The sequence below is a fragment of the Micropterus salmoides genome, unplaced genomic scaffold, assembly GCF_014851395.1.
Source record: "Micropterus salmoides isolate LMB-PRFRI ecotype aquatic unplaced genomic scaffold, ASM1485139v1 Ms_hic_scaffold_3, whole genome shotgun sequence".
In the NCBI taxonomy this organism is placed as follows: domain Eukaryota; kingdom Metazoa; phylum Chordata; class Actinopteri; order Centrarchiformes; family Centrarchidae; genus Micropterus; species Micropterus salmoides.
The window spans coordinates 10828783-10972961 of record NW_024042261.1 but is presented as its reverse complement, the minus strand read 5'-3'; the positions used below and the strand labels follow the sequence as shown (position 1 = coordinate 10972961).

General features: G+C 41.5%; 7 protein-coding genes across 9 annotated transcripts; 2 read left to right on the top strand and 5 right to left on the bottom strand.

Annotated features, from left to right (window-relative positions):
• Window positions 1-4133: 4133 nt before the first annotated feature.
• Window positions 4134-12907, bottom strand: itm2ca (integral membrane protein 2Ca). Its single transcript, XM_038692285.1, has 6 exons — window positions 12666-12907; window positions 10960-11103; window positions 10583-10771; window positions 9806-9916; window positions 5475-5625; window positions 4134-5286 (listed from the first exon to the last, which is right to left on the bottom strand). Exons 1-6 carry the CDS (start codon window positions 12756-12758, stop codon window positions 5195-5197), a joined length of 780 nt encoding a protein of 259 aa, XP_038548213.1. The 5' UTR covers window positions 12759-12907; the 3' UTR covers window positions 4134-5194.
• Window positions 12908-14341: 1434 nt separating this feature from the next.
• On the bottom strand, window positions 14342-28261 carry cab39 (calcium binding protein 39). 3 transcript variants are annotated; one of them, XM_038692281.1, is made up of 9 exons: window positions 28070-28261; window positions 23012-23167; window positions 22718-22882; window positions 21429-21547; window positions 20136-20304; window positions 17568-17627; window positions 17101-17166; window positions 16615-16758; window positions 14342-16510 (listed from the first exon to the last, which is right to left on the bottom strand). In XM_038692281.1, exons 2-9 carry the CDS (start codon window positions 23123-23125, stop codon window positions 16322-16324), a joined length of 1026 nt encoding a protein of 341 aa, XP_038548209.1. In that variant the 5' UTR covers window positions 23126-23167; window positions 28070-28261; the 3' UTR covers window positions 14342-16321. The 3 variants fall into 3 exon arrangements, with proteins under 3 accessions (XP_038548209.1, XP_038548211.1, XP_038548212.1); XM_038692283.1 differs by lacking the exon at window positions 28070-28261 and adding an exon at window positions 26740-27249; XM_038692284.1 differs by lacking the exon at window positions 28070-28261 and adding an exon at window positions 26472-26715.
• Window positions 28262-35418: 7157 nt separating this feature from the next.
• On the top strand, window positions 35419-37272 carry her8.2 (hairy-related 8.2). The gene is given in 5 exon segments (XM_038693952.1): window positions 35419-35715; window positions 35718-35743; window positions 35869-35964; window positions 36056-36134; window positions 36569-37272. Coding segments are annotated over 5 exon segments (591 nt in total). The 5' UTR covers window positions 35419-35681; the 3' UTR covers window positions 36925-37272.
• A 2926-nt stretch (window positions 37273-40198) lies between these two features.
• Window positions 40199-43045, top strand: her13 (hairy-related 13). Its single transcript, XM_038694263.1, has 4 exons — window positions 40199-40585; window positions 40786-40872; window positions 40966-41047; window positions 41607-43045. The coding sequence occupies exons 1-4, from the start codon at window positions 40499-40501 to the stop codon at window positions 42071-42073; spliced, it is 723 nt and encodes a 240-aa protein (XP_038550191.1). The 5' UTR covers window positions 40199-40498; the 3' UTR covers window positions 42074-43045.
• A 3557-nt stretch (window positions 43046-46602) lies between these two features.
• Window positions 46603-64065, bottom strand: LOC119883089 (period circadian protein homolog 2-like). The gene is given in 23 exon segments (XM_038693596.1): window positions 46603-49442; window positions 49795-49945; window positions 50100-50331; window positions 50518-50728; window positions 50886-52024; window positions 52356-52601; window positions 52718-52924; window positions 53161-53277; window positions 53280-53296; window positions 53392-53548; window positions 54037-54310; window positions 54403-54511; window positions 55018-55171; window positions 55465-55571; window positions 55704-55782; window positions 56102-56244; window positions 56737-56788; window positions 57449-57650; window positions 58006-58127; window positions 58315-58469; window positions 58824-58916; window positions 59986-60553; window positions 63906-64065. Coding segments are annotated over 22 exon segments (4575 nt in total). The 5' UTR covers window positions 60438-60553; window positions 63906-64065; the 3' UTR covers window positions 46603-49286.
• Window positions 64066-73646: 9581 nt separating this feature from the next.
• Window positions 73647-129321, bottom strand: pik3cb (phosphatidylinositol-4,5-bisphosphate 3-kinase, catalytic subunit beta). The gene is made up of 24 exons (XM_038693595.1): window positions 129085-129321; window positions 116536-116615; window positions 100159-100354; window positions 94703-94931; window positions 92856-93073; window positions 89837-90016; window positions 88131-88298; window positions 85967-86056; window positions 84951-85205; window positions 84726-84822; window positions 84463-84593; window positions 84172-84222; window positions 83197-83385; window positions 82267-82388; window positions 81785-81928; window positions 81544-81643; window positions 80859-81055; window positions 80639-80748; window positions 80447-80525; window positions 79092-79259; window positions 78801-78924; window positions 78565-78710; window positions 76237-76369; window positions 73647-75416 (listed from the first exon to the last, which is right to left on the bottom strand). Exons 3-24 carry the CDS (start codon window positions 100315-100317, stop codon window positions 75279-75281), a joined length of 3228 nt encoding a protein of 1075 aa, XP_038549523.1. The 5' UTR covers window positions 100318-100354; window positions 116536-116615; window positions 129085-129321; the 3' UTR covers window positions 73647-75278.
• An 11704-nt stretch (window positions 129322-141025) lies between these two features.
• On the bottom strand, window positions 141026-143018 carry foxl2a (forkhead box L2a). The gene has a single exon (XM_038694173.1). It carries the CDS (start codon window positions 142778-142780, stop codon window positions 141860-141862), a length of 921 nt encoding a protein of 306 aa, XP_038550101.1. The 5' UTR covers window positions 142781-143018; the 3' UTR covers window positions 141026-141859.
• Window positions 143019-144179: the final 1161 nt, after the last annotated feature.

Here is a 144179-nt window from a genome sequence, read left to right as displayed (position 1 = left end):
TTCCCATGGGAAAGATGCTCGTTAGAGAGTTTTCTTATCTGACTGATAGGCCTTCATCTCAGGACAGTTGGTCCCTACTCCCTTCCTCCCTAACACAGCTGAGTAATACCCTTACAGTATAAAGTCACCCGTTTCTTCACCGGCTCTTTGTCTTACACTCTGCAGACTGTTTGCACTCTGTATGTCTGTCTGACCCTTTACAAAGAATAAAACCCTTAAAAGACATCTGGATTGGACTCTTTATTTCAGAAGACTCACTACAGGACATATTTCCATTACACTACTTTAGCACTAATGTGTAGCCAACCAAACCACTTGCTTTGCAGCAGCACAGGCAGCCAAAACAATCTGATTATTCCTAAAGCATCTAAGTAATCTTTACAATGCAAAGAATTATTGTGGCAGTAACACGGAGCAGCTCCTTGTTGAAGCAGCTAAACCTACATACAGAGGAAGCTGTGCATCATGCGTAAAACCCAACAGGACTGTTTCATCCACCTGTATTTTCTCTCTGTGCATCTCCAATAAGATTGTTTCCTGAATAAATAACAGCTGGTAGGGTTAGGCTGCTTTCCAACAGGCCACCAGTGCCATGGTGTGCGCTCACTGCATTTCAGTTGTGTCAGTAGAACAAAACAGCCTTAAACTGAAAAGGTATTTGCCTGATTTTCTAAATGTTTGCATCTGCCCTGCTCATTCATATCTGTGATAAGTGCCCATCTATTTACCACAGAGGAGACGCTTTTCTGCGTTTTCAGACTGGAAATGGGGACGCAGGTAGTCTGGCTCTGTTCAAAGTAAAAAAAACAAACAAATGACAGGAATATCCTGTAAAACCTTACAAACCTTGTAATTCCCCCTCCCTTCGGATATTATACCAATAATACAAAAGATATAACATCTTAATTTTTATTGTTGGGCAGATTTTTTTTAACCTACGAACAGTGCCAGGCTAGCTGCAGACACGAGGATGATATTGATCTTCTATTGATCTATCTCAACAGAAAAAGCGAATAAGTGTATTTCCCAAATTGTCCAACTATTTTTTGGTATCTGACTGAATGGATCTTGGGTTCGCCTGCAGTCATCAGAACTAAACTCTGAGGCCTGCAGATGGAAAGATTTGTGTGTTTGCATGTTTAACACCCAAGATGGTTTTCTAGCAGTTGAGAAAGCTAGCATGCCAAAGGTTTTGGGTGAAGAAAAGGACATAACTCTCATTTTAGCATAATCCTTTCCTGATTGTATCTTTTGATTCTTTTATATCATAACACTGTTTGACTTTCCTTTGTACTCTGTATGTTAAAAATCCTTTGATGTGACTCAAGCTTTTGTCTTTTTTAAGAGCATCTTAGTCGCAGAGCCAGCAGCTCTAGAGTCCTAAGCCTCGCCAGATGGAAGGCCATCGGTATAATCCAACAGCAGACTGTGAGGATCTAGATGACCTCATCTGCAGATTTGAAATGATCCAAAAGTAATCGCTGCAAATGCAATTAGCCGTTGAGGATTGGCAAAGTAGTCTATACTGGATATCATCCGAATGACTGGCTTTATATTAACCTAAAATGACACACTATGATGTCAAGTGAGGCCACTGATGAAATTTGATGTGCATTCTTGTTATCTGTTTCAATATGCAACCAGATAGACAGAGAGAAATTATCTGAACATCCTCACTCGTCATGTTGTAACAGAATGCAATGGAAATATAAGGATGATGTCATAATAGGTACTTGATGCAATACTTAGCAGAAAACCATTTCACAGCACAACAAAAATAATGATACTCTACATCAGAACAAGCAAATACATTAAGAGAGGAATCAGAGGGAGACATGCTGTGTTGTCTGAATATGAGTTGAGCTACATTTGTCATTAAATCATTAGTTATAGTGACCCAAAAAATGAACACACTAGAAAAGCTTCTTTCTGCTGATGACGCATATTTTTCACGTAATGACACCTGAACCAGCTCCGTTCATTGATGACGATAACCGCGAGATGCAGTTGAAAGCTCTGAAAAAAGCTAGTGGACGTTATAGTTGAGATTGTTTTGTCATTTTATTTTTATCTGACAACCATCAGACTTGGATTGAAATGTTTCTTTGAATTAATCTGGTGGCTTGGAGTCAGTGTGCAGGTGTCACTTTTGTCATGTTTGTTTTTCACACATTTACAAGTGGCGCTCACGGGAATGAAAAGTTTAAACAGGAACATCTTGAATGGGTGTCTCTATTACTCTGGATGGCAAATGAAGCTCCATTCACCTCTTTTGTATTGGGGTAGAGGCAGGATATCTCAAAATCTGGACAAATTAAAACAGATCTATCTATCTGCATGGTTTGATACCTTTGGAAGTACATTAGAAAATACTGTATGTGTTTTGTTGTAATTTGGAAAAAATACATAATAAAATGTGTTATATAGCATAGACGACTTTTTAATCACAGAAAAAAAGTTGTTTGAGTGAAACAATGGCTTTAAAAACAGACAGAAACATTTAAAGTTGAGTGTTATACAATAATCATCTTAATTCAAGGTCTACTTACAAACCTATTCTGAAACTTTCAATTGCATCTCAAGGTCTTCATCATCTCAGTTGTCATGTCAACCGTGAAGGGGTCAAAATCAAGATCGTGGAGGCTGTTCACATCCAACACAGCCCATTAACCACCTGTTATCACATTTATGAAGTTTTAAAATATCCATCATATCAAACTCACATAATATTAGAAGGGCACTTAGACTGCGCCAATCTCTGCCGCCAACAGTCCGGTCTTCTATATGCAAATCTGCAAGCGCAACCATTATATATTTCTGGATATATTTTTTCCAAACTAACCTATGTCAAAATATGGTTGTGCCTATCCGAAATTTATATGTACTTTGTGCAGGCATAAATATATAATCACATCCTTGATTGCTTATTTCTTACAATCTGCTGATGTTTGAGGTAGCTATTATGTTTTGTTGTATGTTTAGTTCAATTTCATTACAGCTAGAAGTCCTGCAGTGGCAGCTAGAGGCACTGTGTTGCCTGCAGCCAGTGGCCCTGCAGTGGCAGCTAGAGGTCCTGCAGTGGCAGCTAGAGGCACGGTGTTGCCTGCAGCCAGTGGCGCTGCAGTGGCAGCTAGAGGTCCTGCAGTGGCAGCTAGAGGCTCTCTGTTGCCTGCAGATAGTGGCCCTCCAGTGGCAGCTAGAGGCAATGTGTTGCCTGCAGATAGTGGCTCTGCAGTGGCAGCTAGTGGCTCTCTGTTGCCTGCAGCTAGTGGCCCTGCAGTGGCAGCTAGTGGCGCAGCTAAAGGGACTGTGTTGCAGCTAGTGGCCCTGCAGTGGCAGCTAAAGGGACTGTGTTGCAGCTAGTGGCCCTGCAGTGGCAGCTAAAGGGACTGTGTTGCAGCTAGTGGCCCTGCAGTGGCAGCTAGAGGCGCAGCTAAAGGGACTGTGTTGCCTGCAGCTGGTGGCACTCTGTGGCAGGCTATGGCAGGTTAGCAGCACTTGTTAGGCAGTTGAGAGACACCTCCCTCGACTCACTGTTAATTATGGCAGGGACAAATTTCCAGGGAAATTTGGAGATATGCGTGCATTGTTTGTTGACAGTTCTGCTTCCTTGAATCTGTTTTGGATGGTTGTTGAGCATGGCAAGCACGTTCTACTTTTTTGTTTTTCATTCATTTTATGTAAATACATACATTACATTACATACATAATCAATATTTACCACAGAGTTACGTTAGCTGCCACTGCCAATGGGAAGATCTTGGTGATGTTGGGTGTATTTGACCTATACCGCTATTTTAAGCAAAGTGAAAAATAACTTGTGGATCCACCCCGTGATTCAGATCCGCACCAAAATGTAATGAGTTTTTGGTCAATGCCACACCTTCCACCAAGTTTCATGAAAATTGGGCCATTAATTTTTCTGTAATCCTGCTAACAAATACCCATGAAAATATAACCTCTTGGTGGAGGTAAAAAAACTGCTACAAAAAAGTAAATAAATTAAAATGAAAAACAAAAGACTTTGAAATGATATTTATGTTTTGTGAAGATTATTTAACATCATGGCTGCACCATAAAGTTGTAGCTGGGTCAGCCAATGGGTGTCAAAATAAATCAAGCATCAACAGATACCTAGTTATTTTTACTAATTTATTCAGACAGATTTCATCAGCAGACAAAATATACAGGTCAAAGTTGGTTTTGTTTAACTAACATACCATATAATATACTCCCTTTGTGTTGCATTAACTTTAGTCCAGTCTCTGACTCTGGACTAAGGCTTTAAACGTTGTTTTATAAAACATTCTAACAGTGCAGTTTTTCTCTTATAGATAACACATGCAAGGGAAAACAAAGACACTATTTTAAGATGATTCACGAAGGCTTTGATGAAGACAGCGCAAAAAAAACTTGATGATTATGACAATAAAAGAGAAAAGCTGATGACAAATGAGAACATCAAAAATAACTATCCGTCTTCACCAGTTTCAATTATGATGCAATATTATACGAAAAAGTGAATGCAGTTTAAATGCCTAATGCGACCTTTTCTAACTTCTATTGTGTAATAATGTTAAGTAGGAAATGAAAAGCAGAAAGCGGGGCAAGGAAGCAACAGGCAGGCAAGAGGATAAAAATGCAAGCAACTAGTCGTCAGCAGTTATTACGTGTTTACATTACAGAGAACATGAGAAAAAAACCCTGAAATCTATGGATAATGTTTGCTCATGAAAGCACGGCTTCATGCTTTGCACAGATGACTGTTAGTAGAACTAGGAGACACAAAGTAACCTCCAGGGCAGGTGGAAAAACAGTGACACAGTCACCTTGACAACACATAGAAACAGTCATCTTCCCCAATGACAGTAAACAACAGACAAATTCTCAGAGGAAGAGGAGAGGTCTTGAAAGTATAATTCATTACTGGCTAAAGAACTTTGCTACAAGGAAAATCCTGTGATAGAACCAACAACTTAGTATTGCATCATACATCAGAAACCGAATAGAACGAAAAAAGAAAAACAGGCAGATAGAGAAAAAACAACTTCTGTTACAAAAGGACATCAAACCTAAATCACAAGTAAAGTGCAACTGAGACATGAGCAGATCCACAGGAGGATGCTACAGTGGCTGGGGTAGTGACTGGAGATGTGCCTTTGGGTGGGTGGGATGACACGGGTGACAGTCGTTTTTACGCTTCATCGCAGATAATCGTCTCCACCACGAATTTATTCTCAAAGTGACGGATGTGGTGGCAGTCCTTCGCCTCGCGCTTGTTGATGCCTGAGAGGGAAACAGGGTGAGACACAGAGAGGGGAATCAGTGACGTGACTTTGTTCGGTGCGTGCTGAACTTAACAATAAAGCTACTTCGGCCCCTTAAACAAAAACACTGTACTGCCATCCAATCAGGTGACATTTTGTTTTTTTAAATTTATGTTTCCACTGATCCCTCCATTAACCCCAACTTACGTCTGTGGGTGACACGGCGGTTCAGGCGGTAAGTGTCCTTCCCATTGCACAGGCGGTAGATGAAGGGTCCCAGCTGACGCATATTGTGCACTTTGCCAGTCACCACCATCTCTTCATGGATGATGTAGGTCTGAGGCAAGTATGTTCCCTTCTGCAAGAGACAGAGGTACAACCACAACAACCTCACTGGTATATGTTTCTCAACAGAAACACTCAAGTGCCATATAGTGGGCCGAACTGTCCAAACATAGATTACATTCGGTGTCTGCATTTTCATTTAAAGTGTTGACAGGAGTCAATGTTACAACCAAGTCTTTTTAATCAAATGTGTTAATGTTTAACAAGCTAGCTTGCTGTCAGTTTGCAAGCTTGCTAGCTCTGTAGCAGTGGCGGTCTGGCCATCTGGAGTACTGGGACAATTCCCGGTGGGCCGGCCAACCTCCGCGCCTTCCTTAGCCTATACTTTTTTACTAATAATAAAAACGTTGGCAGAAGGTTGAGCAACATGGGCCAACCTCCCTTTCTCCTCAGCAGAGGCGGAGCCAGATGCTGTAAACATTCGGGGCTTAGCCCAAACCTAGGTGGGTCCGGGGACATACACCTCCGGGGCTAATTTTTTTCCCCTTAAGCCAGCTAAATGCTGTTTGAGACGATAGAATGCCTAAAAATCTATACACTATCTGGGAAAAAGATGAATGTTTCTTCGGAAAATAATTGTCCTGTAGAGCTACAATCTATTTTTTTTTTATTTAATTGTTCTCCAGCTGTAGTTAATCCAAAACACAACAAATGTTGAGGATCTCTCATTTTCTCTTCTGGCAACTAAAAAGAGACATAACTTATGTGATGTTACTATTTTTAAAGAGGTGGTATTATGGTTTTTGGCTTTTTCCCCTCTCCTTTATTGAGTTATATCTCAAGAAAACTCTGCTCTGAACTGCCTGAAAACATCTAATTTGTAGTCCAACCTTTACTTCTCTTTCTTGTGACGTCACAATGAAAATACGTGTCATAATGCTCGCTGAGCGACTACTCGGACACGCCCTCAAAAACACAGGTGGAAAAACACTGAGCTTCAGCGCACACCTCTCCTCTCCCGTCCAAACACTAGCTACCCTCAAAGCAGTCAATGGACATAAAGTTGTTACTGTCATGTAGATTCCGAGCTCAGTTAAAACTTTATGGATGAAAGATACTTTTGTTACAGATTAATAACTCACCACTCTGAAACTGTTGCTCCAGTCTAAATTGCCAACCTGGTCGGCAACATGTAGCCTACAGCTGAATCGAAGCCGTTTACCGTCTTTTCGCTGAACCCGCCCTTCTCTGCTTCTGATTGGCTAGTAGTCCTTAACTAGGAACTGCGCATGTGCAACTCCCAACAAAGATCATTTAGAGACAAGATGTATCACTCCATAGCTAAAACGAAGCCTTCGCACACAGGGTGAAAAGAGGAGCTGCAGCAATGTGCAGTATGGCAAAAAATATGGTGCTTTTTGAAAATTAAACCATGTAAACCTGTTCTGGTACAACCTCTAAATAATAATAATTTTGAACCTGAAAATGAGCATAATACCACCTCTTTAAGTTACATAACCAAGGCACGGTAGAAATATGGCCCAACAGTTTCTGGTCATCATTGGAGGTGGGAATCTCTAAGCACCTTACGATTCCATTTGATTTACGATTCAGAGGGCTGCGATGCGATTATAAAATGATTATTAAATCTCCACATCATCTTTTTTTTTGATTTATGGATAATTACTAAGCATTTCATTTGCAGATTAAAATCCGAAACAAAACGTCTCCTCATTAGATTAAAAGGACTAGTTTGCATCCCTAATTTACTTTACGGATTTCAGCTCCTTCATGGTCACCACCGTCCTTCTCTCACCCCTACTGATCATAAACTTATATCATCATAAAGAAGCAAACATTTTAAATGCATATCTTATTCTCTTACTTTTACTTCTGGCATCCGTGCTTCCTTAACTTATCTTCTATTCTCTCCTTTCTCCTAAACGTTCCATTTCACCTGCTTTCACATTAATTTCTTCTGGTGTCCCTGGATCACTAACTGCAATTAATCCACCTGCTGTCCCTTGCTGTGACGCCTGTCCTTCCTCTTCCCTAGTTGACTCATCTGATCAGTCTGATCAGCTAACATTAGCTTTGGGGCTTTAAGCTAAGCAAACACAGTTGCATCTAATGACGTGTAAAACCTTTAGACTGAGGCCAAAACGCCACCATAACTCGCTGATACTAATAAGTTTCATCTCATGTGTGCAATAAAAGTCAAAAAGGGTTAGGGTTAAGCCTAACCTGACGGTTGATACTTTTAAGATTCAGACATGTGATGTGATTGGACAGTGATATTCATTAAACTAGCCTATTATTACTCTTGTTAGATTAGTACAGGTATAAGATCAAATCTAAATATTTTTTTTGAATATGCTGGAAAAGTTAATTGTGAGCACCAGAACTAGACAGAGATTAAAGACTTAAAAAGCTTTTGAGTAAATTAGCTGATAAACTCAGGTCGACATTTTTGTATGATAAATAATTTATTCTGAAATTTGAATACATTTTTGGATACTAGAGTTTTGATTCTATGAGCTGTAAGCCCTACTCATCAAAATGAAAAAAGGCTTGAAATATTTATAAGATAATATTTTTTTATTAAATTATGAAAGAAAATGAACTTTTCCGCAATATTAAATTATTCTCTAGCACCCACTTTTCACACTCTCTCATATCTTTCTCGCCATATTTCTCAATTATTCTCTCCTCTTATCCCACTAATGTGCTGAGATCAGCTCTAAGACGCCCTGAGATGATCATTTCATACAATGTATTGAAACTGTGCGCCTCACAGGAGGGAAACAAGCCTCGGAATCGGCCGAACATCTCTAATAGTGAGATAATGTCACCTAATAACTCCTAACTAGGCAGCAATGCAGTCACTTAACTCAAGTGTTACAGCTGTGCACTCACAAACCTGAAACAGTTGTCCGCGGTTACCTCTCCACGTAAAAAACCTTTGTCTATAACATCAGCTGGTTAGTCAGCTAGCACACACACACACTGAGGGGGCGCCAGTGAAACAACACAGACAACAGCCCCCTATCACAACGACAAAGAAGAAGAGTTCTATTTTTCTTCTCCTTTAATAATTTTAATTAGCGGCTGGCAAACCGGCTGAAAGATGCATTACCGCCACCACGGTAAAAGAGCTTTTGCTCCGTTGTTTTGCCACTCCAGGCAGAAAGACTGAGGGGAAATGAAACAAAGTTGAACTTATTTTAAAAACCTAAAAGAACCGGGGCTTTTGATAAAACATTCGGGGCTTAAGCCCAATTAGCCACCCCCCTGCTCCGCCTATGCTCCCCAGGCGTGTTGTCTATTCCATATGAACGTCTATGCAGCCCTTAGCCCCGCCCCTTCTGTCTCACTCACACATACCACAGCGCAACTGACAGCTGGAAAACGAGCTACAACAGAAAATGGAAAAGCAGAGTTTGAAAACGTTAAAGGGTGAGGCTGAAAAGTTCAGAGACAAAAGAGTCAAAGGTCTTAGAAAGGAAATGTAAAAAAGTAACAGACTCCTTCCGTAGTAGTAGTACTAATACCAGGGCCACAGACGCTAAGACCGGGAAGAGTAAGATGCCACAGCCCTGTTCACGGGTGAAAGATTAGACAGAGAGGACAGCAAAGCCAGACATGGTGAAGCTGAATGGTAGATGTGTCTACATGTGTTAATACAACATTTTTATCTCAAGGCTTCGTGTCATTGTGAGGTAGTTCAATCATGACAATTTCAGTGTGTGTTCTGCAGCCTTTTTAAAGTAGTACTGTCATAGGCATTAATGGCTGTGACGCTGCTAGGTGGTTTATTAGAGGCTGGTCGAGTTTGTACGTGCATGCATTAGCAGGGCGGCTGTGGTCGAGTATACGGTGAACCGTTCTGGTGGGCTGGGCTGGATCAAAGACCAGGGCCATTTTTTACTCCCAGTCTGTCCCTGCTCTGTAGCTTATGAGCCATTAATGAAATATATTAATAACCCTAATCTATTTAATAACACTATTTAATGAAATTATCTACAAGCCTGAAAACAAAAGGCAAAGAAAATAGAAATAAGTTTAAAGAGCTCTTGTGGCTGACTAGCATCTTACAAGCTTGCTATCGTTGTAGCTGTTAGCTCACTAGCTACTAAGCTCTTTGGCAGAGCCTATTTTGCATTTTGCCTATTGGAGAACAGCGAGGGTAAGAATTCAAGACAAAAACGGTGCTCATGAAGAAATTAAATTGCCAAAGATTGCAGTTGTGTTACCTTGACGTTGATAAGTAGCTCCCAAAGGTTGCGTGGAGGCATCACGATGGTGGTGTTGAGCTCAATAACGTAGCACTTGTCCAGAGCAATGTCATGGTAGGCAGTCAGTCCCTGGAAAATAAAGCAGTTTATTAAGACCCACTCCAAAGACCTGTGCTTAGATTTTGTTGTACTGATGTTTTAATTCTTGTTATGTGTTGGCAGTTCTTTGTGAAAAATTTGGAATAATTGTAGCCATGGTAATGGTTGGGCTCTTGACATGGCGATGTCAGCTGGATGGTCCATCCACTATTTTGGCTGAAACTGAAATTCCTCAAATATTGAATTGATTGCCATTAACATTTAGTACAGAATTTCACAGCCCCCAGAGCATGAGTCCAACTGACTTTGGTGATCCACCGTCTTTTCATCTAGAGTAACCATTGGGTCAAATTTTCAATATGTCCAATATTTTGCTTTATGACCAAATACCTCAAAAGCAAATGACATTCCTGACATCGTGCTAATGAGCATATGTTAGCATGTTAAACTAGGAAGGTTAACATGCTAACCATTAGAACTGCCTAACATCAGCATTTTAGCATTGTCATTGCGAGCTTGTTAGCATTAGGCTCAAAGCACTAGCTGTGCCTAAGTATAGCCTCACAGAGCTGTAAACATGTTTTACATTTAATTTATCATTTCAGATTTTTTTCCTTTTTCTGTAAGTTTGAAGTGTGCCATTAAAAAATGGTTAGGAGTTATGAGTGTATCTCATGTGTGTGTGTTTGCCCTCACTCTGTGGAAGTCATGGATTATATCAGCGGGGTCGCCGCCTCCGAAGTGAGGCACGGGCACAGTAATCTTCTCATAGTTGTCAGCCAAGTAAATGCCGACATTTTCCTCCAGCTCCTGACGCCCACGGAGCGGGGCATACACAGAGTCTTCGTAAAGCACCCTGCAGTGGAACAGGTTCTCCTCTGGGATCTGCACTCACACACAAATCAGCATCTAGATCAACACACCAGCTGGAACAGTCGGAAACAAGTCTGTAACAAGAATATCCTTCTTATACAGTAGTGACTTCAATAAAAACTAAGGGCATGATTGCATTTATGAATACAGTTTTTGATTGACCAATCTGAGACATACAGGACACAGTATTCAGGTCTTACATGAGGTATAAAGTAGTAGCGGTAGACATAAATGGAGGCAAGGACCAGACCGGCCATGAAGACAACCAGGCCAAACGTCAGGCAGCACAGGCCATTGAGGGGAGACTTTTTGGGCCGCAGTGGCAGGACCAGCTCCTCCTCATCCTGGAAAAACACACACACACACACAGACGTCACATTAATACTGCAAACGGGCACAGAAAGGCTTTTCCAGGCAGCTTCAATCCAACTTTCAGCTTACTCATCTTCACCGTGACGAGCAGCTGAAAATGACCCGAATTAACTGACTGCTAAAATAGCAGCTCATAGAAATGCCGATGCTGCATTTCAATCAGGAATTAGCAGCGCTGAGCGCGGCCAGAGGAAGGGATGATGGAGCGCTTGGTGATGAAAACTTGACTGAGATGGTGAGTAATCATCCCAGGCGCCTCCAGTCTAGCAGCCCATCTGCCAGTGCCACGCGCACAAACCTTTGTTGGCAGGGTGGCACTACACACAGATAGTAGCCACTCACTGTGTGCTTCCATTTACAAAAATAATGACTAGTGGCTTGGTGCTTACTGTAGCACCGAATGCTGTGGCAGGTAAAATTTTCTTAAAGAAACAACAATGGTTGCTATTCTTAGCCTGAGCTATGAAAGATAAATTTGTGTGCATGGGAAATGGCAAAAAAAAGTTGACCAAATACTGTGTGAACATGTTCCATCATGTTACAAAAGGAGAAAACACAAAAAGCTGTGATTCAGAATGTCTACAGAAAATGCTGTATATTGTTGCACAGTGTCTGATGCATTCATTTCATTTTACTGTTCTTTGTGGATGCATAAGGACAAGAAGACGACTGTGTATGTGCGAAAGCACACTTCTGTGAGTTTTCACTTTGTGTTCTCCCACCCCACTGAGAGAGATAGAGGCTCTTTCACACCAGCTGAGAGCGTGACACACCAGGAGGCCTGTGTCTCCTGGTCAATACATTTGGATGAACCGATTTCAAAGTCACATTGCCACTCCAGCCCTGTACTTTTGAAATATTCACTTTATATGCATGCCCGATGTCCTATCTGTATTCCATTATGGTTCCTCATGTTCGGGGCTCGGTCATATATGTTTGATTAGGGTTGAGGCGATGCTGGGATGCTGCTACGGCAAAGTTGAGGACTCTGCCTCCTTTAGAGCTGTGAAAAATAATCTTGCATGCGCTGTAAGCCACAGCAAGCCATCTGCCATTTTGTCAGCCAAAGCTCATGCATTTCCTGCATTCTACCTTTTTAAAGCTGGGGAGTTGTTTATTTATATCTGCATTGAAGGGCAAAATCGTCAGAAGCCATGCTACTTGTGAAGCCCAGCACAAAGCCTTTCTATTGTTGAATAGCTTTTTGCTTCTAATCCTCTAGGCAGTCCTAAACAAAGAGCATGCATTTGACATTATTTAACTTGCATCAAGCCTGCAATAAGCATACTGGCAGTGGCGCAGAGCAAAGCTTCACAACAATGACATGTTTTATATCCAACCAAATGGCGATAGATGCTGTCAAAAATCCCCCTGCTTTTCATTGCTGTGCAGGAGCAGGCTTTCCTGTAGACCCACCAGGCAGGAGAGTCTGACCACAGCAGGTAGGCTTTACATTGAATACCATATGAAGACCACAATAACAAACACTGTTAACGTTAATAAGGTAAATAACAATAAGCGAAGCGTTACTCGCCATCGGATGAGGAATGAGAATTTCGGTCTTGTCGCCATCGCTCTCCTTCTCCACTTTCTGTCCCGCGACAGACTGGAAGCTGATCTTCACCATGGCTCGGTGTCACCGTTTGTCTGTCGGTCTGCTGCAGGTGCTCTCGCTCTTCGTCTGCTGTTAACGATAGCTGGCCACCCTTCTGAAGCAAATCCCCACACCTCGTCGACGGACCGTCCTCTACTCACCTCTAGGCTGCTTCTCGGTCTGTTTTTGTCTTTATCTACCGGAAGTGTTCTGTTTTTTTTAAATGAGCCTATCTGCCCTTAAAGGACCAGTCCGCTGCTGTCTGTTCACTCTGAAGTGCCGTAACGAACTCCATTCAAAAAACACACCATTGTATCAGCTCACATTTAATCAGTGGCCTATACGTTCGCCAATTAACAACCGCTTATTCTAGCTTAATGAAACAATTCAATCTTCCTCCACTAATATAACATTACACAACCAAAACGAAAGGGGCTTGAAAAGTGTTGATAATAAACCCCTATTTGTGCATTAATCGATTGTATAGTAATTGTATTGTTGTTGTGAATGGATTTCCTCCAAACACAGGGGGAGTGATTACCAAACGCAGGGTTGCAAAATTAATACATGATAAAAGGCAGGATATTTAATGATCACTGAAATCAATTGTTACATTTTTATTTTGTACAGTTAGGTACAATTCATGTCACAATCTCATGGACGCTTGCATTTATTTTTTTTATATTTGTGTTTCAGCTGCTTTTTTAAAAAAATTAAGTATTCTATTTTTAAATAGTAGCTCACAATTATGAGACACTAAGCCATAGTTATCAGATGCTTTTTCATAATCATGAAACTTAATTATGACACAATTATGATGGAAAAAAACCTGAGGGGCTTTCATGTGGCAGTCTAGACAAACTAAATGGTCACTTAATAGGCTGTTTTGTGTTCATGCTTTGTGTTTAGCTGTTTTTAATATTCATTTAATTAATATTCAATGATTAACTTAATTCCAACTAAGTGAAACTAAGGTAAGACAAAGCACTGGCAGAATATAGTACAGCTCAGAGGTACTTGTTCTTCAGTTGAGTATTTCCATTATGTACACACTCCACTACAATTCAAAGGGAACTATTGTATTTGTTTTACTCATCTACATTTATCTGCCAGCCATAGTGCTAAGTTGCTTTGCAGATTCATATTTTTCCTACAAAACAAGGAGCTTCTAAATTGTAACGCACTGTTATAAACAGCATTTAAGTCTTAAGTTTGTTAGTGGTTTCTCCAACTCCACAAGCTACAACATAAAAATGCTAGGTAGCACTTTCAAATGATGCGTTATAGAGTAATCAATATTTATTAAAAAATGACTATAGATTAGTCACAGGCTATCAATAAAACAACTTATAGGTGGTAAAGGTGTAATAAATTTGTCCAGTACATTTGCCTTTGTAAGGAGCCAGTCTGCATAATGAGTGATTCTATTTTTGATAAGAAAGTTGATTGTACTCTTGTACTTGTATACATGTTTGATTGCATGACTTTTATATATAACGGAGTGTATTTATATGTGAGCAAAATAAATCTGTCTTCCACCACTGGTGAAAAGGTCCCACTTCAATATACCAAGCTGATGAACATGCACCAATGTTAAGAGACATTTGACAGATGAGTTGTTAAAAATGACCACAGCTTTATTTTATTCCAAATAGGGTTTTTTTCTTCTTTATTTCAATTGTAGGGCCCAGGCCTTTGACACATCTGAAAGCACCCACACGCTCTATGCTGAAACTGGAGTCAAGCTCAGCATACAGCCATGAATTCAATTTGACATTTCAATGTTGTTAAATACTTGGAAAAAATAAACAATTCCAGTACAACATCTTTAGTACAGCATCATGCACAGCCAGTGGGGGAACATGCATGTTCAATGAACCATGAGGGCTATCTGAGTAGCGCTGTTGTCTGCATTGAAATGGTTTTTAAATTAACACATTTGTGGTTTCATCAGTTTTTCTCAGCACCATGAGGCTCCACCACGCCCATACTCCACTACCCACAATGCTTTACACTCATAAATTGTACTGGAATTATAAACCCTCCAAAGAGAAAGGCTCAAACATGAGGAGAAGGGGGGGTGGGGAGGATAAGAATGATGTGCCGAGTTGCCAATGTACTGATGCGCTCACCCCTGAAGCGCACTCACTGTGACGCCACACAGCACTCCCTTGCCACTAGCAGAGTGGTGAGAATGAGGGGGAAAAACACAAGTTAATGAAATTGAGGATGGGGAAATCCCTGCAATCCTCGACTCCAGTTAGGCAATGTTGATCACTCAGCACCTCACAAAGTGCACAAACACGCAGGCTTTAATGTTTCAGTTAATGCTCTCCCAATCCCATCCCTCCCCTCCTGCACTGTTCACACCCCAGCACGTTTTCAGCAGTCTGAGATACTCAAAATGTAGATGGAGAATAAAAAAAGAGGATTAACAGATCCAGAGCTAATACCATGACATTCCTCTGCTGTACAAATTGTTAATATCCTATAGGTTAGCTAAACGTGAGCTGGCCCTTTAAGTTATGTACAAAGAAACCCACCAGCAACCATTTCAGCAGTAAAATGAAATGCAAAAACAATGTCACTTAACTTGTTTCTCGTTTCTTTTAAGGTTTAGAAAGTTATTTGATTACAATTAACCGAAAACCTGATGTTTAAGGTCATATATATCTCCATATGTCAAGGTTAAACAAAAATCTACAAAGCAAAAAAAAGGCATATGTACACGTTCACCCTGTCCCAGAAAACAATAAAGACACCCGACTCTTGGGCTTTACCAAATTCAGACCTTACATCCCTTCCTCCTTTCCTCACGTGCTTCAAGTGCTGTGTCGTAACAAAGCACACAGGAGGTAAATGGTTCTGTGTGATGGCATCTGAGAGCTTCTCCCCATGAATCGCTAAAATGAACCACGGTTGCTTTACTGGATGAAGGCATTGATACAAACTGTAGCGGTTGCTGTGATGCACGTGCATTTCCGAGTCTGTGGTACTGAACCTGGGAGCCAGACTGGGCAGGCCATCACAGAGCCGACGCAGGGTACAGCCATGGATCTGTCACATTTCAAGGCATGCAACAAACACACCAATGTTCAACTTGCTCGTACCATTTCCATCACAAGGTTTTAGCTGATATTTTTGCAGTATGTGTTTGCATGTTTCTTGTGTAATGCATTTATGCGTGTAAACGTGTCTACTTTTGTTCCTTGGTGTGTGTGTGTGTCAAGAAGTCTGCCTTACTTTGAATGCACGGACATTGTCTGTCACCAGGTTTGATGGACTGTTGTGTCATAACATATCTTACTGTGTCTCAATGTGCAAGAAAGCAGCAGCATCTATTATTTTTCTCTTATTTCTTTTGAAGGAAAAAGACTGAAAAATCTTTTACAAAATAATCAAATGTTCACTGAGGAGCAGAGGAGCTTGCGACTTCCTGATGAGTTGATATGGGTATGTTGGTTTTTCATTTGTTTCCTCAATTTTTGTTCAGAAACCAGAACAGCAGCTGCTGATGGGTCCGTTAAGCAGACGTTGTCTGGATGTTGTCCAGACATGGTCCTGGTGGCTCCTCCCCCCACCCTCTGCACCCTTCCTCAGGCCTCCTGGGGTGCAGGCCTCTTGAGGTCCCTGATCTGTTTGACCAGGTAAGTCTTTTCATCATTGAACTGTTCGTCCTCCATTCTGTCGTTCTGGAACTTGCTTAGGAACTCGATGAGTTTGGTCTGGTTCTTCAGCAGGATGTCCAGGATTGGCTGTGTCTTGTTGGGGTTGGCCACAAACACCTGGTAGTGGAGGAAGATCACAAGAATGTTCATATATGTTCAGAGATTGTGCACTATGTTTAATCATATCTTTGATGTGGTCAAAAGTGCGATTTATTTTTTACCTTAAAAACATGGAAAGCCTCAAACTGGATGTTGCGGCTCTTGTCCCGTAGCAGGTTCATCATTAGTTTGAGATTCTCTGGTTTGCTGATGTATTTTGTCATTATGGTGAAATTGTGCCGGTCAAGAAGCAGCTCCCCCAATAACTAAATCAGTTCAGAGTTAGAAACAGAAATAAGTATTAATTTGAATATTTTCTTGTGTCCAAATAAATTTTGATTATACAGATTGTGGCTTCAGGGCTACAAAATGCAAAATGTTGAGATTACGGTGAAAGTTAGCCCTAAAGGCAGCATAAGGCAAGTGACGATAACACTAAAAGGGTTTCAGAAGACATGTCAAATGTAGTGCCCACTAGATGGCAGTCAGAACAAGGTGATGAAGAGGGAATGGTATAGAGAAACCCAACACTCTGACAAGACCCAATCTTTAAATAGAATTGCAGCTCTACGTGAGACCTGCTTACTCACACGACGCAGGGTCCTTACCTTGAGGGACTGCCTTTTAGTCACGTAGTTTTCTGAGTGGAGTAATTTCTCATATTCGCTAAAGAACTAGAAAGAGAAAGGAAGAAGTAGGGAGAGAGAGTCATCTAAATGCCAAGTACTGTTTTTCACAATTGCATCTGTGTCTTGTATCAAAACACAGTGACAAGGAAATGAAAGACTTCCCCTCACAGACTGACAGCTACTTTGTGTTCACAGCCTGCAAATCATGTCCCAAATGGCTGGTTTGATGTTGATAGAAATGAGACAGCCAGCATGCCAAATACCCAGACTGCCACATTCATCTGAAGATTTTTAGAAATTGTCATCTTACACAAGTTGAATTCCACATAACGATTCTCTTCTTTTTGCTACCCAGAAATATTGCCATATGCAAACATAACATACATACCAATTTAAAGCCTTTCTATTTCACTCTGCCCTATTAAACACTAGGTGTGTGGACTTACTCTGTCATAATGTTGCTCCAGAAACTCTGCACTCAGTAGCTTGTGTCTTGTGAGGAGGTCCTGGAAATAGACAATGCAGACTATGAGAAATAACGACAAAATGTTTATGACTTAACCGGGTCCCATTTGTCTCCTTTTTGGACATTGTAGGTACAACAAACTGAAACAATTGCAGAAATAATCCTTAGAGATGCATTGCAATTTCATCAAAAAAACAAACAAACCCTGAAACGCTAAATTTAGACAGAAAAAATGTTTTTGGGTTACAGTGTGATTAGTGATATTTCTGGACATAATCCTTTTCAAAGACATAAGAAGACTGGCTTATCTGTTGCAATTATGTTAGCAATTTAATCCTTTTTCTGGACTGAATAAAAAGTGCTTTGTCATGAATGAAGTCCTTTAACACCAGGTCAAGCAGTGGTGTTAAAGTTTGTCCAAATAGCACACGTTTAAAACAGAGTACCGCTGACAGACGGCTGAACAAACAGCAAACTACTGGTGGTGGTTTAAATGATAATATGACAGTATGATAGTATGAAACAATACATTTAAGAGTTATAAATTCGAAATTAAGCATGACTACAACTACATGGCCCATTTCTAATCTTACATTTAATTAGAAACTAAGATTTTGACAAGGCTTCCACAAAAGCCACTATGAATTTCTTTTGAAAATGAGAGGCAGATTCATGACCACTCGAGCAGTGCGTCCAGGGCCCTGTTTCAGAAAGCAGGCTTAACAAACTCTGAGCTTATCCCTGAGCTCTGAGCTGATTGAGCGTGAGGTGGGAAACTCTGAATTTTTGGTTCCAGAACAGCTGATCAGAATAAGTTCAATCAACTCTGAGTATGTTGAGCCTGATCGAAGCGCGTGGTTGGGGATGAAATAAAAAGACATCATCAGTGGAGCTCCGATACAACGATTCACCATGGCAACGGGTAAATAAAGGCAGACACTCCATTTTAATCGGGTGGAGCTAGAAATATGAATGCGTGCCAATGCAGACCATGATAGACTCTAAAACGCAGAAGGGGAAGAAGAATCAATGCTATATTATTATTATTATTATTAGGCTACACAGCATTGCTCATTCATCATTTACCAGACTAGACTTTCCTTAATGAATGATAAAGTGCTACAGCCCATTACATTCGAATTTAAATAGGAAGGCTATATTTATTAAGCTGTAACCCGACGGGACAAAATGCCGGTGGCAATCAGCTACCTGATTATGAAAATAGGTAGGCTATAGATCAAATAAAAGACACAGTTTACTTGTGAACCTGTGATTGTAAAGTCACACTCACACCCAGCAGGTTAGCCTATTATTATTATTTTTCGCAGTGGAAAATGTGTCTAGGTTAAAGTTTTAGACATCCATTTTACATTAATAAAATCTTGCACATTTTGTATTTTATTAATGCTGTCAAAACATATTCAGACTATCAGTAGGTAATGAAAAACTCACTTTTAAACCTTTAGGCCTGTTTGTTTCAGCTGCACCAGTCATTCTCACTCAGAAATAGTCACATTATCTCCAGTTGATAACTACGAATGTTCCAATCAGTGCGACTACAATATGAAAGATTACTGTTGATTGATCAGTTTTATAGGTTAGCCTACATATTAAACAGCGATTACTGCAGTAATGTAGCCCACAGTAGTCTAAGTGTTTTCAGTGCAACTGTCCACAGAGTCGCAGCGTTATACCTAAAGACTGATTTTATGCTGAGGATAAATCCACGATGTGCGAAGATCTGTCCATACATCGATGACAGATTGATCATAAAGCGGTCATGTTCAAGATCATGTTTGGGTAAAAAACTAATAGCCTATCTAACTGGGATTTTAAAGTTTTTGAAGATGTAAATGTGTTCAGATATGTGCATCGATATCGACAGAATGAATGAGGAAATGAAACGAGAGGACAGCCGCCTCAGGCTTCGCAGGGCGCGTCAGAGAGAAACTGACAGTTTCCAACCTATCCTGCTGTGAACCTCCTGTGTAGGTTCACAGCATCAGTTGCCAGAGTTACTGATCTAGGGATTATCTGATATCACTCTCTGAAACGGAAAACCCAGAGTTTCCCTCATCTCGGGCTTAACATACCCAGAATTTTCACTAATCCCACTTTCTGAAACGGGGCCCAGGTCTCTGAATCATTGCATAACTTTGATCCCGTTTTTCCCATTATAAAAGCCATTACTGGCTCCTTATGCAGTCTCTGAGTCTGTTTGTGTCACTGTATTAGCAATATCAGCAGCAGCAAGTACTTGCAGCAAACACATGATTAAATTTACTGTTTGAGCTGCCTATTCATTGAAATGTTTAAAATTATATAATGTAAAAACCACCATCAACGAAATAGCAGGAAGAAGGAAAAGGAGACGTTAAAGAGACACCTCTGCTAATCACTTACAGTACGTCTACTGAGTAACTTTTAAAAATTATACTTTTGCAAAGATGTCACTGGCTTAAAGACATCAAGATTGACAGATGCTTCAGAGGATTAATCAAAACAAAATTTGCTACATTTTAAAAGCTGAACATCTGAGTCAACTTACTTTGAAAGTGGCAAATGCATCTGAGGCAATGTCGAAGGTGGACATCTCCACATATCTGAAGAAGTCATAAAACTGCTCTGACCACAGCGTGATTTTGGCCAGCGGCTCATGTCTGATGCACTCCCTCAACATGATACCGCAGTTCAGGGCAATCTCTGGAGACTCATACCTGCACATAACAGCAACACAGGACTAAGCCTCATTATCATATAGAAGCAAACTACACACACGCAGTGTATTGAACATTCATTTATTGATCGCAAATATATATATATATATATGTGTGTGTGTGTGTGTGTTTTTCTTCTTCATTACACATCATGATGCTTCATATACCCACCATCTCAACGGAAACAACCCTGTTGTACGAGGTTAACATTTTCTATCGCAGTAGGATATTTAGAAATATATCAAAAATACGATCTATGTTAATTTTTAGGGACACTGAGACCATCTTACGCGCCTTTATTTCATCAGGCCTGGATTACTGCAACAGCCTTTTTACTTACTTAACCCAAAAATCTATTGATCGACTCCAGACTGTCCAGAACTCTACTGCCAGGTTTTTAACCAGAACAAAGGAATATGACCACACGGCCCCTGTTTTAGCTTCTTTATTTCATGATATAGGAACACTCCAGTAGTGAGACTGAACACATCAGTTATAAAATGTATAAATGAGGAGTAGTGGTTGAGATGGGTGAAAGAGAAGCACACTATGCTCAGGCCGGTTTTTAAAAAAGACCACAACAAAGAGCAATTTAACAGAGAAATCACACCCACTGCAGAACAAGGGAAGTTCCCATTAGGTCCAGCACAATGGGAGTATTTGCATGCTTTAGGTTCTCTCAGAACAAACTCTTAAATCGCATCCCTTAGAAGAAAAGTCACATTTTCAATGAGCTGAACTACAGACAATGGCACATTATTTGTTGCAGATATCACTTCTTAAAAGCATGAGACAATGTAGTATTTTCTATTGTATATACCATACTGTATATATGTATAAATCCAGATTTAAAAGTATTAAATCCTTTTACTCACTTGAGCTATAATGATGTAAATCAGCTTTATTTATATTTACTCATGGAGCACAGGAACAACTTCTGCCAAAGCTCAACGTTGCTTTGAGCTTCTTTTTCTTCTTTAGGCAACAGTCAGACCATTTTAAATCAGGTGCTTTTACTTCCCTTTGTGTTACTAAGGAAGTTGCTAGCAACATTATCCAGAAATAGAGTAAAAACTAAATGTTCAATGGGAGCATGATTACTCCATGTGTGTGTGCCTCCTTACCCTTTAAGCAACATGAAGAGGATATTCTGCTGGGTGCAGAGGTACTCCACTGTGGGCGTCCGAGTGCCAATCTGACGCCTAAGGATATTGTTGAAGATCTGAGCCACATCTTTCTTTCCCTGGAGGTAACAGATAAAGCATACATAACGTTACCAACAAAAGAAAGGTCCATGGCACTCTTCTGGCAAAAAGTTTAAAAGCGTTTATTCAGATGGCTATTTCAGGGTGAAATTTTAAATACATAGACAATGCTTGTATTTGTTCAAAGACCTGTGTAACAAGCCGCACGTAGCAGGACAAACAGCCTTCTTCAGGGTGTAGCCCTCAGCATGCAGTTTAAACATATATAAATATATACATAAAGGCTCGATAAAGCAGTAGTTGGTATATGCAATACAACAGCAGTGGTTCTCAAACTATTACTGTCACACTCCTGTTCAGAAGCCAAAATAAGATAATGCCCCCCCCCCCCCAGCAAAATTCATTCATTTTTATCAATCATTAACAATAGAGGTCACTAAAATAAACAAGATTCAGGTTAGCAAAATAGCCTTGCCTGCATCAGGGCACTTTTGTTTGTTTGTGTCACCACATGAATCATATTCATGCAACTTTAGGTCCACTCAACATCCACGACCCCCCTGAAGTGGCTCTACGCCCCCCAGTTTGAGAACTACTGCAATTGAGAATACAATACACAAAAAGGTTTTATAACACAGCTGCATTCAGGAGCTAGAAACTACTGTATTTTTTTAATTTCTACGCTGTTGCAATGTTTTCATTTTAGGTGTTTCAGCACAAGGAGAGGAAAACCGATGTCCTCTTAAGATAATGACAAGGAAATTGAGAAATAGCCACCAAAAAAATTGTATTTCTATGTTGGACGCGTGATTTGCAATTCTTCACCAGCCTTTTCTTTTGAACAGGGAGGGGATGGGAGACAGTAAAAGGGGAAGAGAGCGATCACACAATACAATGAGTCATGCTGTGATAGGGTGAGTCAGGGAAGCCTGCAGCAGCAGCTACCACGCAGCACCAGTCTGACGTATTGCAGGGAGACATGAATTTGCCCACATAACTACAAAATACTCAGGGTTGTCACAAATGTCAAAAACTGTCCTTACCACCTGAATGTACATTTTCAAAACATATCCCTGTCTCATGTTCACAAGACACATTCTTACTGTGTGTTTATACCTAAGATAAACTTTGTGTGTTTAGTGTTTGCCACTTTTCAATCTCATTCCTTAAACATTTTTCTGCCTCACTCCGAAGAAAAGTAATCTCACCTCAAAGTCGATGAGCTGCAGGTCCGCTACCAGGGTGCTGAGCAAGCCACTGTTGTAGAGCTCCTGTGCTAGCTGGGCCACTGCTTCTGTTTGGGGCTCTTTCTCATTAGTCCCGTACAGGATCTCCTTCATGGCCACCAGGCTTTTTGACACCTCCTCTGTGGCCTGAATTAAATACATATAGTACACACAGGCATTTACATACCATTACTTACCACTACTTACACTAGTTCAACCTTCTCAAAGCTACTTAACCCCCTCCTTCTCCAGAGGAATGAATCCCACAATCCTTACCTTCTCAGCCTTTTTGTCAGAGATGTCGTGCTTCTCAAGCACTGTCATGCTGTCCTTAAGGTTCTTGACGATGTCCGCCGGCGACTTGTGGGACTTGCCAAAGGGGAAAGGCATGGCGGAGAGTTACCACGAGCAACCAAGGAGCGGACTGTCCACCTGAGGAATGAAATGTAAAACTGGATCAGAGCCTGTAATTAGGGATGCTAAATAACATGAGTGGGTCATCGCTTTAAAATGAAATATCTTATCGACCCAAAAATGACGGGCACTTAAATTACGCACATGCAACACAAGTATGTCTGTGGTTTGGAGGCTTTTTGAAGTGTCCGAAACAGATAGCGAAGTTGTTATTTGCAATAATCGCATTCCTTCAACAATACGAATTTAACAGCTCATGATGATGAATTTGTGAAGAACAAAGAAAACCCTGTTAGCAGAAGTTTTCTTATTTTGTCCAGTGAATGTGTACATTTTGAAAAGCATTGTATTTTATGTCTGCATCTGCCACTGGGCCATCACGGTAAAAGTAGGCATAATAATATGTTAATTCCACTACCAGGGAGACTTGATGTTGTCTGCAATTAGGTGGAAAGAATATGTGCATATATCGGCAGCCAACAGCAATCTGCAAAAATGAGTTGGAAAATATGATATTGGTAAAAGTCCAACATTGTGTAAAGACGGAGAGACTGCTGAGAAGAGGTCTAATAGCATGTAAAAAACACCCAAGGAGCAGAGACAGACCTAAATTAATGTTGTTGTGCTGTATAAAATAAATTATTAACTCACGGATGACCTACAAACAATAGTGTCCCAGTCTTTCCAGACAATATCTATGCAATACTCTGCTCAATCTAACAAGTAGTAACACAAAGGTACGTGGTGTAGTGGGTAAAGAAGGTGATTACAAAGATATAGCCAGTGACTCGCAAATGATTCAGAAGTTATAATCATGAGAACACAAGAATGACGCCATGCAAGTCTGGGCAAAGGCTGAAAAAACAGAAGATACAGGATAACACATATACCACAGTGCCAAGCTTCATCAAAGAACCTCTGCAAACCACTTACAGCTATACATCTACAGCAACTGCATTTATGGCTAGGTGACATGAACTATGGTGATGTTTTGTTTAGGGATGCGCCGAAATGAATGTTCTTGACCAAAACCGAACATAATGGAAAATACCAAATAACAAACATGTACAGTCACTTTTTTTCCCATTTATTTTGCCTTTTTTTTTTTAAACCATTGCATAAATGAAATAGTCAAAATGTGCTTTTTACTCAGTTTTTCCAACAGGATTTGGAGAGACTATGGTGGGTGGGTCCGAGGCCCGAGATGGTCCAGTAAAGTAAATTACATGTGTCCATTTACTTTAAATGGACACATGTAATATGTTTTATACTTTCTGTGAATATAATCCAATGAATCTTATTTCCATAGTGTATCGACACCTTATTTTGAAAACCGGACGTTCTCAGAAGTGTATCCTCGCACTAAATTCATCAACTCTGACCCTGTATGTGGTTCTCGTATCGCGTAACATGAAGACTTCATGGCCTCTCTTCAGGTAGGACTCTCATACTGCAACACTTGCCTTTGTAAAGAGAGAAAATGACATGATGAAGTCGCTAACCTGCCTGTCAGCTCGCTCTGGTCCGTTTCAGTTACCATAAAGGCTTGAATATGTGTGCACTCCAAATTTAGGTGTGGTTAGCTTATTCGCCTTCTCAGAAACGAGTGACAGAAACACTCAAAGCAGGTCAGACCGTGTGTGGCCTTTTCTAAGAAGTCAGCCACAGATGGAGTGGATGGCTAGGAGACAATTCAGCAGAACAGTGTCTGCAAACGGTGATTTTTGTCTCTTTCTCCGACACTTTAAAATACTTCCACACTGCCGACATGTCAACGTAATTGTTCGGTAAAATTTATTTTATTTATTCCTTTTTTTTTTTTTTTTTTACTTATTAGGCCGAACACCGAAAGTGCTTTTGTTTTGCTATTTTCGGGCGATTAATTTCGGTGGCCGAACATTCAGTGCATCCCTAGTTTTATATGTAAAAACACTGTAAATTAAACTAAATGATCTAATGAGCCTATGTTACCACTCCCCTACTGCTCATGGGGTGAAACAAGTAACTGACATTGCATTATATTATCATAACATATCTTAGTCATTTATGTATTCTTTCGCAGCAGTGTTGTGAAACTTTCTGTTGCGTTACTGAGGTAAGGTACAGAAATATAAATGCTAACAGTTCAAACCTGTTATATATAGTAGTATATAATAGTTTCACAAATATTGTGTTGTATTGCAGATTTGTTTCTTCCTACATACCATTTGTCAAAAAAAAGCATCTGACTTGTGATCCTACTGTTATTGTGGTCAAATCATCTTGACAGTATTATGAGTTACTCTATGATTTCTAGCTCTGGAGTAGCGTGTCAACAACAGCAGGTTGAAAGATAGAAGCAGATAGTGCCGTTGGAGCTTGTTGCCAAGAAAGATACTGTTGGTGGGCCAAGTCTATCTTTCAGAGCTGGTGCAATTGTTTCTGTGGAGTGGTCATCTGTAGCAAAGGTTCCCACTCCAAGTAGCCCAATGAAATGCACTATTAAGCCCTGATGTGAAGCAAATTACTTAGTTAAGCCCTAACAAAAAGCTCATTGCTGGAACTTAATACTAATAAAGTTCCATACCAGGCAAATATTGAATATACAAATGAACCTGAGAAATGGTGATGTATTTTTAGAACTTGTGATCATAATATCTAGATTTGACCTTTAATGCTTCACCGAGCAGTCATACAATTTAGTGAATCTTCTTCAGTAAATCATTAACCACGCAATGTTTACTGTTACCATGTTGACATAGCCTCATATGACCCACTCCCTGAACAGTGACTAATAAATCCAAGTAAACACACTAAACACATTACTAAACATCCTGTACTGTAACTAATTTAAACTAATAAACACAATCTCTCTATAGAAAAACATTTAACTAAACATAAAACTAAACCATGCTACAAAACCATAGCAAAGATATAGGTGATGCAACTGACAGACATGGTCATGGCCTTATTTAACTGGGTTACTTAACAAACACCCTTATCTACACAATTCTCTGACCCACCCAACCACCACTGTGTGTCAAAAGCCTGTTTTCTCAACAGACAAGAAGTGTACAAGAGCTTAAATAGCAACACTGCAGCCTGAATGTGCTGCTTTACTCAGAGTGGGTCGTGCCTGATGACTACACAACCTATTTCAAGAGCTCACCACAGAAATATATATCAATAAAACTTAATCCCAGTCTCGACATCAAGAAAATAGTTTCATTAAGCATGCTGCACTTTGAGACATCCATTTACATATACTAAGGTTTGCCACAAATCATAAACATTAGTCACTCATAACAAACAAAAAAACCTGGACTACCAGTCTGACACCAACCTGCTGTCCTGTCGGGATCCTAAACTCTGAACGCAAACCCTCGAGCTGTCACACTTCCTCTTATGTCTTGGCAGGGAGTCCACATTTAGAAAGCAACGCTGGGGCCAGGAATATAAACAAAGCAGCACCTAAGTAGGAGGTGCAATCCACCATTCATATATGATGCGTCATGTGTGACTGAGCTGAAATATAAAACTTCTCTCCGGGTTCACTGGTGACACAAGCACTTAAATGCCATTTGCTTACATCTTTGTTAATCTAGACAAACCTTAACTTCGCCAGGTGGCCAAATCCGTCTTTCGCACAGGCTAATGCTTGTTAATTTAGCCAGCAGGACCGCTTCAGTATCTGTGACGCAAATAAGAAGGAAACACATATGGCAGGTTCAAAAATCAGCTGGTCGCCGTCAGGTCTCGTGCGCTGGAGTAATGTTACGCCAACAAACGTCAGAGGTGCTGTGGGCCTGACTTTTACACAGACTGATCTAACATGGCCTGAACGGCGCAAAGTCCAAACCTCTGCCGACTCTCTCAAAGAAAATGACCGTCAAGTTTGTCAGAGCAGACTTTAACTTTACATATCCACGATTACAACAGTCACTGTAGTCAACTTTCAGAAAACAAACAAGGCAGTGTCAGAAGACAGCTCAAACGCCACCCCCACCCTTCAGCCCCAGACGGCAGCAGATGCTCTGCTATCATCTGACAGTAAGCTAGCGCGCAGCAGCTACGTTAGCTAATACCAGTCGAGTCGACTAGCTAGCTGATCTACATGTGTCACAAACTATTCCAAATCCCCGTCTGCTACACTTATTATCAAATGTTAGGACTTACATAACTAACAAAAGTCAAACAAGTTGCCAACCCGCGGCACGGTAAGCTGGCCAACATGAAGCTGACAGTGAGCACCGCCCCTCTGTGTTATCCATGCCTGGTTTGTGATGGTGTGAAGCCTGCCAACTTTGCGCAACACTAACAAAATGGAAACTTGCTCATTGAATAATTATGTGGATAACGTTACCAAATGCGAGACAACGCTGAATCGCAGTAAGATATGCGATTCAGCCACCTTTACTTTTTACATGACTGATCACTGTGTATGTTTGTGAGCTACTGTGGCCTATAATATTCAATCACTGTCCCCACAACAATAGTGCTACTGCAGGCTGTCCTGCTTGGTGAAAGTGTGTGTGTGCTGTCGACACACAGAAGGCCTCGACGGGCCTGATGATGTTTTCAAACCTTTCCCAGCTGATTTGGCTTCATTTAAAAAAAGCTATGGGTGTAGGAAGTGAGTCAATTTATGATCAGTTTTGTCACTTAATATTGGTAACGTCAGCTAGCCAGCTAACTTAGCATAACGTAAGCCAGGCCTGGTAGTGGCTCCTCGCCTTAGTCCTCAAGCCCATGCCGGACTTTAGCAGATCACCAACAGCATGCTAGGTTCAGCTAAGACGTTTTTACACGCCGAGAGCTGCCCACCATGCTAACGTTAGCAAGTGTAACGTTAGTAAACGAGCTAACTTCAAGGCGACCGTTGTTAGCTACTTTAGCCTTACACCACAATGCAACATTATATACAAAGCACAGTACCGTTACCTTGTACACGGCGTTTTTACTAGTTTCCCCCGATTTGTCAAGACAGCAAAGGCAACTCAGGTGCTCCTTGGAACGAAATATGCGTTGTTGTCCTTGTTCGTCGCCTCCCCTTGATGGTGAACTTACTGTAGGTAAATGTGCGGCCCGTTTCCTACTTCTTTCTCTGAGTCCGACTGGTAACGCAAGCACCGGAGCGGTTGTCCCTGCAGCAGCGTCTAGCGCCTCCTCTGGACGACTCGTGCCATGGCAAACAGTGGTGGTGGTTACACTCCGCGATGACGGCAGGTGGCCGTAGGAGGGCGCGCTCGCCCCACGGACAAATCTTCTTTTTCTTCTTTTTACTGGCGACTTACAACCAGATGGAGCATTATCGCCACCTACTGTATTTTAGTTGCTTCTGCCTAAATGTGTTTGTGTTCAGTCCAGTTTGTTGTAGAAAGGATGAGATGTGTTTGAGCTCCATCTTTCCGGAGTTATTTGAGAAAATAGTTTTAATGTCCATTTGTGTAATTCCTTCATGTTGCAGTCCATTTCTTAAAGCCAGTCTTTCGTTTGAGTATTTAGTGCACTCAAACAGCACAGCCTCACCATTTCCAACAAGGTGCAGAGATGCATTCAACTTTGTTTGACCTAGTCTAATTCTGCTAAATTGACACTATTCTCTCCTGCTCTTCCCCGGTGTCTTTTCCTCCCCCACTTTCTGCTGAATCTTGTATAAATGTCTTCCTTTATTTCCATTATCCCATAAATTCTGCCACTAGTTTTGCTCCTTACATATGCTTTGATCTCTACTTTGCTTACTGGTACTGCCACCTCTACCTGATTTACTTTCAACCCATTTTTAGCTAATGTGTGTGCCATCTCATTCCCTTGGATGCCAATGTGTCCTGGGACCCATAACAACTGAACATTAATCCCCAAACTACTTATTCTATATAAAGATAACAATATTTCAAACAATATATCCTCCCTACATTTTGACATTGTACTTTTGACCACGGACAAATGTCATTCCAGACACACTTTGCTGCTGCGGTTATTGTCTATTGTCTTGCTGCCCTCCTCTGTTTGTTATTCACATCTTAATGGTGATTGCCTATATCATTTTGTATAATCCCGTTTAATGTAGATCCTCAATCAGTTTCTTCATTTTGTTACAACTATCCAAAATAAGTAGAGTGGGTATGCTAAATATAGTTTCTCCAATTGCTCCCAGGTCTCTAAACAATTTTCTCCTTTGACAGGAGTACTTTCTACAATTAACTAATACATGCTTTACTGATTCCTTGTCCCCACATTCACATTTTCCATCAGGATGTTTACCAGTCAGAGCCAGCCCAGTCCTCTTCCCATAATGCCGAAACCTCAATCTGGACTGCATCTCTTCTCTTACATCTTAAAGCACATTTTCCTTTCTCTATAATTCTTTGTACTGATTAATATATCCTCCCTTTGTTTTCATTTTCCCATCATTTTTGCCACATTTCTTTCACTGACCTATTTATTATTTCTGTGTAATCCGGTGACCTATACTGTAAATTAATTTGAACTCCTCCTCCTGTACCGCCTTCTTTCCCACCCCATCTGCCTTCTCATTACCCTCCACACCCACGTGTGAATCCACAGAAACCCCACCTCATACCCTGCTTTGTAAATTCTATACAACACCTGCATAATTTCTCAAGTAAATTAGGTCTTGTCTTTGTTTTAGTATCTTTAATTGTAATTAGAGTTGCTGCTGAGTCACTACATATGACTGAATGCTCCTGTTTGTTATCTTCAACCCACCTTAATGCCCATAGCACTGCCACCAACTCTGCTGTGAAGACCGACATGTGGTCTGGAATCCTACCCTGCAGTTATCTTCTGATAAGCTATCATATATCGATATATGGAGAGCAGAGAGGAGGCACAATGCCTCAGTGTCCTGCTCAAATATAAGGCACGGCAAGTTTGTGGTGGGAGTAATTAGCCTACATTTAGGCCTAAATAGGCTACTTTAGGCTACTAAAGTTGAAATTTGAGGTGCTTTTACTTCACTCGATTATTTCAGTTGTATGCTACTTTATACTTCTAATCTACTTCACTGCTACTCAGAGAGAAATAATACTTGATTTTTACTTGACTGAAATCCACTATCTTATTGTCAACAATAGTCTATTCCACATTGGTCTGTAGATTTGGACAATGCACATTTTCCATTCTTTTGGCTTTGTTTTGACTCAGCACATTCGATTTAAAAATGAAACACATGGCCTCATTCATGTAACATTCATACCTACATATTTGATCTTAACGTGTCAACAAATTAAGCACTTTGTGATTTAAACCCTGCAGCAATTACTTTGAGCAGATGGCCTGACTGTGGATATGGTTTGCCTGACAATAAATATCTACTGTGACACTTCAAACCCACCTGCTAAAAGAGAGATAGTTGTAACAGTTTATTAAAATCCATCCCCTTGTGACTCAGTCCATTTTTACAGCATGCCTGTCCCGTCACATTACATTATTGTAAAGCCTCATGGGAGCTAAGAGAAAAGCATTCAAGTGAGCAACCCATGTAGGCTGACGCAGTAGTCAGCTTTTCCGCAACGGTTGTTGTGGTTTATCATTGATTCCCCCGAAGGGTCGTACATCATTCATTGGGGATAACATGTTTATAATTGACATGCTTTTAGGTCAGAACATTTGCAGTAAACACCACCAGTCATGGGTTGAGAAATCCATGTCAGGATCTGACTGTTTTTTAGGCAACCCCATCCAAATCTGTCCATCAAAAGTGCGCAGCCAACTAGTTTGTTTCAGGCCACAAGCTTCAATTGTCCAAGATTCTTCAAAAAGCTTGGACATGTGATTGAGAAACACAGCTTTGATGGGAATGATATTTGAAATGTGGATGGGATGGGCATCACAATGGTCCAGACTCCTGATCATGTAGAAGAGATAGGTGTCCTGTTAGCAGTAGCTTGTGCTGTGTATGTACTGGGAAATGTCGTTCCTCTAGTGTTGGGTGTGGTAATTTCTCTGGATGGATGCAGGAGGAGGGTTTCCTCATCAACCATGCAAAGGTCAGTCCTGAGAGGAACGTGTGACTGTTGGTAGTCACCAACTGCAAAGAAAATGGGATATTGCTCCTTCTTTTCCCACCCCAGTATTCTCCTCCCCTGGATCTAGCGTCTATAGTCCATTTAAGACGATGAACAATGATGATCTATGTCAGTTTTTAAATGTAAAAGCATCTCGCGTTTCACTACAGACATTGTCAATGAGTGTGACTATGCACTATCACAAGTCGCAGATTGCCCTGAGCATCTGCCTCTCTCACTTGACCCATCAGGAAGAGAATCAACAAACTCTAACTTCAGCTGATTAATATTGTTTTAGTCCATCTGCTTTCTGTCCATTTCCCAAAGCAGGACCAAGGAACACTCCCAGTAGGAAGATAAAGACGAGACAATCATTAATCCTGACAGATACACCTGTGAAACAGGGACTTGAAGAGAAGAAAAAAGAAGAGGAACACTGGAAAATGTAGTAAAGCGAATAAACCTGCCTCTGGGAAAAAGCAAAAAAAAGAAAAGCCCAAGCCCAATGACCAAGAGGATTCTGAGTTCTGGCCTCTGAAGATTTGTGCGCATGGAACATTTTGCAAACTCAAGGCCGAAGGGAGTGCGGATCAAGTGTGTACGTCGTCAGTTCTGGGCCCACAAATGAATAAAGATTCATTTTTCTTTTTCTAATGGAAACGTGATGTGATATTTGACATTTGTTTGTGTTTTTTGAGACCAACACAAGTTCACTTGCAACATAAATTTATTCTGATGCTAAATGTTACCAGAACAGGTGGAGGTGAAGACAGAGGTATGACATCCTAAGTGACATAAAGAAGGGAAATAAAATAACTTGTATTTCATATATTTCTTGTCATGCTACAGTAACATGTCACCAAGATCAACATTAATAACCTATAATGACTACGCTGTGAGGAAGTGCATTATTTTTTCCATCTGGGACTGAAAGCCTAAGAAGAGTGACATTGTTGCCATTATGCCAATGTATAATATCCTTACAACCACTGGTATTAATGAAATCACTACACACACACACACACACACACATCCATATATATAGGACTTAGAGATATCTCAGCATTTACATAAAAAATCTTAGCTGTGCCAACAAACCAAGTTTTTCTCTTGTGTTGTCCTGTTGATCTCTTTTATCATTAGCTGCGGTTCATTACAAAGTCACGGAGTTCTGTTAAATTGTTTCTTTAGTTGTAGAAGAAGTACGCAGACATTTTACTTAAGTAGAAGTAGCAATACCACAGAATAAAAATAATCTGTTATAATCCAAAATCTAAATATACAAAAATACCAAAAGTAACGGCCCGTTTCAGAATGATATATTATATCACTGAATTGGTGATGCATTAATGTGTAAAAGCATCAGCTAAATGTATAAATGTAAGCATTGCAGGTGGGGAAAATTTGCTAAATTTAAGTGTTATATACTGCTGGTTACCTTAATCTATCATAATGTATTAGTTGGAAAATAATCTGAATCTACAACGTAACAGTAACTAATGTTGTCAAACAAATGTAATGAAGTAGAAGTACAAATCATAAATTGCTTTTGACAGTATTTTGCTGCGTGCAATGTACAAATTACAGTTACTTTAACAGCAAGTAAATGTAAGCCTACAGAGGTGAAATTTGACAATATGTAATTATAAGTTTCTCCAACTTGAAGAACATTAACATAACTGAAGATTTAAATCAGTTTATATTGCCTAACCTTTGAGTTATCAACTCTTTCATTTTTACAGTGATGAAATTGTGATGAATTTCATCACCCACCACTATCCGGCCACATTTTCAACCGACACACAACCTCAATCTAAAGGCACACCTTGTGTTGGCCACAGTTATCTATCCTCACATAGTAAGGACTATCATTTGAACCTAAGATGGATATGAGACAGGCTCTGTTATAGAAATTGTTGTCAATTCTTAATAAATAATTTCATGTAGATCTAAACATCTGTGTTGCATCATGCAAAATGATGAAAGGGTAGCCTACTTTAAAATGGCATGATGGGATACATACCAGTGGGAGAACAGGCTTTATGAATCTAATGAGGGGTGTGTGTGTGTGTGTGTGTGTGTGTGTGTGTGTGTGTGTGTGTGTGTGTGTGTGTATGAATATTTTATTAGTATTTGCTCCAGAACGAAGTGTGTCATTAAATCAACATGAAAACCTTTGGATATATGTCCCAAGAGTAGGTGCATTACAGCCAAACACAAAGACTTGAAAAACCTCAACATTTTGTTTCCCGTGGCAACAGCTGAAAATTACATTGAAAATGACGCCTTTAAAAATTGGGATTTCTAATTTATGCTGTTCTGATCTAACTGACTGACTCTGAACTGATTGTATCTTTGCAGTAGACTATTGGTTGCAATCCATTACACCTACATGGTTACGGCACTGGTCACCTGCCAAAACCTCTGCCTCCTCCTCCTCGGCTGGACTGCCCACCCTCTCTGGAGGTCATTACGCTCTTCATGCTGATTAGGGTTGAATGAATCAGCCTTTGTTTGGCTCCAGTTCCCACGACCCGGCATTCGCCTGGCAGTCGCGTGGCTCTAAAACAGGGGCCCTCGCTTTAAGGGACCCAAAGGTGGGGGGACATCTGGTCAATCTGACATCTGCTCGCTAACAGTTAACAGCAGATGTCTGACATTTGAAAATAGGGAGAGTGATCAAAGCTGGATAAATACACTGCAAGAGTCCTGCCATAGCCTACTTGCGAAGAAGAAGAGGTGTGCTGTGTCACTTCACTGACCTGCTGCAGCCAGTTGGTATGGTGAAGAAGAGGCGAAAGAATAGGCTAAATCAAAAGCCAGAATTGTAGCCTAGTCTGTCAATTGCAACAGAGTACTGGCCTAGAGCCCCTTTTAGAAAACAATAATAGTTATCTAAGATTTGGAGAATTATGTCAATATTAGGATATCAGAAAGAATAATACATGAGAATAAAGTCATAATAGAACTGGTTGCTTCCAGTCATATGTGCATGTGTTAGCATTTCCTGGCAGTCTCCAGTTATTTAGACTTGTAAAAAGTTTGGACTTCAGTGTGGCATCTGTCCTCTGACCGGTAGCTCTGTGTCGTTGCTGTTGCTGCGACACCTTTGCTCTGTTTGGGACTGTCTCACCACTCCAGGACGCTTCCCACTGAAGCGGCTGTGAGGTGCACTTTATCAGAAGTGGTGTGGTTAACGCTTGTGTAGATTTGTGGAGAAAATTAGCTGTGCCTGACCATTAGTGTTTTCACCTCCTTGTCTCATCCATACAGTCCCAAGCAGGGTTCTGTGTCCGCCAGATGGTCTGAAGGGGATACTACATCAGCACAGCAATTATGTAGGCTAATGCACTGCAGAGTATGAGGCAGGTAGAAATATAAAAAAAATACATAACCTATATTTTTACTTCATTCTCAATAAATTACGAATTTCTTCTTGTACTATTGGACTGCGAAATCACCATGAAATGTCAGAAAACACAGATATGTGGGATTTGAATGTGCAGAAAATTTTGAACATAAGCAGAAAACCTGCTGAAACATATGAGCTATTAAAGTCCAGGGGTTTATAAATGAATTAAAATTAATAAATGCATCATTGAGGTGGAAAGGTGCCATGTGCACATTGAAAGAGGTTACTTCACCAAACAAAAGACACAAAAGAGGATGGAAGACTAAATCATGCCCGCATGTGTGTTGACTCCGCAGGGATGATATAAATGAGAAAAGTTGATCAAAAGCCTAGAGAGTTCATATTTGAAAGCAATAGCCTACAGAATACCATGAGCCTTACTGCATTATAACCCCATTATATTTTGAATTGTTAGGTGACTATTGTGTTTCCCTTTACAAAGAAAGCCTCCAGACATTTCCAACATAAATGGAGGCGAAAAGGCAGCAATTGGTGCAGCAAAATCACCAGAATACAGGAAATGATGTATTTAATGCTCAAAATTGTCTTGGGTGGAACCGCAGATCCCCCACTTTACAGTATATGTGTCCCTTCCAATGTCGAAACGAAACCTATATACGCCCTTGCGGCAGATCTACCCTCAAGTGATTTGTCAGACTATTATGTCTTCCCGTGAGCTCTGGGGGAAAAGGTTTGGCCTCTTTGCAGGTAATGTTGCTGCTGAAAATAAAAGGCGAGGGGCTCCCCGGAGTAAAGCACGGTAACTGCACACTCTTGTTCATCCCTGGGAGAAGAGGAAACTGCAGTTTTGTGTTGGGTGGAGAGTAGGGAGGGAGGCGGAGGAGGGCAGTGCATGGTTTCAGGCTGGACATCTGTCGCTTGTGAGCTTTTTTTTTTCTAGGTCGGGTCTCTGGGTTATTGAATGGAGCCAGTGACCTGTCAGTCTTGACTGATAGGACCCCGTGTGTGGGAAAATCCCGCTGCCAAAGAGTTGAAGCATTCACATGCTAATTGCGCCCGATAAATAAGAGGGCCGTGCCGCGCCGAGGGCCCTAGAGACGCGCTGAGATTCGGAGAGGAGGCACAAGCGCACAGACACCCGAGAAGAAACATGACTGCTTCATCCATGGCGCACGACGTGGGGAAAATCCTAGTGCCAAGGAGGAGAGGAAGGTATTTTAATCTCGGATACACTATAGATACTCCTTTAGGAAATACTGTGTTTGCCACACACACTCCACCATGGTGCCTCACCTCCCTGGCTGCCTTTAACCGACGCTTTTTTTTTAACCCTACAGCTGAGAAAGCCGCTCATTGAGAGGAAACGACGAGAGAGGATAAACAATTGTTTGGATCAGCTGAAAGAAACTGTGATCGGTGCGTTCAGACTTGATGTGAGTATTTCCCTCACGCCTGTCATCTCCTCTGCAAGTAAACAACTGAGGCTGAATCAAGTTAACTCCAAGGCTTCTCGTCTCTCAACAGCAATCTAAACTGGAAAAGGCAGATATTCTAGAGATGACGGTGAAACATCTGCAAAACATCCAGAGTAATAAACTCAACGGTAAGTAACATGGCGCTGTGCACTTGTCTTTGTGAGTCAGGTGTCTCCTATTTAGGCCTACTTGGATTATAGTTTTTATTCACCCCCCGTTATCTCAATCATTTGTGTCATTCCTTGCGCCACACATTGGCAATACAGAATATGCCAGGAAATAGCTTGAGGCACCAGAGAGCAGCACAAAACATTTAGGCTACCTCAGGAGAGTGACAAAAAAAAAGGTTCAGCTGTAAAATGATGATCAGAGGAGGGTTGTATGTCTTTTAATAGTTAGCTGAACTTATGATGCTCTGTTGTGAAATATATAGGCCTACCTTATTACTGCGCAGCTTTCTGATGGGAAAAAGCACCTGTTGAAGCTACCTTACTGGGTGCATGTTGTGCTGTCGCCACCAGGGGTTGCTGTAACTTCACACCTCATCCTTTCTCTCCTGCAGATCCCACATTAGGCCTGGAGGCCCAACAGAAGTACAGCACCGGGTACATCCAGTGCATGCACGAGGTCCACAACATGCTGCTCACCTGTGACTGGATGGACAAAACTTTGGGCTCCCGCCTGCTCAACCACCTCCTCAAGTCCCTGCCCAGGTCCACCGAGCCCACGCCCACATGTGATGTCCCTCTTCAGACCAGCCAAGGCACGGGACTCCCCGGTACACCCCTCAGAGGAGACCCCCGTGCTGGGAGGCAACTCCAGAGAGAAGGGCCCTCCTGCCATGTGGCTGGGCACCTAGAGAGGCCAGGACTCCACAGCTCCCACCTGGGGATGCTGGAGATGTGGAGGCCCTGGTGAACAGGTGGATTAATGATGTTGGTTATTCATTTTGTTAGACCATCCTCTGTTATGTATCTTATAGATATGCTGCTCAGAAGACAAACGTGGGGCAGTTTTTGTTCCGGTGATTATTATTGTAGGTGTGCTATAATGATTCTATACAGACCTTTTCTCAGTACTTCCCTTCAGAAGTCGACTTCTTGTAGCCTGCATTATAGAAGGCTCTTATTAATCTTTCATGTATTTATTGTATTAACAGCTTTATTTATTTGATATTATAAGGCGTGACTTTGCTTCTTAGACCACTTGCTTGGCATTGATTTGTATGTCTTCCTCCTTTGCTGTATGATTAACCCAAACATTAATAACAATAAAACTTTAAATTGCACACTCTTGAGGTTGTAATTAGCTTCACGAACAATCTTGTCAATTGCTCTTGTCAATTATGTTTTGACATTTCTGCTATAGTGGCAATGCTGTAGCCTACAGAAGGTAAAGAAATTAGCATAAACAGACCTGTGTGTGTGTGGGGGGGGGGGGGGGCAAGACATTAGCATAGAGATTAACCTTTTTGTAGGCTAGTATGAGAACATTTTTAAAGCTGCATTAATCAATAGTTCATATATATTTATGTCCTTTAATGACTTGAATGTGAAATGCGTCACACAGACAATTCTATGACCCAATTCAGAGCTCAATGCATCTTTTTAGCCATTTTTAGCTCATTGTTGCCATAGTTCCGTCTCACCATGTTTCCAGCAACAGCAGACTGGTGTTTTCAGTAAATAAACTCAGATTAACACACCACCTGCCCAGCAGCAAATGTCAGACAGACAAAATGAGCAGCTAGCAAGGGAATAAACCTCACTAGGTACTAGACCAAGTGGAGAATGTTGGCCTTTCTTTTTACTGCAGACATTTTGACTTTATCATGGTAGGAAAAGCACAAGTGTAGCCTACTAACAACACTAATAATGCTGCTTTTCAATGTATGTGTCTCTGCACAATATGGTCCTTGAGCATGACACTGAAGAGGAGGAAATCAGCCATTTTACATTTTACACGTGCTTTTGTACTGCGACATGTCAAAATGTCCGCCACGAGATGGATGTTGCTGTTTAATGTCTGTTTACTGGCTAACACATCAGTTACAACTACATCATCACATTGATAATATGTCAGGGGTTTGGGAGTTTTTCCTGCCCCCTAGTGACCACAATTGCAACTTTAATTAAAGGGTCAGTGCACCTAAATCACAAAGCAACATATGTTCTTACTAAAGGCAACCTGTAGTGCAATCTGTTTTATGTGATGAGGTATTTACACGCTCAGTCAATACATTGGAGGTGACTGGAATTTCATTTGTGGTTCTCAAAGTCGTTTTTACAGTAAATACTTTCCAACATGTTAGGAAAAGCACAGGCATAAATGATAAAAGGAACAATGGCTGAATTGCACACCATTATGGCTCATCAGGACACTTGAATGGAATAGAGCCATCATTAATGTTATTTTAACACCTGTGCTGTGCTGTTCCCACTATGACAATTTCCATATAGTGACAATTTCTTGGTTTACAGTTCCAGTGAAAGCTAGTCAGGGTGAGGTCTGTGGACTATCCAGGCCATGCTGTCTTTGAGTTCTTCAAATGTTATCTTGTGATGCTTTCAGCACCACAAAGGAAATTCCATTCACCCCCATTGTATTTGGAGTGGTGACAGAAGACTGGTATCTCAAAACTTACGGGTCTGATTGTGTATACAGTCTTATATGATTCTGGTTGTATTATAGGTGGCCTCTGTCAAAATTAAAACATTCATAAGGAATTCCCAGTGAGGCTTGAAATAGGGGTTTGGGAGGACTTTATAGCATCTCAGCCATCTCCACATTTACGTTTTAACAAAGATGTAATTCATCATTGGGTTTAGAAACGCGCATATGGCCCATTCTCCCGATATTATTGCCGTTATGATTGGCCGCCACATGGAGCCAGGCGGCTGGTCTGAAGAGATGGGGAGGGGGGTAGGAGGCTCCTGGTCCCTTAGCGGAGCTCACCAACAAAAGCGAGCCGAGACAGCTGCTCTCGCCACAGTCCACACCATTAAAGATCTGGAACAGGGATCTGTGGGTGGCGAGGTGCCAAAACCCCTCTACTTGAAAGGTCTGAAACTCTTCCTTCATTTGGGGCACTAGAGTTTTGTGGCGCTGCGAATGATCCGAAGTTGTGGAAATACTGTGCGTAAAAGAACACCTGAAAACACATAACAGCATTTACCTGGCACAGATGCCTGCATGGTCCTTTTTCGAACTGCTCTATTGTGAGGAATATTTGCAAGACAATACCATACATGTAGAATAACGAGGGCGCGGAGAGCTGAGCACTCTTATTAGACATAAACAAATAGGCTAGAAATTGTGCGCAAACGACTAAACCAGCACATCCAAACGCAAGAAGCATCATGTACATATCAACAGCCCAAATGTTGTTAAATGATAATAGCTTCATAATTTATGTTTATACAACACATGACAATGAATGACTATGTAGCACGACGTTATTAACAAAATCAACCAGATATTATAGACTCTCATAGCAAAGCAAGCAACATGAGAATTCTGTTTCACACAAATCAGAAGTCACCAAACAACGGGGAGAACAAATGAGGCGCAGGCTAACACCTGTCGCTTTCTTTGGAGAAGGGCCCTTAATTCCCCCGGCTGATTCAGTTTGGGTCGAGGGGCCGCCGGCAGCAGCTGCCAACTGAAGGCATCGCGTTACATCCACCAAACAGCCGGGTAAATCTGCTGAGGCTCAGGCACAAAAGCCAGCAGAAAGAAGAATGGGTAGGGCAGAAAACAGACCAAGCAGATTCTCTCTGGTAGCAACACTGAGATGCTCTGATGCGTAAAAGTAGCCTGAAAATTGCGCCTTAAGATAAAATAGGAAGCACTGTTTTTGAATAATACATAGTTTCCATAGGCCAGGCTTACGTTGAATCTATATCACAGCTCAGTCTTGAATAAAGGAATAGGCCTAATTGCAAGGATACGTTTAACAGATATTATAGATCACAGAGTTTGATTCAAAAGTAAAATGTGGTTTCTCTCTAACAGCCTCTCCTGCTGCTGCATAGGATAATAAATTGATTCAGGTGATTGGAGATAGGCCTACACACAGTTGATTAGGACCCACAGTGGAAGAAAAAAACAGAGCGGTCGGTCCCTTAACCCAAGAAACTATCTGATTAAAAGCCCAACCAGCTCCTCGGCGCAGACCGGGGCCGACCGGAGACAAAGGGAGTGGGCTCTCATTGGCTCCGACCGTGTGCGCTCTGTTGTCCCCCAGCGAGAGCAGCTCGGCCCCTATTCACATGTTAATAACCCCCTATAAATACTAACAACAGCCACTCAGCGCCAGCAGCACGTCTCACTAGGATTGCACAATAAACACAGGGCGCCTCGCCTCGCCTGCGAGTTAGTCGTTTTTTTCCCCCTCCCCTGAAACCGGTTCCGTTTGCCAGCTGCCCCTCGCTGACGACTCGGGAGGAAAAGCAGCAGTAGGAGAAGCCACAGAAGCGGCGATCCAACCAACATGGCCCCCTCGGTTCGGCCCAGCAGCACGGGACTTGATATGGAAGAAGATGAGTCCGGCTACGGGATTCAGAAAGCGGACAGAAAGGTACAGCGGGACTGCCGAGGGGATAGCAGGCACTCTCTGGACTCAGTTGTCACGCCGGTGACTGCGTCGCTGCAAACTGAGTTTTGTGCCAAGAATATTTAGCTCAAGAGGAAACCTAGTGAATCTGTCAGTTAACCACAGAGAGCGAGAAGCGGTAAGTTTGGGTCACTGAATGAAATGTGATCTTTGTGTTCCTGCAGACTAGGAAACCTCTGGTGGAGAAGAAAAGGCGAGCTCGCATCAACGAGAGTTTGCAGGAGCTGCGGACTTTGCTGGCAGATACAGACGTGAGTACGGCGCGCGCATAGTGCACCTCACCTGTCCCTGTGATACAGAAGTAGATTTGGGTTCTGATGGAGCTCTACTGGTTGCTTCCACAGCTTCATGCCAAGATGGAAAACGCAGAGGTGCTGGAGATGACGGTGAAAAAGGTGGAGGACATACTGAAGAACCGAACCCAAGGTCTACACAACTCTGCTCAATTTACACTTTAATTACACCCAGGCTTACTTAGCAGTTCAGGGAAATTCAGTCTAAACATTTGACATTGGGGAATGTTACAGTGTTCCTAACCCAAATGCAGGGCAATGGTTCCCTAAACTATGGGTCAGGACCTCCACAAGAGGTCACAAGAAAAAATTCAGAAGTCAAGAGATGCTTAACAGGGAAAAAACTATTTCTGCTGCACAAAGTCATGTTTTATTTCACAGTTTCCTCTAATCTTTGGAGCTTTTGCTTCTTTTATTCTTCGGGACTCTAAAACGTATTAACTAAAAATCACCCTGGGTGAACTGGTCACAACTGGTAAGCATATAGAACTGATAAGGTAGGGGGTCGCAAGTAGACATTTCTTTGAATTAAGAGATCACAAAAATGTTGGCAACCACTGATTTTGTGGTATTTTATCAGTAGGTTTAATCTGATTATTCTGCGTTCTCGGCTGGATAACCAGGAAATAGCGGCAAATGTCTCACACCAGTAAGGTACAGTCATTTCATAGTCTTTCTCTCTCCTCCCACAGAAACAGACACACTCAACCAAGAAGCCAGTGAGAGGTTTGCGGCCGGCTACATCCAGTGCATGCACGAGGTCCACATGTTTGTGTCCAACTGTCCTGGGATAGACGCAACGGTGGCAGCGGAGCTCCTCAACCATCTCCTGGAGTGTATGCCCCTGAACGAGGACCACCTCCAGGACGCGCTGATGGATCTAATCACTGACACTTCAGGGAGTAACAGCAGCACTTGGCACGGAGGTGGCGAGGCGGTCTGTGCCACTCTGGCTTCACCTGGAGGAAGGAGTCTATCCAGCGGCTCATCCTCGGCCCTCTCCCCGGCACCCTCCACCACGTCCAGCGAGGACCTGTGCTCCGACCTGGACGAGACCGACAGCGAGCACAACCAGAGCTCCACTGAGGGCTTGGAGATCAGGGATGCCCTAAGCATGCCCACCATGACCTACAATCGGTCTATGTGGAGACCCTGGTAGGGGTCTAGGCTTTGGATGGGATGCAGTTGGGATATGTTGAAGGGTTTGGGGGTTTATTTTAAGATGTGACATTGGGCCTCTTACCGGAAGGAAAAATTCCACCCTACTACACATTGAAAATAACCACTTTTAGTGACGTACCTTTCATTTCTGGACTCATCTGCTCCTGCAGATAACTGGCCACATGCATGGAATTTTTTTCTGAATTCCCCATATTGATGTTCATTAATCCAACTTGTTTCTTTAAGACAGAGAGACAAATCTGTCCACTGACAACAGCCTCAGTTGACCAAAATGCAGTACAACTGCAGATCGCGTCGCATTTTGTGGAGGAACCTTGACCGTGGCTTTTCTCTTCAGCCCTTCCTTGGAATTCTGGGAGATGAGGGAAACCACTCAGTGAAGTAGAAATAGACAGTGCAAGTTGATGGGACAACATTTCATCTGGAAAACACTCCTTAAGTGCTTTGGATATCACCGAAAAACATCTAACAGAGTGTTAAAGGGTGCAGTTTTCCTTTATCTCATTAGAGGGGCTTTTCCTCTCAAGGGCCCCTGCAGCTCGGGGCCTCCGGAAAGTAGCCTACTCTCCTTTTCCTTTTCAGTAGTGACTCCCATGGCTGCAAGTCCTCTGTTGTGACTTTTCTTTACACCTGGAGAAAGATGAAACCTTCCCTCTCAGCATTCACTTATAACCCAACAAAGGACAGATGAGGAACACTCCAAGTTCACACTGTCATGTGTCAGTAACTCTGTGTATATAGGATTTGTATGTGGAGAAAAGCTCTTTTAGAAACTGAGACGTTTGGCAATGCTCCTGATTAATATAAATATTTCTATTGTATTTCATAAAGACCTGTAGTTTATTGGACCAGTAGCCTCCTTCAGAATGATTACTTTATCTTGTAATGATGTTCAGAAATGCAAGTAAAATGTCTGAATTTGCTAAATAAAATAATAATTGAAGTTGAATGCTGTTGTCTGACTTGACTCAATATAACAGGAACCAGGATAAAAAATATTTTTTTCTTAAAATATATAATACGGTCAGGGAATGTTAATTTGTTGTTTAATTTAAAATTATTTTAACTGATGTTATTTTAAAGAGATTGAAGTTTGAAAGCATGGTTTTCTCTGCTAATTCTCACAAAATGGCGCAACAAGCTAAATGTCCATGTCTTCTCACCAGGAGGACGTGAAAAAGTCGCACCTCTCCAAGTAGGCCTATCACTGGCACCTCAGACACGATGAGCATTATAACAAGGGGCCGTTAGATCCTGTCTGGACCAGCCATCCACCCACAGAGACGCAGAGTACATGACCCCTCACTTCCTCATACGAAATGAAACACTGAATAAAAACATTTTGTCTCGTTTTTCAAAACATATTCTGGTAGTAGGCAAGTAGTCTAGTAGGCTACACGTTTTTTACTGTCTGTTGTCAGATGACGCCTCTTGAAGGAATAATGAACAAACCCAAGCAGAGGAGGAGGAGGAAGGGTGTTCACAAACTGGACCCGGGTGTGAACGTCGGAGGAGACACATTGAAATGGAGCGGACGAGACACGGTGATCAAAGCTGCGACCATTTGACAGAGGAGCGTCAAAAGATACTACAAAGGACACAAGCAGGCTCAGATTCTTCAAAGGGACTAACAAGCGCGCACACACACACACACACACACACACACACACACACACACACAATTAAGACCCAGTGATGAAGATAAGACCAGTATTCCGATCCTTTTCTTAAATGAAAGTAGCGTCTAGTTCAATGTAAAAAACAAAACTTCACCTACAAGTCCTGCAAACAATCCAAAGTCAAAGCAGACTTTGATCAGAAAACTGTAGCCTACCATCCTCCAAATGGTTCCTTACAAAGGAGCATAGGCCACAACTCAAAAGTTGTCTATATTTTTGGCCCATGATTAATCATGAATGCCTTAATAAACGATATAATAAATAAACTGATAAACCCTTCAAGTTTGCTTTATTATTTAGCACATAGCATTTTAATGTTGCAGCCCAGTTGGTCAAAATGAATTAAGCTACATTATGGGCTATGCTAGCCTATATTTGTTAGCAAATGTTTGTTTATAAAATATGAAAGTACTAGTTAGACATTTTGGGAAAATATCTTATTCGCTATCTTGTTGAGAGTTAAATGAGAAGATCAAAATGCCCCCTTGTATCTGTTACAGAAATGGCTATAGCCAACAGCTGGTTAGCTTAGCTTTGCACAAAGCCTGGAAACGGGGAAACAGCTAGCCTGGCTCTGTCCAATGGTAATGAAAGCCACATACCAACACAACTATTACTTAATAATGTGACATTCTGCTAAACTAAACGTCTGCAAGCTGTAGCTTTTAGGCCTATTTCCCAAAATATTACAGACCATATAGGCTATATATAGCCTATAGCCTATTTTCTATCTACCCTATCTATCTGTAGTAAATGCAGCCTATTAGTGGAACGAGCCACATTCCTTTCTGCATCAGAATCAGAATCCGCTTTATTGCCAGGTATGCGTATATATACGAGGAATTCGACTCAGGGTTGTACATGGGCTCACGATGTGCTTACTTGTACAAAAATACCATAACACAATAATAAAATAAATAATAAAGAGTGAAAGTATAAAGTAACATAAACCTTAAAATAGTAGCCTACCTAAATGTAAAAAAAAATGACTTTATGCGTGACAAGTCCTACGTTACTATCTCAACCAAACAACAACTGTGTTAAATGTTAAAATTTTAAATCCTAGGCCAAATGTATAAATATTTCAACTGGCCCAGATCCACCACTACACATTACACGCACACATACACATTTATATAGTGATCTTGGATGCATCGCTGATTGAAATGATATGGTCTCATCAGTGTTTCTCTCACCAAATCACCAGCAGTTCCTAGTTTAACATCCCTGGGACTGCTGTCTTTTTCTGGAACAGTTACTTTGGTTTGGTAGATTTCACTCAAACCCTGTTTCATACAGAGTAAATTAAATTACAGGAGGCCTATACAATGTCCATAAACAAATGCTCAGTCTTCAGACACACCAGTCCTTGTAATTTTGGACCGCTGTGTAATTTGAAACCCCATGGTGTGTATGTTTGGGTATATGAAAGGAAGCAGGTGGGTGAATGGGTGTGGATGTTGACTTTAAGGACCCTCAGCCAAATTAAATTAACGTCACCCCCCCCCCCCAAAAAAAATCTGACCTCTGAGTTTGTGACTATGCATCTGAATTCTGAGGTTAAAGGTCTGTGCAGCGCAACAGTTGGCGTGAGAGCAATTCAACGGCGGAGGCGAGCATATGGCGCTGTAACAGATCCCCGGGGGGACCCTGCCATCCTTGGGCGCTTCTCAACTGTCTTTGACTGTGAGAGAACAATTGCTTCCTATAGTGGAGGAGCAGCATGCTTATGTGTGCTGTATCCAGGACGCAATGCACTTGAGCACACGCAGCAGTTTCATTTGACTTCTTATCTTGTCACACGAAAACAAGCTTTGGAATGACATGTCTAGAATGATATTCATTCAGTTAAATAATTTAAAGGGAACCTCCACCAACTGGTGCGTACCCTACGACCAGGCATGTGAAAACATATCTTTTGTGACTCTGGAGGAGCTTTGACAAGTTTGAGAAAATAACTCATTAAAAAAAAGTCTATTGTCTCGAGTCTGGAAACCGCTTTAATTGCATCCAAGAAAAAGGTTTTAGAGCTCTTCCCATGGATTCATGGCTTTCTGGCACTCTTTGATAAATTACTGGACTGGAGGCCTCCCATCACTACACTGCATTATAAAGTATATCACAAGCTGATTTGCCTTTACCAACCCTCTCATATTTACCCAATACACATGGAGAAATGTGCGGAAAAGTTGGGTGAGCATTCCAATGGAAGTCTAGTAATTATGTTAAATGATGTGTTGTCATTGCTTGAGCTGTGATGATGAATGTATTAGTGAAATCCTGATAAAAATAATAATCTTAATTTTATTTTGTGTGATTGTTTCTTATATTTCAAGCACAAATGCGAAAGATTTGATGATTCCAGGTTCTCAAATGTATGAAATGCGTTTTTTCTTGGTCTTACATGTTAGTAAATTAAATATCTTTGGGTTTAGGACTGTTGATTGGACAAAAGACGTCAACTTGTGTCAACTGTATCTATCCATCAGTCTTATAAATAGCCACACGTTAGCAATCTGTCTGGTATCAGAAACCTTCCCACACAATTTACATCCCTTGAACTATCTTACAAAAGAATGGTCTCATTTCATTTCTGAAATTATGGGCACCCTCTAAATAAGTATTTGGTTGACTCATTCCAGAGATACATTGATTAGGCTAACCAGCATGTATGAAACCCAAAACTGTATACATAAAATGCATAAAAAGAGGCACCAGCGACCATATTATACTTTCAAGTTTATCGTTTGTCTTTCTTCTTCAAGCCAACAATGTATGACCATAATATGTTAAGGAGCCAGAAAATAAGTAATCTGAATCAAACAGGTGATATTTCTGTAGTTTTATTATAACATTGTCTCCATGTTGCAAACAACACATCTTACCTACAAAAATGCACAGGACTGTGCTAGTTTAGCATACCACAGACTCATACAATGGCAATTAAACACATTTACATGACTGTACATAGCATCATGTGCCAGTACCGTGTGTATGAATTTATAGATCAGAGTGCTTCCGACCACCCACCAGTGTGCAATTCATTTAAAAATGGATTCCCTGTATGCAAGGCAGCATCACTCTTACTCCCAACATCTCAACAGCTTATTTCCACATATTTTAGTTTCCATTCACGCATTCTTAATGGTTTACACACAGGTGGGCGTTGGAGGCCCCCTTCGAGATATTTTGCACAGAAAAGAGACAAAAGACAGAGATAGATTGTGGTTGCTAAAGGTGGTGACAGGTGCCTGTCCTCTCTGTGCATTCAGAAGGAGTCAACAAACCCTATGCCAATCTAAGGCAGAGACTCGCAGTACAAACCCATCACTCACAGGAATCACTCGAGTATCTGACCGCTCTGTCCATTGTGCTTTGCCCACATGCACACACATGTAATGTCCTGTGTACAGTAACATGACCTGGGATTTATTAGAGGTAGGGTCCATCCCCAATGACACTCAAAAGTGTCCACATTCGTCAAACAAATACTACAAAACACACAAGAAAAAAACAGTAACAATAAAAAAAAAAAAAGAATCATGAAAACAAACTAAGCCACTGAGATGCTCTTGGTCCAGTCTCTTACATTCACAAGCCCCAACAGTTTCTCTGTAGTACTGTTTACCTCGACTACAGGGGGCCAATGTGGATCACAGTTTCCTCAACACTACATGTTAGATAACAAGGGGCTTCCACGGTTGCTGATGCATGCATGTATTGTATGCACCATTTCCTGCGTAACCCAGGTTCCTACATAACTGAGGCAACATGGTCCCCTTATATGCTACAATTGTAATGCTGTCTTCCAACTACAATCTATATTTAAGTGCTCAGTATTGACCTCTGTTGAAAGCACGATATCATGCTACCCTTTGAAAGGATCTGTACTGCTGCACACACATCTGCAAAGCCCTAGGGTTTAGAGTCCTTCCCTCGTCCGCCTGGTGCTTAAAATTTGCCAGTATTGTAAAAGAAAAAAAAAAAGAAAAATCAGAGGAAAAAAAGAGAAAAAAGGTCCTCGGTGTGGTAAAGCAGTTCATTAAGTGTGTGTTCCTATTTTTTAAGCTGGAAAAATCTGTGACAAAATGAGAAAATAAATGTCTCTGAAAAAGGAGACAATGTCGTTTTGCATAATGTAAAAATTCCTAAATAGCACTGTTTTGATCTAAAAATTACATTTTGTAGAAGAACTGCACCATATTGACAGAAAAAGAAAATTACTCAACAATTTCAGTACACGGATACATCGTTCTCTTAAAAAAGAAAACAACCATCCTCTTTACCTCTGCTTTTCATGCATCAATGTTCTGATGTTGATTTTTTTTCTATAAGAAAAAATATTTCAACAGCTTCTTAATCTGTGATGATGCCCACTTCTTCATAGCACCTGTGCTGTTTAAAGGTCGGCAGAGGCATACAGCACTTCAAGGCTCTAGTTTTAAGAGTAAAGTGGCTTTAAATATCCCGTGAAGTTAATTGTCAACACCTGTCAACTGTTATTTGTACTGTATAAATACTGTCCTTAAGCTGAATGGATTTGGCTTTAGCTTTAAAAAAAAAAAAGAAAACTATTCTAGATACATTATCTGGTAGAAAATAAATAAGATACTTAGATAAATGGACAGCTTGCACTATGTATCAGATTGTCACTGGAAAGTTCAGCCTAGATGTCACTGTGTTGGCTGTTGAGTCAGGTTCTACCACTGCTGTGCCTGGATATTGCAAATTCTCAGGTCTGAGAAAAGTAGTGGGGTAAAAACTCATCCATGATACAAAAGTGGGAGTTCCTGCCCTTGGACCCTGACTACATCATCCATTGAGGACTAAAACCATTCTACATAGTTCCTCGTGGGAAAACAAGGGGGATCCTGTGGCTTCAATGGGACCATGTGGCAAAACAAGGACAACACAAACATAATGTCTGGTAGCAGAGTATTTACACAGCAATACTGGGCTCTTTGTTAATGACATTTTAAAACTGTTGAATGACAATTATTTTTGCCAAAGTATATATATATATATATATATATATATATATTTTTTTTTTTTTAAACAAATATATTTTAATACTATTAATTTAGTCTTTTTTTAGAATAAGTGCTCATGTTGCTGTGAAGCTCTGTTGACTGACAAAAATGGGAAACAATTAAATAAAAAACAAAAAATCTGAAGGTTACCAACAACACAGGCAGGGTCCAGGTCATTTTAGAGAGAGAAAGTGTGTGTGAGCTGGCAAAAGTACTATCTGAGGGTCATGCATACAAAGACCCTCAGAGCGTTACTGCCCCCTGTATGGGCACAATAAGAACTGCACTTCAGCAGTTTTCCTCTACACAACACACGGACGCACATCCTCATATTTCACCACAATGGCAACACAGAGTTCTGCTTGAGTTCATGTTGTGTGTGTTTGTCTCACATCCACATTGTGTATGTGTGTGTCTGTGTGTGCGCATCATGAGGGTCCATGGCTGGTCGAGTGTGTCCCCCTGCTGGCAGTGTGTGTGTTCAGGAGCCAACGTCTGGTTGAGACTGAGGTTCCTCTGATTGGGTCGGAGCGTTCTGGCTCTCTTGCCTAAACTCTTCACCCAGCTCGCCCATGTCCATGTCTGGCATGTCCTCCTCGATGGGGTCTGCTGCTGCATCCTCGCAGTATACACACTCCTAAACACGTACACAAAGCAGATATTAAATATATTTAAATATGACTACTTTCATACTGTTTCAGCTGTTCTTCTCAGAAACATCATGGGACACAGAATCCCTGAAGCTTGCCGCTGGCAGCTGGTTAGCTTAGCTTAAGAAACAACTACACTAGCTCTCCCACCTAGCAGCCCGCCTAACGAAGTAGTATGGTAGTGGTATTGATCTACTCAAACTCATGTCAACAAACATGTATCCTGGATTTCAACAAAGCAGAAGAAAAATGTAAGAATAGGTGGGAGCAGTGATGGACTTAATGTGGAATGCATGCACAGATTTTTCAGGCAAACAACAACAAGGGTGTGGTCCTGACCTTCACATTGATCGCAGCAGGCAGGCCTCCCCTCCTCATCCAGGGGTATTCCTCCACGAGCTCTCGTCGCTGGTCTGAGGAGAAGTGAGGCTGGCTCTTCTGCATCTGTCTCAGCCTCTCTTTGTCTTCTCGCAGAACCTTCTGAATGTCCCTGTGGTGCCGGGAAACACATATTACAGAAGGGCCTCTAATGGAAAAATTAACTGACTGATTGATGTTCATCATTTTTTTAATCTTTTGTTGCATAATTGGCCTTTGTTTGAAAGTCCCTCTAAATTAAAACCTAATCGCAGTCAGTGACTTACCTGGCAGGCATCTGATAGGTCATCATGACCTTGTCGTCAGCATTGGCCATCAGCAGCCAGATGGGCTCCTGGAGAACGTATTTGCTGAAATGCTCTCCATCTGCTTGGGTTGAGAGCTTGGTTTGTGACTGGCTGCCTTCAGAGCCTTCTTCGCCTCTTGTCTTGGCTTTGGCTTTGGGGTCGTGTTCCAGGGAGTCAATGCTGCCAAAGTATTTGCTGGTGTTGCTGCTCCCTATACACAATTTTAGAGAGACAGGAAAGCAGTGGAAAATAGACATTAACACATGACTTTTTAGGAAATGTTGAATATTTATACCAACCTATCAGAGACTAGTAATATGACAAAGTAAAATAAATAAAAGTTGCGTTTACTCAGCGGTCAGATATGCTCATCAAGCCTGGGTGTTCCTCTACTGACCTGTTCTGCTGCCAGAAGCTCCACTAGCTGATGTACGACAGCCTGAGCCCAATCCGGAGCCCAATCCAGAGCCCGATCCTGAGCCCATGGATCCAGAGGTGGCTGATCCAGTGCCAGAGTGGGAGTCCTCTTGCTCCTGCAGCAGGATGTCCAGCAAGTCGCAGGATGAGGAGTTACCATCGCTGTGAGCCCCATCTACTGGAGACTCCACCTGAAACACAAGGCAGCAAACCATCAGAGATAAACCCACGAATTTCAGTGGCGTGCTGTGACAGGCTTTATGTGGAAGTGGAATGAGTGACTGAAGCCTGATGGTGAATCAAAGTTACTGTCATACTGTCTATCAATCGGCTCATTGGGTTTCTCACCTGCTGGTGGTTTTCAGACTGGGCCGCGCCTCCGTTCTTTTCCCCTGCTGCTCCGGCTGTACTGTTGCCCTGGCCTCCAGCAGGGAGTGCTGTGCTGTCCTGCCGTTCCACTGAGCGCTGTCCATCCTCCATGCTCAGCAGATTGAGCTGCAGGGGGGAGCTGCACCGCGACTCAAACAGCGGCGGTGACGTGGCGGGCTCCCTCGCTCCAGAAGCTGGGGTGGAGGAACGCGATGCCGCCCCCTCTCGGGGCTCCACAGCCAAGGCTTTAGAGGGCTCGGAGGCTAGACTGTAAGGGAAGGCCTGAGCTGAATATGGAGCTTGAGCCACAAATTGAGTCTGCACTGGGAAAGAAGGCTGGGCAGCGAAGGGCTGCTGGGTAGTGTAGGCAGTCTGCGGGGTCGTGAAAGGTTGCTGGGTGGCGAAGGGCGTCTGAGCAGTTTGAAATGGCTGCTGGGGGGTAAATGCCGTCTGGGGGGCCTGGAAAGGTTGCTGGGTAGCATAGGGGGTGTGAGTTGTTTGGAACGGCTGCTGCGGGTTAAAGGCAGTCTGCAACGGGAATGGCGGTTGGCTGGTGTAGGGGGGTTGTGTTTGAATGTTGTAGGCCGGCTGTGGGGGCTGAAAGGGCTGCTGAGTAGTGTATGTCGGCTGCGTTTGGGTCTGCTCAGGGAAAAACGCTGGTCTAGGAGCAGCCCCCAGCTGTCCTAACTGTCCTATTTGGGGGAAGATATAATTGGGTAGCACCAGAGCCACCACAGGTGTAACAATTGGTGCAGGAAATGGAGTGGCAGTAGGAGGGGCTTGGGTGCTTTGCCCCTCTCCAAAGCCTGCAGAAAGGGATGGGTCAGTGTGGGGGACCTGAGCTGGGGCAGCAGGTGCTGGGGGGTAGAGTGGGTAGGCAGGCACCATGGCTGGGTAGGAGACATTAAAAGCGGACTGGGATGCTTCTGAAGGGGACCATGAGGTTTGGTTGAGACCCTGGAGAGGGGGCCGGGGTTTGCGGTTCGATACAGCGCTATCTGACGAATCAGGATGCTTCATCCGTGGTTTCTTGGACTTCCGGTTGCGGATGCCCTTCTTGGCAGTAGTTTCGGGCCTGGTGGTGCCCTGTTTGGCTGCACCTCGTGGTCTAGATGATCCTGAGATGATACATGGAGAAGTCAGAGGGCCGTTTCTCAGATATGGCAGTTTTAAATGATCACTAAATATGTAGCAACTTTACCTCCCACAAAGCTGAGAAGCTGCTCTCTATACTTCATTTCAATCATTACAGTTACGCTGCATAATGTGGTCACCTTTAATATTGTTAGTAAGACTAATTCAAGCTTTGAGAATACACAGTGAAAACAACCTCAAAAAGACTTACTTTGATCTAAGATTTTTTTCTAAAAGATAATAGTCAAATAAAAGCAAAATCAAAATAAACATAACCATTTAAGCCTCATGTGGTTACTATTAAACGCCGTGTACCTTCAGTGGTGGCTGGACCCCTCTGCTTGAGCAGATGTGTGGAATAGTCCTTCTGGAAGGTCCTGGCGTTGCGGAGCTCTCGGCAGCGGGTGAGGAAGGCCTGCTCTTCTTTCTGGGTGTGTGCGGCCAGCACCTGTTTGGTCAGTCCCAACCGCTTGTAGGCTTCCTTCTCCTGGCTGGGCGGAGACACCACGCTGAGAGGCAGAGCTAGGGGTGCAGGGCTCTCTGCCACGTCCTCGATAATCTCTGTACAATGAATCGGTGCCATAAGCGTCAGTCAACCTGAACGAATACACTCAATAATATGCTATTCCGGGTATGTTCAACATCACTTCTATGAAAGAACGGACACAGACACTCACCAGACTCTGGCTGAGGCTTCTTGTCTCCCACGTGCACGATGGTGCTACTGTAGCTGCACTGTGAGGTGATGGATACCACACTCTCAGCCTTGCTGGGCAGGGTGAGGGGTGCCAGGGGGCTTCCCACCACCGCAGCTGCCCCAGATGGAGGCTTCTTTGGTGCTTTCATGTTTGACAGGCCTGGTTGGGCATCTAGCATCAAAGAGTCTGGATGGGGAGAGAGAAATCTTCTGTTAGCTCCAAGCCATAGATGACTACAGTCTAATTCCTATCAGTAAAGCTGGTGAACCAAAGTAAATGCAGGCAACAATGCGAATGAGCAACACATGTTGTTTAAGTGGTTCTTGGCAGAATTTGGACTCCGTATTAAGAGAGTGGATCTGATATCAGATGGTGTGTGACACATGTGTGTATATGTGCAGAGATGCATGATGTGTACATGCCTGGGTTTGTATCTTCAGGCACTTGCATGTCATCCTCTGAGCCCTTCTTGTCCTCATCTGAGTTGGAGGAGGTGGTGTTGGAGGAGAACTGGTACTTCCTCTTCACTGTGATGGGTATTTACAACTCTCCAGGTACCTGAGAAACAGACACTGATTTAATCAGACAGTGCACGCTTCACACATGTGATCTTTTAGCCAACATCGTTCATGAACACAAACACCAACCCTTACCTGATGACACTGTCAAGGCAGCTAATCTGCTGGTAGGAGTGGACAGTGTGGTTTTTGCAGGCAAAGTCCTCAATGCTGGCTGCAGTACTGTCTCTGACCTGATGGGGGGGCACAGAGTCCTTCTGGCGCACTGCAGGACTCCTCTGACCTGCTGCTGCTGAAGAGGAAGGGATGAGAACATGTCAAAACACAGGCAGGCAGATCGAGCTGAACACATATCAATTAAATCGGTTTCTTGTGATAATGTACAGCAGTTTTTGTTGTTGTTTTGTTTTATGAACCTGATACACTTAAAATAATTTATTATTAATAAATTTTTAAAGAAAGAAATGACAGCACACAGATCTATCTTTCTTTGAAATGTTTTTGGGGTCCACGTTTTTAGACTTTCTGATGCTGTCTTAAAGTCAGGTGACAATTTTAAGAGAGTTTGTTATAGTCCTTGAGGGAATTGTGCATGAAAAACACGATTTTCTACCAATGTTGTAGCTCACATTTTATTTACACATGTGTATCTGTGTGTTTATGAATAGTTGCATCCCTGAAAGGCCCCCTTGCGTAGATTAAATGTGGTCCCTGTAATTAACTTTGAGCCAAAGCAACAATAGAATGGAAGCCTGTTTGGAAATATTAAACTGAACTCACTGTCAGTGGGCTTCTTCTGCTCAGACTTGGATGGCAATGGTGATGGGGGAGGGGAGCGCAGGCAGACCTGGGAGTCCTGGTTCTTCAGCATGTGGACCCCTTTACAAATCTCCTGGAACGTCCTGGGAGGCTTGGCCTTGCCTGTCTCCTCCACCGTCTTCCCCGTCGTGGCGTTCCCATTGCTCTCACTGGACGAGCAGATGCTCACTTGCTGCTCGTGGGAACCATTGCTGCCATGGCTACCATAACCGCTGGAGCCCATGTTGTGGATCGGCTGAAGAGAGAAAAGGTTGTTACAGAAACTGACAAATGCATGTATGAACGTGTGTATTTAAGCAGGGGTCTAGTGTGTGCGTGTGTACGTACTTGGAGTAGCAGCCTATGGATCTGTTCACTAATTTCTTGTATGTCCGAGTCCATGATCTTCCCTCCATGGAAAGCAGGTGCTGCAAAAACATCTTCATTCACAGGACCCCTGAAAAACACACACACACACACCACTGTCATCTAGCATGCTCTGTGTGAAATATAACATACCACTACTGATGATACAAAAACCTTAAAAAGTTAAAAGGACTAAAAAGTCCTACTTCTTTATGACACCGGTTGCTGTTAAGTGAACTGCAGACAGCTTCATGTTGCTCGTGCTCGCACCCCGCTGTCATTGGTGGAGGCCGGCCATTTGTTGACATAAGTGTACTCCATATCTAAGCTAACGTTTTCTAGTTTTGCACAGTTTGCACTGTAGGGGAGCTGAAGAGAGGCAAGGCACTTGGGAGAGCGCACTAACACCACATCATTTGGATTGTCCTTTGCATAGACGTCAGTCCACAGGCTGTTACGGGCAAACGAGATGGTCCGGGAAGTTCTAATTTTTCATTCCGCTACATTCTATTCACACATTGGCAATTCAAAGTGTTTAATATAGTAAACTGTTTCACATAGTACCTTTAACTAAAACAACACATTGGGTATACTCACATGCGGACTTTATGCCTGCCAATGACAAAGGAGACCTTGCGGCTCCACGGGTTGACAAAGCTGGACCAACTGGTGTCGATGGTGATGTACTCGCCGTTTCTTGTACAGAAACGGGTCGAGGAGTGATCGAACGGCTGACCAGCATATTGCAGAACTGTTGGCAACAGAACGTGGAGTGTGTGTGAGAGACAGAAAACTGAGCAACATGAAGGGTTTTAATGCACCCGTTTTAATGCATAATTATTCCATTTCTTCTTAGCTGGTGGACATTTATTAAAACCTGATGTAGTCACAGAACTTTTGTCAAAGCATCTTTTAACTGGTAAATAATGGGTGTGGCTACTAAAATCTGGACTCAAGTATAAACTGGGGATGCAAAAATAAAGTTTCAGCTCTTATACTGTGTCGATTGGGTAATTAAATCAAGTGTTTTAAAGCGGTTCTTACTTTTGCGATGCACACCAAGCAGTAGGGGTCGGTCACTTGGGTGCAGATTGAGTAGCACGGGGGTCCCGATCAGGTCCTGAGGGAGGTAACCCAAGAGGGGAACAGCCCTGATGTAGAAACAACAACAATGTGTTAAAGACAGTTAAAAAAACCCCACATCTACTCAAAAGTCCTGCCGTGGTTCTACAACATCTCCGGAACCTCAGATCCTCCACTTTCTGCCACCAAAATAAACTCACCTCTCATCCACATCCTGAAACACACAGTTGGGTGTGTGCGTGGTGGTGAAGATACGTTTGTCAGGAGGAATTCTGGGTGCTGTGGAGAGACGTACAAATGAATTGCTCAATAAGAAAAATGAGCAAATGGTGATCACTAAAATGTACGGTGACACACTTTTTGCCAATTGCTTTATTTTATGTTGGTACTATCCATATACACCCAGATAGGGGGAAAATAAACCGTTTATTATTTATTATTATTACCGTTGTCTATGGACAGCCCAAATGTTAAGGAGCAGGAACTATGAAAGCTTTTCATATTATGGAATGTGCGTTACATGATTCAGGGAGGAAATGTAGTAAAATGAACACTAAAAACGCACTTGAAAGCGAGTGAATGTGGGCACAGGCCTTACCTTCGTACCCAGAGTGCACCCTCTCAGCCAGCAGGAGGCAGCAGAACTGGTCCTCACCCAGCTCAGAATCCTGGACTTTCATCAGGTAAGGAGTCATACGGAAAGGATAGTACTGGAGATCCCCTTCACGTTCCTTACCACCACTGCAATACAAACAAACACACACCATTATAATACTGTTTTATAGTATTGGAGTAGAAACTAAAAAGGCCTTCAAAATCCATTTCAATTTGATTTTGTACCATTGTTTAAAAGAATGATGATTCATTACATAATTATGCCTATCCTAATATTTAACATGTAACAGTGAATTGGGGTGAAGTAGCAGGTTAGTAAGTATGGACTTTTATAGGTATGATGATCTCCTTTACAGCTGAAACCATACATTTTGAGGTAGTCCAAGTAAATAATCAGTAATGGATCTCGCACACAGACGCTGCACTTAGGGTAAACTGTAAATGTTTGTTTTTTATGAAGAGTTAATTAGCCTAGGTAGAGTTCCAAAAGCTCACAGCTGCTGACTTCCTCCCTCCTCTTAGTCCTCCTCTCTCATGCTCACCAGCCCTGTGCTGACTCAGAGCCTGTTTTGAACAGGAAACTATGGATTAGAGAAGATGCCGGCCACTGTCACTCACCTGATGCGGCAAAAGAAGGATTTCTCCTGCATGCACTCCGTGGGAGACGACTCTGAATAACACAAGGAGAAGGTGGGATGAATACATCACCAAATGCATCAGGTTGACTACTTCCAAACAACCCATCTGTTCGTCATTTATATTCCAACCCACTGTTGACAGTTATGTGAAAATACAGTAACAAATTTACCACCGATATGAGTCAACACCTCTAAGACACAGTGTCAACAATAATTGAAGATTTTAAGCCTCAAACAAGTCGGATTAACTGCAGAACTTTTGCAGCTTTGCTTTAGATGTATGCAGGTGTACCTAATAAACCTGTAACTCAGAGCCACTGAGTGCACTAACATACAAGTATGTGGCAGGTGTGCGTGAGTAAGCGCGTATTCGTTAATGTGTGATTAGGCATGTTAATGAAATATGTGTTGTGTGTACGAGCATGTGTGTGTGGGGCTGGGTCATGTGAAAGAAATAGGTGGTGTGTGTCGTGCTTCATGTGGGTTTTCCACGTGCCCTTTGTGGGTGATTTACATCTACTGTCCACGTCCAGTCCCATGTTGGCCCAGTTAAAATAAATATTTCTTTATTTCAGCGGGACACAATTTGAAAATCTGGTAATGACGATTTCCGATTTTTTTAAGTTACATAAAAACGGCTGAATTTAAGAAACATTTTCACATTAAGATGTCAGTTCGGAGACAGCTGGTACCTGCTCCGGTGCACATGCTCCATGAGGGCAGGCGATAGGGCGTGGTAAAGCTGTAGAACACGCTGACATCCTGAGGCGTCAGGAACTCCACAAACTTGGCATTGTTAAACACCTCCCGCTTGCAGTTCAAGATGGACGCCGCCTGGTCTGAGATATAAACAATCTTCCCCGTGATGAGCGAGACAGCTACAGCAAATATATCCTGCCGGTAAAAGAGGTTTGAAAAAATGTTGACAAATCAGTTATTTCTTTTCAAGATGTTTTTATGGAACTGCTGTTGAGTATGAGTATTCTAATAAAACAAGAGATTAGATTAGATAAAATAGTCAGAGATTGAACACTTTGCTCCTTCTCTCATCATCTGCTGATATCAGGATTTGAGATGTGACTTCTTAAAATTATGAATAAACAATATTTATTTATTTTATTTCAGATAACTCCCACCATTCCCATATTCTATCTAGAAACAAATATATGTTGTCATGTATATGCGTATACGGTCGTAGACTTTCAGGATGTTCGTTTGTCATTGCGAGGTGACGATCAGAGGTACTTACAGTGTTTTTGAGGGTGTATTCAGAGGTGATGCTGTTGATTTCCTCAATGGTGTAGGAGGACACATCAAACCCTGGTGGCTGACTGTCATTAACCATCAGCATCTGGTAGTATTCCTCATTGGCTGCAAAACAAAGAGAATATGGGTCAATGCGCACATCATTTCACACACAGTATGAGGTCAGTGAAGGAGGCACTTCTCTAAGCAAATTGGAGAATTCGATTCAGAATCTATGCCCCAGATTGGCCCAAATTCGTCAACATCGCTGATGTACAATAACTAAGATGTGAATAAAAGAAGCAGGTCCCACCTTTCACTTGTTTGACACACCGCAGTGCATATTTAAGCGTGTTGACCGTGCTGGACTTGCCCTTGCTCCTCTTTTCCGACGGCAAGTGCATTTTCAGCTCCTTAAGGGTCTTGAAGAGCTCCTTCTGTGTCTTAGCTTTGGCTGACTGTTCACTGCTGCAGGGAGAGCATGAGACAAATACACGTGTGTCAAAATGACGAGGTCTCACCAGTGCTGTCACACTCTGAGAAGCACAGCTTTCCAGCATAAAGAGCAGAACAGACGGAAGTAGCTACTAGTATATAAAGGGGCATGAGGGCATTGATTTTCTGTGGGTCTGACTTTGAGAACTTTCTACTGTTGCATGCAAGTAAGAACTCCCACTGCCAACACATTTTATAGATAGGTGTAATAAATATATAATCTTGTACTGTCTCAGTTTTTTCTGTCAAATTTTCAAGTGTCACAAATTGTAAGCTATACATCTTCATTTAAACCAAATTATGAAAGGTAAGAGGGAAGATGTATACCTGCAGCCGCTGGTTGAAGGGTTGTCCTGCTCAGAGCTCACCAGACTGAAGGCGTTGGAGCTGCTTGGCGGCGACGGGCTGTGAGAGTTTGAGCTGTAACCACAACAACAACTCTTGTTTTTGAAGATGCACAGAAAGACGACAAAACAGAGCTTTGTTGGAGCGCCAAAACAAAAGCTAAGACTAAACATCTTAAGTAAGTCAAGGACTTGGTGTTAGATAGCAGTGGTTCTCAAACCTTTTCACATAAAGAACCCCTAAACAGACACAAATCAGAGCACGGAACCCCATTTGCTGCCCTGCTTCCCATTGTGATGTGTGTTTTGCTATGTTTCTTGTATTGTTTCATATGTTATGTCTCATATGTACTCAGAATGTCACACACAAGTACCTAATGAAATCCTGCTTATAAATCGTTTGAAGCCTCTCATTTAAAGGTTAACATAGCATACATTTGAACTGTAGGTCTAATGGGAGCAATAAATCACAAACAAATCGGACAAAGTGGATGTTCCACTGAGGCAGCGAAGGAGGATACTATACAACATCCAATCAAAATCAGCCTCTGTAAAAGGAGACCAGAGGACAGAGTGAAGGGAAGCAGAATACAGTTGTCAGCTAATGGAGGGCTTATCACAGGGGGTCATGCCCAGTGAGTTCATTGAGTCAGAACATCTAAAAATGACTCCACTGATCACAATAGCTAAAGACAACAGGAGAATACAAAGCCAGACAATAACTCACAAGTTCTAAAATCTGAAAATATCCACTGAGCAGCAGACAAGCCCGTCATGTGTGTGTCAGACACATCTGAGAGCTAAGGAGGAAAAGGGCTTAGTAGTATAAGCCAAACATTTTATAAAAGCATTCGGTCACTCCATTTTAATCAAGCAGCACAAAGAGTTTGAAGCCTTCAAACTGAATGGTGGTCCATGTCTTCCTTTTGAAATTCAAAATATGTGCCATTGTGTTTGAAGTTCCTCAATTATGTGTTTAAGTCCTGAACTGATTAGTCATCAAGAAAGAAAGAATTTCTCAATAACTAAGCATTGTACAGCAGGGTTTGCACAGGTCAACTCTGGCAATGTTTATGCAGCATAAAGTACAAATAAATATGGAAGTATACCTACAATCTAATGCAATCCTATACAAAAGCCCTCACCTCTTGTTGCTCCCTGAAGACTCCATGAGAGCGGAGTCCTTGCCATTGCCATTTGAGCTGCCCACAGATTCATTGCCATGGGACTCATTGCCGTGCGACTCGTTACCGTGGGATTCTGTCCCGCTCCCACTCGAGCCGCTGCCACCCATCTCAACATCCTCGTGTAAGGGTTGGCGCGGCCGCTTCCTGTCGTCGTGCGGGGACCGCGGCGAGGCCGGGTGCTCGTGGCCGCTGTCGCTCCCCTCGGAGGCCAATCCTAACTCTCCTTCCAGTTCGACCCCATCCCGCCCGTCACAACCCTTGTTGTAAGTGGCCATGCCGAGAAGTTGGCTAATGGAGCCGCAGTGAGAGCGCTCCTCTTCTTCCACCTGAAAACCGACCCTTCCAAGGTTCCGTTCGCGCCCGTCCAGGGCTGAGTACAGGTAGTGCTTTGGATCACTGTCCTCAGACATGGGATGGGCCAAAGGGCGAAAGATGGGCGATTAAGTTACCTTCCATAAGGTAATGCCATTAAGTGCATGGCACTGGGATGTAAATGGAGTTGATGCCTCAGCAGTGGGGATGCAGACTAGAGGAAAATAAAACACAGGTGAAATCACTCAAATTAACCTTTTACAGCACAGCGCACTTTTATAGATATTAGATCAATAGTTAAGAAACAGTCCTAAAATAAGAAGCAATCAATGAGGATTAGAAGAAGGCATTCATCAAAAATACCGCAGTACAGTACTTTGGTAAATGGACTGCATTTAGTGCATTTCTACCTTAAAGGAAAAAGCGTACACACACACACACACACACACACACACCACAACCACCAACCCTGGAATTAAAGGACGACCCACTCAACCTCCTGAAACCGCCACGGCGGCCCTTTTGATCTGATCAGCCAGTGTTTTTTAAAAGTCAATGATAAAGAAAAGGGCAAAGCAGCACAGATAAAGTGATTGTGTTGCGTACACACACACACACACACACACACACACACACACACAATAAGGCTGCAGCCATCCATCCTTCAAAAGGTCTGCACAGTAAATAGGCCGTTGTTTGCCCTTTACGGGTGGACTTAAACCCCAGACCAGTGTGATCCAGTTCAATTTTTCAAAAGAGCTTTTTCACATGAAAGGTGAGTCCTCCAAGATGAAAACACATCACAAACAAAACCCTTCACCTTGCATGAACCGTCAGTACGGATTCAGATATTAGACAGACAAAATGCTTTGAAATAATTTCTAATATTCACGATGTCTCCTCTCCTCCCAATGGCATGACCCTTCATAAAGTAACTAATAAACAAGTAGGAGAAAAAGCTGACAACTAGTCTCCATCACAAATAACAGAATTATCATTAATGCCAAAGATATGGATCCTACAAAAAACAAGTGACAAACAGATGTGTTGATGCATCGTCCATGTTCACTTAAGCCCAAATCAAATGAATGTAGCATTATGTAACATAGTACTGTGTCCCTGAATTGACTAAAAATATAAAAAAGACCACAGTCCCTGAGACAACATTTACCTAGTATCGTATCATCATTTCAGTAATAGCACAAGTTAATTCAAGCAGCCACATTGTGAAAACAGGCTGAATTTCATTTGCTTCACTTGAAACAATCAGGGGTGTAAAAATCATTTTTGTTCTCGAAAAGAAACAAGATAAAAACTACAAGAGCAACAGCTTTCATCAGCTCTGCAGCCGCCTCCTCCTCCTCCTCCTCCTCCTCCCACACCCAACAGGAGAACAGCAGTAGTTGGAGTTATTTATGTCTGCTAAAGCCATAATAGGAAATACTGGCAACAGGTACTAAAACTAAATATTTCACCGTTTTCCTGCTATCCAAGATCAGGTTGCTGCTATTTATGTAAGCGAACAAATTCAACAGCTTGTCTATTCTTCACTCTTTATATAAGCAGTTTTACATAACTCCTCAAAGTTTCAGAGAGAAGATTTTTCATGTTTTAAAGGTCTACAAAAATCTAGCAGACTTTCCATCCACCCACACATCCACTGCCAACTTAGGAAATGACCCACTCCCAGTTAGAATGAGGCAGTAGCCAAGCCGCAGAGGGGATTTTTAATTGGCTGCTGCAAATGACCAATCAGGAGAGAGCAAGGAGTGACAGCAAGTTAGAATGATGTCAGCCAATCATGGGGAAGTTAGGGTTGATCTCAGGTTGGGATACAGAACCATAGGTGAATTGTTTCATTTTGCTGAGGGGGGAAAAAGATCAAAACTACAAGAGTAGCATGTTAAAGCTCATGACACAAAATCATAAAATTAGACTGTTAATAATGTATAAGCCAGCAAGTTATTTATTACTACACAGTCAGTTTGCTGGAAACAGTATGCAGCGGGTATTAAGAGCTTAAACAGCCTACAATAAATGCTACAAGACATTTTAAAACTAGGTTAAACTATGTAATGGTTGCCAAACACAAAATATACCAGGGTTTGTAGTATAAAGAGCACTCTCATAGTTGTAAAACAAATGAAAATATTAAACACTCTGTACTACACAACTGCCATGACATTGGTTTTGCCTGTGACAGTTATCAATCAAAATCCCAATCACCTTAAGCAAATCTGAACAATTTCTGAATTACAACTTCCTCCCCGAATGTTGGAAACACTTGAGATGCACGCACACATGCATGTAGCTCTCATAACATAGCAGAGAAGCGCGACATCATGAAACAGAACTCCCTCCGTTTCCAGTTCAGCCTGTTTCAGCCAGAGAATTAATAGACCCAACACACTAGCACAGATCTCAGGCATTATACAACGCTGCTCCAGTCACATGGATGTGGATAGTGCAGCACAAATCAGTGGAAGCCTTGTTTCATAAAACCACATGCTTTCACTTCTATCCAACCGCACTATTTTTGAAGTGCATTCTTTAATGAAATGTGAGGCAGAGAAGACGTGAGCATAGTTAAAGACAGAATTTAAAGGGCTGAACATGGGACACAAACTCTTGCTAGTCATTTACACAATCTACTTGACCACGGGGCAAAACAGGTCAGTGTTGTTTGAAAAGGACAGGGTCTCTGCAAAGGTACTGTACAAGTTCTGGTTTAGTTAATGAATAATTAGTTTTGTAGTATGTGAAGACCTACTCTACCTGTGGTTATCTAATAAAGGTCTAACATCAATAAGCTGACCATATTGAATATGATTATCATGTTGACCTAATATTCATAGTGTGGCAGGGACAAAGTGGTGTATAGACAGTAGACCTTTTATAAGGGCCTTGAATAGTACAGTAAACTAGAATTCTAATCTATTTATTTTTAAACAACGTCTGCCCATTTACATTTGACATGAATCTACCCAATATATTGAAAGAGACCCGTTTTCTCAGGTAATTTATGTGAAAATAAGGCAATTCAATGTTGCCAATGCTTTCGGAGTCCTATCAACTGACACTGAAAACTGGCTGACAACTCATTTTAAAGGTTTATTTTGTTATTATTATGTTTATACATAGACAAGCTTACACTAAACAAAGGCTAAATTAAAGAAAATACGATTTAAACGTGTTTGTAAAGGTTAACAAACATCCCTCCCCCCATCTAACTCCCATTGACCTGCTATTCAAAATCCACACACACGTTGACCTGCAATCCACTGCACGGTACACTGACACAGTTATGTAAAAGTAACAATATCGTTGAAACCCCAAATCAAAACAGCAGCCGCGTAGCAGCGGATGGACTATTTCATAAAACCAGACTTTCCCCCTTCTTTACGAAGAAACAGAAGACATCGGACCGGCTTTTTTAGGATATTAAATTAGAATAAGTAGAGCAATCTGAATTGTTGCGCATGCGCACATCGGATTTGTTATGCAACTTATTTTTTGTGCTAGTTATTCTTTCTTACAACTAAAAGGTGAAAATTAAGGAAACTAACCTGTGCTGCCGTAATAAAAATCGCTTCTCCGGACGTCCTTAGTGTGAAGTAAAAGCAGAACCGACCAGTGAATAAAACATTCAGTTAAAACATCCAGTGTTCCTCAATGGGAGACGGGACTTAGACAGGTTGACACAGTAGCCAGCAGTTCCTCTCCGGCTCTGGCCCACCAGCGAATCAGCGAGCACGGCTCGCGACCTCAATTCAGACTCCGCCCTTAGTTTTCACAATTGGCTGGAAGCTACGGGTTTCCATGGAGAACGTGACGGAGATGGAATGGCGGGTGGTCATTGGTGTAGAGCGCTGTCCGTCGTTTTATATAAACAAGTCAACCCCTGCACGTGGAATCCCATGTTGTGTGTTTCGTGCAGCATGAGTCTGGGGCGGTGAACTGACTGGTTACGACTACGCCGGGGCCAAAACAGCGTAACGTCGGGTGTTGAAATTACATAAATGCAAAATTCCGTCGCGAAAACAACCAGTAAACGGTTAACCTACACCAATTATCACACACGAATACTTGAATTTGCTTCTGCTTTAAGTAGCACGAAATTGCTTGTAGGATAGCCTATTGAAAATAAAATGTCGTAATTGCTGTGAGTTAGGCGAGGTGTTTCATAACGCAAGTTATTGCGCTTGTAGCAGCAAAGCTACACTTAGCAACCTTAAAAACACGCCGATTTAACTTTTAAATATGTATGTTGAGGAGAACAGTGGGAAGTTCGTGGAGCCGAAAGTACGAAGTCTTTGGTATAGACCAGAGACTGTAGCCGATATAAAAAGGTTTTCCATATTTCTCTGCGTCACGTCTGTTATTGCACTGCAGGGGTGCTGCCTTTCGTCAAGAAAGCCCTATTTCTGCCAACATTATAGAGAGTTATTCGTTATTTTAGAGAGATTTTTTCATAAATGTAGCCAAGTAATTGAACACACTGCTGCTATAAAGTTAAAAGGCTATAGCATCTGATATATAGCTTAAGCAATTACTTGAAAAAAACGAAATGCAAGGGTCTAATCTCCCTACCTTTTTAGCTTGCACCATCAGCTCTGTGTTCAACAGCCTGCTAATGGATGGACTCTGCTTTGTGCCAAGCTTGCTCATTGCAGTTTGTCATGAATGGCTGAGACCGGAGAGCACACATTATTTTCACATACTGGCATGGTAGCCACAACACCATATTTTCTCTTTTCAAGCCAAGAGCCTCGAAAGCAGCTCAGTGCAGAAATCTGGTCTCAGGCTCTCTGAGTACCATATGTGACAGTTTTACGCGGCAACCCCCACTGCTGAGGTGGCACTCTAGTCAACAACACACCCTGCAGTCTGCTTCATGATGCTCAGTGTCCATCCATGCACTCACCAGAACATGTGAGAACCAAGTCTTTCACATCCCCCGTCTCTTAACTGGTTTGTATGAAATCACACTGAGAGCGTAATACTGTGTGAGGCTCTTTTGTTGGCTTTCCCTTGCTTGGCACATTTCCTTTGTGCTTTCCAACATTTCCCAGGAAGTGTAGGTGGAGAGATTTACCACAGCTGTGTGTGGATCTGGCTGAATGATGCATGGATCACTCTTCTTCTTCTTCTTGTAAGATTCCGGCAGTGTAGACGCTTATGAGCGTATTACTGCCATGGATCACTCCCATCGCCATCCTCTCCTTCATGCCACACACAAATGAGCACATATAATTTGCAGGTGGTGGCAGCAGACTGGAAGATCCTACAGGTGTGTAGAATCCCCTCAACAAAACTGTTTCACGATGTTTGTGGTTTTATCTGTAAAGCCCAGGAGCTCAGAGTGGTGGTCATGACTATCCTATCCAGATATCCTCTAAGTTTAAAGGTTATCACCACATATGTTACTGTGCCTGCACTAAGCTGACTTTTTCTGATGTTTCATTGTTGAGCTAAGTTGAAGGGTAAGTCACTGGATAATATACTGTTTATATTTCCTTTTACTGAAGTGTCAGAGTTGAGAGGTCGGGTGGGATTCAGATCTGCACCTTTGAACAGACTGGACTGACCTGGCTGAATTCCTTTGCATTGGTCAGCATTAAAGGTTCAGTGTGTAAGAATTGCAAGATTTTGGCCACCTGTAAAATTCGTACTTCAATAAGGGGCAGTATATCACCAGAAAAACAGCTAACTGCTGCAAACTGTAAGTGCCGTTAGCTCAGTTACAGTGGGGAGAACAAGTATTTGATACACTGCTGATTTTGCAGGTTTTCCTACTTACAAAGCATGTAGAGGTCTATAATTTTTATCATAGGTAAACTTCAACTGTGAGAGACGGAATCTAAAACAAAAATCCAGAAAATCACATTGTATGATTTTTAAAGAATTAATTTGCATTTTATTGCATGACATAAGTATGTGATACAACAGAAAAGCAGAACTTAATATTTGGTACAGAAACCTTTGTATGGAATTACAGAGATTATACGTTTCCTGTAGTTCTTGACCAGGTTTGCACACAGTGCAGCAGGGATTTTGGCCCACTCCTCCATACAGACCATTTCCAGATCCTTCAGGTTTCGGGGCTGTTGCTGGGCAATACGGACTTTCAGCTCCCTCCAAAGATTTTCTATTGGGTTCAGGTCTGGAGACTGACAAGGCCCTGCCGTTAGCTCAGTTAGCTATGGCCCTATTCGCTGACTCTACCCAGACTGGGAGCTCGGAGCACCAGGGGAGTGTTGGTGTTTTTCACACCTCTAGCATGTTGATGTTTACACCTCTAGCAGAGGAGTTTTGGACTGCTGAGACAAGGAGGTTTTTAGGCCTGTGATAAGGGGGAACAAGTGAGGAATGCTGGTGGGGAGCGGCGCCAGAATGGGCACCAACTGGAGCCGGGCTCAGCAAAGTCCCAGTGAACACAGCCTCAGATACAGGCGGAGGCCAGTTTGACGACAGAGAATACAGGTGATTTACGGTGTCTTTGAACAGGACTCTGAGAAAAGAATTTGTGCTGAGAAGCAATGTATCTTTAAATTCAGAGATTTGTGAATGGAGTTTGGTGTGATGTTCTCTGCTTATAGCATGCTAACTTTAGTTGATTTCTGTGCAACACAATAGCCAACATGGACTTCTTCGACATAAAGTCAGAACTTTTACTTCACTCTGTTGATAATGTTTTAAAATAAAATTCTGGCTATATCTTACACATTGCACCTTTAAAATATATATATATATATATATAGATCAAAAGGGTGCTTCTACTAAATACTGAGCAAAGGGTCTGAATACTTATGACCATGTGATATTTCAGTTTTTCTTTTTTAATAAATTTGCAAAAATTTCTACATTTCTGTTTTTTTCTGTCAAGATGGGGTGCTGAGTGTACATTACTGAGAAATAAAATGAACTTTTTTGATTTTTGGAAAATGGCTGCAATGAAACAAAGAGTGAAAAATTTAAAGGGGTCTGAATACTTTCCGTACCCACTGTACATCATAAACTGATTAACAGATAGATCCATAAAAATGATATATTCTAGACTCCTAAAACATGTTTAATGAAATGTATTAATATACTATATGTTTTTGAGGTTGTGAACAACATTTACATAAAATAGCAAACTATTTGCTTGCAAATTGTGAAAAGTGTGCATACAGTGGTGGAAGAAGTATTCAGATCCTTTACTTAAGTAAAAAGTACTAGTGAAACAATCAAAAAAAATCCCCAATACAAGTAAAAGTCTTTCACTCAAAACCCTACAGAAATATTATCAGAAATATACTTAAAGAATCAAAAGTAATAGTAGAAAAAATACCCTGGAACTGATTTACTGTATCAGTATATATGACATAATTAGATTGTTAATACTAAAGCATCAATGCAAGTTGCATAGGTGTCATTTACACTGGGGACGCTGGGTCCCCACCACTTTTTGAAAGGGCTGATTTTGTCCCCATCACTCTCTAAAAGCATCTGTTAAAAATGTTCTGAAAATTACCTTGCACCAAAAAATGCTAACTAACAAATAAAAATGCTTTAAGAAAAGTTTATTTGCACAATAAGAAAACATGCAATGCAATTTAAATATAGAAGAAACAGTGCTTTGTCCAAAAAAGTAACTTAAGCTTAAAAAACAAGCAGCTTTTCCCCTTTATGTAAATAAAGACATTTCCACCATAAATTGGAAAATGTCTCCAGAATGCAGGAAATTAAGTGTTTAAAGCTCCAATTTTCTGCGGGAGGACCCCCAGGCCCCCCTTTCATATATTTCAGCATTTCATATTTCCTCAAAATAGTTTTAAAAATCTTCTCCTCTTGTTCTGGTGCATTCTCATGTCTCTAGATCCTACAGTAACATAACCCCCCTAATCTGAGTCCTTACGTCCCCACCACTTTTCAACACAAAGCGACACCCTTTTTTTTTTTTTTTTTTTTTTTTTTTTTTTTTTTTTTTGCAAGTAGCAGTAACTACTGATGTGAGATAAATGTAGTGGGTAAAAGTACAGTATTTCCCTCTGAAATGCATGTAGTGGAGTAAGAAAATGGAAATACTCCAGTAAAATACAAGCACCTCAAAACTGTACTTTCTACCACTGTGTGTTTTTTAATCATTCAGTCTCATACTTTTGAATAATGAACCAAGGGTCACGGCACTGATGTTGTGGTACTGCAGTATCTCCCACCACCTTGTGTTCTTTTGTTTCCCCCTTCCCTGTGTTTTCTGCAAAGACTGTGTTCTGTCTGTTCTCCCGGTCTGTCTCTGTGTTGTCTGTGTTTATCTGGGCGTGGCTACACTCTCTGGCTACTGCTGCCAAGCTCCACTTACACACCTGATCGTCATTCCACTAATCAAGCTCCTGCAGTTTATCAACCCCAGTCCTCCTCACCATTTGTCGCCAGATTGTCAATTAACCACATGTGGATAATTTTTCCTCTGGAGACCCTGATGAACGCCACGCTCTGCTCACACCCTGCCTGGACAAACCCTCCTCCGTACTCTCGCCGCTCTGCCCTGCTGAAACATATCACTTGGCCTTCTGTTGCACATTTCATTACAATCTTTTGTTACTCCTTTGAGCTGTACCGAGTCTGCCTTTGAGTCCAAGAGTTTTCACATTATAATAATAGATACTTGAACATGGATCTTTCAGTTGAAGGATGTTAGTTTTTGTGACAAACATGAGGCTGAAACTAAAAATAGGAATTTATAGAAGTCCAACATTTCAAGTTCAGTTACATTCAGGTCCTGAACTGCACTGCATCGTTCCAGTCGCTAAACACTGGATTTTTGAGCTTACTTTTGAAGTCATTTTTGCAGCTTTAATTTCCACAATCCTTTGTAGGGTCTATTTCTTGGCCCCGGTATACATATTAGTGTCAACACTGTTCTGCGTTTAGGTGTAACCGTGTAGGTCGGATCCTGTTCATGTAGAAAGTCCACCTTTTTAAAACGAGCATGTCATGTATGAACCCTCTGAAAGTAGGCCAGCATCAAATATGTGTAAGCAACGGTGAAGGGGGGTGGAAGACTGACACAGTGCACAGCTACAGTCGTATGCAAAAGTTAGGCACCTCTGAATATTTCCAGGATTTTCATTTATAAATAATTTAATTTTGAACTATCAAATAACTGAAAGATTCATTAGATGAACAGAAAATGTGCAATATGCATCAAAATGAAATTAGACCGGTGCATACATTTGGGCACCCTTGTCATTTTGTTGATTTGAATACCTGTAACTACCTAGCACTGATTAATTGAAACACACAACTGGTTTGGTGAGCTCATTAAGCCTTGAACTTCATAGACAGGTGCATCCAATCATGAGAAAAGGTATTTAGTTCTCTTTGACTCTCCTCTGAAGAGTGGCAACATGGGGGCCTCTAAACAACGCTCAAATGACCTGAAAACAAAGATTGTTCAACATTATGGTTTAGGGGAAGGCTACAAAAAGCTATCGCAGAGATTTAAGCCGTCAGTGTCCACTGTGAGGAACATAGTGAGGAAATAGAAGACCACAGGCACAGTTCTTGTTAAGGCCAGAAGTGGCAGGCCAAGTAACATTTTGGAGAGGCAAAGGCAAAGGATGGTGAGAACGGTCAAACAGCCCACAAACCACCTCCAAAGACCTACAACATCATCACATGGTGTCACTGTGCATCGTTCAACATTCAGCACGTTGCACAATGAGAAGCTGTACGGGAGGGTGATGCGGAAGAAGCCTTTTCTGCACACACGCCACACACAGTCGCTTGAGGTATGCAAACGCACATTTGGACAAGCCAGCTTCATTTTGGAAGAAGGTCCTGTGGACTGATGAAACAAAGATGAAGCTATATGGTCATAACAAGGGGCGTTATGCATGGTGGCAAACGAAGACAGCGTTCAAAGACAAACACTTGCTACCCACAGTAATATTTGGTGGAGGTTCAGTCATGCTGTGTGGCCAGTGCCGGTACTGGGAGTCTTGTAAAAGTTGAGGGTCGCATGGCTTCCACTCAATATCAGCAGATACTTGAGAATAATGTAGAGGAATCAGTCACAAAGTTGAAATTACGCCGGGGGTTGGATATTTCTACAAGACAACGACCCAAAACACTACTCATAATCTACATTACAGGCTATAGGAAGCATCTAGAGGCCGTTATTTCTGCTAAAGGAGGCTAAACTAAATATTGATGTGATATTTCTGTTGGGGGGGCCCAAATTTATGCATCTGTCTACTTTTGTTTTGCTGCATATTGCACATTTTCTGTTTATCCAACAAAGCTAATTTCACTACTGAAATATTACTGTCTTTCAGTTATTTGATGGCTCAAAATTGTCAGGGGTGCCTAAACATTTGCATATGACTGTAGTTAACTGCTTAGTGCTTGACCACCGTGTGTGTGTGTGTGTGTGTGTGTGTGTGTGTGTGGGATGCAGCCATCATTTGTATTCATGACTGAGAAAGTGAGGAAAACATCAGCCACCTACAGTATCTGACACAGTGATGTCAGGGGACAAAAGGATTGTGGATGGAGCATCAGGGAAGGAAATGATCACACTGTAATTGAACATAATACAGTTCACTATATTGAACTGCAATCCTTCGTAATACAGTTCAATGCTACTGTACAATCTTACGGTATTATACAGTATGTTTTCTTTAAGTCAGACTTGGGTCTGACTGTTTTGCTTGAGCCCATCCATAGTTCATCTGAGCAAAATCATGTTGCATCAAGTCCCACCAACTGATTTAGCACATAGTAAACAAAGAAAATTTAAATATTAAAATGATTATAGCTGTGATTTTATTTTTAAGAGAGGAAAGAATAATAGGAAGAGGAAGAACTTAAGAAGACTGTTTTCACCCAGACTCTGACCCTGCCAGCACTGAAGTGGACAGAGTACTATACTACCACGTGCTGCTTTCCTCCTGTAATCCATCCTGCTCCTGTGGGTTACTTAACAAGGCAGTTGTGATCTTATCAAAGCCAGCGTTACCTTGTTATGTCATTTGGTGTTGAAATTACATTGACAGTTTTTTCTTTTTTTCCCCTGAAATGACCTGACATTGGCCTTTAAAAACTACAAGCAAGAGTCTAATATATCCCTCTCTCTTGCTTCCATCATCAGGTAGCCTATGGTTCTTGAGGAGGATGAGTATGAGCCCCTGTACTTGTCTTCACTTGTTCTGTTATCAGGATGAGAGTTTACATCCTCTTCCTACTCCAGATTGAGATCTTTGTTCGACAGTTTGTTAAGATGGATTGGATTCTGCTTTGTGCCAAGCTTGCTCATTGCAGTTTGTCATGAGACCGACCGCAGAGTCAAAATTACTGCCTAATATTACGTTACCACTGCTTAACTGCATGCCCCAAGCATGTGTGATGCATGATGCAAGTGTGTTTGGTTGCATAAATAACGTTGGCTATAGCATACACCCCTTTATCTGCCACAGGTTGTCTTCTCTACTTTCTCTGGCTGCCTCCATCTGCTGAACGTTCAAATACTCCAGTTCATGACAACAAAATCAAAAAAAGCCTCATACATTTCAAAATGATTGAATGCAGGTAGCCATTGTCAGTCATATAACCAAAGACTGACAATTGCCACCCACTTTCATGATTTTGAAATATGAGGACAGGTTTGTTGGCCAACCTTGTTTATTTAGGTTACATTAACCACAGCAGTGATTTGGAACTGCAATAGACTGCACTTTATTACAATCAGCAAAGATGTAACAATGGTTGAAAAGTCTGAAATACAGTCTTAAAAAATACCAGACATTTGCCTTTAATCATGTTAGTAACATGATGTTTTGCCAGAAGATAAGCCATTATAACACTGGTTTGATTTGCTTTTATTTTCGTCTTGTGTGAGTCATTGTGAATCCCTGACCACCTGTGTGTGGGATGCAGCATGAGGGAAATATTAGCCACCTGTTTCATACAGTGATGTCAGGGGACCAAAGGATGGCTTGCTGTTAGTAATTGTTTCTCCAGTTTATGTGATCTATTGATACCAATGATGGCATAAGAGATTGTGCTGAGATAAATTCAGATGTTGTCCCTTGTTTATATGTGCAACTGTGTCTGCACTCCTTATGAGCAACCCTTCCAGATTACTGAATTATGTAACCGCAGTGAACCGCCACACACGAACACATACAGCAGATGATTCACACCACAGAGCAATGATTGTGGCTTCAAGTAAAAAGAGAGCCAATAAATGATGACAGCGGAAGGTAGAGACTTTGTTAACATTCCCCACAGAGCGAAAAGAAATGCAGTTCCTGAGTCATACAAACAGCAATAAAAAAAAAAAAAGCAATTTTGTGCACTTCAGAGCCCTCACACAAAGGAGCTTCATGATGAGGAGGGTGGCATTTGCAGAGATCCCCTTAATATCCTTTAATTCTAGTGTTGAGATAGGTCACCAGAGGCAATGCTGACACACATGCAAGTGTGGAAACACGCACAGGCTTCAGTTGTCATAAACAACCAGAACCGTAAGACGACCAGAGCAATTTGCATTTCTAAAATCAGTGCACACTGTGCATAGGCAAGGATTCTAAAGGGTAAAGTTTTACATCAAGGCACTGAGGTCTATTTCATGGGACACATTTTGACATGTTACTGTTGGAAAAGCTCAGGTGTAAATAATAAAATGAACTAGGTAGAAGCCAAAAACCTGCCTTTAAAGTGACTCCTTGCGGTAGGGTCTGGTGGCTTGCAGAGTAATGGTGGTTTATTTACTAGAGCTTTTTTCAGCTGCTAGTGAGTTCCTGTTTTCATCTTTTAAGTGTGTCAGGTTGCGAAACAATATTCTATGCCCTTGCTCAGACCTTTCTTCGCATAAAGTCTGCAGTATATTCTCACTTGTTTAGTATTATGCGCCCCCTAACTGAGCCAATCAGAGGCAGTGTGACCTGATTTAGCAGAGAAGATACTGAAGGGAAGGTCAGTGTGTGCAGATACAGAACCAATATTAATGCTCATTTGTGCATCTCAAGATTCTGAGACTAAAAGCATAGTTCCCTTGAGTCAAGATTTTGTCATTTGTGCATGTTATCTTAGAGTACAGCATAAGTATCTATATGAATACCTTCTATTTGGCAATGAAGGTACTTTCTTTTTCTATTTTCACTTGCACATAAAGCAGGCAAAAATAGTAATTTGAGTTTATTTCTGGTCTACAATCGATAAGTATTCATCAAAGCTCTAAAAACAGAAAAATCCATGCTGCCCTGAGTGGGTGCAGTCACACAACCCACATCTAGAAAAAGGAAACAGACAGGCGGAAATGCAGCGCGGTGGAAAACAACTTTAATAAAACTCCTATGACAACAAAAACCAGCAAAACAATAAAAGCCTGTACATTTGACAATATCCAGTGTCTGAGACTTTTGAAGGCTAGTGGTGCGAAATACAGCTGCATCACACAAACCAACAGAAAAACCATTATAGGCTTAGGCCCAGGCCTAAGGTTTTATATAATAGGATATGGTTCATATACTCGGATATTGCACGAAAATCAAACACAGATGCAGATGCTCAGGAGCACCATATGTCGAAACGAGGAAGTAGCTTTACATCGCAGTGTAATGTCCCTACCGATAAAACTACGCCCACGCATGCCCCCAACTCTGCCCACACCTGCTCATATAAAAACAAATACACTTAAAAAAAAGACAGCGGCACATATGTTCACATTCAATTCAGAAACTGATCATTAAAAACACAGTATGAATAATAAAATGACTTAACATTTGCTTTCTGTTTTGGTCCTAACATGTTAAAAAAGCATCAGTTATTCCTCATTGAGGTTATCTGTCAAGGTTGCTAGCATGAGTGGGATGGCGCTTTAGAAGGCTGACAATCCTTTTAGACTTTACGACAAGTTGACTAGTGATAACTCACAGGTGACAGACAACACTTTGTCCAATAATGCTCTTGATTTGAAAATTCGGGAAGAAATGATGCACACTGTCATTTCAAAATAAAAGAAACTAAAATAAAGTGTTTAGTTAATTAAAATGCTATTTGAAATTTCTTATTATTTCATATGTTCTGAAAACTTTCCAGTGTTCTATAGTCCAGATACAGCGAGATTCAAACAGTCGGCTGAAAGGCTCAGGGCACCTTTTTCTCTGATCATTCCTTGTCTTTCAATATTTCCCTAACACAAGTTTTCTCTGCGGACTAGTAAAGTAGTCTGGCACATAGACATCTCATGAAACGTTTTTAAATGGCTAAATAAAAAGAAAACTCATAAAAAATACAATCTTCCCACAGTTTTGAGGCACACGTTGAGGCAGTGGGAGGGAGACAGTTAAGATGCACTTCCTGTGGGCGTGGCACATTGAATTAAGACATGGGGGTCAGATGTTTGTCTTTCAGTTCCACCTTTCCCAACCCCATTTGTTATCTCCATTGTACTTATACAAGGGGTGTGTTCAAACCATGTGTCCCTTCAGAGTCCATACAAGCCGAGTTTCAACCACTCCACAACATGATTTTTGTCGTCAGCCCTTTCCGTGGGGACAGTTCATCTTTAGTGTGGGCAGAGCGGGTGCTTCAGTTCCCTTCCTTTGGCTGTGTGCTCCATCAGCTGTTGTGCCTGTGCAAAACTTGCAATGACTTTACCCACCATGATTCCACAGAAATCTCACAAGACCATGAATTTGGATTTTTCAGAGTGATGCAAGGCGAGGAGGGATACAGTGAGTAAGGGTGCTGTTTCATCAGGTTTAGGTTTACTCTGTACAGTATATGTGGGTGAATCTGCTCATGTTTGAGATATTCTGCTAGATTCCCTTCTTTAAATCAGGGTGGCTGTCACCCCGTCTCCTTGGCACACCTTTCCCCTCCTGCACACTCGAACACTCCTTCCCCGTGTCCTCTTTGCCCCTGGCCCTTGAAGGGTCTCAGCTGCTCTAGGAGCGGTTGTCTTTGGCCACATTGTGGGCCATCCAGTTGACTTTTGTTGTCCAGCTCTCTCTCAGGGCCTCGTCGAACTTCTGGCGGAACTGCTTCAGCGCCTCGTCGTCCGTTTTACCCAGAGCCAGAGAGTCCTGAGGAGGGAGGGATTGTGGGAAAGGAGCAGGATTAGTCGTGGAGGGCAGAAGGATGGAGAAGTGTTGAAGAAGTTGATGAAAAGGACACAGCTAAATTATAATAATAATAATAAAATAAAAAACGTTTGATATATAAATATACAGCTTCTCCCAAGCTGATATGTTAAGATCTATAGAAAACAGTTATGTGAACTGTTTCAGGTTTCCACATCAACACTGGTGTCAGATGCCTGATTGGCTCTAAACTAGTCGTGATGTCACAAAATCCTGCTTGTACTTCTACTGAGCACAGAGGAACTTTCCCTTTTCAGCAGATCAATGGGGAACAGCCTTCTGGTGTCAAACTCTGCACATACATCATTCTGCACAGAGAAGCTCGGTTTAAAATGGTGCCCTGGACCATGCAACTGCAACATACCAGTTTCAAATCCAGTAGACGACCTCTGTTGCATTTCATCCCTCTTCTCTTTCCCCTAATTTACTCTCCCAAAAAAACAAAACTGGAGCATACTAATCTAACCCTCGTGTTGCCTTGGAGACATGCAGCTTTCATGTGACAAATTTAGTTATATCTCGTTTAAGTGCACTTCATCATCATTAACTATAATTTCCACTTCTTCTCCCCTACATCTTCTCTTTGCAGAATTGATACCTTGTCAAAAATGAATGAAGCTGAGGAGATGCACAAAACTTCTCTGGGGAATTCAAATTAGCTGCGAAATCACAGTTTACAAGGTGTAGATTTCTATGTGAGGCATCAATTTTCTTTCACACAATTTTACATGTTTAAAAACTGCTGTGTGAGCGTATGTAATACCTTTAAGTACTGGATGTCTTTGACTGAGGTGAGCTCAGGCAGTCCAGCAGTCAGCATGAGGGCAAACAGTGTGATGAAGAGGTTCCCGTTCTTCCTCAAGATTAGATAGGCTTCCTCACAGTACTGACGGAAACTACAGAACCAACACAGACACACATACACCGTTCATTATTTCTGTCAGATACAGTACAGTTTCAACAATTGTTTGACTTCATAAATACGGTCACGACGATGGCTCTCCTTTCCATAAAAGGAGGCATCGCAAAAGAACATTGGCACTGTATAGGAGCCAGAGAAGTCTGGCTACTGGTAAATATCTGCAGATGTCTGTGCTGCATGAAGTTCAGAATGGGTGACAAACATGTCCTTTATGTTTTAGCACCCAGTGACTCACTGCATTCCGACTTTGTGTCAGCATAGGAGGTGGTTTCAAAGTGCTCATTACAAGCACTGACGTGCAAGACCTGATCATTTTCTTCCATGAAGCTAACAGATCTAAATGATCACAACGTGTATGGTTCAATAAACAGCACAGTTGTTCTATTGCAAACATTTTAATATTTTCTGTAGTTAATTTTGTAGGATATAAGTAAGAGGTGCTGAATATCAAAGCAGACCTTTATTATAAAGGAAATACTTCAACATACAGGTCATCATATAGAGGGGGTATGTTTTCACCAGGGTATTTCAGCTCTGATCTGGTACACAATGTACTATATCTTGAACCCACACATACCACATTTGCTGACGCAGCAATGAACCACAACTGTTCTTCTCTTTTTACAGATAAACATTTTGGAGGGTAGATCATTTTGTAGCTCATGATCTCATGTCAGGCTGGATATATTTTAAATATGGCACAATACTTGCAACGTTGCACTGTGGACAAATTATTTATATAAGACAACTGTTGCATTGGTATAACAGTATAACAAATAATTTGTTAAGTACTGTCTGACCACCTACTTTAAATGGCGGCTTTTGTTATTTTGTTTTTGTCCTGCTATCATCATGGGTCGTGAGAGAAACGCAATTTCAATCCTCTGTGTGCCTTGTACACGGTAGAATTGACAAGTTGACTTGAAGATCAAGCACCTGTAGGCTGCCCTTCACCAACACCCAGCTGTGAAGTTGAGTTGTAGGCAGTTTAAATGTCACATGGGCATACTGAGTATTATACATAGAGCCATTGAGTGAGTAATTTAAAATGTGATGCCAACTACTTCACTAGTGATATGTGAGGATATTTCATGGTCACAGGCTTTATCCAGTGTTAACAATCCAGCACTCATCTGAAACTCAGTGTGGTATGGCTTATGCAGTGATCAAAATGCATTGGATAACAGGCTGTGATGCTCACAAACCCAAGAGGGTAGAAGTTTTTCCAATGGATGTGAATGTCTGTCCCACACAAGATAATGATCTGTTTAATGTGATTATTTCTGAACTGTAGTAACTACAGCAACAGAAACAGATGTTACGCACATCTTTACAGTTGTCAATGTAGGTCATAATAACACAGATTACTGGAACAGGTGGGCATTTCCATTCCACAAAATGAGATGCCATCACTGATATTTGGTAAACAATGTAGGTTTGACAGTGCTGCTTCATGAAGCCTATGAATGCTACATACCAATGTACACTCATCTCAAGCCTCAATAACACATAAATGTTGTTGAGGTTTGTATATTTTCAGTTTTGTGATCTTTCAGCTTAGTCATCTAAATCATGTCAACATTTTGTATGATATATTTTACTAGTAATTTGTACACTCGAGATATCAGTCAGCGTCGTACAGGGTGGTTTAAACTTGTGGAAAAAAGGCAATAACAAAGATTTTATTTATGGATCCAGAAAGAGACTTGACTTCCTGTTCATCAGTAACTGAGCTTCTACTGCCAATTGCTGGTGGGAGAAGGTACTGCCCCGACAAAGGTGTGCGCAAGCTGTGGTGTGATGCCCTCAACAAGTCCTGTGAAAATAAAGCTCACCGTGTCTCCCTCTAATGGATTTGGGGCGATACGCACATCAACAACTTCATTTAGCTACCTAATGCTCATTTCAACACTACCGGTGCTGACTGACTGTACCTGCTCATCATATTAAAGTGGTTTAAGCTGCCTCTTAAATGGTCCAAACAAAGTTATCTAAATCCAACAATCCATTAACACCACAATCAACTGTGTGAAATTAATCGAACATTTCTAACAGCCTCGTTGAACTCTATGATAAAAGGTGGAAGTTTTAATTTGGCTTCACTGACAAGTGAGTCGATTCTAACAGGGTGCATTATAGATAGAGAGGCTTATAAGAAGAGGAACAAACCTGCCAAATTTCTCTGTGTATCCCGTCTTGCCCTGCTGTATGACGTGGATGAAGTCGTGTGTGAGGATAAATGGTACACGCTCCCTCTTGATGCCAAACTTGGACTTGAAATTGCCCAGGATGTGACCAAAGTCTATGTGGAAGAGCTGACAGACAAGAAGGCCAATCAGTAAGCACCGTGGAGTCAGGAGAAACAAAATGGAGACTGGATCTTTTCTACAGATAAAAGGACCAACCTGTCCGGTGCTGCGGACCATGATGTTGTCACTGTGGCGGTCTCCGATGCCGAGGACGTAGGTGGCTACACAGTAGCCTGCACATGACAGAGTGAACTCCTCAATAGCCCGATCAAGAGCATCACTGTCAAGAGGAAATATACACGGGATACACATAAGCACATATTTTGCCTGGATTCTCTTCTAAGCAAACCTCAGTGGTCACTGCCACCTGTAACATATCCTGAATTCCAAAAGATGCTCGAAATGCCGTTACTTGAAGGTTAATTTCGTCACCGGGCAGCGTCTTACCCAGAGTTCCTCTCTTTAAGCCAGTTGAGCAGAGCATCCTTGTTGAAGGCCGCAGCTGCTGCCACGTTGCTGCTGGTCAGCTGGATGTTGGCAATCGTGTCTGCTGACGAGACTACCTCGATCAGCCCTGCCCGGTCACCTGTCGCTAGGCAACCATACGGTACAATTCTGCATGATATGTAGAGAAAAGAATTTGTTATTGAATAACAAATTCAAAATATGGGACCCAGCCACCCCTATTGATATATGCAGAACACACATAAACCTCATTTCCACCAAAATGTCTACTGTTTACATGTCCCATTAGGGAATATAGTAAATATGTATATCTATGTCAGTTAGCCTGAAAAATACCAACCACAGATACTAATTTATAACAAATTCCACATGTAGATTTCTTTACACTTCACACACTGCATATACATACTGTAATACATATCAAATCTGAGGTTGATTCATATAGCACTCGCCTGGGTGCAATTCACTCTGTCAGACAGTAATAAAATGTCATGCTGTTTACACTGAGCTGGGACAGGACAGACAGGAACATACGGGGAAGAAAATATGGTGATTATGTAATGGCATGCACACCAGCCAGAATTTGATACATTTTCTTCTTCATTCCCCTTAACCTTTCCTTTCTTTCCACAAGATGGCAGTAGGTCTTCATTGCAGAAATGTGTGACCTGGACAAATCCTCCTAAAATTACTTCCTTTTTCAGTAATAATTTACTGACACAGTGACCGCTAATACATAGTCCATGACCCAATGCTCAAAGAAGACTGAATAATTAATTAGATGTTTAAGGGAGACCTCTTGATGGTTGTTGAGTTTACATCAATGAGAAGACAGACAGCTGACAAGTAAGGATATGTGGGGTAAAATACATCAGCAAGACATCACAGAACAAACTCACGTCTACCACATCACAGTGGTATCATTACATTATCCCTCCCTTTATTCACAAAGTCCCATCACCGTGTTCAAACACATCCCTGTAATCTGAAGCACCGTCCTCAAGCTCAACTGTCAAAACAACCCCCTCCGCTGTTCAGCTCCAGATGTGCCAGTGTATGACAAAGGGAGAAAAAAGGGTTGTAGGAGCACAAAAGTGTGGACTTGATTAAGATGTAAAGCAGATATCGTATGTCTGTGTGTGTGTGTATATATGTGTATAGGGTGTAAAAGGGCTGGAGGTCAAACTAGCATGGGGTGATTTAGTGTCTCCCCTCCTCTGTTGCACCCCACCAGAGCTTCCCCTTCCCTACAGAGAGCAGGAAAAAAACAAGCTCGACAAAGTCTGTCACACGCACAGATGCAAGCACAAAAAAACCAAAACAAAAAAACCCCTCACCTGAGGTCCAGATTAGCCTCCTTCCAAAGCAGATCCATTAACTTCAAAATCTGGAGGGTCAACATGTCTTGTCTTAGGTCTAGGAAAGGAGAGTAAGTGAGGAAGAAAAGTGGGAAAAGTTTTCTTAATTTCAAAAGAAAATATTGAGCTTTTTAAAGCAAAAGCAGAGATTACTTGAAAGACGGAAAGTACCATCTCCATTCTTGAAGATAATTCCCAGGGTGTCGCCCCCCAGCAGCTTGTTGTTGTACACAATCCAGAGTGGCTTCATCTTAGAGTCCATGTACCGACACTTCTCCACACTGATGGGACAATGAGAGAAAGACAGGGAATGACGCATCATGAAACAGAGGAGAAAAAGTTCATTCCGATCTGAAACGTAAGACCTATGTTCAGAATAGCGTCGTCTTACTTGATGCCCGACAGCAGGACATTGGGATTTAGAGGGGAGTGAAGGTCTGACAGAGTCTCTGAGTAGCCGCTCTGCCTTAGACATGTCATCATGGCCTCCTTGGTCAACATTGCCTCCTTGGTCTTACTCCGAGCATTCTTGATGGTTCCCAGCTTAATTAGTTCATTCACTGACTTTAGCTTACTCAGGGCCTCCACCTGGTACAGTCAAAAGACAGAACACATTACAACATTACAACAGTTGCAAATCTTGACAATATGAGTCTGTTTGACTGAAACCCGCCAACAAGCCCTTGGAATGGATTCATCCCTGTTGGAGACTACTGAGCTCATTCTCCTGAAACAGACTGTGTCAGCATTGTGATCCCAAGCCAGTGTGCAAGCACTTCCAAACAGGAAAGTGGGCAGATAAATGACTGTGCTGATGAGGAAGTAGGAGGAAGCGTCCACAGGAGTGACTGTCAGAATCAACACTGTAGAGGGCAAAGGTTAGAGGGCAGGAGGGTCATGCTAAAAATACCATAAATCTAGTCCTGTCTGGGTTGACAATAGACTATAGCTATTCTGGTTCTTGAGTTAAGACTAGTAAAGTAGAGTTAGCAAAAATGAAAAAGAAATAAATTGTGAGAACATTGAACTGTGTGTGCATGAGACAAGAAATAATAGAGATTGAGTGTGTGACCTACTTGTTTCTTTAGAACCTCAATATGAGGGATGCTGCCTCTACAGTAGGCCTCCAGGATGAGGGCAAACTGGACTGAAACAGCTGGCATGTGGATCTCTGACCTGTAGAGGGCAGCAAAACAGCCACTGTCAGAAGAGAAACTTCAATGCTGAAATGTTGCTCACAAACTTTCTCAGTGTCTTTCTAAAATGCATCTGTGCATGTGCACATGTGATAACAGACACATGTGTGTCCATACACACCGTAGGTGCCAGAAGAGGAAGTGTCCAATCTTGCGGTTCCCATGGGCTCGCTCCAGCAGGAAATGGGTGAGGGCGCAGTCATAGTAAGGCTCATAGCGTAACACCTGCACCAACTGTAGCAAGTACTGCGACAGCTCCTCATTACTGGTGAGGAGATGGGGGAAAGGAACAAAGAGAGAAGCATGAGAAGAAGTTCTCTTAGGTAGTTTTCTAGCTTTTACCTTTCTTTCATTTATAAAGTTTTAGTTGGATTTTAAAATGATTATATGCCCGTCTCTCACATAAACAGACAACACACAGCACTATCAACTGAGTGTAACTCATGCATATCATCATTTATAATTTAAAAAACAGAGCAACAAGTAGCAGGGGAAATGTAACATGGTGATATGAATGTAGAATCTTGAATATGAGACAAAGAAAAATAGAGAAGGCCACTGTATTATATAAAAATGAATGTGTGGGTGGATACATATGTTTACCTCATGTCACGCAGACAACCCACAGCATATTCTCTGACATACTGGTCAGGGTAGTTGAAGTCCAGAAGCTCCAGAGCATCTCTGGGACTCAGTTTGGGCCAGATTTGAAGCAGTGCCTGGAGCTGACACACACACACACACACACACACTAAGACTTACACAGATGCACGTTCCTTGTGTAACTCAGCGAATAAAACGTTTAATATAAAAGTGTGATTTGTCTTGAGGTCACCCCCATGGCTGCTAAATTAATCTTACAGTAACTGTGATGACAATAAGGTGTGAAAATAACACTTTCGTATGGCCTGCTATGAAGCAACCTCTCCTGAGTAAACTGCCCGTTACAGGAGTTTGTTTCATGTGTGCTGTGATTGACCCGGGCTCTGCTTTCCAAACAGTACAGGCAGCAGGCAACATCAGTGTCTCTCCACAAGTAACATGCGGGTTTAATGTTGCACATTCTCTTTCTAGAAAAGTGGGTTAATTAGTGAGTCAATAGTTGTACTTAGCTTAAGAGGGCATGTTAATTTCACTGGAAGAGAGCCAATTTTGGTTTTTAAAAGGGCTGATTAAGTCAAATCTTATGTGAGGGTAGTTCTGTCAATTTAAGATGTTTAAATGCAAGTGCAGCACCAACCAATACAACTTACATGTGAAAACATGTAAATACTTATATCATGTGACAAAGTATTCAAAGTTTCAAAAATACTTTAACAGTATCAGATATGAAGTTTGTTGATTTAAGTATAAATCTTACAAGCACTGTCCTCATAAACACTGACGTCACATCCAAAGTACACAGTTGTTTTACCTTGTAACAATGTAACAACCACTTTCAATTTAATTTATCTATGGTGTCACCAAATTGTACATTGAAGAGAACTGACTTTGTCCTCTTAAAATGCATAAACAGTGGATCCGCTGGCTAACCTGGGCCATGTCCTCATGTTTGCTCCACTTGACGGAGAGCAGCAGCTTGGGCAGTGACTGAGGGAAATTCTCACGACAGTCGTAGCGTAGTGTCCAGATCAAATCTTTTTCGTTTTCACACAGCTGAGAGAGCGGGTCCCGCTCCATGATCTCCTTCAGCTCTATGTGGAACTTCTTACCGCCACGACCCTGACAGAAATGAGGAAGGAAGAATGGTCGGTTGGTTTGGGGAGTTTGGGAAAAAGAATACAAAGAACATGTAGAGGAGAGAAAGGGATGAAGGAGAGTTGATGAAGAAAAGAGCCAGGACGTGAACAGAAATCAGAGGATGACCATAAGTAGCAGCAGCGACTGTAAAGAACCACAAGATGGCAGTGTGTATCAAAGTTTCCAGAAATTTATCAGAGCAAGGACTCTCATATTGTCTGTTTAAAGCAAGTTGTATGTCTTCAGATTAAAAAAAAAAAGGGGACACATTTGCAACAGCCAATAATATAAATACAAACCTCATAACGATGCTATGATAAAACAGACAGCAGCTCAAACTTTGATTACAAACAAACAATATTAGAGGAACTGTGTGGTTCTGAAAAGTGACACAAATTGACATACGGTAAAAAAAATAAACATCGAGTTGTAGTTTGTTAATCCACAGTTTCTCACATACATACACACCTCACATTAAAAGAGGTGTGCTCAGGCATGCCCTCTACATAAGGGAGGATTATGTAACTCCCTGCAACACGCCCAGGAGTGGGCCTTTAGTTGAGGGGCGGTGAGAGGAAAACATGCAAGTTATCTGATTAGTCTCTAGTTTTGAAGGGGATATAAATATTTTTCCTGTTACACCTTGCTAAAGTGTGTGTATTTGTTACAGGGAAACCGGTCACATTATTTTCTCCTTGTCTGCATTCTGAATGCAAACAAATGTTTTGCCATCTTCACACAATTATGTCCTGCTGTATATCAACTCACCATGGGTGCACAGTCACTTGCTCTGGCGATCTCTGCAGCTTTTTCCAGTATCTGCAAAAAGTAAGTCAGCATTGTATGACCGATAACACACGCTGAGACAACGCATTAGGCAGGCCGAGCACATTCTCTCATGCTGACAGCCACCACTTCATCATAATCATTAGGTAACGTTCTGAAGAGCACAAACCCACTGCGGTGACAAATTCAACTGCAGTTAAGTCTTTAAAACAAGGTTAGAGACATTGTCTTTCTATGAGTGAGACGGAGTACAATGACTGACAGCTGTCCGACCTTGTCGAATGGGGGGAAGATGATGGGGTGTGACGAGTACTCTGGGAAGTGGATGTGCAGTGCTGTAGCGTTCTCAGTGTATGGGTTGGTCTGAATGGTTCCTATAGGGTTGAGCATCTCTTCAAGTTCGTCTGGGGAAGACACATACAGATACACATGACATGCATTTACTGCATGGAGGCAATCACTGGAGAAGCTCATTTGACCGTAGTTTAATTGTCTTTGGAGATAAAGTAAGTGGGAGAGCGTTTGTGTGCGTATACCAGGAAAGGAAGACCAGCAGTGCAGGATGATGTCTCCTGTCTTCAGCTGGCCTTTGTAGTCAAACACCATTGTGTTGACCCATGCTATGGGGTAGTGCTGGATCACAGAGAGAAAAACAGTGATTAATTATCAGTCATGGATACCTTTATTATTTTATAGGCCTTTATTTGACCTAAGGCAAACTATAGACAGTGTTTGTTCGTGTACAAGCCTGTTTTTCTTACCACTTTCCCTGCTTTGCGGATGGTCTGGTACTTGTTTGTGTGAGCATTTTTGGTGGACTTCTGCTTCTTAACCTTATCCATGACGGCATAGATAGCAAAGCAGAGGCGGGTCATGCGTGGCAGGTCACAGACAGAGAGGTCAAACTCCAGCATGCTGTCTTTCCAGGTATGGTCTGAGCGTCCGCTGCTTTCACTGCTCACTACTGGCTTGCACAGCAGCTCTGTGCCATGAAAGAGGCCCGCCCTCACCTGGACCTGGGTGGGTGGGAGGGAGGGGTTGGCATGTAGATATTTTATAATAATATTTATTTACATAATTACAGGATAGGTCTGATTTTCTTCTATATTTTTCATATTTCCAATGCAGCCCGTCAGTGGCTCTCAACCCCAAACACAATAATTCCTTCTGTCACAGTTTCACTTTTAAAAAGCTGAGCACTATCATTTATAGCAACATTATAACGTTTTGTCGAGGACTATTAATCCATATTTGGTGCTCTAGTGAGCATTTCTGGCAGCAGAATAAACTACAGTCTGTGTGTTCATGGCAATGAAGGAACATGTCAGCCAGTGTAGCTAACCGATACGTTTTTAAATTGTTTTTGGACAACAATGGTGCTTTATGGCACAGGAAGAAGACATGTCAGACTTATACATAACACAGACAATAGATACTAGGATCTATTCATTGTTGAATTTGGTGTTTTCTTGGCAATATGAAGAAAAAAAAAAAAAAACCCAAAAAACTGACCACCAAACGTATCCTTTCATGCCTACTTGTTTTGTGGCTCAGCCTCATGAAAACAAAACGAGTCACAACATGCAGATTAAAATGCTCATCTAGAAGTATTTCACAGTGGCTTCACAGCAGTTATTAAAAACCTTTTTTGTGACTTTCATGACATCTTTATATTCCCTAATTAATTGGGGTACAACTGTAGACTGGTTTTCTGTCTGCAGTGACATAGCAACAGGAACAAATGACTGTTAAGGATGTGGACAAAGCAAAAGTTTACCTTGGCCGTCTCCTCCGCGTTCACCTTGCTGCCCTTCAATAGAGCTATCTTAAACGGGCTAGACACGTCCCACACACATGTCTGTACTTGCTGCAGAGGGACAGTGAGAGGAGAAACTTGCAATGAGTGAGCAGTATTAGCATAATGTACTGTAAATAGATTTACTCCCACAGGCTACTTCTTCACACCCACCAGTTTGCTGCGCACACGCACACGCACACACACACACACACCCCGTGGGAGGTCAGGCGGGTCATTCTGATGTCAAGCCAAGTGGATTTGCGAGGGTCAGCAGTCAGCAGGAAAAACAGCATCACATGACACCTAGAGTCTATGAACATGACTAACTACCACACTTCCTGATGTTTGCTGCCTCTGTCTTTGTGTGTGTTGACGTGTTTAAATGTTTGTGTGCGTGTGATGTGCCTCTTGTCAGATAAGTGACCATGTTTGTGTCTGCATCAACTATTACAGGCAGAAACAAAAGCTCTATGAACTGTATCCTCACAAAAACACCACATCCTTCTGTTCTGTATTTGACCAATTACCAGTCAGGTTTTCCTATAACAGGTTCCTTTCCTGAAAAATAAATCTCACTTCCTTTCTAAGACCACCACACTTCGATGGAAAGCTTATTACAGTCTGACGAGAATCTCCGTCTGCTTCGGTTTCCTCCAATTTCCCTCCCTCCTGCACTGCTGCATAATTTATTATTGTAGAGCACTTAAAACAGTTACAAAGTGAATAACAAATAAATACAGCATCAGAAATACACAATCAGATTAAATTAGGATCGCCAAGACAGCAAAATAAAAAACATGCACAGAAAAGATACTTGGAAATGGGTGATTTGAAAAAAAAAAAAAATTATATATATATTTTATACATATATATTTATGCCTTGATGAAAAGATTGAGCAAAAGCTATTACAGAAAGGTAAAATAGACCAAATTTAAAAGCTAAAGCGACAATTTTGATGATCCATTAACGATTTCATTCGAAAGTGTTAACTTAAATGTGAATATTCACTGACCGTAAAATGGATCTCTTCTGTTTTGTCAGACCAATACTCAAAAACCCAGATATACTTTAAGGCGTGACCTTGGATTCTGGGAAATTGTTATGGATATTTTTTCACAATTTGACACATCATTGACATTTTAAAGAAAAAGGAACTCAATGGAGAAAAGAATCAGCAGGCTAAATCGATATTGAAAATAATTTTTAATTTAGCCCTAACCAACTATCTGGACATTATTTTCATTTATCCTGGGCTCCATGGGGTCATTTATTGTAAATCATGTTACACAATGATTCCTTGAGCCATATTGTCCAGTAAGTATATAAAAAAAAACCCCAACAGAAGTGAGGTGAAATGTGTGGCTGTTTTTACTGTAAATCCACAAAAATGTTTAATCATAACTGCAGGAACAAGTTATGAAAACAACTGTTCTAACGCAGTTGTGATTACACGTGATAAATATGTGTTAATAGGATGATTCACACCTGTAATATTTACAGACTTTCCAAACCTCACATCTCTGGGCACCAACAGTCAGCATGGCATCAGGCAGTTGAAACATCCGGAGACTCACTAACAAAAGGCCAATTAAATTCAACCTGACATTTTAAATGTGGATGCACACATGGAGGCAGCAGCGCCGAGAAAGTAGTGATGTTTTCTGACAACGTGGCGAATGCTGGCAGAACACTGCCTCATAAAAGACAGGTGGCAGCTGCCAAGTACATGTTTACTTGGTAAACCTCCACACCTGCCTCATTCAGTGCAGGTGAATCAAACAAACAGTAGGGCTTTCGCTATTTTGGTGAAACACGAACACTACTCAGTAAACAATGGCTGATATTAAGTGGTTGTTATGTAGTACATGAGAACGTTTTTACATGCATCACACCCTCAGTTTTAGTCCTGGTGATGCCAAATAATTACCCATCAAATCTCATTCATCAATTACATCAACAATAGAATATGAAAACAATTCCAACTAGCAAAAAAGACAATATACATAACAACAACATATATGGCTGTTAGTAAAGTACTGTTTCTCTGAAAGCAACAGCAGATTTAAAAATAGACACAAACCACCACAACACAGAAGTGAGAAGTACATTCATTCACACAGGGACACACATTACTGGATTTACCGTGGGAGCCCTTCTCTTAGGAGGTAGTGGTAAAGGTGGGTTGGAGGACTTGCGGCAAACGACCGCTCCGATGGCAGAGATCTCTTTGTCAAACATGCCCTTGACGGTGCTGGTGTGGACCAGGGTGAGGTGTGGAGACTCCTTGGCTTGCATGCATGCACGGATGTACTGCGAACAAGACAGGAAGTCTTTTAGCTTTGTGCACAGCACACACACAAATGCTAGATCCCCTTTTTAATAGTGTTCTATATCTAAAAATGTAAACTTATTTTGTTCACTTAAATCAGGACACTGCAATGTGAGGCACAAAATTAACAGCAAACTGTGCAAAACATTGCTGCATTAGAAATTAAAGTGGAATCAGCTAGTACGTTTAGCACAGAAAGATAAACAAGCCATAACAAGTAAAAGTTATGCACAGCTTTTCAGCAGACTTTATCAAGTTAACATGCAATGGTGCACATAGACAGGAACACATCCAGTGGCAAGTTGATTTATCTCTTACGTTTAAAAAAATAAATACATAAATCAATCAAGACATGTAACCAACCAAACTAAGCTTGCTGAATTTCAGATACATACAGATTTACCTGCTGCTGAAGCTGCACAACCCTGTCTTAATGAAACGATTGTTCCACACACCAGTGCTTAAAATCTTAAATTTCATGATACCTGACTGAAAATGAAGGCCTCCTGGACTTGAGGCATTTTAATTCCAACAAACTCCCGGAGTAACAGGTAACCTATACTTGCCTTGAGACAAGACATTGTTCCACAAAGGAGAGGAAGTAGTGTTGAACCAAACAGCGAGATTATCTTAAGGATAGAACACGCTATGAAATATGTTAACCCACTGCCAATCTTTCATTCTCTCCTACGTCAGAACCGCAGCTCAGAAACAACCAGATTTGTCACAACAAGTGTTTTAAATTTTTTTTGTATGTGCCAGCGGACACGTAGCCACATAATGTTTGTTACCTCAATCTTTTCTGAAACAGTGAAAAACAAGTTACACATAAACATGCATACTGTAAACACACAATTCACCATCTGCACCGCAACCAAAAATATTACTGTTGCACTTTCAAGCTCTTTCATTTTAGTTTATACCTAAACTCTTCCAAGTCAGATCTTACAATGTCTCTTCTTGGAATCATAAACCAGGCTTTGGGCTGTTATTGGCACACTAATGTAACACCACATGACTTTCTCAGACCTAGAACAACTGTGCTAACCACGCAGATATTTAGAATACACAGCAAGAAAAGCTCATCACTTTTCATTATTATTATCATCATAATCTCTGGACTTGCCATTGACACAAGTGACACATTTGAGTCAGATTTATGTCCATCAGTCTCTAACAGATATGGCTGTCGCGATAACTGCAAAATTGAAATACCGCGTTATTGGTCAAGCCTACCGGAGGAGCACCGCAGCCACCGCAATGTTCATACTTTACACTTCAGGGAGTGTTAAATTAATAAATTAGTGCTACAAAAGTTGCCCAACCGCTGCAGTATGTAAATTGACTTGATAGACATGCCGTGAAGGTAACAATATAGCTAACTGAAAAAGACAGTCAAACTACAAAAATTAGTTTTGCTTGGCAACGTTGCTGATTAGCACCCCAGCAGCTAGCTTGCTTCGACCATAATGCTGCTGTTAGCGGCTCGCTGTGCAGTGAGGTGACCTTGACCACTGACCTTGTACTGAATCAGGGGGTGGTCTCCACAGAGGAACTCCAGACACTGGCTAACCCTCAGTACGTACTGACCCCTCCATGCCTCCTCCTCAGGACCGTGGGTGGTCAGCCACTTCCTCAAGGCCAGCTCCATCAGCTCCTTGGAGGTGCAGGACGATGCCACCTTCAGACTGGCTGAGTCCTGCAAGACAACACAGGAAAGCAGAGACAGAAACTGATTCAAGTGTTTACTAGAGCTCAAAAGTCAAACTGTAACCCTTGAGAGATAACAGCTCAAATGTCAATAACTGTTCCTAAAACATTTTTTTTTGTCAAATCTGGGCTAAAAGATGTTAAAACAAAATGGAAGAAATGTCAGAATGCACACACCCTTTATGACCTGCTGGAGGCCTTGCTGCTGGTTCAGATCAGATAGTGAAAAGGTAGATAGAAAGATAGTTGTGAGAGTGAAACATGATCTCCACTACTTACATACAGACATACAGTTTTTCCATACACTGTTGTCTAGTTGAGATGAATAGAGAAAAGCAAAGAAGAGAATAAAAGATAGGTGGGCATGAACAGACAGGGCTTAACATACAACATCATGCAGACAGGCCCTTTACTCCTCATATAGCTCAAAACAAGATACTCTGAATTTTCACACACACAGTTACAGAGTTCATATACAAATAATCACTTGGAAATGTTATAATCTGTAGTTGAAAGAAGTCACGCTGCAACAGACACTAAAATGCATCCACACAGTGCCACAGCCAGCCTATGTTCCAATATGTGCCACACTGAGGCTTGCTGCTGTTTCATCCTATTTATAACACGACACTGACCCCGATACCTGAGATGAAATTATAATTTCCTGGAGGTTTAATAAAATGCCATCCATTTTTAATTAACAAACAAAAAAGGTCCATGGCTTATGGTGGAACCACAACGCCAAAAAAACAGCTATCCTGAAAGCATTTTACAACATTACCTTAAACTGTCTGAACATTATTTAGAAGATGAGGTTAGATAAGATTTTGATGTTAATGTAGTTCAAGACTAACAGGAACATGGCCATGATTAACCACTAAATACGCTATAATCCTAATGATAGAACTAAGAGTGAGGTTCACACCAAACCTTGGTCATATTCACATGAGAACATTAAATTACACCACCACACTTCCTGTCTATAGTGTGGCTTATTGTGACTGGCCTCCCAAATAAGACTTCCTGCCAATGTCCACCTGCGCGCACTGACACAGATGGCCTGGCTTTGTGTACGTGCATGTGTGTCTGTGATGTTTATCAAAGCTGATATACACAGGTCTGGAGGGACCCGACCATCTGTTTTATCATCAAATAACGTTATTTCTTTAACCGGAGCAAAGAGAAAGACAGAGAGACAAAGACAGATGGAAGGAGACAGAGTTCAGCGAAAGAGAGGGAAGTTCATTTTAATCAGTGCTTGCGTCCCTTGAGCTGCCATGCTAGCGTGTGTCCGGGAGGATGGCATAATTTGCTGATGGTTTTGACCCACTTAGTGTTGTCACATGATTTGCTAGTTGGGCTCAGTCACGTGACTATTGTGAAACTGCCAACTGTGAGCTCCAAGGCTGAGCTCCATGTGTCTGCATTGGTGGAGTCATATGGCTACTTCTGCTACTCAAACAAGGTGGTTTTGTCTGCTGTAGTGGTCCACCAAGTCACACTGTTCTGAGGGAATTATGTATGCAGAGTTTTTGTACAGGCAGCACCTTATGGGTTTTGCTAGTGCGTCAATAGATTTTTTCCCCTGATGCAGTTCAGTTAGAAAAAATTATGACAATAATGAATACAGACAAGTACATGAAGAGCTTTTTGTGTTTGTACCATTCACTGTAAGGCCCCTGAGCCTTAAGAGAAGGTCTAAGATAATTGAAAATTTAATGTCAATGCCCTGGTTTTTTTTTTTAATATATATTTATTAGGGTTGTACCGAAGCTTGAAGCTTCATTCAGCTTGACATTCGAAGTCTAAATCAAAATTCAAATACTGCAGTTTTTTTCATGACTATTCATTCTGCAACCCACAGGAGTGTGCTGTGTCTGTTTGACCTAGGGCGGGGCCGAGCTACACGCAAGCACAGCGGGTAGGATGAACAGTGGCTTCGGCTGCAAAATCTGGCAATGTGGCTCTTTCCAGCAGGGTTGTGCAGAGGTGTGGCCGTGTTTGTTTGTTTTAGCTCTAAAAAATTAAAAAAAATTAAAAATTACTTTTAATTTCTCTGATTCATTGCTTTGTTTTCGCCAACGCTGTTCCCTCTCCTCATTCGCTCTCTAGCTGGCTCAACACCACTGCTCTCTCTCTCTCTCTGTGTCAAGGGTTTACAAACAGCAAATGACAAATCCTACTTGCCTGTACTTAACAAAAATAGACCAACTCTTTTCATCTGATGAATCACTTGAATTTTTTGGGGGGTGGGTGTCATAAAATATAACAGACCTTTTAAGCGTCATTCAAAAACCTCAATTGAAGCTTGGAATAAAAAAAAAAAAAAGATTACTTTTGTTACATCCCTAATATTTATTTATATTCGAGAATTAAACTAAAATGTTTCCAATTCAAAACTGATCTTCCTCAAAATTCACTGGAATCTATAGTAAATTCCAGGACTGAAAAGAGGAATCCTTTGTCCCGTCCTATAGGGCTCTTCCTTTGACAAGTTTCTAGGTAGAACAATTGTCCTGGATGTCTGTATATTTTAGATGGCCTTGCCACATTTGATGTCTAAAAGGTCAGGTTATGTATTGATAAAATATTGATGTTTTCCCATTAGCTATAAGTTCCCATGGAATTTGATAACTGGTCCGGGTGCTACAACCAGGCAGGGAAACAATATTGTTGTTTTAATGAAACTTTGTTTAGGGGGATTTCCTGTGTCCAACTTCCGTCAGCCACTGTCCAACTTCACTTTGAATGCAATCAAGGACAAATGAAAGATAAAAATAAAGGGGGAAAAAAAATCATTTAACAGTCAGTGGACCACATACTCTTACCTGAGACTGGTCAAAGTGGATAATGACTTTCAGGTCATTGAGCCCATCAGTGATGGCTGACTCTGCCACCGGCTCCAGCTGTGGGGAGAAGCAGGCCTGCAGCCACTCTGTGCATGTCATCATCTGGACCTGTTGCATCCTTTCCTCACTCATACGAAACATCTTACTGCGAAAGTCCTTCACCTCCTGGTCATTTATAGCATCAAATTCATGGAGACCTAGAGGTGGTAAGGAAAGGGTATTGCTATAAAGTAGGATGTGTCATGATTTTAAATTAAGTGGACAGATTAGATTACAGTAATATTTTGTAACAATCTCTCTCATAATAGGCCTCAAGGGGTCTTCATGATATGAGAACTCATTCTAAAAATAATCATTATGTCTTTAGAAATAGGTAGGGACCCTGATTAAGTTTTGTTAAATGTGAACTAAACATGAAGCTTGTAAGATTCAAAGCTGTCAAGTAGGAGGCTGTAGATTGTAGGGTAACATGCTTAAATATACACAGGCTTCAACGTTCATTAAAAATGCACAAACACCTGTGCAACACTTGATGCCAGGCACATGTATGTAGTAGTAGTGAATGTGTAAAAACTCCTAATATTCACACTAGTACCAAATACTAGAGGTATGAACTGCTATTTGGCTGATCATACTGCATCTCCCTGCTCCCTGTTGAGCTTTTGTCTGTGTTTTTATCAAAGGGGTGCTGCACAATAATCTCTTGGTAATGAAAACAACATGTTGACATTTAAAGCCATTTACCATTCATATGACCCTCAGCATTCAAAGAAGTGCTCCGGACCACATTAGCTGCATTGTAAGAGTGTGCGAGCTGGTTTGTGTGACTGTATTTCTGGAGGGGAAAAAAACATGGTTGGCCTGGCGAGTGTGTGTTAGTTTGTTACTGTGACACACTGCACGAGGTTAGGGGTGTGTGTGTCGATCCAGACGTGCCTGTGGGGTGCCTTTTGCAAACACCACTTTACTCTGACAAAAAGATCATGTCAGACCAAAGTGGAGCCAGGAGAAGAGAATATCAATACCGTCCAAGTCTCCTTCAATTAAACTCAATTAAACTTGAGACCCTTCTCTCCCTCTTTGCTTATCCTCTGATGATGTGACCCAAGGACTTCCATAATACTGGATATCATTGTTCAGGAGAGGGCTGAATGTGTGCATTTGAGTGCGACTTCACTTGTTAAAGAGTACTAGGATATAGGGGTTCTTTATAATTATGTGTTTTTATGATTTGTATGAAGACAAAATAAAAATAAATGTAGCGTGCATGTAGTTGTGTGCATGCATGTGTCACATTTTAAAATAATGAAGTTGCTAATTATTTTCTTGATTAAACAATTAAATCGCTGTCAATTAAGAAAGTCTTTATTTCTCTTGTGCACCAAATCTGAGTTTCAACAAATGTTTAATCACCTCAGAGGACTGGGCTTTTCTCCAGTACTGCTCGATCCCCCTCTGCTCCTCTAAAAAGGCCTAATCTTCACCAGAGATAATACAAAGTGACAGGTGATGGATGACATGTCAGGAACATGTCCAGTCCATCCTCACACTTCTCTATCAGACAGCAGAGCCACTGATAGGAGCCAGCTGCATATGGGCCTCAGGTCTGATGGCTGGGGTGAATGTGCCGGGTAGGACAGCTACTGGAGGATGTGCTTAAGGCTTGTTGTGTGGGGGGGGAAAGATTTACTGTCCCACTTACCAGCTCTTAAGTGCTTTTCTTTATTGGGAATGTCAAACAGGGACAGTAAACACATCAATCAGGGAGTCTTGTGTGTGAGAGCTTGCACGATAATTTGCCAGTTTTAAAAGTGAAGCTGTCTTACCCTTGCCAATGAGCACGCCGATTTTGGAGTCCAGCAGGCGCTCTGCTCGGCCGCAGTTGCGTGTCACCAGCTTGAGGACTGGTAGGAAAGGGCGGACGTCGCACAACCTGCGAGTTTCGTCCTCCAGTTCTTCGTGCACAGCTGCCTGGTTGACACACTCGAACATGTGGCTCTCCATCTCGCCCAGGGCGGGAAACAAGGGGAACGACTGCGCCTGCTTCCATAAGAGCTGGAAAGGAGACGAATAATTGGAGTTTCACTGAAGTGCTTTTCCACTACAAAACCACAGGAAGCGTTTCTATCATCTCCATTAGACTCAATTACATAAATCCTATTTAGAATATGTGCAACCGGAACAAACAGCATCCTTGTTTTTGGCTTGATGGCCAAACATAATAATCTAATGGTTGTTGAAAGGGTTTGATAAAGCCAGACTTCTTAACCATTACAGCCTTTTGATGGAGTTGAATAACGTGAGCAGCAAAATGCTGTTTTTTTTGTTTGTTTTTTTTAACATATCATAATGGTGTAATATTCTGACAAAAGTATATATTTCATGATCAAAGACAAACATGACTCATGGGAACATGACAGCTTCTGGGCGAGCCACTCAGGATGAGAATAATTATGTCCACCAGCCAATCCTGGCATGATTCATGTCCCTGTGCCCCACACAGCATGATCACAGGGTTGGGTGTCAAGTTATGCGTGTTTGTCTGAGGTTATAGAGCTACGCTGTAGCATCCTGGAACAAGACACGTTTGCCCTCCCAACAAATATCTTCTTCTCCAGAAACCCTCGTGATTTTGTGATCTCACATCTCTCCACAAACATGCAAAATAGAAAAGGGGATTTAATTATTTGATTTTCTTGGCAATGAATTATCAAAGAAATAGCTTTGTTTATTGCCATGCCATCATGATTTGTCAATTAATATAATTTTCTACAGGTTTACAAGCAAGCAGACTGTACAAGTTACAAATGGAAAATGTAGCGTCAGTAACAAATTTTAAAAACAGCTGATGCAGCTGGAAACTGCTTTCTGAGAGATCTAAATTAGTATGACTGAAACAGTCATTCAAAAAAAACTTCTCGGTAACTGTTAAAGGGTTAAGTATATAGATGTCTGGAAGGCCTGCAAATGTCTGGAAATATTCTACCCTTTGGCTAAACTGATGTACACAAAGAAAGAGACTTGTTTATTTGCTATTCAGAACAACCTCTTCAGGTGTAGACAATTTCTGTCTAGGGAAAACGTGTTTAGAGTTGTATCAATGCAACTAGGGCTGTACATATCTAAAGTAATCTAAATTATGTTTATGATTAGTCAATTAATCTAACGACTAATTGTGTATTCTAAAGAAAAAAAATTGTTGCCCATTACTCGATTAACATACCAATTTATCCAAAATAAATCTCAAAAAACATAAATAAATTAATATTTTATTCAATCATACTGATGAAGCACATTAGAATAATGACAATAGTAGCATATCTTAAAATGAATCCAATTTCCAGGTCACTGATAAGTTGTGATAACAACAACAGACATTAATTTCCAACTTTAAATGTTTCTGACATGGAGTTATTTCAGTAGAGTAACTTGCAGTATGATAATCAAATGTATTTCTGCATCAGTGTGGGGCAAAGAATATAACTGAAACGATTTAGACTCCACAGACCGTCTCTACACAGATTGGCTGTAATGTTAGTTTCAGCAGTTTCAGCTGCCGAACGTAAGATGACACACGCTGTCATGTTACCATGACAGCAGCGGGTCAGAAATTACTTTTAACATGAAGGCGAGGAATAAATACACTGCTCAAAAAAATAAAGGGAACACTTAAACAACACAATGTAACTCCAAGTCACTCACACTCCTGTGAAATCAAACTGTCCACTTAGGAAGCAACACTGATTTATAATCAGTTTCACATGCTGTTGTGCAAATGGAATAGACAACAGGTGGAAATTATAGGCAATTAGCAAGACACCCCCAATAAAGGAGTGGTTCTGCAGGTGGTGACCACAGACCACTTCTCAGTTCCTATGCTTCCTGGCTGATGTTTTGGTCACTTTTGAATGCTGGCGGTGCTTTCGCTCTAGTGGTAGCATGAGACGGAGTCTATAACCCACACAAGTGGCTCAGGTAGTGCAGCTCATCCAGGATGGCACATCAATGCGAGCTGTGGCAAGAAGGTTTGCTGTGTCTGTCAGCGTAGTGTCCAGAGCACGGAGGCGCTACCAGGAGACAGGCCAGTACATCAGGAGACGTGGAGGAGGACGTAGGAGGGCAACAACCCAGCAGCAGGACCGCTACCTCTGCCTTTGTGCAAGGAGGAGCAGGAGGAGCACTGCCAGAGCCCTGCAAAATGACCTCCAACACAAATGTGCATGTGTCTGCTCAAACGGTCAGAAACAGACTCCATGGGGGTGGTATGATGGGCCTGATGTCCACAGGTGGGGGTTGTGCTTACAGCCTAACAACGTGCAGGACGTTTGGCATTTGCCAGAGAACACCAAGATTGGCAAATCCGCCACTGGCGCCCTGTGCTCTTCACAGATGAAAACGTGTGACAGACGTGACAGAGTCTGGAGATGCCGTGGAGAACGTTCTGCTGCCTGCAACATCCTCCAGCATTACCGGTTTGGCGGTGGGTCAGTAATGGTGAGGGGTGGCATTTCTTTGGGGGGCCGCACAGCCCTCCATGTGCTCGCCAGAGGTAGCCTGACTGCCATTAGGTAGATGAGATCCTCAGACCCCTTGTGAGACCATATGCTGGTGCGGTTGGCCCTGGGTTCCTCCTAATGCAACACAATGCTAGAGCTCATGTGGCTGGAGTGTGTCAGCAGTTCCTGCAAGAGGAAGGCATTGATGCTATGGACCGGCCCGCCCGTTCCCCAGACCTGAATCCAACTGAGCACATCTGGGACATCATGTCTCGCTCCATCCACCAACGCCACGTTGCACCACAGACTGTCCAGGAGTTGGCGGATGCTTTAGTCCAGGTCTGGGAGGAGATCCCTCAGGAGACCATCCGCCACCTCATCAGGAGCATGCCCAGGCGTTGTAGGGAGGTCATACAGGCACGTGGAGGCCACACACACTACTGAGCCTCATTTTGACTTGTTTTAAGGACATTACATCAAAGTTGGATCGGCCTGTAGTGTGGTTTACCACTTTGATTTTGAGTGCGACTCCCAAATCCAGACCTCCATGGGTTGATAACTTTGATTTCCATTGATAATTTGTGTGTGATTTTGTTGTCAGCACATTCAACTACGTAAAGAAAGGAGTATTTAATGAGATTATTTCATTCATTCAGATCTAGGATGTGTTATTTTAGTGTTCCCTTTATTTTTTTGAGCAGTGTACATTTTTAATGGACTACGTGTCCTTATGCTGATAATGTGCTGTGCTTGTGTGGAGACAAAGTTAACAGGATTGCGGTGCTGCCGTCGATACTTTCGCTTTAGGTGTTCATGCTGCTTCACGTACTCATGGACAACAGTTTTGCTGCAGTGACGCCATTTCCAATTCACAGAGATCACGGAACAGCACGTTGTTGAGTGTCAGTCTAAAATACTCCCAAACTTTAGACGGTCGAAGGCGCGGTCTTGTAGCTGGAGCTTGTCCGGGTGGAATCCCAGCTAACACCGGATGCAGCGATGTTTTGACACGCATAATGCAAGTCGACGTATTTACGTAATCGATTACGTCGACTACAGCCCTAATGCAACACATAATTTTTACATCAAAAACTATAAAATTATCTTTAACATAAGCCATGAGAAGGTAGTACATTAAACTACCAGAAATGCTGTACATTGTAATGCACTCAAATACCACAACCTGAATTTAGTAATAAATTTAGACTGTAATAAATACTAATTTTGCAAAACTTAACATTTAATTGATTCAACTCAGAAGAAATATTCTACATGATGTTGTAATGGAATATATTTTGTAAGATGTTCCTCTGTAAATGAGGTGAAACACGTGTTATAAAAGAAGAGTTTAGCCTCAAACCAAGCCTCAGGGTGGTTAATGCAGGGCTATTGTATTTCAATGCCTTGTATTGTAACTACTGTGTAGTTGAAAACAATACCTCTCACCCATTACCAAAACACATCAACATCACATCAATTATCAAAAAAGCTTCACACTACCACATACTTTGTGGCCCTTTATAAACGATGTGTCAGTGATGGTGACTTCTAGGGCTTCCCCTGTCTATGATTTTCCTAGTTAGTTGATCCCCACATGTTTCTGATCTTAATTCAATTATTTACATCAATATTTTTGGGGCATAAGAAAACGGTTTCAGGGCTGAGAAGGAAAGTAATATTTAACAGTGTTAACACTGTGCTGTATTTTGGAGAAATACAAAACCGTAATAATGAGCCTTTAAAAATTACATTTGACAAGGGGCATGATGTGAGCCGACTGTTAGCGGTAATGATTCTGAATGTGTCAGACCAACCAGCAAGGTGACTAAACATTTTGTAAATTTATTTCAACACAGTATAACATCACTTACCATTGTACAAAACACAGGAATAAAAATCTTCCAACTTCACAAGAACAAACACTTGCAGACTTATCACCACGATGGATGTATGAGGTCACTTACAAAACTAACTTGCTACAAACTTGCTCCTCTCCCTCTTGAAACCCCTTCTGTCCCTGCCTGAACCCGCCCTGTCAAAGTCATCCCCAGAGTTAGAATCCTGGTCGGAGCCGCTGTAAATAACCTCAGTACTGTATTCTCAGTTGTCAAACTGGCCTATGTTGGTATCAGAGGCTGTGTGTAGTCCTGGTATGGCTGTGTTAACTGGGAAGCTGCTGAGCCTGATTCCGTAGCCCGCTAGACCAGCAGATCCCAAAGTTTGGAGTTTGAGGTTTCTTTTTTTCCCCCCTTTTCTTGTGACTAACCCACTGATGAAAATGAATCGTTGCCTTAGTCGACTATTAGGGTGCAGTCCTAGTGACATCTGACCTCCACTTCACAAAATCATCTGTTGTCACTTATGACGTATTGAGCCAGTTGCATGCCTAAAGCAATAGCTACTCGCAAACAAAAAACACCCAGCCAGCCGCTACAGCCACCTCGTCAAAACAGGCATTAGATAATGTTTAACTGACCAGCTGTGTTACTGTGTGTAGAAACTTGTAAGTATAGGTGTGTGGGCTGTAGACTGTGTTCTTCTTTATTAGGACAACAGGCATGTAAGGACAACATAACGTCAGGACACATAACAAGCAAATTAATAAATTTAATCTCCTTGAAGTGTGTTGAAAGTTAAGTTTACAAGAATCTGTTAACTATCTGTGTTGTAACAACGCAGCTGAAATGACCTCACCTCAAAAGCAACATATGGCTTAAAGAACAGCTGATATACAAATCCCATTTTAGCCCAGACTCTTTGCTGTCACCAAAGCCAGTACCACTCACCAGCTTGATGTGCTGAATGGTGGCCTCGCGTGGAACATCCATCTGGATATAGATACCGGTGGGCAGCAGAAAGTCCACAGTGATCTGGTCCAGAGCATGGCCGGCCAGGTGCGGGTGGGCTGCCCATATGTCCAGGAGGTCTGTCATGGCAGGAGGCATGGCAAGGGGCACCACACACCACCTCAACCATAAGGACCTGGAGGGACAGAGGATAACACATTTTAGATTCATGGTTTTAATGAGTGCATTGTAAAAAAGGACATGTTCATTGAAATACGCTTTATTTTCCCCATTCATTCAGATATTTCTTCTCAAAAGGTCACTGATGATTAAAGGGTGTAGGTGTGGGGTAACTACAAATCCGCCTTTAAAAACTTAATTACAGAGGAGAAAATGATAGATAGGTTTTAAAAAAAAAGCTGGACACAATGACAACTGAAGCTAATAGAAAGCAAAATTAGTCATTCATCCTTCTAACATACAACATACAACTCAACCAACCTAAATTCCAAATGCACTTCATGGGAACATGTTAGTCACATGCTGTCACGACGGATAACACTTTCCTGGAAACCTTGCAGCTCAGGGTGATATTCCAGAAAGGCATGAGGCCATTCCTCAACGCTAACTTAGTTGTTTAGACTATTTCAAGTTTGGTTTAAACAATCAAGATAACTGCACATACCTGAGATGAGTTCACAGAAGGCTTTACAAGAATTCAAGAGTTGAACAACTGTGGCTCTATAAACATCTTCAACCCAAATGCAACCCTTGTCAATAATGACAACGCTTTAAAAGCCTCCAGTAATACTGTTTCAAGTCCAAGATGTGTTCAAACACTCCTCCTAAAAAAAACCCACACTTTATCATTCAACATTTCAATCATGTATTTAAATCACCATTGTGCCGTTTCTGCTTGCTTTTCTATTATCCTTTTCATTAACAGCAAATGATTCAGTGTCGTTGTGTCCCTGTGGGGGCAGCACAGTGCTGAGTGCAGAGGGAGGCCCGGTGGCTTTAACTTGGGTGAGGTCCAGTGCTCAGAGGAATGCCCACTAAGCAAACAGAACAAAAAGGTCAGTCTGCCCTCCCCTCATCTGACAATCTGGTCCCCCTAGCTGAGAACACACACAATGAAAACACTCACACTTAGATGCATAACGCATGCCTAAGTAAAAACATATGCACCGTAATGATCAGGTAAGGCAGGAGGGGGTTTAGCCTGCCATGTTCAGAAGTACTTGCTCAGAAAGGCCATTTGTGTCAATCACGAATTGAGAAGACTCAAATCTCAAAATTTGGTGCACAATAGTGTAAACATGCATTCATGAACAAAAAACAAATGCACACATGTGGACACAAACACATGCATGTTAATTGCAGTGAGTTCAATTGAGCTGCAGTAAGTGGCTCCCCAGCTGCTGGTGTAAAACAACCACAGCTTGGTTTCCATTTGGTCTTGTGCCTCAACCACAGCTGTACAGTCACATCACTACCACCTGCCCTTTTCTCATTACCTCGTCCTCAAATGGCCCAGTACATTAACTCTTCCAGTATGCCACAGGTCAATCTCCATTTTCCTCTCGATCCACCCATTAAATAATGACAGCTCTGATTGCCTCTAATGGTCTTCCCCCTCTAAGGTAAGTGCTCCAGCTACCAGTTATGCCACGTGCCTGAGGATGAAGCAATATCTGCAGTGCATTTGGAGCCACGCACTCAGCAACTTAACATTATCAGCCATACAAAAGAAACCGTCTTGTGTGTGTTTCTGTGTGCTGCTCAAACTGTGCTACTGTATGTGACATGGGGTGACGCAGACGTAATCACTTAAACCCAACAGAAACAACCACACATCATGCTACGCAGGAATGCTGATGTAGGAAATAACTCCTACATACAATACAATGTTTTACTCTCTCACACACACACACACACACACACACTTCCAGGCCGCAACAAGACAACACACAGCACCACAAGAAACTGTTCAAATGAACAGTTGGAGGGCGGCTGTGGCTCAGGAGAGAGTGGGTTGCCCGTTAATTGGAAGGTCAGTGGTTCAGTCCCCGGGTGCATGTCGAAGTATCCTTGGGCAAGATACTGAACCCCGAATTGTCCCTGCATACGAGTGTGTGTGAATGTTAGCTTGTGTTTGAGCACTTGGGCTCAGTGCGTGAATGGAGAATGTATTGTAAAAGCGCTTTGAGTGGTCGAAAAGACTAGAAAGGCGCTATACAAATACGGAGCATTTACAGACAGTGGCGAGCATGTAACATCCCAAGGTGCACAGTTACATACTTAAATAGTAACATGACACCCAGCATGTCTGTCTGACGCACTGACAACACTGAGTGATCAGGGATGGATGAAGTACATGTGCGCCTATGCATATAAACACTTGTCTCATTAATTATGGGCCTCTAGAATGACGTTTTCACACCAGACAGCTTGAATAGTGTCTCATCCTGCTGTGATGCAGACACACTTGTCTCTCATACACACACACACACGTAAGCAGGGTTACTGAAGATGTGGTGGCAGACAGCCAGAGGTCTACTGCAAGGTCAGGTTTCAGCGGGTGGATCAGAGTAGAACAAGTGGTTTGCAAGATTGCTGAGAAAGAGCGTTTCATGTGACAACAAGCAGAAGAGCCTGAAGGGATCCATGGTTAGCCAGCGTAAACGATGTATCACTATGGTGACTCCAGTCCACAGCTCCCCAGGCATACTTTGATGACCAATTGCTTTTGTAGGTGCAGGACTATGATCTGACTTACGTGTGCTTTGCCGGTTTTCTGTGCACACCAAGGCAGATTTTAAATTTAGGTAACAATTACAACAACTGTGATTCAAGGCATTTTGTGTTTAATTTTTGTTTATATAGGATATTCATTATTGTTCCAAATGCTCCCTTGCTCGTTTCCTTTCACACACCCAAAATACAGCTGTTGACATACCTCTTTCAATCTCCACGTCTGATCAAATATCTGACATGGAGACTCAGTTACATCTTTTACAAAACTCCTGAAATCAGGTCTTTTCTGTGAAGCCCATAGTCTTTAGACTTTTTATTCTTGACTTGTGTAATTGTTTTGCACTGGAAAGGGGTGAGTCGGTAAATCAAAAGGACAGTTGTTAGACAAACTGCTTTAGTTTTGTGAAAATGCCACTGAAGGTAGATGGGAAGACCGAACAATATAACCTCCAACATACAGCACACTGCAACCAAGTCAGCCACAAAATCATACACTATAGAGAAAGTAAAATCTTTGCTTGTAATAGAAGCAGTTCCTCTAAACCAGTGACATGTTGTGAAGGCTTTCATGTCCAGATGCATTTATGGTTATTTAAACACTGGCGTTACTCAGCACTCCCTTTCTAAAGCTCTCTGTCTGACAGTAAGAGCCCTGTGAGGCGCTCTACAATGGAGTGTGTGTCCACGCATCTGTGTCTCTGACTGACTGAAAAAGAAAGGCTAACATAAGTGTGTGTGTGTGTGTGTGTGTGTGTGTGTGTGTGTGTGTGTGTGTGTGTGTGTGTGTGTGTGTGTGTGTGTGTGAGTAAAAGGTCACGCCTGGTGATTAAGAATCCTGTGATACATTTGTCCACACTGTGCTAAAAATAAAGTTCACAAAGAGGATCTAAGACCTCTTCACCTCCTCACTACAAAAACTGTACTGCTATAAATGAGTACACACAGGCAATACTGAGGCTGAATCAGTGTTTCCATCTCTGGGCAAGCAGAGTGAGTGAGTTTTACAAAAATATAGACACTTTCGAAGTGTCTCGAAGAAAATTTATTGATGAAGAAAGGATTAATTGATAAACTCACGACAGACGGTCTTAAAATAAGCGGTTGGTCCAAGAAAGCCATTTATAAAGGATGTCGCTTTGGGCTCTGGGAAATTCTGAGTATTTTTTATAGTTCTACTTACTTTGTTGTTTGAACGACTGCACCACATATCTTGTTTCACTTTCAGCCACTAACCGCAATGGCACAGAATGATACAGAGTTTATACAGCTGTAACACACACTAAACAATCTGCAAACAAATAAATAAAAAAAATAAATAAAAAAAAGGCATATTTCTATAGACATTTGTATACATAAGCTTTTCGAAAGCAAAAAATGATCAGATCTGTGAATTTGAAGATAAAAATCTGTATGTAAAATCTGAATATTTATTCAGGTTGTGATGTTTGCATTTGGAAAACAGTTTTACATGTGTTGAAATTGCTTGGTATTTGTGCGTGGATTGGAACACGCATTTGTGAGTACTCAAAATTACACACAAATGGTTGTACACGTGTAAATCTTCCTTTATATTTGTATATCACATAATACACATTTGTGACCATTTTGAGTCTAATGTCACCCTATAATAACACAACAAAGCTGGATGCTATTGTACTGCACCACCACAGGCTGTAGACTAAACGTTTTTAATCACAAGAAGCAAGGACAGACACTGAAGTTTATCCCAGCAACAGCACATGATCCATTCAATAATGTGTAAACTGTCAGAGGGGTAGAGATGAATTAACTGTGCTTGTAGCTTTGTGCACAATATACTTACTGCGTGCAAATCTGTCTGAATATTAGTTTGTGTTGGCCTGTGTGTGTGTGAAGGTTAACAGGAAAGCTGTTAAGCTCAACAGTATGTGTTTGTTTAGGCGGTGTGTGGATAAGTGGTCAGCTGGGGTGTGGGTGTGTGTGGCGGCACTAGCACTTAGTGTATTCAGGAGTGGATGTAGGCGGAGGCTGTAGACAGTAAACACACAGTCAGGTGTAACGGTCATTCTAACTCTGACACACTGTGACGGGGTCAGTGACTAGACTAGTTTGTGCATGTTCATGTATGACTTTGTGTTTGTCCAAAGTGACTGTCATATGTTTACATTAACTACTTACAAGCTAAACCTGAACATGAAGGAAATGTAACAAAAAACCTTTAGGCCAGTATGAGGTCCTAAAGGTTTTTGTTACATTTCCTTCATTATATAATACACACCTTTTCATGATTTGATTTTTACACCTTTGCTGCATCCAACAACTATTTCTTGCTTCAATGCCTTAGTTCCTCCACAGGGATCAGTTTCATCTAATTTTACCAAATCAAATCATCTTCTAAGTGCTACTTCCTACAGGAAACAAAGATGCGTCTTGCTCGGAACTATAAATGAGGAAGTGTCTTCAACACCAGTTCCCCCTGTAGAAATATTCTCACAGCCACTAAAACAAACAAACTGCCTTCATGCATACTGTATACGAGAGGAAACGTGAATGAAGTCATTGAGTGGAAGTGTTTGTGAGTGAAAGTGTGTGTGTAAAGTTTGTCAGGACCACATCCAGACAACCAACAGTCCCTCATCACACTAACCACCGCCTGTGACACACTGGCACATGCTTGCTTCTCAGACAGGAAGCAATGACAGTAGATAGGAAATGGGTGACAAACAACTAGAGCAAAAGTCCCTACCAGTCATTGATAAAAAGCTGATGACCACTGAATCAGACACTGAGCTGTTATTCATTTCCTGATGGAGGTATTTTTAATGGTTGTTTACTGTATTCTAGTCTAATCAACATGATCTTTGCATGACTGGTAGGCACAACAATGTTGTTTATACACATCCAGATTTAAACAGAATCCAAAGCATGCTCATTATCAGCGCTTCTCCTGGGATATAAAGGATTATTTCAAAAGAGTGTGTTCAGTACGCCAGATTAAAGATGGGTGCTTTGGTCACAAATCAAAAAAAAGAGGTGTTCAAACTGAAGTGAGTTTTAGAGGCGGTAGGACAGCACTTAAAGTGAATACAAAGATGTGAGTGGACAAAATGAGACGCAAATTTGTCCTGGGCAGCAGAAATTTAGACATCTACACAAGTTGAAAATGTTTTAACTGGCTACAGCTAACGTCTGTAGAGTAATAAATAGGCCATTTCCAGTGAATGTTAAAATACAGTCATATTTCTGCAAAACACAGATGATAATTTGCAGAACGTGAATAGCTCTCTCCACCCTCTAATTCCTTCTATGTCCCGTTCTACATTTTCATCTAGCTTTCCTTTTTCCTTCATGAATGTTCTTTGTTCTCCTGACCTGGCGCCAGCCTTTGTCTCTACTCATCTCCCAAGTATCCCAGTAATCCCAGACCATCTCATTGTTATTAGGCAGAGGGGAAGATGTTTCACCCAGCGTCACTGACATCACAATCATGACTTTATCAGGCGCGGACAACCTGAGTAATGGATTACCTTATGGCATCATGACGTTTTCACTGAGCCAAGTCCAAAATTCCTACTGCATTACAGTTCACCTGCAAGCATTAATCCACTGTGACACTAACCACATCCAATCCTTTGCCTATTGTTACATCATAGGGAGAAAAGCTGATCACATATAATATCTTGTGACCACTGTGCACTAACCCATCAAAGTAGGCCATCTCTATCTGCGACATCATAATAAGCCACTGTGCTGGATACATTGTGACAGTGTCACAAGTCTGCATTGTGACTATATCAAGTTTGAATGACATTAGGGGGTCTAATGTGCACTCCCTGCCTTCTATTTCTATCTCCACCAGGAGGTCATCACGCACACAGTTGATGCAGCAATCAACTGAGTGGAGGAGGGACGGAGAGAGACCGACGAGCAATGGGAACAGATCCTTTCATGCACATCACATAATGCTCTCAGAGAAATGCATAATCCCTCCAACAACACTGACTAATGGCAATAAGGACACATTGTATGTGTGTGTATGTAGTTCGCATGAATGAACTGTGATAGTGAGTAAAATCATTTTTGCATTTCTGGATGTTGGATTTTGTTAATTTATTCACACACAGCTTTTTAACCGCTCCAATTGTGTTCTGAAATTATTTTGTTAAATCAACACATCAATTCACGTAATCGCTGCTGTCCAACACAGCTCTCCAAAAACATCTCACTCATCTTGCACATCATATTGATACTGATTTAATTTGTATGGTGCAATTTGCTTGTGGAAGTGTCATGAGGTCATCTAACTCATCTAATTCCAGCTGAGATTAATTAGACATCTATGCTATTGCTATCACTGTATCAGAACAATTTAGTATTTACTATAGTGACGTCCCTATGCGTTTGTCCTACTGCCCAAAGCAAATTTCTTTGATTATCTCACAGCAGGCGTTGCACCTCCCAGTACGGATGGAAAACACCTGGAGTGACATCACTGGCTGGGGTGTGAACAGGACATACTTTCAACACTGCATTGAAATGCAGAAAAACAAACATTCACGGCTTTTGAAACCAGAGGAATGCAATAAGAATTTTTAAAATTTTTCATATCAGTTACCTAGCGTCAGGGCTTTTGATTTAAAGCACTTGAACGCCAAGCCTATTACGTACCAAACTTCCCATGTCCAAAATATGATCTCAAGTCCCACTTAAAAAAAAAAAAAAAAAAAAAATCATGAGTTTGAACCTGCCTAGAACACATTCTCCACAATGAACTGCGTGATGCATGAGTGCAAGCGTGTGTAATAACAGCCATGAAGAGTCATGTCAGAGTCATTCCAATTAGGGTTGTCTTCCATCATGGTATACGCACTCAGTTGCCAGCTTAGGTACACCTAACTAAACCTAATGCAGTCTTGTACAACAGTCCTGCAATAAATCCCGTCGTGAAGGTTGTAATGTTCAGTTTGTGTTGACGCCGTTTTAAGGTGTTGATTCAACTGTATGATCATTTTGGAGTATGTACTTTGTGGTGCTCTTGAATTGTCTTGCGTTTTGCAGGCAGGTGTGTGTATTACTTTGTCCACTCAGTTTAAATCAATGAGTGTACGCTAAATAACAGTTTCAACAAAAGCTGAACAGTACAGCCTTCATGAAGGTAGGATTTCTAGCAGTTGACAAATCTCTTGTGTTGTAGTATTTTATGTATACAGGGTCATGGCTGGAAGTGTCATTCTCCCAATCTGGTTTGTTTGCATTGGTTCGTGTACCATTTTCCGCCATGTGTTGCATCAAGCTAAATGTGCCGATTGGAATTACATGTTAACGTAGGTTACAGAACTACCACAAGAAGGACATTTTCACAACTATAAAATTTTAAAAAAGCAAGCATTAATTCCGTTTTTTTATTCACTGCATCAAGAAATGCGCTCTCACATAATTTTATGTACATGAGTTTGGCAAAATACTGGCCGCACCCTTTTTGGGAGATAGAAAACTGAAGATCCTACAGATGTCAATTCAATTTGAGGTTTGTTTGTATTACAATTTTGACAAGTGTGTATGCATTTATTTTGTCTTTGTTTACATGAACCTGAGCAAGATATGATATTATGGCTGATCAGTCAGCCTTCATGCGCCTTCAGTCTTCCCCTATCAAAGAGGATCAATGACCCACCACAGTGGCCACATATTGCTTATCCCAACACCTGATTGAATCACCAGGTATGCTTAGGGTAAATCCATCGTCAACCGCTTATCCTGCATACAGTGTCGCTGGAGCCAATCCCAGCTTACATCGGGTGAAAGGCGGGGTACACCCTGGACAGGTCGCCAGTCCATCGCAGCGCTTAGGGTTAATCTTCTTTGCAAATCACCAACCTGTTAGACAACTGATCTCCGCTAGGCTGAGATTCTGATGCTGCTACTGTATAACTGTACTTCAGTAGCCTCCCACTCAAGCTAGCTATCCATCAGTAGTTTACTGTCACCGACATCATTTAGCCATTTACCACACTGCCTAACATCAGTGAGTATTCAGGTATCTTATTTGCCTCATATCAAATCTGGATGAGTATGTTAACATGTTTTACAACATGCTACAAAACAGCTTTTCTGCATTACATCAAACAATGTGGGACATCTAAACCCTCTTACACAGAGTAGGGCTGGGCGGTATATCATGTATACCGATATAATTTCAAAAGAGATGAAATTAGACAATACTGTGTATACCGATAGTTTTATGTTGAGTTAATTAATGTTTCCGTAAAGTCCTGCCATTGTTTGCTCCTCTCTCTCTCCCCCCCTCTCTCACACCGTGCAGCCCCTCCCTCTGCGTCTGCACGCAGCCGTCTATTCACAAACTCAACACCATGGGAGGGAGGCACAGTGCTGGTCAACACTGTGAAAGACCTGGCTTGTAAAAACGAAAATCACGGTTCATTAAGTGTTTCCCGCTCATACACTTTTCTTCGGCAGTCCGCCCAAGTTAGGCGACACATTTTAGCATTTATCAGAGAAACAGCGATTACGTTATAAGTCGCGACACTGGATAGAGAGCGGACCAGGTAAAGCGACAGTGAACACACCAGTCAGATGATATTCGTTAGCTAACACGTTGTTTTTGTTTTGATAGGCTATGTCGTCAACAGGCCTCCTCAACAAGCAGCCCAGCTGCTGCTGTGAAGGGAATCACCGGAGGACTTTTTTCGGTGACTTTACACAGCCTAGCCTACTACTGACGGAGAAAGTCACCGAAGTGGACATCCAGGACTCGCCTTGACTCTACTCGTGTTTTTTTGGTTTTCCAATGTACCTGCTACCAGTATCACCTCCGTCTTATAGACCTGTCTTTACATTCCGAGTAATGGTGAAACATTTTAACTTAAGAGACAGCTGTTTGTGCATCCCTGGTGTGTGTGTCGCATTGAATATTATGTTGCCGCAGCTGTGTGTGGCGTCGCTATGACGACCAGCTACATTGAGGGGCACTATCTCTGGGTACTATCTGCAATGGAAAAACGGAGGATGGTCGAGGCGAGGCAAGCTGGTACTGGTAATGGAAAAACAGCATAATATGTGGGGAACGCTTACGTGTTTACAGCGGAGACGTTCTGTGAGTGGGAAGAGAACTGAAGGAGGCGAATTCAATGAGTGACACTTAAGATGGAGAATGAAGTATAATTAAAACGGTAAAATAAGAAAGAAGCTAAGTTACTAAAAGTATTAAAAACATGCCCGCTAAAACCGCCACCCCTCCCCAGCCCGCTTAGCAGAAAATACCATTCAACACCATATTCATTCTGCAGTACCGGGATGACTTTTTGGCCATATCTCCCACCCCTTAACAGAGAAGGTTAAAGTACAGCCTGCACATTTGTTTTTTGAACATCAAATAACAATATTGTGCAGTCTGCCCTGATGAAAAGCCAAAGCTTGAAATACTATTTGATGTTTGAGAAAGTGAATGGACTTTTGATGTGTGTGCTCTTCTTCAGTCTTCTTTGAGCTGAATATGCCTTTTGTTGATGTGCATACTGTGACTCATCTGCCTTTGTAACACGCGCACACAGTGTGTACACATGAGCCATCAATCAGGTGTCCACAGGCGAAAAAGTAGCAGTTGCTGAACTGCCAGAGTGCAGACAAAATATTTAAAGTAAAGTAAGAATATAATTATGCCTCAGTGTTTCAAAAGATCATACTGTGATAGTGGTGCACGTGCAGAGGGTTGAGAGAGAGTGGTGGGAGTGGGGGCAGATGTGCAAGTGTGATGTTCCACAGACACAAGACAAGTGAGGAGAAGCTCACTGGCTACACACAGAGAGACAAATATAAGCAACGCTAACGTGCATCTTTCCATGAGTCAACTGTCAGACTTTAACACCTCCCTCAGAGGTGAGAATTAGAGGGTGGGAACGGGAGGACAATTCTAGATGATTGGAGAAGGAGTCTGTCATGGAGAAGAGGTGGTTAAACGATAAAAAGATGTTGACTGCCTTCAAGAAGGGAACAAGGGAATTGAAAGAGACTGGTGAGCTTAACATACTGGTGAAGTATGATTGTGAGATCATAACATGTGAGACAAGAATAAAAGTTGAAAATAGTGTAGAGGGAAGTGACAGAGGAGAAGAAAATCAGACAGAGATAGTCATTTGTGAGAGATAATGAGAGAGAAAGATAAGCGAAAGTGTGATACAATGTGTGACTGTAGTGCGTGGGGCCAAACTGGGCTGGGCGTCCACAATAAGCCTCTGTTTTTGGCAAGTGTGTGCATGTTTGTATGTGTACGTGCGTGTCAGTGAGGACAGTCCCGTGCCCTGCACAAACACTGCCCTTGTGTTGCCCTTGCCCCCCCAACCCTCACAGCCGCCCCCCACCCCCCTTACAACATTTCTCTCTCTCTCTCACACACACACACACACACACAGCCAGAGGGGGCAACAGGGTCACATGGCGCTAGTCACACAGTGCCCCCCTACAACAAACACTCACATGATTTACTGTATTTTGCAGGGTGGGATCTGTAGCTTTAGGCAGCTTACTCACACCTTCAGTAGCTTCCACACACACACACACACACACACTTTCTAGACAGGCATGCAAGCAAGCAAAGCACCCAAACAGCTCATGTTTACCATACCTTTACTGAAAAGCTAAAAAAGGTTCTGCAAAACTCCTATCACAAACACAGATCGTTATTCAAAGAAAGCTCCAATACATGCACACACACACACACACACACACACACACACACAGAAGCCTTCCAGGGGGAAATAACCCACATATGCAAAGTGCAATCTGATTGTGTGGGAAGGGAAATGAAGAAATTAAACACAGGCATATGCACACACAAACTACTAAACTTGCCTTGTCTGCTCTGATGAATGAATTGTAGACATGGCATTTTCTTGGAAGACTTTTCCATAAAATCCTATTCTCTATAAATACACTTGATGTCATCAAAACAAAAACAGAAGATCTATTTTGAATAGTATATTATGGGCTACTTCCTTCCATCTTCTTTAAAAAAGGACTATCTGAATAATTGGAGTTGGGGGTTGATCTCCTCCCTCCTTTGCAGCAGCGTCCAAAGATCACAGACAATATGCAGGCTGACCAGCGGTGGCCAGTATGGTTCGTCCTGTTCTGATGTTGCGCAGGATCATGTACTAACAGCTGCTCTGTGAGGGTGACATAAGGATTAGCCTTTGTTCCATTTGACACTACAGCTTCTTTTTTGAAAAGACAGAGGAAGCCTTCCTTGGAAACTCTGACAGAGAGGAAACAATGAACGGCTATCATTAGGGAGTGAGCATGTTGTGTATGTGTCGTTTTGTTTTCCCTCGAGGTCTATATTTTTGCAGTGTCCTTTATTATGACTACATCTACAGAAATAAATAAAACCTGTCACCAGTCCAATTCCATATTATCAAAAGATGCAACAAACCCTGAAAAAGCTGACAACAGTAAATATTTATGATTAATGCCGCAACTACTGAATAGTAAAAAACAGTAGACATTAAGTTTGCTTTTTTGTTCTACCAACAGCCTGAAGATCCAAAGATATTAAACTAACATAGAAGAGTGTTAGGATTTGACAAATTGGCAACATTAAAAGTAAGTCCAGTTAGTTATTAGCAGTTCCTGTTGGCAATGTATCCATGGATGTACACATAACTATTACTGTATTATTTGGATACTGGAGAAAACTTAAAAATGTGATATCTTTAGGCAACTCCAACTGCTGACCGTGTTGATAAACGGGCAAAATTATCGAGCCGAACTACAATAGCTAACTAAAACCGGCATGCACCCGTCTCTTTAACCTCATCCAGAATCTTTGACTCGGGTCTCTCCCACACCACCCTGGGGAGCCGCACCCCACGGGTCTAACTGTTTTAGCTGAAGAAAATTATCAAGTTTGGGCAATATTTTAACAACAGTGCTACTATTCTGCATAGCATTACTTGCATCATTTACAACCGCAACAGTGTGTGTGTGGAAAACAAGTTCAGCAAAAGAACACGCGCTGCTTGAGAGGTTGTATAAGGTCACTGACCGAAACACATTTCACTGCAATGAGATTCTTAAAAGTGGGAAGTTTGAAAACAGATTTAAAGAAAATCAGAACTCGTCACAGACGGTCACACAGCCTCCGCAGACTGCAGCTGCTGATCATATTGGGAAAGTGCAAAGACTGGGAAGAAATGGACAAAAATAACACTGAGTGGGGAATGTAGCGGGGATGGCTCCCACACACACACACACAGCGGGATTTTTCAGTATCGGTCTCCCCACATCTTGCCAAACCACCATTTATCTCCCTCATAAACAAAAGGGCCACACATTGGCACTGAATGACACACACACGCGCCTGGAAATGGGAGACATTTCTTGGCTCTGGCTGTCATCTCGCTATAGAGGTGACTGGGTTGCTGGGAACACTTAGTTACAGTAAATGACACACCGATGTCAGCCTTTCCAATTTATACATCTATCCATGCATTCCGACTGCTCGACTCTACCCACACTGCCCTGCCATAGCGTCCCTTTCTGTTTAACTATTAATATGGCACATCCAAGCCAATGTTATCCACATGGATCAATGCCAAATATATTTTAATATCTTTGTTATCTCCAGAGACAGACACAAATACATCTCTTGTTACTGTAGACAGAATATAACATTGCATGCAAGTAAAATGCCCTTTCCTACCCTCATCTATAATTAGTTGACTGTAGCAGTACATGTTCCATTGTCCTGCTGAAAACACTGGCTAGTCTAATTATATACACAACCTCTGTAATACCTCGGGTGGCATGGTCAGTGATATAAGGATAATGCCACCCAAACACACTCCTGAGAATGAGCCCAAGGGCAGGGCTTCCTAGGATTGTGTGAGTCAAAGGGTTTCAACACACTGCTTGATATTAATACTAAAAGCAAGAAAGAGAACACTCAAGAGGTCATTTCTGGGAAAAACTAACAGTCAGCCCAGACCTTCCTCATTTGTCTTATGAGAAGCTAAGCGATGATCTTACAGTGCCATTAAACCTCACTCTGCTCTGTGGTGATAATACGTGGTGTCAGTGAGAAGATCGCCGGAGACTGAACATAGCATGAATAATGGGATCAAGCTATTTTTCCACATTTGAGTAGGAGTGAAGTACAGGGGGAGACAAACAGAGCACAGGTGTGAGGCCTCCATGCTGATTATTGGCCACCGGCACAGACTGACAGCAGGAAATGCTGATTTTTATGCTGATGGATGACAATGCTGCACCTGTACTGCAGCATTTATAAAGCACTGCATGTGAGAGGAGGAGGAAGTAAAGAGTTTTTACTCTGTGGGTTTCTGCAGCTGGCACACATGCCATCATGGTGAACAGCAGGAAATAATGCAATATGCCTATGTACTAGGGCTGTGCGATATGACAATATCTATCGTTTGTTCGCAAATTCCACACTTCACCGTAATAATTTGGTGAGGGAACGGCACTATGCACCATGGTGAAGTAGTCTGAAGTTGGACTTCTATCGAATGTAAAACGTAAAACTAATATCCAACTTGAAACTAACTTCACCGCAGTCCATTCTTCCACATGTGCCGGTGTTGCAGGGAAGAAATTTGGATGAAATATAGCAGTGCGAGCCATGATGTGTGGCTCAGTCAGGTAACGTTTAATGACTTGACCACGAACATATTTATAGTTCACCAAGACATGCTGTTAGCTTTACAGCAGCAAGTAGGGTCAGTTTGCTAATCCACAACCTCCCTAACATTATAGTAATATATTTATAACTTACCGCACCTTTATAATGCAGAGATATATCCATTTTTCCAGTTGGAAATGTCATTTCATTGAATTTACAAACAATTCTCTCTCTCTCTCTCTCGATATATATCTATATCTCTATATAATGACCTATATTGGGATATTCATTTTTGTCATATCGCTCAGCCGTACTATGTACATATACCTGCAACTAATAATAATTTCATTATTGAATTATCCATCATTTTTGTTTATTAATCCATTGGCCTATAAGTTAAAGCCAACAATGAAAAACTGCTTGTTTTATCTAACCAACACTCTAACCTTAAAAAATATTCTGTTTACTATCACAATGGCACAAAACGGGGGGGGGGGGGGGGGGGGGGGGGGGATTGAGATTTGAAATTTAAAAATTACTACATCATCTGCATTATCATGAATTAATAACTGTTCAGCTCTTGTATGTTTAGAAGGTAAAGGAACAGGAGAGCATATGGTGAGTGAAGACAAACTAATGAACTATTCTGAACTTCATAAGCAGCAGACTCACACACAAAAAATTGGGTCAGTAGTACTGAGAGTGCCACAGTTCAGTACTTTAATGGTTAATTTTACATTACCATTCATCCAATCTCAACATCTGCTCTAAAAAAAGGCCTGCTCATCAGCTCACTGGGAAACTACAGTGAGAGAGTGTGAGTGTGATCGTTCCGTTGCTCACTGGTTCTGAATACACATACAGTCAAACCATGGATCACAGGAGGGGTGGGTTGTTAATCAGCCTGCAAATCACCCACCCAAACAAGCAGCAAAAGGAGGCTTCAGCAGACTACGCTGGATGCAGCGTGTGGGTTGAAGTAGATAAACAAAAGCAAGACAAGCGATGAAATGCCATAGTGAAGTGGACAGCTACACACTGCATGCTGATTAGTATTGGGGAAGATGTTGGCCTTAGGAACATTCTTAAAATCACAACTAACCAAAAACACAAAATGTCACTACTTTTTCCTCAACATTTCTTGTGGGTGCTCCTCGTCTCACTGAACTAAAAATTTCCTGTTTCATCACAATTTTTTTAAATTATTTGATCAAAGCCATTTTGACCTAAGTTCATATAATTTTTTTGTCATTTTAAATAAAGGTATAATCTCTCATTGTTTAGAAAGAAAGATTTTTTTATAGTTTTTGGTTGGAGTAGTAAAACTCTACATTAGTATGTGTGGGGTAAGATGCCCCCCGGTCACCGTGCCCCTTTATGGTTGATCTATGTAAGTTAGTTATTTAGACACTGGATAGACACTTTTACGCGTCTTACCCCACTGTACCCTACTGGAAACTGAAACAGCAAGGATCAGCCTCTCTTCAATGATTTGTGCTGCGTGTCGCGTCCAAAAAGTTCAAGATAATTCAACTTCGGCAACTTCACCTCACTCGACACTTGCTACTGAACACAGACTGTTTCTGCTGCTCCCTGATAAAAGAAAAATGTTTCTGCTCATACCTGTTCAAACCTCTTTGGTTTTATATTTGATTACATTAATGTTTAAGTTGAGATTTACAAGTCAACAATTGTTATTTTGTTGTACTGTTCAATTAGGAGAATATAATACATGAATGATAAAAATGATGCATTGAGTGCATTAAGAGTGTAACAGAGGTGGTGTAAGACTGATCTCAAAGCATGTCCACGCATTCCCCGCCTGTCAGGACGAGGCCTACTCTCCCATCCAGCCAAGTCAGCACTCCATTTCTCTTCAACTTACACACACACACACACACAGAGCATTGCAGGTAAAGTAGGTCACAATAATTACAAGATAGAGCACGCCCCCCCCGGCCTCCACACACACACACAGGTTTTACCTGCTGTTTCCTAAAGTCTCTTAGTTCCTGTGCCTCTGCTCCTTGGTGGGGGTGTCTGGATAGCGGCTGGGACACTGCATCTGATAGATGAGAGGACAGAACAAAAATACTTTAAGGGGATGTGGTTTCTCTGAGAGAGAGAGAGAGAGAGAGAGAGAGAGAGAGAGAGAGAGAGAGAGAGAGAGAGAGAGAGAGAGAGAGAGAGAGAGAGAGAGAGAGAGAGAGAGAGAGAGAGAGAGAGAGAGAGAGAGAGAGAGAGAGAGAGAGAGAGAGAGAGAGAGAGAGAGAGAGAGAGAGAGAGAGAGAGAGAGAGAGAGAGAGAGAGAGAACACTAAGAGTCAGGTGACAAAGGTAAAGAACTAGTTTAAGAAACAATACATAAAGTGGTGAAAAGAGATTGATTTAACAGTGAAAATAAAACAAGGTGGGTTTTACTCTGTAAGTTTGAGATTATACACTGAACACGCCCCAGCTGCCTCGTCATCCGAGATAAGACAACAGAAAGTACAGAGCACACAAAGCAAAGTGCCCTTTCTGACCCCTCGTCACTGTCCCTCTTTTCTTACCTTCTATTCCCTCTGCTTCCTCTTTTAATCATACCTAATTTTTCCCTTCCACTTAAGGCCACTGTGCAGATCATTTAAAAAAAAAAAAAAAAAAAAAAATTCACAAGGGATAATTGCTTGGACAAGAATATTCATTTGGCGGGCATTTTTAATTCTGGAAAGACAGATAACTAAAAACAGTTAACTCTGAAACAAGCAGATTTATTAGAGCAAAGTATGTTGAACACTGAGTGGAAAACAACAGTGTATGATTCCCATTTTTAGTCATGTTTATCAGCTCTAACAAGGACAATTATTGCGTGTAACAACCGCTGACAGTGACATATTCACTGTAGCCTGAAGTGGTTGAAAAGCCAAATAAAGAAGCTTTATTTTTCAGTGAGAGGAAGCAAAAGGCTGTATGGTGAAAAAACAAATACCAATCACACCTATGGTGTTGAATCCTTTCATCACTCAAAATAAAAGATTTACAGATACAATCTGAAATGGCAAAAGGAACTCTCTAATGCAACTAATGTTGCAGTCGAGAAATCTCGTCCTCTAAGAAATCTGGGACCAAACTATTATGGAGCATATAGCAGAATTTATTGTTAATGTATTAACTTAGCAAAATATATCAGAACAATTTATTACTATATATGTCTGTCAGTGTTTATGCTTTCCTTGTTTTAAGCATTCACTAGATGTTACCTGTATAGATTAAATAAGCTCTAGGTTAAACTCACGAAACAAATGTAATCTTTTAAAAAGAAAGAACACTCAAATATATATATAATATGCTAAAAACATGAATCTCTTCGGACTGAGGGACAAGAGGGATTTTAAGGTGCCATCATCTCTATTTTCTGACATTTTATAGACAAAACAGTGTATCAAATAAAGTAATCATCAAACAGTGATATAGAAAATAATGGTTGCATAATGGTTCATCTCATTACTGTTAATTCTGAGATACACTGAGATCAACTCTAGCATGAAAGGTTTTTAAAATAGTCAAATGTAAAACAAAGTAAAGTCAGCACACAGCCCTGCTCATATCTGCAATGCAATTAAAAGCAACATTCTGTAAGATTTGGTGTTTTTTGAGATCTGGCATCCCTACAGTGTAATTCTCCGCTGTGGTATATAAGGACAGCTGTACATGTCTGCCATGAGATCCATACTGACAATACAGAGCTAGCTTCTTCTTTTAACTAGAGTTGAAGAGTATTTTTTGTGTGACGTGGTGCCGTAAAGCATTACGCCGTGATAGGTTTCCTGCCCAGGATTTCAATGTTACATAGTGCAATAACCGGCGCTCCAGCCCCGTAGTGGCAATGACAGACACCTTTCTCCCTATTACAAGTCAGTGTACCATCAAAATGATTTTGAAGCACTTATTTAAAGATACAATTACTATATAATGTTGATTTAAACTTGTAGAATGTCAACTATTCACTTCCGAACTAATAGTGACTTACAGAGTCCATGAACGCAGTTAGGCTCTGTCGCGGATGGATAGCATCACCTCATTCAAATATGGGTTTGGTGCATCAAGCTTCTCTAAAGACTTATCTAGTAAACCTAAAAACTCAAGCGTTGTGGCTCAAAATGTCAAGATATGAAACAGCTAGCAAAGGACATGACCTCTGTATGTGTGCTCAAAGGGCCCAAGGCAGTCCATAGGCCTCTCCATCAGTACCATCTGCCTACAGTTCAAAGAGCTGCAACTATGGAAACAAAGATGTGAACTGAGCGATATGGTAAACAAATATACTGTAGGCAAAAAAAAACAAAAAAAAAAAAAAAAAAAAAACAGTGAGGCCACACACACACACACACACACACACACACACACACACACAGCACATACTCCGACTGGGGCCAGTAAACTTCCTGTTTTTCCCCCAGTTGTTGAGATGCTCCATCTTGTTTACCAGGGTGGGACACAAAAACAACTGATGATATGTACAGGCACACTGATAGTTATACTGTTACGACAGTTAAATTCATAGAAAGAGGCGAGACTCCCGACGTCCTGAGAAGTCCCGTGTAGTCTCCACACACTACTACAGTAAAACCACACAAGGGATGACCAGTTCCAGGAAGTGTGTTGTTTAACACATGATAAAATCTCAGGCCAGAGACAGTCAATGTTTAACTCCCCGACTGGATTCAGCTAAATACATCACATGATCCACAGCGTGCACGTGCGTGCGTTACAGTGACATTAGGATAGAGCAAGACAGACAGAGCATTCACAAGGTAGATCATTTTACACCACAGGGTTGTATAACGAGATTCAGTTGTAGTTCCTTTATGCCAATCACAAAAACAAACGTTATATACACTGCTCAAAAGAATAAAGGGAACACTAAAACACCACATCCTAGATCTGAATGAATGAAATAATCTTATTAAATACTCCTTTCTTTACATAGTTGAATGTGCTGACAACATAATCACAAAGTTATCAACCCATGGAGGTCTGGATTTGGGAGTCGCACTCAAAATCAAAGTGGTAAACCACACTACAGGCCGATCCAACTTTGATGTAATGTCCTTAAAACAAGTCAAAATGAGGCTCAGTAGTGTGTGTGGCCTCCACGTGCCTGTATGACCTCCCTACAACGCCTGGGCATGCTCCTGATGAGGTGGCGGATGGTCTCCTGAGGGATCTCCTCCCAGACCTGGACTAAAGCATCCGCCAACTCCTGGACAGTCTGTGGTGCAACGTGGCGTTGGTGGATGGAGCGAGACATGATGTCCCAGATGTGCTCAATTGGATTCAGGTCTGGGGAACATGCGGGCCGGTCCATAGCATCAATGCCTTCCTCTTGCAGGAACTGCTGACACACTCCAGCCACATGAGCTCTAGCATTGTGTTGCATTAGGAGGAACCCAGGGCCAACCGCACCAGCATATGGTCTCACAAGGGGTCTGAGGATCTCATCTCGGTACCTAATGGCAGTCAGGCTACCTCTGGCGAGCACATGGAGGGCTGTGTGGCCCCCCAAAGAAATGCCACCCCACACCATTGCTGACCCACCGCCAAACCGGTCATGCTGGAGGATGTTGCAGGCAGCAGAACGTTCTCCACGGCGTCTCCAGACTCTGTCTCGTCTGTCACACGTTTTCATCTGTGAAGAGCACAGGGCGCCAGTGGCGGATTTGCCAATCTTGGTGTTCTCTGGCAAATGCCAAACATCCTGCACGGTGTTGGGCTGTATTCACAACCCCCACCTGTGGACGTCGGGCCATCATACTACCCTCATGGAGTTTGTTTCTGACCGTTTGAGCAGACACACTGCTGGAGGTCATTTAGCAGGGCTCTGGCAGTGCTCCTCCTGCTCCTCCTTGCACAAAGGCGGAGGTAGCGGTCCTGCTGCTGGGTTGTTGCCCTCCTACGGCCTCCTCCACGTCTCCTGATGTACTGGCCTGTCCCCTGGTAGCGCCTCCATGCTCTGGACACTACGCTGACAGACACAGCAAACCTTCTTGCCACAGCTCGCACTGATGTGCCATCCTGGATGAGCTGCACTACCTGAGCCACTTGTGTGGGTTGTAGACTCCGTCTCATGCTACCACTAGAGCGAAAGCACCGCCAGCATTCAAAAGTGACCAAAACATCAGCCAGGAAGCATAGGAACTGAGAAGTGGTCTGTGGTCACCACCTGCAGAACCACTCCTTTATTGGGGGTGTCTTGCCAATTGCCTATAATTTCTACCTGTTGTCTATTCCATTTGCACAACAGCATGTGAAACGGATTATATATTATGCAGTCTAGTGGTAGCTGACACTTCTGTACCTCCTACCAGACAGCAGCAGGGTGAACAGGTTGTGGCCGAGGTGGGTGCTGTCTTTTAGTATCCTTTGGGCTCTGCATAGGCACGTCACCTCACCGATATCACCGATGCTTGGTAGATGGATACCAATGATCTTCTGAGCGGTTTTAATCACCTCCTGACCTTGTTTAAAGTCCGCAAACTTCACACCGAGCTCTCTCCATGTCGGGGGATGCAGTCGTGGGTGTACAGCGTAAACAGGAGGGGGCTGAGCACACAGCCCTGGTGGGCTCCGGTGTTGAGCACTAGAATGGAGGAGGTGTGACCTACTGTCTGAACGATCTGGGGTCTGTTTGTGATGAAGTCCAATATCAAGTTGCAGAGTATGACCTCCAGCACTAAAGCCCAGAGTGAGAAGTTTGCCAGTCTGTTTCATGGGGGAGATTGTGTTCAATGCTGAACTGAAATCCACAAATAGCATTCTGATGTAGGTGTGGTTTTTTTTAAGCTGTGTGAGGGCTCAGTGGAGATGGATCTGTTGGTTCTGAAAGCAAACTGGTGAGGGTCCAGGCTTGCTGGGATGTTCTTTACATGCTGAAGAACCAGTTTCTCAAAGCACTTCATCAGAATGGGGGTGAGAGCCACAGGTCGGTAGTCGCTCAGACTAGTCTCTGCAGACTTTTTAGGCACATAGACGATGGTGGGTGTGTTGACTCTCCTGTGAGTGATGTTAAAAATGTCAGTAATAAGTAATTGGCTGATGTCTGTTTCGCCTCCTTGATGCCAGCTTTCAGTCTCGATCTTGCGTCGCTGTATGCTTCCTTGTCACCCAACAGCTTTTTCTGGCTATGGATATAACCCTCACTTCTCCATTCATCCATATTTTATTGTTGGGGAATGATTTTATTGTCTTAGTGGTCACCACATCATCAACACATTTGAAATCTATGATGTCACTGATGATGTATATTACTCACGATTGATGTGGTTATGGTTGATGGGTGGCAGCCTCTCTGAACATGTGCCAGTCCTGTAGTGCAGCTATAGTCCACAGTGACCGTTTTTACTGATACTTTGACCCTTTTTAATCAGATGAGTCTAAGCAACCACGATAGAGTGATTCAGTGAAGATGTTTTTGCTGGAGGGCAAACCCCAAAGTTAGCTCTGCCACAGTTTTCTGGAAACAGCTTCACTGTAACATCAATGGCTTTTTGAGTTTGTTTTTGGGCTGATGCAGAAAATAATCAGTGTTTGACGATAGATTGTAAAAATCCCACACAGATCTCTAAATGGGGTTCTTTTTAGCATCAAGTTTGTGTTTTGCCATATTAGTTTGTCTCAAATACGACAGACTGCATTCCTACACAAGCCCGTTTTAAAACCTGCAACTGAAAAGCTACAATTGGGAAAACTATACAATTATTATTTAAGCACACGCGCAAGGCTTTAATGAGCCATAATGGTTCAATAATTTTGTGTCAAAGCCAGCAGCTCAATTTCTATGGCCATTAGCCATCTGTTTACTTAAACGCATGACAGTGTTGTGTTCCAGTTTAAAGACCTAGATTAGAGAATTCAATTAAGAATAAATTAAGCCGCCTTAAAGCTTCTCTTAAATCAGCCTTCCCCCCCAAAAAAATTTACAAATGAAAAACATTCTTAGCATTAAAAAAAAAAAAAAAAAAGCCAACTCTCCTCTGAGATTTGTAACTAAATTGGATTTCCTACGTTATAGTAATTGACTAACAAGAGATTGTATTATGAGAAATTATTATTAGTACTTCTGGTGTCAGTGTGGGTTTTTAAGTGCATTTTCTAATGCAGAGAACGTCATGTCTACACTACAGTGTTAAACCATTGCAAAGGAGCACTGGTGTTATAAATAGATTCTTGGACATTTCTTGCCTATTCTAGCAATTTTGTTTGTAATAGCCCTATAAGTGAAGAATTAAGTTACTATTAGCATTTTTTTTTTAGCATATTAGCATTTTTACGTAACATCTCAAGGAATTAGACTAGTGTACATACAACCAACTCTGTGCTGGATGACTAACGGATCCCACACACACACACACACACACACACACACACAGTAAGAATCTAACTTTGATATGACTTTCTCCCCCCCCCCCCCCCCCCCCCCCTTCCTCTCCTCCACCCATCCTATGGTACAGGAATGTGAGGAATGCAATTGAAAAATGACTGTGGGCGTCATCAGCCGCCAAGTGTCTCACTCTGCCTCACCTTTTCTACCAATATGCCCTCCATTTCTCATTGCACTGGTCATGTGGGTACATGACTGGTAGAGCAACTCCATTCTCATAAATACCCTTAATTTTCAAAATAACTTACCTTCAGGACATTAACGGCAGCAAGAGTTCCTACTGTAAATGGGTGTTTTTTTCCTGGCCCTGACGTGTTGCATAATGAACCAAATCTCCTGAAGGGCTCTGTCCTGAGACTGCACCATTGCTTATTACTGTACCCAGCAACGGCATAACCCTTGGGCCAAAAAATAAGCAAAATACACCATGGATATACAAGAGGCGGACACAATAAGAAGCACCTGTACAGTGAAATTCACTACACTGACTACTGCTTTTGTCAAGCTTATAAATACAGCGCAAGATGGCAAACTGACAAAAACAACTGAGAATTATGTTCACTGTGATGAACTCAAGAAAGTCTGACGATTTACGTAATGCGCTCAAAAGGAATGCACGAGGAATGCAACAGTACACATATTTCACACACTCCCCAAACCAAGTGTGGTCTGAAGGCCCATTACATTTAACCGCGCGTCATCACTGCCTCACCGTAAACAAAGGAGCACTGTCCGTCCATTTCTAAAAACAATACACACCCACTCATTAGCACAGTGGGATGTTTATAACCCTCCCTCACATGAGACACAAACACTGCCATCAAAGTACAAGTTAGATGTTTTGTTGGTATCGGTGTCCACTCATGGCCACTTCTTCACCCTGTCTCCCTTTATTTAGCTACTTGGCTTCAATCTCTATTTTTAGGTGCTATTGTGAGGCTGCCCTTAGGTAGGTGGAGTGTGAGTGTGTCGTGTGTCTATTCTCAAAAGTTCCCCTCGGATGCTATAAATCAGTTACTTTCTAGCTGCCTGACTGAGCAAAGGTCCGTCTCAGCCTGGTGTATAGCAGCACACATGACTCAGAAGGCAAACAGACACACACACTCAAACACTTACATCAACATGTTTATATGCATACAGTTCAAATGTAACCAGTTTTCAGTTGGGATTTAAGTGGGGATACGTGGGTGGAAGAATGTTTGTAAGATGGCATTGTGTGCATGCACCTCAGCATGAATGTGACGTGCAAATTTAACCATAGGGCTATATGCATATTAAGATATCACAAGGCTCGTCGCATGCCATCTATAGCGAGTGTGTGCGGGACAGAGGGCGCTTGTGTCATCAGCAGTTGCAGACAGAGACCTGTGCTGTGAGAAAGCGTTGCCATAGAGATGTGAAACTGAGGTTTTGCCCACTCAAGTTACAGAGTGGAGGATGGAGCCCCCCTAGGGTGGCAGCATAACACTATCTATGCATCTAGGGCGGCTGCAGTTACTGCATCAAGCTACTGTATCTGAAAGGAAACAAACAACCCCATGTGTCGTACCACAGATGCCTGGTGCTTTTATCATCACGTTTTTGTTTGACATATTAATCTCAATGTCGAACCAATCATTAGAACTTTGTTTTCTTACTCAAAGTGCGTATTCATTACCCAGAAGGCTTCTTCTTTTCATCAAGTCCATTTTTGCTCAGATACAGAAGACTAACACACTGTATATTAAAAAAAAAAGAAAGAAATAAAATAAAAGGTGTCCCTATGTTTTCATACTAGCAGCAGCAGCTGATCCCAGATTAGCTGTCATCCACAATATTCCCATATCACCACAATGGCCATTGCAGGAAAGTGCACACGTTTTAGGCACAGTCAGCAACTGGGCTCAACTATGTCAGTGGTTGTGTTTGTGTATAATTAACTCCATGACATCTCATGCCAAGAGCATGCAGACGATAGTCTGTGGTTTTAACAGGACATTGCACCTTGTAGAACATGCTCCTCTGATATTTTATCATCCGTAATGCTGGTAAACTAACTAACTATCATCACCGATTGTCTGCCAGAATGGCTTCTTCACTGATTTTCATTGTCTGACTTGCTTAATTACACACCAAGTCAAAGAACGAACAAGTTAGAGAACATAATGGGCAGCAACTGGGAGTTGACAGCTGAACAGCAACTGTTTTAATGCAATAAGACACCAAATGTAGACCATTGTTTTCTCAACATTCACTTTTTATAGTTTGTCTTTTGGGTTTGATTTTCCCGACAGGAGAGCTGCTGAATGCAAGGCTGGTTATCAGTGAATTTTCACATCAAAGATGTCACACCTCACAACAACAAGAGCCTGAGCCTGCTCTGTTTGCAAATTAATCACCAAGAATGAATGAAAGGGAGCCGTTTATTATGCTGCTGTGTAGACTACTTTATATCCTTTCAGACAACTCATTTAAGATTCCCCCTCTTATATATTTCACTTTACCTTCTCTGGCATTTCTCTCTCTGTTTATTAAGTCTCCCTCTATACTTCTCCTGCTGTCTTCCCTGCATTCCTTGGCAGGTCCCGGCCTGCTGTGCAGCAAAGTGGAGAATTCCAGCAGCTCTCATTTCACATTCAGGGTTCAGTCACATTTCTAGTAATGGCAATTTCCATTCCTATGTATAGTTTTAGAATAAGCATTAAAAAAGGTACAGTTTACACATAACTTAAGTGAATACTGATTGTTCCTTTTTCCTTGGTCAGTAATGGTAGATGAGATTGTGGGGCTCAAAAAAGGACAATGTAATCATGTAAGCTAGCAGAGAAATTGTGAAAGCCATCTTGCATGCACACGCAAAACAAAATAAAAAACACATCTACGTCTCCTTTCATACAACTCTTTGAGAGGATGTTATGCAAGCCTTTCACTGTAATGAAGGGTGATTTCTTTAACAGCAGGAAGTGTGAATGAACAGAACCTGTCTGACACTTGTAGAACACCACATTGCTAGTAATTATTTTCCATAATCCACCTTTTATCTTTCCATTTCTTATGCTGTACTTGGATTTATCCCCTGAACATGCTGTTGTACTGATATTACCTTAGTATCTTTAGTTTGTTAGTGCAGTATTAAGAGAGTGTACTCCAGCACATTGGATTCAAAATGAAACAATGACTAAAACATTTAAGTGTTGACTTAACACTTTCCCACAAGGTTCACCCAGTATGGATGCGAACAACCTTAAAATTGAAAGTCTTACTTCATAGTCATCTTACTTCATAGTCTTTGTTTCATTTGAAATCTAACATGGTGGAGTAGAGCCAAAACAATGAAAAACATATCACTGTCCAAATACTTACAGACTGCACTGTATGTTTAGTTTTACCATGCTGCAATACGCCATCACATCCTGATGTTTTGATGTGCTTCACTGTAAAACTTGCAGTCTTTGAGCACAGTGAAACATAAGAAAATGTATTATTGTTCTGATTACTGACATAACTGCTGTATGTTAAGTAAGTCTGGCTATATTAGCCACAGGCCTCCTTGCTCCGAGCTTTACCTTGTAATTTCACCATGCTGTTGGTCAGTGAAACCAAAAACGCACCTTTCCTCAAGTTGCATTCCACCTTTCGCTCTCTCCCCCTCACCCTCTGTTAATTCAGCCCCAAACACACTGTGTCATTCAGGTAGCTTAACCCTAAAGCACAGTACATATCAGAAGCCTCCCACAGAAAACTACTTCACTTAACAGTACTGTTCAACTTTGTCCAGCCACTGATACAGGACATGTATGTCACCACAGCTGCAAAACTGTTTGTGTGGCACACTTACTTAGAATTCTGCTTTCATTTGTGCTCAGTTTCTCGGGAGAGGCCTGCTTTGGGACTAAATCTGGCTGGGAATAAATAGCTGCATTGTTGGCTGATGTCTGTGGAGTGACGTCAGTTAGTCTTATCAGTGTTCTCTAACTTTACCTCAGAGGGGGGCTGACAGAGGACCCCGCCTAACAAAAGGCAGACAGGACCATTGCCTGATTGAAATAACTATAATAATCCTTGAATCCATTAGCTGGTCAACAATATTTCAAAAAGTGGTAGTGCTGTGCCAATATAATTAACAGCAAATGTTGGCTAATTCTCTTGAGAAATTGTTCTCTTTTGTAACATGCTGTGTGACTCTAAGACGCTGTCTCTGCATGTATCAATCCAAGTTTGAGTAATCAACAGTGTGGGACAGCACAGGTGGAAATGTGTGTGAACTGCTGTTAAGATGCTTTTACATGCCTGAATCAGAGGATACCACTGGAAATGAATACTACAGAACACTCAGATCATTTTTAAAGGTTATGCGTGTTTTAGGTTTATAAACAAAAGTTATATGTCTACAAAGCCCTCATACAGTAAGAGATAAAAGGACAGTGGCCTCTCGAGAAATGGCGTGGCAAAATATCTACTAGTTGAAAAATCTCACATCATACAATGCCATAATGTTCAACCCTCAGGCTAGGTGCTGAACACATACTGCACATGAGGGCACCCATGCACACGCACACACCTGTCAGCAAAGTTGCATTTGTTACATCTGTTTCATGTTGCCTGGCATTATCAACACAAAATCTACGCTGAGGATGTGCAAGGACATTCAGACACAAGCAGTCACAGTCTCTTCCATGTACAGTATGACACATGCAATATAGTTGGCACTGATCCTTTTCCTTTAATCAGAAAGAGGATGGCTGAGAGACATGCTGAAACCTGAGTCATTCTCAAGAAGTAGCCCAACTGTCAATTCACATATTAGTTGTAAAATACTTAAAACACACTCCTTATACATCTTTCAGGTATGTTTTATTGCCAATTCCAAGCACACCAACAACGATTAAAGTTAATATGACTGGCTGGAATAGACACTGCACCCAAACTAGGTAATATTAATCCACACATGTTTATTCATGAAGGTTTTTTATGAATCAGCTTGAGAGCCACTATATCAGGATGATCATCTACATAGCAGCTGAACCCTACCAAAGATATATCTCATTACTGAATCCAATAAAACCAAAAGCTTCATATGGATATGGCAGAGAAGCTGACTAAAGGAATTACTCTCCATAGTTTCATATCCTCTTTTTCTGTCTGAGTTGTTGTTTATTTCTCAACAATAAAAGACACAGCTGTCATCAGTGACACAGCTTGGAGTAAGCACTGTATAGTGTGTCCCAATGATCCCTGAGACTACATTTAGTTTTATAAGTTAGATGGTTTCCTGAAATGGTAACCAATGGCCATGGGGTCACCGATCACAATGAGGAAAAATAATAGGTTGATCTGCAAAAACAGAATGATTACCTATTTGTAGGTAGGAGTCTGTCACATGACAACTTCTTAGATAATACAAAATATGAAATGACACTAACTTGTCTGTTATTTCATAAAACCTAAGGTTACAGTTAAAGTCCAAGTTCAGAGGCTGGGGCCTAAAATAGCTAAGTGCTTGTGTCACTGTTGTCAGAATGGGGAAATTTAACACGTACGCCAAAACGCAGCAACAACAAGTTACAATATAAGCACTTATCAGATTCACCTCGCCTGAGGTATAAAGACTCCGGAATTCCACATTATGCTCTCTTACGGGGGCCACTGAACAAACTTAATTTAGAAATTGGCTACATTTGTTGTTCTCTCGGTAGGCGGATTAAGTCAACAACTCTCCAAACAAATGTTAAACCCTTAACACATCTACAAGGTCTCCTGGCCTATTCGGCATCCAGCTTACTTAGCGGCCTACCCGGGAAACACTTATATTCATGAAATTGCAACTTAAAAACTGTGGTCGCTACCACCGCCCATCACAGTCCAATACAGGCTAATGGACGTCGCGTTACGGCAATGACCGATAAAACAATTCCACCAGACGAAATGAATATACATACATATTGTTTGACAAACTACTTTGCTGATTATGTGTCGAATAAAAATGTGGACTCGCAGAACTTCTTAGTAGGTTATGTTCTCGGAGGCAGGGAAATTATTATTTGTGGATAGCAGCCTAAGCAATGTGAAATCAATTAACAGACTGATTAACGGAGTTTGGGGTCTGTAATTAATAAGCACAAGCGGGGACTTACCTTCAGTCACTCTCTGGTATCAGGTCGTTGAAAAATGTACCGGGAAAACAAACAGCTGAAAGTTAATATTTCTTGTCACGACAGAGTAGTTTCAAATGCAAAATGTTTGTGTGGCAGATCACGCGTTCCGCCCGGCCTCTCCGTACGCAGGACTATCACGCAGGTGAACAGTAGTGCTCGCTTGCTTCCTGTTTATTTCAGAAGGTGAACCACCACCGCTGCTTTTTCCTCCGCCAGCTCTCCCTCCGCCACCAATGTCAAGTCAGCGAGAGGAACAGAAAAACAGGACCTCCGCTCAACATGTTCAAAATAAAAACCCTTCCTGATGATAGCTAGTAGCCCACGTCAGACTCAAGCTGCAACATTTTGATCAAACGGAAAGTCCACCCTGAATTTGAATTCACATTGTTTTATAACACAGAGTTCGGCCACACGAAGTCAGTAGTAGGCCATAAACACAAAAAGATCTGATAGAATAATCAGATTGGATTGGATGGAGTTGGTTCACTGGCATTGAAATGGTGTGACTCTGTATGCAGATGTTTGTTTAAAATACATTAAAAGTATGCCAAGAAAAGATGACACAAGAAAGTCATAGTGGGTTGTAGTGGGCTAATATTTCAGCTACAGAAACTGCACTGTAGTACAAATACACTCCACTCAGAGTACAATTAAAATGGTCATCTAGAGACACTCTAACAACTATTAGGACTTTACATGTATGATTTTTGTATGACTTTATTTCTAGTTGGCAATTAAAAAACTTTGCATTCAAGCTCACAGGCTACTACTGTACATTTCACCAAACAAACGTTGCCATAAAGATTTGTTTTGCTGACTCTTTACTATGCATCTTCTGCAATAGAGGCATCCACTGCAACCCTGAGAGCTGTTGCCCCCTTATGAGGTCTATGTGCTCCTTGATCCAGGTATAAGCACTGCCCTGACCAACTACCAACCAGATGAGTTTCACCTGAGTGTAGGATTCACAGCTGTGAATCACCATGAGTTCACCATGGGTTTGAGAGGGTGCTACAGCAGCTCGAGGGTTTGTTTCCAAATTACAACATCACTAATGCAGCCTGTCAGTCCATCCTACTGTTCACTTTGTTTAAATTAAAGGTCAAAACAGAAGTGTACAATTTTAAAGATCAGCATTAGCAAATATCTATTATGTGGGATGCTCCATCTTTCTTCGTTTGTCCAGTGTTTTCCCTCATAAGTTATTATTATTATATATATAATTCATGATACAATAACACTGTCTGCATTTATTACCGCTTATAAACAACATACTTGACTGAAAAGATCCCTGCTGTTCGAAAGTGACACGACAAGGCTTTTATTGTGAAGGTCTCATCTTCTTTCTTCTGGTTTAAGCTGATTTGTGCAGTTCTCCAGTTGAGGCATGGAGGGCTCCGGCTGTCTTCCAACATCCACATACCACCGGCACAAAACTTCTGAGTAGTGATTTCACCCGGAAACACAATATTATTGAACCTCCTCTTTATGAAAGCCCGGAGTCTAGTCTGTTACACAAGCACAACATTCAAATTGGAACCGCCTCATATGAGTCGTTAAGATAACCTACCTATCTTTTGACGTAGCCTAATTGATCTTGTTTTTAGCTCATAGCCACCAAGTTAAGCCACGACACATCTTTATTAGGCATTTATTTTTTGAAATATGCAGCCTGCTAGAGCCCTGTAAAAGTGTAGGCTATAGTTTGCCAGTCAATGCTGAACTTTGATGCCCTCTAGTGATCAAACGGGTTATTACTTATTTCAAAATATAATGAGCTCATGCTTTATGAAACAGGGCTGATGTGTAGGAATGATACTTTTGATTGTCATGGGAAATGTTGGGGGTTTGCTCAGTGCAACCTTATGCACACACTGGTTCATCAGTCAAAAACTATTTTAAAGTCTAGCGTCCTATAAACAAAATTGCTGGGGATAACTGCTCCTCACAGGAACACCCAGCTCACACTCACCGTGTACACAGCTAGACGTTGCAGTACAACCATAGTTGGCCACTGAGCAGCTCCACTGGAGCAGATGACTGACACTGACACTGACACTTCTGACTGCTTTGTGGTCACATAATGTAAAGAAACAAGTTTGAACTATAACTATGTAATCTGTTCTATGTTGGATGTTGATGTGTTAAAACTGAGATGATTCAACATTAAGTTAGATAAGGATAACAATACGCTACTGGGTTTCTGCATACATGTAAATACACTTATAAATACCACCCTGAGTGTTTATCCTCTCAATTGTTCCTAAAATATGTGTTTTATTGTTAATTTTCAACTATTGAGCTTAAATATATAGCAAAACATAATATTCCATAATGTCATGTGTGGCATTTTACTCCTTTGTTGCATGATGTCCACATACGTGGACAGTTAAATAATATTAAAATAAAACAGAATTTAAAAAAAAGGAAAATGGATTTGTTTTTTAGCTCAATTTTGAGTAATAAAAAGAATCTTAAGAAAATATAGATGATGTTTTTAATAATTCATGCACGAGAGGGCTAAGGTTGGTTTGGTCAGCAATCAGTGAAGCTGAATGCCCCAGCCATTTTTTCATTACTATTAGCTAATCATTTGTATGTTTAGTCATTACTTTCAGCTATCTGCTGGATTTCAAACATTTATCCATTACTTTTAGCCCCCCGTTTAGACTTCTGTGCTTTCTTCCTAACTAGTTTTCACACATTCACATTATTGCTACAGGCATAGTGTTGAGGCGTTAAAGCTGCCTTACATAGGTCCATCCATCCATCCATCGTCAACTGCTTATCCTGTGTACAGGGGGGCTGGAGCCAATCTCAGTTGACATCGGGCGAAAGGCAGGTTACACCCTGGACAGGTCGCCAGTCCATCGCAGCTTACCAGAATAGGTTTACATGGTTTCATTTTCACGCCGTATTTTTGTCATACTGCACATTGCTGCTGCTCCTCTTTTCAACCTGTGTGCTGAATGATCCGTTTTAGCTACGGAGTGAGGACTTCTACAAAATCTTTGTTGGGAGTTGCGCATGCACAGTAGGCCTTGTTAAGGACTACTAGCCAACCAGAAGCAGAGTAGCTAGGGTCCTGACAAGCCAGTAAGAATTTAAGAATTTACTTTATTAATCCCAAAAGGGGAAATTCAATGTTCTCACTCTGGTGTTATTAGTTTTTTTGTTTTTTTTAGTATACACACACAGAGGGCTGTTTCACAAAACCAAGATAGAAGTGAGCAGTGGACGTTATATGTCACTCAAGAAATGTAGCCTATGGCACACATACTATATAGGAGTATGTACACAAGTATATAGGCCTATATCATTTTCATTAGTTTTCATAATTGTTGGCTATAATATGCTCAATTATAGTCCCATTTCAATAAGCAGGCTATATTGTAGACTGTTTATTCATGAAACAACAGGGAGAGGACACCACAAAGAGTTTTGACCTTTTTTTCTCTCCCTGGGATCATCTGCTGCGAGCTTGGGAGAGAAAACAATGATTAATACATTGTGTTACAGTCATGCTTACAGTGTGCTTTGCATGTATCACTTTGTAATTGCTGGATTTACAAGTCAGTGCCAGGGTTTTTATTGATATTTTATTTTCTTAATTTTTTCAAGTGTGTTCAGACATCTGACAGTTTGTAAAATATATATCAATTAGCGCAGCAGGAAGTGTTCATCTGTGGATGTCCTTCAGGTAATACTTAGTACATTGGCAGACTGGCTGTCAGACTGTAGGACTACAGACTCAGGGTCAAGTTACAAATATGATACAGTATTTTCTATGAGCACCACGTCACTGACTTAATATCTGTTATCCATACTGACTAAACAAGTACACCATTTTCACACAAAATTGACAAACCTCCAGCCTCTCTGTCAATATATGCACTGTTTAAAAACATTTGTTAAAAATGTTGCTTGCAATAAAAAATGGTAAATAACTGAAAATGCTTTAAGAAAGGTTTATTTGCCCCCCCCCCCCCCCCCCCATATATATATATGAATTGAATAGATAGTATGTTGATTAGTGGTTGTAATTAATACATTTGCTGAGTGACATATTAACGTCCACTGCTCACTTATAAGGTCTGACATAACGTTATCATTCATGGTAACATTATAATTATGACAGTTTCAGTTAGGAGCAGTGATATTTTTAGCTACTTAGTTATTAAGTCGGTCCTCTATTGTCTGCCATGCTTTTTCTCGCTGTTTTCATACTGCGGCCGTGTTTCTTTCTTTTAAACCTTCTTGTAAACCTTCTTTACACACAGTGAGTAACAGCGAACTGTATACGTTCCAGAACCAGCTCAGCAACCTAGGCTGGAGCAAGTATTTCAGAGTGGTGAGTTATTAATTTGTAACAATTTGATCTTTCATACAAAAGGTTTTAACTGTGCACTGTCTCTACATCATGGTAACAACTTTGTGTCCATTGACAATCTAACGTTTGGTAGGAAGAGTGGGGGTGAGGGGAGGCAGCAGGTGGACTTCTTCTCTGTGCTGCAGCTCAGTGTGTTTCTCCACCAGTGTTTTTGAGGGCGTGCCTGACTAGCAGCTAAGCTTATGACGCATGTTACAAAGTGACACAACTTGTTAACGGAAGTAAAGGCTTGACTACAAACAAGCTGTTTTCAGTCAGTTCAGAGCAGTGTTTTCTGTGGGAGATAGGAACTCCCTTTGGGGTGGACTTTGGGCTTTTTCACTTTGCAAAACTTACATGCACAAAAAAGATATATAACTCAATAAGGCATCTGTATCTATTGCTGGAGGATTTATCTTGATGTACATATAACTCTTTTAGTTGTTTTAGACATGCTCAATAACAATCATGTATTAGAAATGGTCAAATAACAACTTTTGTAGTCTGAGTCTGTCGCTGAAGATTGTTTAGACTTTTTTCATGGTGTCTCTGGGTTTTATAATTACTGCTGATTCAAACAACAGGGAGAGGTGAGTCAAGTTACAAAAGTATCTTTCTCGTGTCACAAGGGGGCAGCAAAGATCCACACAGCACAGGTTTTATTAACTGAATCAGTTTCAAGGGAGAACAAATGAGCACTCTCTCAGAGTAAGCACATTTGGATGACTTCTGTAAAATATTAAGATCCCAAGAAGACTGCTTTCAATGAAAGTTGAATGATGGTATTCAGTGTTACTGCACATGGATACTTGCCTGGTTACAGTGCTAGCTGGCCTTAAGAAGTTCACAACAATGATCAGAACCATACTATGAAATAGTTTTGTCAAAGAGATGTACATTTAAACAATGTTTTCAGGATGCACCTCATCAGTGATACAGAAATTAGGCTATATCATATGCAGTATGCGTATGTTTGACCTACGGGTGGGCAGGGATGAAAGGCTCTCCCTCAGAGTTCCCATCGTAACATTCTCATTGTCTGAAATTTGCTAAAGCTGGGCTCAAAGGGAGCAGCCTATGCAGTGTAGTCCTGGGTCCAGCATGCTCCCATTACTGCTCCTCTTATTTGATTAAATGTACCCTAACTCAGTCCAAACCCACACTGTGCATAATATCATCACAGATTACAAGTGTGTAATAAAAAGCACATTGAACTTGAAAGGGCACCTTATGTGAATGCGTATAATTATGGATATCAAAATATCATCATTTGTTTAATTGTGAGGCCTTGCCAAGAGGTATGTAATTGCTTGAAAGATATATGGCTGACACTGGATTGCAGGGTCTGAGATGTGACCTGGGACTGGGTTTGGCATGTACAGAGGCAGGGCAAGGGTCGGGCCTAAGGCCAACTTCCTGTTTTGCGTGTGTATGTTATAGCCAACAGAGAGATACTTGTTTCAAAAACCTTTTCATTTATATGACAATTGCAAAACAATATGACAATAGAATTATTGAGAGATACTACAATAACAGCCAATACCTGACTCAGTCATCACTTAATTTAATTGAAGTATGTGTCATCAAGTCTGTGTATTACCTCCCATGCAACTTGTATCCTAACAGGGCTGCACTACACTGTTATGAAATTTAAGGAAGTCCTGGAATTATAAATAAGAGGGCATTTTAGAAATGTTTTGGTTGTGAAATAAGATCAGAATATAGGGATCATATCCAAATCAGGTTATATTTCTATCACTGATAGTGGGCTCATGGTAAATGGCTTGCAGTGATTGTATGTCTCACGCCATCCCCAGAGGTCAGCCAAAGCCTGACCCAGAAGTTGTACTTGTTTATTATATATCCTACAGTATTAGAAGAACAGGTGTTGGCCCTTAATGATCCCTGTGGGAATTTGGTTTCATCTTTGATTAATTGGAATGTTAACAGGAGAAGAGTTAACCTAATAGCTTCTTGTTGCCAACCCAACGGAAGTTTTTAGGGGGCGAGAAAGGAAAGGGGTTAAAAATAGACCCCATCAGTGCACGATGGGAAAAGAACCACCATTTAAATCCCGACAAAGCAATTTGCAGCTCATAATCAAGAGAACGGAAACATTTTATCGCATTTCCCTTTACAGTATAAGCTGGCCAGTTCCGCTACAGCCACAGCAGAAATTAACATCACCCAAATGCTGGTAAATGCTGGCTGGTGCGTTACGTTGTGTTATGTGCCAACAGTTATCGCTCGGAGGTGGTATCACATGACGTTTCTGGATGGAGTTATTTTTCATCATTATAAATGGGATAGCAGTTAGTGTCATACAATAAATAATATAGGCTAATAGCATTTTAGAAAATCATTTTAGCATCCAACACCTCTCCCCTGAAGGTCAGAGTCAGAGCTCCCCCCGATTTGGCCGGACTGCTCAGCGATGGTGCGTAGGCTATGTGACATTTGAGTGGCCCGGTGGTGGTTGTAGGATAAACAGAGGTCAGAGCGTGATGATTTTTCTCTGTGAATAGATGACACTGGTGTGTATTTATAGACACAGTATTTCTAGACATTTGATGAACCTCTGTTGACCAGAGTCCAGTCCAGTTAACAAACGCACGGTTCCTATTTATAAACGGTGGCGGTATAATCAACACACTCTATTGTAAGTATTTGGACTTATTAAAGAAGTATTACATGTAATCTATTGTTTCGCGGGGTTGTCATTAAGATAGAAATCAGCAGTCACTGAAAACATCACGTAGATCACCGTGACAAGTTGGAGATGCACCAGAGGAGCGTTCTGAAAATAAACAGCTCTATATTGAGTAATGTCATAGAAATAGCAGATAAACGGCGGACAGAATGAAACTTCTGCTCCAACAAGAGAGAAAGAAAAAAACTCATGCTGATTGGAACAATTGCCGGATTTTCTGCGAATCAAATCTTTGCATATTTTCCTGTTTGGAGCAGATGTATACCAAACAGTGGTGACCCCCACTCTCCTTTTCAATGGGGTTGGGGTGATGTGCACCGCTTCTAAGTGGAAACTGTTGCTCTTCAATCTCAAACATTAGCGAGAATGCCAGGAATTCAATTGTGTGCTGGCATTGGGAAACCTGCAACCTGCGCGTGACTTGACCGGCCGGGTCGCATCGCCGGTGCCCTGTAGAGCGTGCAGGCTGTCGTGCCCAGAACGAGTTCAGGTACGCTCCTGCGCATGTGTGTCTGAGGGTGTTTGTGTTTTTGACGAAGAAGAAGCGAGGGTCAAATGTGTTTCTTCTACAATGAGTTGACCTCATTCGTCTTGTTGATTATAATCTGTCATCTCTGAGAGCACAACAAAGGATGCAATCACGGTTATTCAGTGCGCGCTCAGCGGAAAAGACGCATGAAAGCAAAACCGCACATTGCCCTAAACCTTTTCACCTCTTACAGAAATAATTGAGATTTAACAGAAACATCGATTCTCCACCTATACAATAGGGACAAGTGTGGTAAGAGCTAAAGTAATTGTTGTTTTTGTTGCGCGTCCGCTAATGCCACGCGCTGTCAGCCTTTGTTATTAGGTTCATATATGGAAAAACAGCCTATAATGTCCATATATGGTGAAGTTTTTGTTTAAGGTATAACTCACAATAATGATAAACTAAACGTTCGCCAGCTAAGTCTACAATGGGAAGTCTATTTAATTGAAAAGTGAAACGGCCTGGTAGAAATGAATTTAATTATTTTATAAGTAAAGGGTCATTTATTTCACGTTGTCTGTAGCACATGTTCTGAGCAACCAAGGCGCAATATATGTCCCAAAACGAAACAACATGCACATCCTGGTTTTATAAAATGTGAAAGAGGACTATATTTTAAAGCCGGCCTGTGTTGGAGCCATGAACCTCGGCTGGCCTTATCTCTCTCAGCCCCTGAGACATCCTGTATGCAGGCCCATTGTTCCCGGCCGCCCGGCTGAACTGTCAACCTTTCTGCGCAAATGCACACCTGCCGCGCCCGAGTCCACCAGATACAGATATATTCGGTTTTGGGGGAAGTTAAAGAGAAGATGTGGGGTTTAAACCCCCCAAAAGGTGTAGCCTATTTATGTGTTGCATGCATGTGTTGCAGAGGTTGGACACTGTATGGGTAACATACGGGGAATAGCTAACAAACAGTCCATTTTTGTCGACAAACAAGGACTAGGCTGTAAGCAAGATAAAAACAAATAAACAACATAATCTATCATCACGAACTATGGCTATGTTTTAGCTATATATTCACCCAAAAGCTACTGTGATGTCTGGTAGGCCCATGCTGATAATAAAAAAATATATATATTCACGATACTGTATAGGCCTATATAAACTCAACTTGTGTTTGTTTTTCTCTTTGTGAAAACCGCCCCCCCAACCCATTAAAATGATGTATTGCGTGTTAACTGATGTATTACAACGCCTAAATCAAGGAGAACTTTAAAATAATCAAATCCACCTCTGTCTGTATGGTTTATGTAAAGGTTAGTTACACTCGCCGAAACATAATTTCTTATAAAACACTTGTATTTATTATTTTTGGGAGAATGTTTAGGATACACTTGCCTTTCAAACGCGCCCTTATCTCCTTATTGTTTACAAAACATTAATGTGAGGAAGCAGAGAATGTACACAGCTACAATTCAGGCTCGCTTCGACGCTCCCTCTGCACAGGAGGATGGACCGTGTCAGTGTTACTCTGACTGGGCAACATCGACTGGGACCACGATGGTTGATTAGCACCGAAGCTGAAGGCATTTTCACTTCGTTTTACACAGGCGTATTAGGCAAACGACGTAAAGAGCTTGTTTGTCCTCATTGATCCCGACGGCTGGCTTAAAAAAAGACGCTTTTGTATAGGCCTATGTTCGACCATTTAGCCAATATAATTAATTATGCAGAATTTGGCTAAGGGATGGACGGAAAATGTTCTCTCTGTGAGTTCCTGCAATACTTAACTTTTAAATGTCCTCTGAAAACCAGTCTGCAAAGGATCATTCTGTAGCATAACTGGTATAAAGATATTTACATTTACATTTATTCATTTAGTTGACGCTTTATACAGAGATATACAGTGTTTTACATGGACTTTAGCAACAATAAATATATGTATATAATGAGAATTTTATCTTTCAACATTTTGGACTTCGTGTCTTTCTGACCTTTTTTGTTTTAAACAATAGGCCTACTTAAAAAAAATAAAAAAAAATAGGCTGCATACATAAAAGCAAGTCAACGCAACTTTAGGCTGGTTACACACAAAACATGTAGCCAACATAAAAAACATATATGTTAAAAATGAATCTGTGTTAATAATTATATAAAAGGTTTTTTTTGTTCTATTTTTCCTCATGATGAATTCCTATTGTTGTTTTCTGTTGCGCTCGTTGCATTTTTATTGCCCCCTTTATTTGAATTTAAGCTGAGGCGTTTAAAAGATAATAAACTTAAAAATCTTTAAATCTACAGGTTTACATATGGGAAAGTATCACATATAGAGAACCCTTTCAAATGGTGTTACACATCCAAACAACCCTTCACTAATTCCAATACCATGGCACAATAATGCTGCTATTATCATAAGTAGACCCACAATCTTAGGCCTACTTAGGATAATAGAAGCAGCTATTTGTCAAGAGATCATTCTGAAATTGTGTTGTCGTTTTAATTCGTTGTTGGGTCACTGATATAGGCATGGGCGTGAATGTGTTTTCTTTTTCTTGGATGGTGAGCCTGTGTTTTACAGTCGATGTGGAGCACAGAGGGTGGATCAAGGTGAATGTGTGAATACACCTCGAGGCGCTCTAAAGTCATTTTGAGAGATCCTGGACTATGCTGGGCTTCAGCCTGAACCCCGGCGCCAGATAGGCCTGCGTCTGAGCTGTGAAGGATGATCCCCCCATCTATTTCTAATCTAATTTACAACGAGCTGTTAGATGTTGTATTCTGTAATTGGTCCGCTATTAAAATCATATCTGTGAGGCTCTGTCAAAACAGTAAACTTTAAGTGATACACCACTCAAATGTAAAAGTTAAATCCAGACGGCACTAATATATCTATGCGTTGTGATAATATAGTGATTATAGGAGGGACGGGGATCAAGTCGGTGTATTAGGGCATTTCATTCGTCAGCATCTCTCTTTTATCAAGAGGCTAGCTGGCCCTCAGGGCGACGGGACGATCCTCTGGGACTCACGGCAACGTGTCTACGTAATTCAACAGGCTCACACTAAAACACAATTTAGGAGGAGGAGCTGTCTGTCTGAACTTTATACTTTCATCCTCCAGAGAAGACTCTCCGGCAGCCTACATCAATAGATTGCAGCAAAGTGACTGTTTGATAGGACAGCATGGGACTGCGTGTGTGTGAAGTCACACTTTGCTGGTTATCATAGTCACCTGTTACACGGCTTTGCATTACCAATTTTTTATTACACTTCCTGTCTTTGTTGACTTTATTTCCTAAATGGTCCATTTAGGAAATAAAGTCCATTGACGTTATTGTATTTCTTGTTGGCAGCCCTCACAGGTAACATCTAGACCTACAGTTAAGAAGGAAAAACACAACTAATGCTACATAACACTGGCAAATGTGTCATGATATCCGAATTTTATTATTATTATTTTTTTATTATTATCATCATATCATATTACTTTGTTATCATATTACTTTGTTAACATAATTATTCTTTATTATTATCTGTCCCGTTGTTTTTGCTGCTGTTATTTGCTGTTGCGGACTATAAAAGTACATTTAGAAATAAAGGACCTAAACTAAACCTCTTATTGTTGTTGTTCCTTATCACATATGCAACGCAAAAGACATCATATTATGGGTTGATAACTTTGAATTTAATCTGTGTGTTTTTAGTTCTTTTGCCGTGCTTGGAATTGAGCCGTTAAAAAATATAATAAAATAATATACCCGAGGACGACGATCGCCTCCATGCATCGCCATTTTTTTCACTGGCACGGGATAATTTGCATTATCCCGTGTAAAATACAAATTATATATATTATTATATAAATGACATATATATATATATATATATATATATATATATATATATATATATATGCTTAGTTGGGTATGATGCCTACTGCATGTTTTTCTGTAGAGCAGTTGAGCAGTAACAGCCTGAAAACATTTACACACGACATTTTAAATAGCCTGTGGGACACAGATGATCAATTACACTGTAAAGTAAATGCATATTATTTTTGTAATTATCATTATTAATATTATGATTTAGTTATTACTGTTGGTGAAATGTTTTCTATTGTATCTAGCCACACTAGTGGGGTAAATTGGCCCTTAATAGATGGCCTATATTACAATAAATAACCCAAAAGTAATATATCCCTGGCATTTCTGAACAAACTGTAAAAATGACTGTAGGTTATATTAACAATATAGTACTTTTATGCTGCATTACCTACACAGAGTTTTGTATTGTTGATAGCTGTTTGTCTAGTGCCAACAGTGGTTATCACAGCCTAAAGCATAAAACAGATTACTTCATGACCACTGCATTACTTTAAGAAATACAAGTTTATTAAGAAATTCACAAACCTAGAAAAGAGGGAAAAGTGCTAATTAAAATGAAACATGGCCCCAACATGAATGAGACAATATAGCTAATCACGTTTATAAAAAAATAATAATCAGAAAGATTAACAAAACCTGGCAGTGGCTGGCGTCATATTGAAAATTGTATCATACATACATATGGGATCAAGAAATATGAAAAACCCTGAATTGCATTTTTGGCAGTCTGATGGATCTCTACACACGCTTTCACCTTTTTAACCCAACACAGTTCACAACCATGACACGAGGTGAAGCTTCACGATGCAGGCCTGACTCTTTACTAAGAAGGCCAAATTGAGCTCTGATTCAATTACATATTAAAGCACTGGCTTAATTAGGGCATCATATAATCACCTTTCATTTGGCAATAGTTAGGATAAGCCGTGCGTAAAGAAATAATTACGCATACCAATAACACACAGCTGCAGCAATGTCAGCAATGTCTATCCCCGTGAAATGAAAAGCTTTTCATAGGCACAATTATGACTACAATACCAAGTTAGGGCCATCAGTCCAAGTGTAATACAGGCGCACGAAATGGCTCCCAGAGGTTGTGCTACCTGGTGTGTCCGGATGTCTTTATCTCCCGATTCCATTTTGTAAAACTTTCTCGACATCAGCTCGCGCATAACTCCCCATTGGCACTTATGGATGTCAGCTGGACCCAAACAGCTCGTCAGAATAGTCTCTTCAAAATACTCTTGGTTCCTTTTGAAATCACAGGAATTAACTCTTGGTCTTAGAGTCCTCATTTAACACAGACCATTTGGTAAACTTTAAATATCAATCCTTGTGTGTAACGCCGAGTGTTTGGTCTCGTGTTCCCAGTAAGAGCAGTGCATCATTGAGAGCTCCGCGGGCTGGCGGGAGCAAGCAAACTGAAGGCCCGCTCCGTTACTGGAGGACACCGGAGGTGGTGCCGCGGTGGCCGGGCTCAACTGCTGGGCATGATGGGGATGCGCGGGATGGTGATGGTGACTCATGCCGTTGTAAGAGTTCACCATGCTGGGGAGCGCCATGCTCTGCACCCGGGAGTAGGGGTTATAAGATGAGGGGGCTGACAGCCCCTTCACGTTCACCGGACTCACGTTGCCGCTGGCCATCTGGCAGGACGTGTAGGACATCGGAGTGGGCGGCTGGCCTAGCGACCAAGAGTTGTTCATGAAGCTAGACTGCAGGTACTTGGGTGGTGACAGGTAGCCATAGCCGTCTCCTCCGAACAAGGACTTGCCCGGCTGGAAGTGCGTCGGTGGAGGTCTGAACGGCCGCTTCATCCTGCGGCGTCTCCTGTAGTTCCCCTTCTCAAACATGTCCTCACAGGCTGGGTCGAGTGTCCAATAATTCCCCTTTCTCTCCCCGCCACCCTCCCGCGGAACTTTAATGAAGCATTCGTTGAGACTCAGGTTGTGTCTGATACTGTTCTGCCAACCTTTTTTATTTTTCTCATAGAAAGGAAATTTGCTGATTATATACTGGTAAATACCGGACAGAGTGAGGCGCTTCTCTGAGCTTTCCCGAATGGCCATGGCAATGAGAGCGACGTATGAGTACGGTGGTTTCTGGGACGGATCCGGCTTCTCCGGGACTTTGTCCTGGGCCGGCTCCTCTTTGGGTCGCTCTTTCTCCTTGGTCGTGTTGGTGTCATGGATCATTAAGGCCATTGCGTCATCCTCCGGGTTTTGGTAAGTGGCCATCATTGCGCACACCAAAACAAAACAAGTCCAGTCCAAATTTCGAAAAGCAAACCTTTTAACGGCGCTTGCAACCCCGATGAGCAAAATTTGTGTTGCAGGACCTCAGGATGCACCGCGAAACGAAAGCTCCCAAACTGCGCACAGAGAAATCTTTATTTTGCGGCTCAATAGGTGTCAAGCACCAGACCTTCCTCTCTCTTCAACAGGAATATTTCTACACTGGTTTCTGATGGAGGCGCAACCCAAGTTGTGGTTTGTGAGACTGTAAGCCCAGCCCTTTCCTACTTTTTTTCAGGTCCACTGACAGGCTGCTTTTCTCCATTGCTCTCTACTGGGCGACGTAGTGCCCTGTGATTTGTGCGTATTTGAGTTCCGCCTCCGGTGTTTACGGTGAATGAAAAAGTAATCATGTCTTCTTAACATGTTGAAATTCGTTTATATCACACTAGGGTCAAAATAGCAACTATGGACAGTAAAAATATATTTGCACTCAAACCTCAAACAAGATAGAAATCATTGAGAAACATTCAGTGCTGAAAAACTATGGGCATTAAAGTTTAACTTTCAGGAAGTTGTTAAAGCACATAGGCTATCCTATTTTTCTAAATTCTATAGTATAAAAGACTATTAAATATTTTTCTTTTGCTTTCAGGGTTAGAAAGAAACAAAGAAAGAAATCACTGATTAAATGAATTTGTGATATTTTCGTACATAATGCAGGACAAAATCAAATACTTGGAACAAACTCTAAAACTCTAAAAGTCATACTTTTGTAGATTTGTTTCACGTCCCGCGAGCAACTTTCACACATCTTAAATGTAAAATACAATAAGTTAATTTTGTCTCCTGGACAAACAGAAGACATGCACATTTGCAAGCGGCTGCATGTCCACAGCTCTAAGAAAACCTGGATAGATAGTGCTGCATAATTAGCTCACAGTGAGAAGGAAGCGCACGGAGAGGTATACATTTCTCTGGCCACCCATGAGGGTCCCCTCGGCTTTCCTTGGGAGTGTATTTCCGTGCTCTGGGAGTCTGTGCAGGTGGAACAGCATTGGCATGTGTGTCATCACCCTGCACCCAGTCTGCAGCCTGGCCGCAGCAGCTGAACCGCGGTGAGAGCCAACCCTCTCTCAACGTGCAATTACCACAGAGTCACAGTTTCAAGCGTTCCAGCGCGGTGTTATTTCTTGTTCCAATGTCCCTTTCTCATGTTTAAGACGCAGAGCATTCCCCGATAATCTCAATACCACTATCATGCCTCTGCTTTGTAAGTATTTGGCTTAGTTAAAACATTACATCATTCAGTATGTTAATTAGAACAGCTATCAAATAACACAAGAAGAGATCAACCAAGTTGTCAATTTGCAGATCAATGAAATTCATGTTGAACCAAAAATAG

Bases quoted from the DNA above. Each gene is read 5' to 3' on its own strand.
- itm2ca (XM_038692285.1), bottom strand. From the start codon at position 12,758: ATGGTGAAGATCAGCTTCCAGTCTGTCGCGGGACAGAAAGTGGAGAAG. The intron at 10,772-10,959 runs GTAAGACCTGAA...GTGTGAGTGCAG, and splicing joins GCTACTACTTTATACCTCAT to ATCCCAGAGGAGAACCTGTT. The intron at 5,626-9,805 runs GTAACACAACTG...TGTCTCTTGCAG, and splicing joins AGCTACTTATCAACGTCAAG to AAGGGAACATACTTGCCTCA.
- cab39 (XM_038692281.1), bottom strand. From the start codon at position 23,125: ATGCCTTTCCCCTTTGGCAAGTCCCACAAGTCGCCGGCGGACATCGTC. The intron at 17,628-20,135 runs GTAAGTTGACTC...GTCTATTTCCAG, and splicing joins ATGCATTTGCCACTTTCAAA to GACCTCCTCACAAGACACAA. The intron at 16,511-16,614 runs GTAAAAAATAAA...CTCCACTACCAG, and splicing joins AGGCTTTCCATGTTTTTAAG to GTGTTTGTGGCCAACCCCAA.
- her13 (XM_038694263.1), top strand. From the start codon at position 40,499: ATGGCCCCCTCGGTTCGGCCCAGCAGCACGGGACTTGATATGGAAGAA. The intron at 40,586-40,785 runs GTACAGCGGGAC...GTGTTCCTGCAG, and splicing joins TTCAGAAAGCGGACAGAAAG to ACTAGGAAACCTCTGGTGGA. The intron at 40,873-40,965 runs GTGAGTACGGCG...TTGCTTCCACAG, and splicing joins CTTTGCTGGCAGATACAGAC to CTTCATGCCAAGATGGAAAA.
- pik3cb (XM_038693595.1), bottom strand. From the start codon at position 100,317: ATGCCTCCTGCCATGACAGACCTCCTGGACATATGGGCAGCCCACCCG. The intron at 83,386-84,171 runs GTGAGTTGATAT...CATTTCTGTCAG, and splicing joins CAAGTGACTGTGCACCCATG to GGTCGTGGCGGTAAGAAGTT. The intron at 81,056-81,543 runs GTAGGTCACACA...TGACTGTACCAG, and splicing joins TTGAGGTTCTAAAGAAACAA to GTGGAGGCCCTGAGTAAGCT.
- foxl2a (XM_038694173.1), bottom strand. From the start codon at position 142,780: ATGATGGCCACTTACCAAAACCCGGAGGATGACGCAATGGCCTTAATG.